We start from the raw sequence: 144179 nt of genomic DNA, 5'->3' as shown, positions 1-144179 counted from the left end.
AAGGTAATCTGAATAGTGGCAGCGTACCAGAGGTTCCACGAGAGCCTAAGTTCTATCTACCAAAGAAGGTGATAGCCAGTTACAGTGTGGGGGATGACATTGACAAGTTGTTGGAGGCGTATAAGGTATCCTTTGTAGCCCACATACAGTATTCCCCCCTTTCCTATGTATGAACACCACATTCGTGTCAGTAATTTTCGATGAACAACACCTGATCTCGACAAACAATGATATTCCATTCACAGTCTGTTATCAGATATTGGACTAGGGACACGCACTTGGCGTTTTTCCTATTTCCACGATCTGAGTTTTATTTGGTGGTTATGACGATATTCGCGTCCTTATTGGCTAGCCTTGTAACCAATAAGGCAAATATATACATGTTTTCGACCAATTACTGGCCTTCAGTTCAGCCGACCGGACTAGCCATGGATTCAATCCGGTGGTTTTTCAGACTACCCTGCGGTTTTTTAAAATACCCTGTCCATACCGTCAAATGTTTTTCGGACACTTAAATACAAATAAACTAAGTCCGTTGGTTCACATAAGCTAAGATCTCGTGAACTGAGTGCTTTAGATAGAAGCTACTCTAGTAAACACGGGACGTAGCCGGGGCTTTTTCATTGGCGGCCGAGACATATTGCGCGATGGGATTGGCCAGTGCTTGATCCTATCAGCTTTCAGTCTCTTTCTACTATGCTGCCTGACTTACACCGAAGCCCTCACATTTCCTACATTTCTCTTCCCGTTTTACATAAGACGTAATGTTAGAAGCCACACTACTATGTACATTTCAGCGGCTACAATTCAACAACAACACTTGTGAGGTCGACGATGCTGGCCTGTTTCGAAGGATGCGTTCTCCGCTACCATTGACTAAGTGCACTGACCAATCAGCACTGCCTAAACACGATTACATTTCCCACTCGTTTTACATAAGATGTAATGTTTGAAGTCACATTACGATGTACATTCCAGTGGCAACAAATCAACAACAATATTGTTGTCCGTGAGGTTGACGTTGCTGGCCTGTTTCGAAGGTTGCGTTCCTCGTTACCACTGGCTAGCGGCTCGACCAATCAGCAGTGCCTATACACGCTATCATCCTATCAGGCTACCTGACGTATATTGCAGTTTCTGCACACATCTAGTTACCCGTGAGGCGCGCATTAGCTCTTCCTTTTCGGAGACGACCTGAGCTAACTAGTGTTCACTATTGGGTCCGCCGCTCCGATATTTAGACAGACCTCCCTGTCCGCCGAGTTACCTTCCCCTCGACTCAGTAGGGACCCGAGGTACCGACGGACAGGTGAGTGTGTAATAGCTCTTTGCTGTTATCTTGCTGTTGTATTTAGAGGAACATATTTGATTCCATGAGTGACTTTATACCAATTGCAATGCTTGTCATTTCTCTTCTTCATGTTTGTAAGCTATACTCTTGCAATCCATTTGAGTAACAACATCATATATAGCTCCTTGAACCTGCTTATTGTTAGGCATGAGTGGATTTAATATTTCTTCTGCCCTTGCCTGCTCATTATGATATTGAATAGTGAGTCTATACACTGAACCATTTTACATCAATAGCTTATATGTAGGCTGTTACCAGATATTTAAAGATTTTCATCCTATAAACATCTCAACATTGAATAATTTGGCCAGCGAATACTAATGTTCTGCTACTTTTGCCTTTTCAAACACCGAGTGGTCTAAGAAATGTATTGGCTTCCAGCATAATCAGTTATTATGTTGGTGTTCCCCTTTTTCATTTCTTATTAGAGCGGGGCCTCATTGACCTGAGCGAGCGCCAGGCGAGGTGAGGCCATCCCCTAGCAAAATTGTGGGTGAGTGAATAATTAACTAATCAATTTACAGTAATAGAGCAATGTCTTTGTGTCTTATCTGTCATAAGATATTGTTAGTATTTACAACATGGGTACTTGTTTGTTTGTATATACTGTCTTTGTGTTTCAGGAGCGGATGGTTTCCATATACCATGACCTCATCTCCTACCAATATATACACACAGGGCTGGTAGGTTATTGTCACTGGCATGGTACATACATTTATATTTAGATATTTCTCTGCTATCACAGTTGCAGTAGTGTTGCATTAGGTCCTGAAGAAAGCCTCTTTAGGCTGAAACATGTCGACCGATTGATTCACCCACGAATGGTAATATTTGTTTTCATCCATTCACACTCTGCTTTTAATCTTGTCACCATGGTGACCGTCTGAATAAAGATTTATTAGGCACCATGCTAGTCAATTTTATCTCACCACTTTCTAAATAGCACATATGCTTTGTACACTGCAACTTTTCTCACTTCCCACAGCCCTTTACACACTGCTACCCAGATTTCCATCACTGGTGTACCATACACTAGCTGTTGTACTCACATTCCTCTCAAGGTGAGACACCTAGTGGATACCAGGCTGGTTTTTCAAAACCCCAGATGATGAAGTTCCGCCAATGGGTGGGCTGATGGGTTTACTTTTGCTCTGCTCTCTCACACTCACAGTCTATACTTCTATCCATTGAGTACACGTTAGACACTTTTGGCCACTAGAGACCTTAGCACCCCTTGTATGTGTTTTCATATACTACTAGCCAACATAAAAGGAGAAGCAGCATCTGTGGCAATCCGCCAAAAATTAAAAGAAACAGATATAGCAGACCAACCTTTTGAACTAGCCAGAATAATTGAAAAATCCTATGAAGAATTAGGTAGAGATAGTTTGGGTGGGAAACCACTAAAACCACAACTAACTTAAAATCCTGAAAAGATTTTCATTAAAAATAATTTAATTACTCCAAAAAAGAAGTGGGAGGGTAATAAGCAAACCACTCCCAGAGAAAAACAGTTTCAGACCAGAGGAAGGTCTCCCCAACGAAGAGATAGATCTCCAGAAAGGGGGGGCAAGTCTCCACAACGGGAGCCCTCTGAAAAAAGATATAACCTTAGAAATAGGGACAATTTGAGAAAACCTGACAGATATCAAGATATTGATACACGTCCCTCTCGATCTTTTCAGACTTCCTCACAGAAATAGGAAGGAAGAGGACGGTCAGAACATAAAGAAGAGCGCGTCGAGTCCAAAGACAAAGAACCTGCTCATCAAAGTAAAAAAATTACAATTTCCCAAAAAGAAGGTAGCCAGTATTAAAGTAAAACATGCCGAGGATCCTGAGGACACAACTCAAGAACGGAGAGTGGGCCCAAACAATGCTAGACAGCGCAGCAGAAGTGACCATAGCTCGCAAGATCCTGATGAATCTTCTGGAGACAGTGGACACGAATGAATACATTCAGGTGGAAACTGCAGACACCAGAGTTAGCTTGACTCATAAATTATATGAAATAACATTATGTATAGAGGGGGACAAAACTAGGAAAATAAAAGGTCTCTTTTGGGTGAATCTATCTAAAGGCTATGATATCCTTCTAGCAGAGAAAAACTGGCCACCAGAGTTTGTTAGGGAGTGCCCACATTGCGAAGAAATGATTATGCCTGCCTTCTCAAATCACATTCCAATTCATAAAAAATACACATATGCAAGAAAATGCGCAGTGGCCCAAACCCCTGCATTATATAAAAATCATGTAGGATGGGAGGAGGATTCTCCTCACCATAAAATCCAGTTAAAAAAATCAACCTACTGCACAAAGGCAGTATGCTGTTAAGCAAGAAGCTTAAAAACAAGTCAGGGAGATCTTAGATCAACTTGAGTACCAGGGGGTGATTGAAACATACACCTCACAAATGAACAATCCTTTGTTTCCTGTCTCCAAACCAGACAATTCATATCGTCTAGTATTGGATTACAGACACTTAAACTCCGGTTGCAAAACATTTGCAGTACAAAATTCACACAGTGCAGCACTAATGAATAATATTGTGCGCAAAAAATAGAAAACGACATTAGATATTTCAAATGGTTTTTTTCTGTCAAAACATTGCACCAGAAAGCAGGTATTTAACCGCTTTCTCCAGCATGGGAGCCCAAAAGCAATTTTGTTGTCTCCCACAGGGATTCAAGAATAGCCCAGGATTATTTTCAGCCAGGGTAACAGAGTTACTACAAATATATGATGATGAGGCATTATCTTATGTCGATGACATCTATCTTACAGACAATGACCTGGAGACACACTTGAAAAGAGTGAACACCATCATACTGGGGTTCGCATCTGAAGGGTACAAATTTAACTTTAAAAAGTCACGAAATGCCCACCAGACTGTCCTATTTTTAGGATATGAATTATCAAGTGAAGGTAAAAGCCAAGCAGACAACTTCTTAGAGAAGTGTGCAGTACTTCTAGCTCCAAAAACAATGAAAAACTTACAAACAATTCTAGGTTTCCTGAATTTCGGAAGAACTTACATTCTAAATTATGCAGAGAGGGTTAAACGCTCTACGAATTAATAAAACCTGATTTCAAACCAATTAATTGGACTCAAAAACACACAGAAATTCTAAGATCATTACAAACGGACATGTTAACCAAAACCAAACTGCAAACACGCGCAAACGAACGCAACCTATCAATCAGAGTCATCCCAGGAAGATGCGGATTTACATACCTAACCTCTAATGAGGGAGAAACGGTACCAATAGCTTACAAATCACACTTGTACACACAAGCTGAAATGAAATTCAGTTCTACTGAAAAAATTCTAACTGCGGTTCAAACGGCTGTAGCAAAAGAAAAAGCCCTAGCTCATGGGAAGAGGATATCTGTTTTAACAGCAGTATCAGCCCTGGAGGCAGTAACAAGACCGAGCACTCCAAATGCTAGGGCATTAGATCCAAAATGGATACAATGGGTTAATTCTCTTGCTGCAACTGACGTGATACACGCATTTGATCCCAACATGAAAAAGCTAGAACATCTAGAATACGAACAAGAATGTCCTCTGTCGCTCGAAATTCTACCTCTGGAACAGTACACCTGTGTAATCTACACAGATAGATTTGCACAACACTATGTTGTGGATAAAAAAGTTTACAATGCAGCCTGTGCGATTTATTGTTAAAGGTCGCTGGCACTTAGGTAAATTCAGACCAATGGTCACTAAAACATAATCAATCAGAAATTGTACAGCTCAGCGAGCTGAACTACGAACTTTGAAGATGGCGCTTGAAAATGCAGATCGCGAATTCCCCACACTAATAGTGTGCGATTTGCATTACTGCGTCGAATCTTACAATAATTCTGTGCAGACCGGGATTAGAAATGGTTACAAAGATGCAAAAGGTGGCACAATCAAACATAAAATGCATTAGGAACAAGTAGTTCTTTTGCAGAAAGAACTACAAAAGACTCACGTGATACATACGCAGAGTCTTCAATGTGATGGCGTTCATATTGCAGTGAATTCATTGGCTAATAAAGCCACAGCGGCAGCTGGTCAATCGGCTTCCATAGCTACAAAAAAGCGTTCTAAAAAACAAATAGATGGAGAAACGCTACTAGCAGTAAGAGCCTCAATAGAAGGCCATTATGCGGCTTTACCTCTAAACTATCCACTCGGAAATACATACATAATTGATGCGAACTCCGTTCCATTTGCTCAAATCCCTGGAGTGGGGGATAGAGTAATTCCAAACACGAACCGGCAGGCTTACCTGATTCAGGAAGCACAAATGGGAATGGGTCTGAGGCACCAAGAGATCATGAAATCTCTAATAGAATTGCAATCAAAATACTGGTGGCCGGGAATGAGCGTGCAAGTTTATTACTTTGCAATGGATTGTCAGGACTGCAACAGAGATCGCAGTTATGAACCGGACCAGATATCTGACTCAAGCACAATAATACCAGCCCAGACACCTCTATTAGACAGCATTAGACTATCTACACGCAGGCGTCCGACCGGACAAATGTGATCCCATAAATATTAAGACGAGATTCATTTGGATGTGGCCCCAGCGCTCGACTGACGCCAGAACTGTTATAAAAGATTTGCAAATCTTTACCGGCACATACGCAATTGGCATGCTACATTCTGACCAGGGTCCTGCGTTTAGCTCTCGAGCTTACAAGGAGGCCATGACCAGCTTGGGCATTGCATTGCGGTACTCTAGTCCATTCCATCCTGAGGGAAATGCGGTAGTGGAGAGAAAAAACTGTGACATAAAGCAATCTATAACAGTGAGGGTATTAGGTTCGGGTGATGGGAGGGTCAAACATCTAATAAGTGTCCAACGTAGTCTTAACAATCTGCCAAGAAATTTTCTGGGTGGAATCACTCCGTACGAACTTTTGTTTGGTACAAGAATGATAATCGAAGACCTCAACTGTCAGACTTCAGCGGTGGAACAAAAAGCTTTTGATATGAAAGATCGATTGGCTGTTTTACAGGACTTGAATGAAACAAGAAGAGGTCTAAGTAACACAAAGCTAAAGCCAACGGCCACTGAAGAAAAACCACCTGTCCCAGCAAGACCTGTCTGGATTCCAAAGATTGGGGATCTGGTCAGAGAAAAGATTGCGGTGAAGAAGGAATTTGGGCCTTCTTACAGAAAAGCAGTACCTGTCTTAGCTATCAGCGGAACAAAATCAGTAGTACTACCGTCCCTTGCTGGTAAAAAGGAGAACCGAGTTATATCAATCGACCTGGTAAAACCACAACCATATGGCCAATAATAAGTAGTAGGCCCAGTGGACTCCTAAGATGTAGCAGAAGACCAAACCTGCTACAATACAAGAGGTTCAAACTGAAAGACTAATCACATTTTATAAACCTGCAGTGAATAAAAAAAGGACTATGCAACAAAGCCATGGAACTTGTGCCTCTTGAAACCCAAATTGCAACAGTTTGTCAAGAAACACCTGTCTACAATGATGTAGCCTCAGACTATTCTAATAAGACAAAGGAAGAAGCAAATCAAAAGATTAATGAAAATCCGGAAGCAATTCCAACAATTGACAGAACTGCATCTGGCTACTTTATCAACTTCGATGACTTTTCTGATGATCCAAGTGAACATGGAGACAAGCCAGCAAACAAAACATTCAAAGACAAAATTACAGAACTCTTTCATCAAATTGGAGAAACATATCTGATTTCACCCTGGATTGAACTGTTGATTGTGTTAGGTGTACTTTTCCTCCTGCTCTGGCTCATCTTAGTTTTAAGCTTGGGAAGAATGATTGATGGAAAATACAGTACAATGGACACAGCAAGTCAGAACATCAACTTGGTTCTAAAACCTCACAGATCATCTCACATTGAAAAAAGAGAACTATCATCAGTGAACATCACAGCCATTCCTATACCTGGTAGTGTAGCATGGGACAATACTGATTAAGAAATCTATGGCCCGGCTGAACTCTTGAAATATCCACATCAGTTCAAGATTTCTTTAAGTGACTTTGTATCACCTAGTACTTTCTCTGATGATTGGGACTTTGGAAATATTAATAATATGATGTCTGATTTAGAAATGTCAGCAAAATTTACAGAACATGATTATTTACAAGGTTCATCGAATTATGAAGAAATGTATTGCTTTAATCATTTTGGGCATCATTATTTGCATAAGTCTGCTAAACCTAGAAATGTTCTCAGTTATAAATCAATGGGAACATTGTCCAACTCCGCCAAACGGCAGTTCGAAAACATTTTATGAGAAATTTCCATACTTCTCAGGGTTTAATATCACTGATCCAGAAACGTTTTATTTTAAAATTATGAATAAGACAGGAATGAAAAACATGTTGACAAACACTAAACTGATATATTCTAAAAAATTTTATGAAAAAATATCTACATTTGGTTTTGAATTTTGAAAAAACAACATTGAGACAAAAACTGTCTGGGGTACAAAAGAATGGCAGGTACAAGGTCTAGAATCATTATTCAGAGCCTGCATTATCCCAGAACAAATAATGTTCCTGAATGACACCATTCAACAAACAACCTGTCTTGGCCTAGCCAAGATAAAAGATTTAAACAACCCGTCTATACCAAAGCCTATGCCTGATAGAAATAACACTACAGATGAGGGGTTAGACGTGTCCTATATTTTGAAACAAAACAGAACTAATCCTGATTGGAGAAAATGGTTGATCTGGCCCCCAGACACTAATAACTGTCAAGATAGATTCCTGAACAAAAAATAGGGGTTCACACAGAACAGACCAGACCCAAGATATTCCCAGAGACAACATCCAGGGATAATAACAACATACAGTGTAGGAAAACTACGCCTCGAATGGCTACAGAAATCCACACTACCCGAAATTAAGCAACACTTGACTTTACTTAAAGAAGGCGCTGATTTGCGAGACTTCTTACTGGGACCTCGCAAACAGCGTCAAAAAAGTTTCATATACGCCGGTATATACGCAGCTTACAACAAAGCTTGGAAAGTAACACAAATTGAAATCCTGAAAAAATACGAGAAATTGATCTGTGTACTTGGAAAATGGCCTCCTCTACAGTGAGCCTAAGGCTCCGGTGCATGGATCATCAAGGGCCTTAGTGGTCCCCCAATGCTACCGGGCCTTCCTGCTAGAATTGGCACACAAAATACCACCTGGGTCAGGACAAAACTGTTGCACAGTTGGTCCCGCATTTCTATTGGCCCAGAATGCAAGTTGCCTCTGACACCTATTGCAAGACCTGTAAGACTTGCCAGGCGAGTGGCAAGACTGGGACTAAGTTGAAGGTCTCTTTGGAACCGCCCCCGGTTGTCGGGACCCCTTTTGAGCGGGTCGGTATTGACATTGTCGGGCAAATGGACCCTCTGACTTCTTCGGGACACCGGTTAATTTTGGTGTTGGTGGACCACGCCACCCGGTACCCAGAGGCCATTCATCTGAGGACCATCACTGCACCTGTGGTGATGCGGGCCTTGATGGGGATTTTTACCAGTGTGGGATTCTCCAAGGTCGTAGTGTCGGATAGGGGCACAAATTTCATGTCGGCCTACATGCAGGCCATGTGGAAGGAGTGCGGAGTGACCTACTTACTACCCCCAGACTAACGGGCTTGTAGAGCGCTTTAACAAGACCCTGAAGGGGATGATCTGGAGCCTGCCAGAGGACTTGAGGCGGAAGTGGGACGTCCTCCTCCCTTGCCTGCTGTTTTCCTACTGTGAGGTGCCGCAGAAGGGAGTCGGGTTCAGCCCCTTTGAGCTGCTCTATGGCCACCCCGTTAGGGGGCCCCTCAGCCTTGTGAAGGAGGGGTGGGAGAAGACTTCGAAGAAGCTTCCGCGTGACGTGGTCAGCTGTATACTGGTATTCAGCAGCCAGATGGCCAAGCTGTGGAAGGAAGCCTCAGACAACCTGGAGGTTAGTCAAGCTGTCATGAAGGAGTGGTACGACTGCAATGCTCGGACGGTAGAGTTGGATGCTGGACAGAAGGTGTGGGTCATGGAGCCCAGAGAGCTTAGCGCCCTCCAGGACCGGTGGACTGGGCCCTACAAGATTGTGGAGAGACGAGGACAGACAACCTATGTCGTCGATCTAAAGACCCCCCGACAACCCCATAGGGTGTTCCAAATCAACCGCCTGGAGCCACACCATGAGTGATCTGAACTTGCTCTACTCATGGTGACGGTTGGGAGCGAGGAGGAAGAGTGAGCCTCTTCCCAACCTTCTGGCGGCCCAAGAGAAGGATGGATCGGTGGAGGGAGTGGTCCTCTCCCCATCCTTGACCAAAGTGCAACAGAGGGACTGCCGCCATTGTTCTCCCTCACACCTGGAATCACGCATCTGTGTGCCCATGACGTGGACACAGGGGATAGCCCACCCTTGAAGGTCAAGTGGTATGGTACCGGCTGTCCGACAATATCAAGAGCAGCATCCAGGGTGAGGTGGCCAAAATGTTGGAGCTGGGGGTGATTGAGCCTTCCAGCAGCCCTTGGGCAGTCCGGTAGTGTTGGTGCCGAAAGCGGCCCTACCGGGCACCACACCAGAACTTCGGGTCTGTGTGGATTACAGTGGTCTGTACTCCGCGACCAAAACGGATGCTCACCCGATCCCTCGGCAGATGAGCTGATTAACCGGCTGGGAGCAGCCCGATATCTCAGTACCATTGATCTGATGTCAGGATACTGGCAGATTGCCATGGCAGATGGAGGGAAGGAGAAAACAGCGTTCTCCACCCCCCGAGGGCCACTTTCAATTTCGGGTGATGCCCTTCGGGCTCAAGAATGTCCGGCCACTTTCCAGCGGTTGGTTAACCAGGTGCTGTCTGGCCTAGAGTCCTTCACAGCTGCCTACCTTGATGACATAGCTGCCTTCAGCAGCAGATGAAAGGACCATCTGCAGCATCTCCAGGAGGTGCTACAGGCTCGGCAACGTGCTGGCCTAACCATCAAGGCTAGCAAGTGCCTGATTGGACAGGCATCTGTCGTCTACCTGGGACACCTGGTAGGCGGGGGTAAGGTGCAACCCCTCCAGGCCAAAATTGAGACCATCATGGCCTGGGAGCCCCCCAAAACCCAAACTGAGGTCCGAGCTTTCCTCTGCCTCACTGGATATTACCACCGATTTGTCAAGGGGTATGGTACCCCTGACTGAGTTAACATCCAAAAAGCAGCCACGGAAGGTCACCTGGATGGCTGCCTGTCAAGAGGCATTTGATACCTTGAAGCACGTGATGTGCACCGCTCGGGTGCTTGCAACACCAGATTTCTCAAAGGAATTCATCGTGCAGACAGACGCCTCGCTTCTCACACCATCCCAAATGGCTATCGCCTAGTCAGGCAAGACTGGATAGGCCAAAGAGAAGGGGGAAGTGCAATAATTCATAAAGAGGACATGAAGTGTGAGGTCCAACAGACTGGCCTAGATAACTCTGAGGCACTCTTCTTTACGCTGTCAATGGCAGAAGATAACACCTTAGCGGGATTCCTTATCTACCGCCCACCTGGCCAAATAACAAAGTTTGTGACAAGTCTGGAGGACAAGGTAGTATATCCAGCACTGAGATACAGCAAAATTTTGGTATTGGGGGACCTAAATATACACTTTGATGACACAGAAAACAAGAAATAAGTGCAATCTGTAAGGATCTTCTCTCACTAAATCTGACGCAAAAAGTGGATTCTCAAACTCCTCAGGGGGGGCCATATTTGGATCCTATCTATACAAATTGCGTTGAGTTTGAAATATGAGAACCGTGCCAGTTCAGTGGTCAGATCACTATTTGGTCCCATTCACTGTGCCATCTCAGAGGAGGAAGATGCAATATCACAGGGAGGCAATAACCACCAGAAAGTGGAATAAATTTAACACCACCTCATTTACACGAGCCCTTGAGGAGCAGAAGCCAACGACGGACAAAGATATTAACATAGCCAATGACAAGATAGAGATGTGGATTACTGATACATTAGATAAGGCAGCACCCTGGAGCACGAGAATCCCTAGAAGGCCAAGGGTAACAGCACCTTGGTACAATGATGCACTAAGGAAGGCTAGGAAAACATGTTGATGAGGGACAAACAGCCACGCTGATCCTGCTGGATCTCAGTGCGGTCGTTGACACTGTTTCGCATCCACTGCAAATTCAGAGACTTGAGGCCTGCGGCATCAGGAACAACGCTCTGAAGTGGTTGACTTTGTTTCTAGCTGAACGGAGCTTCCAAGTTGCCCAACGGACGCATCTGTCTGATAGCTACCCTTTGCCCCAAGGGGTCCCACAGGGATACATTTTGAGTCCCACCCTCTTCAATCTGTATGTGAGACCACTAGCAGAATGTGTAGAGAAACATGAGGTGTCAATAGTGTCCTACGCAGACGACACGCAGCTAATTGTAATGTTATCCCAAAACAAAGCTAAGGCAGCGACCCGCTTTGCCAAATGTCTAGAGGAGGTGGCTGACTGGATGTCAAACCACTGCCTCAAGCTAAATGGGAATAAGACGGAGGTACTGGTGGTGGGTAAGACACCTATATTCTGGTCATCTGCTTGGTGGCCAGAAGTACTGGGCCAATCCAGTACCCAAAATCAGAGGTAAAAAATCTCTGAATCTGGTTCGACTCCAAACTGTCATTTGACAATCGGATCAGGAAGGTAGCAGGGAAGTGCTATGGTGCTATGAAAACCCTGAGGAAAATCATAGATCTATTACCATTGAAAGCCAGGAAAACCATTGTACACGCAGTAATCACCTAATTAGATTATGGTAATGTACTGTATTTAGGTGCTTCCAAAAAAGGCCTAGCTAAACTGCAAGGGGTACAAAAATTCTGCGGCATGCCTGGTCCTCAGCCTTCCAAGGAGAACTAATACTAAGAAAGCCCTAACCACCTTACACTAACTACCAGTGACGAAGAGAGCCATTATCAAGGCATTGTGCTATTGCCATCGCATCCTCTCACACAAAGGCCCTAGATACCTGCAACCACTGCTGACTGAATATACCCCAGGACGAAATCTGAGATCCATGGACATGGCTTTAGTGAATGTCCCAAGTATATTCAAAGCCTGTAAGGGGGCTCGCTCTTTCAGGTACTTAGCAGCCAAAATCTGGAACACCCTGTCAATCACCATAAGAACAGAACCCAGCGAAAGTTCATTCCGCAGACAGCTGAAGACATGGCTTTTCTCAAAAACTGAGGAGGGGACAGCGTAAGAGCCAGGTAAGAATAGCAGTCACTTTCATCTGGATATGTCTCAGCGCGGGGACACACCGTTGGTGTAACCATGCACTCTACAAATGAATACATTTTTTTTTTTTAATGTCAGCAGTGTATAGACTAAAGAGTAGAGCGACAAGTATGAACCCTTTGCTTGACTCCTTCATTAGCAAATATTTATTTTAAAAGATGGAAATGTCCAGCTTTATCCTGATCCAGGTAACTGTGTGGAAAGATTTAATGGCCCTCTAAAGATTTACCAGTATTGTGCACTTATTTAATTTTGTCCAGAGTAGGCCTCTATGCACACGATCAAAAGCAGCTTTGTAGACCAGAGGGGGCGTGGCTAGCAGCAGAGGCAAATGGCGGCTCTCTAGTGAGGCTCCTTAACCCTCGCCACAAATTCTGCAGTTATCCTGATCTAAACTGTGTGCTGACCCTGGATTTACAGGGTATTTAGGTTCCTGCACTTATTGGACCTGGAAAAATGAGCAGAGTAGCCCACAGGTGCGTGAAAACGCAGAGCAATAGCAGCGACCGCGGCGGTCCGGAGATGCAGGATGGCGGCAACAGCTTAATTTGGTGGGTGAACTCCAGAGCCCCTGTGCCCATTGCAGGCTCTCGGTAACTCCTGCGGACCGACCGGAGCGCAATTGAAGAGGGGGTGGACTGGCCACTGACGTGTGGGCTCCTGGCAGAGGAGAGGCGGTGAGTTTGCGACAATTGAGCAGCACTTGGGAAATCGGGCTGTGGGAAGAATCGAGGCCCGGGCAGGAGGGTAGCTCAGGGCCTGAGAAGATCCCCACATCCATTGAAGACTCGGAACGCCTGACGGCAGCGCTGCTGTGGGCGGGATAATATGCAACATTGGGGGGACAGTTGCTGAGGGGCCCTGGGGAACGCCCACCCCTCCTATGGAAATACCGGGTCTACAAGCGTGAGACAGGAGAAGCACTGGTGAGCATCACAGGGCTACTACCCCGTCGGAAGAGTGAAGAGAAGTCGGGGGCTGGACCCAGTGCCCCTAGCGGGGGGACAGCCCCACTGACTACCTGCTGCCGGGGATACGGCCCAGCTGGGGTGGTGATAAAGAGGATCGGGAACCTCGGCCTTGCCGAACACATTGAGGCATGCTCCACGCCGAAGAGACTGCAGGGCCCTACCCGACATTGCCGTGACTCACGACCCTGCTAGCCTCCAAAGGTATCAGACGGCGGGGAGCAGCAGGCGCAATACGCCACCAACCACCACTGACAGTCTCTGGAGGCCGGTCCTTGGGAAACCCAACAGGCCACAGGTGGGACTGTCTTTTGCACTGGGCAGGCGCCAGAGACTACCGGGGCCCGCTTTGGATAGTGGAATACATTCCCGGTTCGACGACTCCAAAATGATGAGTGGCAAAGGACCCAAGGCGTCTGTCCAAAATAAACTGGCAAATTTGCATGGAATAGGGCAGGAGACGAGCAAGACAAAGTGCAGATAGAAGCTCAGGATAAAAGAGGCAGCCCTCATCCCCAATCGGATCTCACGCTCCACAACATCATGGAAGCTCTCTCGGGAGTGCGTACCTCCCTGGAAGCCCGCATTGATTCTGTTAACGTGGAAGTGTCTCTACCCCGTGCAGACTTTAGAAAAATGGACGCCAAAGTCAAAGACCTGGGGGACACAACGGCTGCACTACAGACGGACACATCCCAACTCCAAAAACAAGTCCCCAAACTGCAAGATCAGCAAGCAGTGATGGCAAAACAGCTGGATTACTATGAAGGACGGGCACAGAGAAACAACATATGCATCCTAGGTGTGCCGGAACGCGCAGAGGGGCCTGCGGCAGACCTCTACGTTGAAGATACGATTACGAAACACCTACAGCCCAGAAGGCTTAAGAGCTATTTTTCTATTGAAAGAGCCCATCGAGTCCCTAGAGGGTGCCCTAAGCCGCCCCCCACCCACATCCGCTCATCGCCACGTGTCTTTAACTACAGAGACCAAGACATAGTCTTGCAGATGGCAAGAGCCAATCCTCCACTCAAAATAGACAATAATGTGGTCACATTCTTCCCAGACTTTACGGCAAAGGACAAAGCCCAACGGCGCAGTTTATTGGCGGTGAAAAAAGAACTCTGAGAACGTGAAGTGAAATATGCCAGGCTGTTTCGGGCGAAGCTGCGGGTAGAATTGGAGGGGAAGACATGGTTCTTCTCCTCACTGGAGGACGCCTGGAACTGGAATCTAAGAGATAGGGCGGTTGGATCTGCAATTGTCAGCGGGTTTCCCCAGCTTTCGGATCATGACGATAGATGCTAGTTGCTGGTCCTCCGGTAGGAACCCCTTCTCATAGCTCATGTTTAATATGGCCGGCAAATGCGGTGCCACCTGGGTGACCACCACTTTTAGGAATTCTATTGGGATCCTGTTAGGCCCCATCGCCTTTCCCAACTGAATTTTACTCATAACCTGTTGGATTTCAAGGTCTGTCAGATCCTCGTCTAATGCTTCCCTATTGCTAGCACAATAGAGTCAACCTGGGCACCCATCGCTCACCGTGTTCCCTCTTCTCCAGCCACGCCAATAGTTCACCAGCTCTGTCCCACAATTTGTACCGTCAATGTGTAGTGTTGAGGAGTTTGGTCTTCATCCGTTTTCTAACCAAGATCATATATTCCTCTTGCTTAGGCATCAGGTGGCGCTTGGCGTCCTCCGAGGGGGCATGAATATTTTCGTCTTCTAATTGCTGGAGTTCGCCCTCCATGTGGACTAAGTGTTGCTGTCTTTTTTGGGTATACACTACCTGAAGGGCCTAGGCTTGACCTTTCACCACTACATTAAAGGCTTCCCATACTGTCTGCGCCGAATCTTCTTGTCCCACATTTTCTTTAAAGTAGTTACTGGTTTGTTCCAGTAGTTCCTCTTTGATATCAGGTAACGGTTGGAGCAGAGTTGGGGGTCCACGTAGGGGTCGGAATGGTGGACTCCGACCTCTCAACAGCAACAAACTACTGAAACTTCGACCCTCTTCACATTGCCCAATCCTAAATATGTTGACTGAAACAAAAATCTGCCCAAACTGTTTACTCCCCTTCAACTTCACCCAGAGCTGTGCTGCATGACAGCAACCCCCTCAGGACAGTCAAAAGAAAGACAAAGTTATAAAAGCCTCCTTGCTTAACGCTCGGTCCCTGGTAAATCACAACTCAGACACGGCCAACATAATCGAGTCTCACGCCTTAGATATACTATTCATCACGGAAACTTGGGCGGACAAAGCCTCTGGCATAGATCTGGCATTGGATCTCCCTGGGGGATATTCTATGGTTCGGGTGGACAGGATAGGTAAAAGAGGGGGCGGGTTAGCCTTCATTTATAAAGATGAGCTACAAGCTAGAGGATCGGCCACAGGTAGCAACCCGGACTGTGAGATTTTATCCTTTAATATTGCTATAAAAAAACTATGCCTTTAAAGGCCTCATGCTATACAGACCCCCAAAAGCAAAAAAAAACCTGACACAACTTCTTGATCCTTTCTTAGAATCTAGCCTAAAAGAGACGGACTATACAATACTGCTGGACTTCAATCTTCATTTAGAAAAAAACGCAGACAGAGATACCCTGCTCATCACACAGACCATGGCCAGCTGCTCACTGATACAAAAGGTCCAACAGGGTACCCATTCCGCCGGGCATACACTGGACGAAGTATTTTCCTCCAACGCCAACTTAACGATTGAGGAAATTATTCCAGTGCCTTGGTCGGACCACAAAGTCATCAAGTTTTCCCTGGCGATTAAGCAAGCCACAAGGTTAAGGCCTACGCAAACAAGACACTATGTATACCAGGACTGGGCCAACTTGAACGTACCTAATTTACAGGAACAACTGGAACGGCCAACCCCCGAATTAAACCCTGACTGTAACATAGCTAACGAGCAATTAAACAGCTGGATCAAATCCGCGGTCCTAAAAGCTGCCCCTATAAAAAGGCAATCTCTAGAAGAAATAAAGTATCAGAACCTTGGTTATCGGAGAAATTAAGACTACTAAAACAGACCTGCAGGAGGGCCAAACAGAAATGGAGGACCAACTACGAAGAAGGGGCTAAAGAAACTCACCGGAGGACTCTGGCCTCCTATGAAAAATTGATTCTGGAAGAGAAAAGAAATCAATGAGTACAAAAATTCCTGTAAAGAACTGTTCCCTTCAGTTAAGAAACTGACTAACCTTGAGTCTAACATCCAAATGGATGAGAGTGTCGTATTCTGCAACACATTGGGAGAATTCTTAATTAACAAAGTAAAGTCAGTATACGATTCGGTTAGCTCCACCAATCACGACATCGCTTCACAATCAGGGGCTCATCCCTACCTCTGTGGGTTTAGAGACACCGGAGATTCAGGGTTCAGATTTACGACCCCATCAGTAGAACAGATACATCAAATAATTCTGAAAACTATGTCTGGAGTTATCACTGACCCGTGTCCACCCAAGATCTTCCATCTGTTCCCAGAGCTACTAAGCAAACAACTCCAAATACTTTTTGATAAAGTAATACAGGCAAGCGTTTTCCCTGATGGTTGGAAAACGGCATCTGTTACACCACTATTGAAAAAGCCTAATCCGGATTCCCTAGACCCAGCCAACTATAGGCCAATATCAAAAATACCATTCCCGGAAAAAGTGCTGGAAAAGATTCTAAACTCACAGCTGACAGGGTTCCTTAGGTCCACCCACACTATAGACCATTCGCAGTACGGGTTTAGGGAAAAACACGGGACCGAGAAGGCACTAATCATGGCAGTAGAAGAGCTCAGGAGTTACTGGATGCAGGCGGGAAGGCTGCCTTGATTCTGTTTGATCTATCTGCAACCTTCGACACCATTACCCACGACACACTCCTGGCTCGCCTCGCTGATCAGGGGGTCCACGGTTCTACCCTTGCTCTGACTGCATCCTTCCTTAGCGATTGAACCTTCACTGTGAAAACAGGGAAATGTGCTTTCAAATCCTGTAAGTCTCCATGGGGGGTGCCACAGGGCTCCTCCTTAAGCCCCACCCTTTTTAACATATACGTAGCCCCTTTAGCCGCCATCATCAGAAACTATGGGTTCCTTCCAGTCTCCTACGCCGACAACACCAAAATAGTGGTGTCCATCTCTAACAACATTGATGAAACGGCGGAGAGGTTCAGGAAATACATGGAACAAGTCAATGATTGGATGCAACAAAACTGTTTGAAATTAAACGGCGATGAATCAGAGGTAATGCTATTTGATATAAATCCAAACATCTGGTCACAGAAATGGTTGCCGGACAGCCTGTGCGCTTGCCCATTACCAGTGGATAAAGTCAAGAATCTGGGTTTCGTGCTTGACGATATTCACATTCCTAGCCAAGACAAACAAACTGACTTCTTCGGTGTGGTTCACCTTGAAACTGATAAAATAAGCTATTACAGTTCATTCCCGTAGACACCCGCAAAACCTTGGTAACCATGCTAGCTCTTTCAAGGCTGGATTATGGGAACGCCTTGTTTGCAGGGATGCAGAAACAATTAATGCTAAAACTACAACGACTACAAAATGCAGCCGCCAGGCTGATTCTAGACATCCCCAAGTATGAACCAGTAGCCCACAGACTTAGGAGTCTGCACTGGCTTACAGTTGAGAAAAGGGTGCATTTCAAATCAGCTTGCCTGGCCTATAAGTCCCTCCAAGGGGTTGGTTCCCACTTTCTAAAACAGAACCTAAAACACTATGAACCAATTAGGAATCTCAGCTCTAGCAAGGTGAAACTAATCAAACCCCCCAGATTTATGCTACTGAGATGGGGGGGGGGGGGGAGAGAAGTTTCCTGCTGCACGCAGCCAAGGCCTGAAATCAGTTGCCTCTTTCAGTAAAGAATAGTCCTTCACTTCCAGCATTCAGGAAAGCCGTAAAAACCTGGCTCTTCTCGGTCTAGTCGTTTTTCCTGCTTGGCAGCCCTAGACTCTGTACATCTGAGCCAGCGCCAAGACGCCCCAGGGCATTTGCGCGCTCTATAAGTCTTTAAATCACATAAAATCTCAACTCCACTCAGGGGACGGAGCAGGAAAAAGGCCTATCCCGGGCTGAAAAGGGAGAGTCAACACTCAGTGGAACGGATTGATCCCCAGATTGGGACAGACATATACTGTTTGCAGATAAGTGACCATTTGGGGTTGAAGAAATAGGGGGGCTTCTAAACGCTTCTCCTGATTACTGGGCATCACAGGCCGGATGATAGACTTACCCGTCTGTCCTTGTATAGTAGTGCTCCGCTGGGTTGAGAAGGGACATGGGTGAGGCAGAAATGCAGGCCTCAGATACTACATTAAGTGACACGATCGATCCCGCCTAAGGCGAGGGAGGGGGAGCTGCCAGCCAACACCACGAGTACTCTGGGGGGAGGGGGAAGGAACTCTGCCTAGTTGGGGAGTGGGTAGTTCTAAATACACCGTCAGGGAGGGGGATGGGAGGGCAGTTTGGGGTGGTGGGTTTGGGGAGTTTTGATTGTTTGTGTTTACAAGCCACAGGCCAATTAATGTCGTAATCTGGGTTGCTATATGTGAGTACATCTGTTCTGGCATGGATGTGCCTGGGAGGAAATGCCTCCACGTTGCAGGTATCATGCCCAAGGGGCCTTGGAGTACTTAGGTACAAGTGTACCAACATCTGATGATGGGGGTTAATATGGAAAAGTCACTCTCAGTGATGACGTGGAATGTGAATGGAATGGGGAACAAAATCAAGAGGGGTGCAGCAATACTTAAAACGACAGGCCCCCGATCACGTGCTACTGCAGGAGACTATATGGTGGGTAATAAATGCAAACGCCCTTACACAAAAGGGATATAAACTACTGGTACACCTGACTATACTTCGGGATTCCGTGGGACGGGTATTCTGGTCAAAAAGAACACAGCACTCACATTGACGCGCACATGGGCAGACCCACGAGGCCGGTTTGCAGTAGCAGAGGAACAGTGGGAGGGCAGAGTGCTTAATGTGGTTTTGGTGTACCTCCCTCCGAAACTGGGTAAAGAAGCACTGGTGAAGATATTGGGAAGGTATTGACTGACCTTCCCATGGGCACACTGATAATGGGAGGGGACTTTAATATGACTATGGACGATCAGAGAGATCGGTATCCACCCTGGGCAGTGTCCTGAAGCCATACATATATGGAATAGTTCACCATGGCCATGGGTCTCGCTGATGTGTGGCGTTCACTACAGCCAGACGGAATTCAGTATACCTATTGCTCCAATGCCCACAAAAGTTCCTCCCGCATTGATTATTTCCTAACACATTCGGCATCCATAGGACATTTTCACAATCCCCGAGCCCTACCGAGAGGCATCTCAGATCACTCCCCAGTGAGAGTGGAACTCACACATTTTGAGTGCCAGCCGCGTGCTACATTAAGTCTTAGCCCCTGATTACTGACGATCCCTGATATCAAAGAGGAACTACTGGAACAAACCAGTAACTACTTTAAAGAAAATGTGGGACAAGAAGATTCGGCGCAGACAGTATGGGAATCCTTTAATGTAGTGGTGAAAGGTCAAGCCTAGGCCCTTAAGGTAGGGTATACCCAAAAATGGCAGCAACACTTAGTTCAAATGGAGGGCGAACTCCAGCAATTAGAAGACGAAAATATTCATGCCCCCTCGGAGGACGCCAAGCACCACCTGATGCCTAAGCAAGAGGAATATATGATCTTGGTTAGAAAACGGATGAAGGCCAAACTCCTCAACACTACACATTGACTGTACGAATTGTGGGACAGAGCTGGTAAACTATTGGCGTGGCTGGAGAAGAGGGAACGCTGTGAGCGATGGGTGCCCAGGTTGACTCTATTGTGCTAGCAATAGGGAAGCATTAGACGAGGATCTGACAGACCTTGAAATCCAACAGGTCATGAGTAAAATTCAGTTGGGAAAGGCGATGGGGCCTAACGGGATCCCAATAGAATTCCTAAAAGTGGTGGCCACGCAGGTGGCACCGCATTTGCGGGCCATATTAAACATGAGCTATGAGAAGGGGTTCCTACCGGAGGACCAGCAACTAGCATCTATCGTCATGATCCGAAAGCTGGGGAAACCCGCTGACAATTGCAGATCCAACCGCCCTATCTCTTAGATTAACGAGGAAGCAAAGATCCTAGCGATAGTACTAGCCTTACGCCGAGTCACGGTCATCACATTGTTAGTCCAACCAGATCAATCTGGTTTTATGCCGTGGAGAAACCCGACGCCCATTATCAGACGTCTCCACAGTGTGCTTGCGCGCCAAGAGTTTATTAAGGAAGACGCAGTGGTACTATCCCTGGATGTCTCAATGACATTCGATTCTATCGAATGGCCATATTTATTAGAAGTTTTGAGGCATATGGGCTTTGGTCCGAAATGTATGGGCTGGGTGAGTCTGTTGTATACAGATATCCGGGGGCAGGTTTGAGTAAATAATTATACATCCCAAATTTCCCCACTAAAAAGGGGCACTAGACAGGGCTGTCCTCTCTCCCCCCAAATTTTCTCTTTGATTCTGGAGCCACTGGCCCTCTTGGGTCAGATGAGATGTCATGGTGAGAGGGCTGAAGTGGGCAGAGGGACATGATGATCAAATATCGCTAGATGCCGATGACATTTTACTCTATCTCGCCTACCCTTACAGATCCCTACATGGGAGTGTAAAATATATTCACAAACTTTGGGGAATACTCCGGCTATGCCATAAATGTTTGTCCTCAATGGCCAGGTTCCCCGGCTCCCCCCGGGCTGCATGGTGGCGGTCACCATGGAGGGCTTTCGCTACTTGGGGAATTTTATAATCCCGGACCCCCAACTCTTCTATGATCGCAATCTTGCTGCCCCTCTGGCTCGACTGCATTCTGATGTTAAACACTGGCAATCTCTGCCCCTGGTGGGTCGAGCAGTCCTATTCAAGATGCTGGCCCTTCCTCGATTCCTTTCTATCCTCCAGAATTGTCCTCACAGGGTCCCAGATGCATACTTCTCAGGGGTGGAGTGTGAAATCCGGACGCTACTATGGGATGTTGGATCCCCTCGTATAGTCATGAACAAGTTAACCAAAAGCTGGTATGATGGCGGATTCGCTCTCCCGGACCTTCGACTTTATTATTGGGCATTGCAGCTTATGGTAGTGAATCATTGGATCCATCGATCCCAGATTGATCCAGCTTACATGTTGGACAAATACCAAATGGGAAGAGCGGGATACCTGGGGGCACTGTACTCTAAGGCTCGGAAAGGAAAATATTTCAGTCCCAAAGCCTACACAGTGGCAATGTGGCACCAGGCAACTCTCGTTTAGGCTGGGCAAAGATCCTCACAAAAGCTACACCATTGTGGTTTACCCAAAGACTGGGGCATTTGGGTCTACATCCCGGGTTCTATAAATGGGATATCATTGGAATCTCCACTATAGGAGACTTGGTGAAGAATGGAGCACTTCTTAAATTCAGAGACTTACGAAAGAAATGTGACAATGCCCAAGGGGAGGTGTTTAGATACCTCCCTCAGACACGCCCTCACCACTGCCCTCCCTGACATGACAGACATCCCAGATTCGTTCCCCCTGGAGGACAGGCTTTTTGACGGACCGTTTCTCACCAAAGCCATATCATTAACATACAAGAAACTATGCAACAATCTACCCGATACATTCCATAAACTTCGAGAGAAGTGGCAGGCAGACCTAGGGCACATGGACGACGAAGACTGGTAGGCGGCACTGATGTCCCCCATTACCCTTCGTTAGCGACTTATTCAACTCAAAATTTTACATAGATCTTATCTGACTGGACTTTCCCTAGCAAGGATAGGCTCCAGGACGAGTCCACTCTGCCTTCGGGGCTGCCAACAGGATGCAACTTTTTATCACATGATATGGGACTGCCCGGGGGTGAGACCTCTGTGGGAGGGGGCCATGGGCCACATTCTGGAAGCCCTGGGGAAGGAACTCACCCTTACACTTAGGCTAGGACTTCTCAATATGTGGGAACAGACTGACCTAACAGACATAGAACAATTTACTACACTGGGATACACTCTGGTTAAGCGGGAGATAGCGAGGAGGTGGGGGTGGCGGACAGACCTTCACTCAGAGTATGGGTCAGGTAATACGACAAATGCATGATAGCAGAAAGAGAGGTGTTCAAAGGGAGAGGGTGTCCCAAGAAATGGAACAGAAAGTGGAGTAAGTGGAACGCCTACAGGGGTGACCTATGCATTTCCCCATCAATTGCAAAGCACTGGGGAGAGACACTTGAATGTACCCCGATTATAACTGATGCCTTTGCCGGATGACTTCTATGTACTATGGAATATGAAGAAATGTCGATTAAAAATGTATGTGATTTTATTACTATGAAAAGCAATAAAAACATTTTATAATTTTTTTTTTTTTAAGCAGCTTTGTATTCTTTAAAGTAAGCTCAACCCTTAACTTTCTTAATAAACATAACCTATTGGATCATTAGTGCATGGCACAGAATATTGTCTTTTGTATCACATTTGGCACCCTAAGGAGAGTTATAGGCAAGTACACAGAATATTACAGCATTAAGAGGGTGTCACAGTCTAGAAAGTAGTCAATGCCCGAGACGCATCAATGCCAATGCAGCACAAATTTCAGAAATTCACTATGAGGCAGCACTCAACACCTAGGTTTCCTCAACGTTGGAATTATGATGGTGAGGGCAACAAAAATGCACCAAAGTCTCTAAGGGACCACAGCGAGGTGAAGAGGGGATGGCTAGCTATGACTGAAGTAGAGATTCCACTTTCTCCTTTGCCACATTAGCTGCCTTTCTGTTTTGTGAAGTCCCAGAAAAGATATTAGGAATAGCCCAGCGATGGCTTAGAAAAGAGTTCCCCTCAGATTTTCTCCATTATGAGAAACCATATTTCTGTTTGCAAGAAATAACCATTGCCACTAGAAGAAACCTGGTCTCAGACGGAACCTAATCCTGAGAGGTAGATTTTTTTTGTATTCTTTTTATTAAAATAACAGGATCCAAAAACAGTTGCATACTGTAAAGCATCGGATGGTATGCGGACTTACAGAAGGGCAAGGTCATTCATAATACAATTCCAAACATTTCGATCTGCATACAAAGACAAAGATACATACATATCGCTAGCAGGTTTCGGAGACAGACTGGGTTTCTAGTAAATTCCCCCCTGTACATTCTCCATGCCGCCCATATTTTCTCCCATTTCTTGGGATACCCTCTACTGTTATATATCACTTTATCAGCTCTTTGGCACCAATCTAGGTCCTTTTCCCAGTCTTTCACTGTTGGTAAAACATTACTACCCCATAGTCTTGCTATATTTCTTTTGGCATTCATGCTCGCTAATGTCAGCCAGATCTTTTCCCACTTAGGCCATGTAATGTATGTCTGCCAGTCTGGACCAGCATGTCCGGATCCTGGCGCAGTCCCACAAAATATGGAAGATTCCCACCTCTCCACAGCCCCTCAGACAGAACTCCGAGTCAACCTAACCTATACGATATTGTGTCGTGCGTGGGGCGTAGGAGCGTTGCAGGATATGCAGCTGGATAAGCCAAACCGGGCGCGGATTGCCACTTTCCGGGGACTCTGGAGGGCCTCCCTCCAATCGTCTTCCTCCAACAACCCAACCTCGGACTGCCATTTTTCACATAGAGGCCCCAGGGGATCAGCTATCTTATTGATTAGCTTTTTGTACGTGAGGGAAATGGTTTTATCTATCATGGGATCAAGCAATAATCTATCTTCCAGTGGGGCAAATTCTGGTAGTTGTTCCCCTGGGTGCAGATGTTGGTACAGGGCATGTCGGAGCTGCTGGTAGTGAAGGAACTCCCCCTTTCCAATATGGAATTCTGCCTGCAGGGTAGTAAACTCTAGCATGTCCCCTCTTTTCCAGACATCGCCCAACACATTGATGCAAATTAGGCTCCACTTGCGAAGGCCCTTCAATTTAGCAACCTCAGGCAGATAATTCCCAGCCCATAGTGGGGTTTGTGCTGTAAGCTTCGCTTCCCAACCCAGCAGTTTAGTCGCCTGTTTCCACGTCTCCACACCTGCGGCCGTTTGAGGTGGCAGAGGCGGACTGCGTCTACCCTTGCGGTAAAGGGCGGCCAGTTAGTTATCTCCCCCAAAGACCATGCTGGTCCACCCTATACGCAGGCTCATCCATTGGAGCGAACACCCACCCGATGATGTTGACTAACTGTGCTGCCCAATAGTAGAGCCTAATGTCTGGGACGGCAAGCCCCTCCTCGTACATCCCCCGCTGGAGCTTCTTCAGTGCAATTCTCGGGCACCCCCGTCCCCAAAGAAGTGTGCGCTGCTCTGATACGATCGCCCGGAAGATCTTCTCCGGAACTGGAAAGGGAGCACTTTGCAGAACAGAGCAAGCGAGGAAGGGCCATCATTTTAAAGAGGACGGCACATCCCATCAAGGAGACAGGAAAAGTTCTCCAATGCTCGACGTCTCCTCGTAGCCTCTCCAGTTGAGCGCATACATTCAAACGCATGAACTCCTCCTCCGATTTCGTGATCCAGATATCTAAGTAGCGAAAGGTCTCTTTCCAGACCAGCCCCCGACACTCCTCGGATAAGTTCGGCGGAGGTCCTACCATCAAATGACCTAGGGACTTGTCCCACTTAATGCGATAACCGGAGTACTCGCCAATCGTGCGCAGGATCTGTAGGAGTCTATGGATAGAGTCGGCCGGTCTTTGGACATAGAGTAGAACATCATCAGCGTATAAAGTTATACGCTCTTCCCAGCTGCCCCCTAGGTCAATACCCCACACCTTGGGATCCATCCGTATCCAGGCCGCCAACGGCTCCAAGGCCAAGGTGAACAGTGTCGGGGAGAGCGGACAGCCCTGCCTCATGCCCCACCATAATTGAAACTCCCTGGAGAGGGCACCGTAGACATAGACCCTCGCAAGCGGTGCAGTGTACAACAACCTCACCCATGCTCGAAAGTTATCACCAAAACCCACTTTAGGCAAGACTGCATATATATACTGCCATTCAATACTGTCAAAGGCCATATGGGCATCCAGTGACAGTAGGGCCGCTGTTACATTCGGGTGTTTATACACCGTTTGAAGCACCCCAAATAAGTGTCGCAAGTTAAGCCTAGTGTTTCTGGGCGGCATAAAGCCAGATTGAGCCGGGTGGATCAGGGATTAAATGACTACCCCCAGTTAGGTGGCTAAGATTTTGCCAAGGACCTTGGTTTCATAATTAAGGAGTGAGATGGGTCTATAGGATCTGCATAAATACTGTGGTTTGGCAGGCTTATGTATCACCCCTACTGTTGCAGATCTAAGATCCTTCGGGAGTAACCCTTCCTGTTTGGCCTCATTAAACATTTTTAACATATGGGGTGCTACCCTTCCCGACACACACCCGAACGCTTCTGCTGGAAACCCATTGGGGCTCGGTGCTTTCCCTGCCTGTAAATCTCCTATAGCAGCCTCTACCTCCTCCACCGTAATGTCAGAGTCTAGGATATCCCTATCGTCAGGATCTAGAGTAGGTAGGCGGATGTCATGCAAGAATTCATCACACTCCCATTCCCGTCTATCAGTGTACCTCTGATAGATAGCCTCATGGTATTGAGCAAACGCCTCTGCTATGCCTGTTCCCGTGTCTCGTGTAGTCCCGTCTAGTGTTTCAATCCCAGGCACCCAATTACGGTCCCTGTCTCGCTTCTCAAGCTAGGCTATCATCTTATTAGCTTTATCTCCCAAGTCATAAACACGCCTCTGTGTGGCAATAGCGCGCACGTTTTGCTTGGTCGGTCATCATGTCTTTCAGTTCTTTTTCTTTAAGTCGCAGCTGATGACGTAGTTCCTGTTCCTGTGTCTCACCCCTGGCGCACTGTAAAGCGTGGAACTCTTTTTCCAGTCTATCAATTTGCGCATGTTTTTCCTTTCGGCGACTACCCATCTCCGCCTGCACAAAGTCACTGGCAACGGTCTTATAAGCCTCCCAGAGGGTACTATGAGATCTAACGGAGCCCACATTATCCTCAAAATATTGATCCACTCGCTCCCTGAATTGGTCTTGAAACTCCTGGTGATTAAACAGTAATACGTCCAGTCTGGCGGGTGTAGACCTGTCCCTCTCGGGACCCCCTAACTGCACCTCCACCAGGGAATGAGCAGATATACCTCTGGCTTTATGACAGCTATTGTGAAAGAGGCCAATGTGACCCACCTGTGTAAATAGGTAATCTATCCTGGACCCGGAGCCATGCGCCGCGGAAATATGCGTGTATTGTCTAAGGTGGGGGTTATGTGCCCTCCATAGGTCCACCAAACCCATTGCATGTACAAAGTCCTTGAGATGGCGTACTCCCCCATGATCAGGCAGGGCCGCGGTCCTATCATTGTCCCTAGCCATCACAATGTTCATGTCCCTCCCCTCCCACGATCAGGATCCCTTCCGGCATTTCCAGTAACTGTTTCCCAATATCTGGGAGGGTTGTGCTATGTACTTTTGGTCGAATGTAGACAGAGCAAAGATTGATCGTATGACCCTCCCACCGTCCAGTAAATAGCCACATTGCGCCCCAAAGGGTCCAGCCACTTACGCCCAACCACTAATGGAAGAGAGTTTTTAATGAGGATACCTGTTCCCATGGATCCAGTAGTGAAGCCTGCGTGGGCCTGTAGCGTGTATCCGAATCTGTAAGGGCCTTATAATGATTACCTATCAGGTGCGTCTCCTGGAGGAAGACTATATCTGGGGCATGCCTATGGAGATATTGGAGGACCATAGTGCGCTTTATCTTATTCTGCAGACCACTGATGTTCCAGGATAATACGTTAACTCTTTGCGCTTTCGGTGTATGCATCATAAACGTCAAGTATAAAGAACCTCTGAGATGGTTGCCCATCCCCCACCTGCCACCCAAGCACCCACTATTAAAGCCGCAGGAGCCAAAAGAACAATACCTTGCATAAACCAGAATGTATAAAACAAATATTCAACTTCCCACCCACAACCCCCTGTGCCCTCGCCCTCCATGCTGCCCTGTTTCTCAGGCCAACATGACCTGACTTTCCCCAACGAGCAGAGCGCCTGTCGCCCATAAAACGAAAACTTGGGGGGGTGCGCTACAACCGGTTAGTCACCCTGAGGACCCCGCCCAGGCCTCAGCATTGTAAATCTAGCCGCTATAACTTCCTAGGGGAGATATGACAGTAAGTATAGGTAGTTCAGCCGAATACATGGTTCATCTTCTCCCCCCTAATTGTACCGTGTCCGCTGTACCATGTCTGAAAGGGACCCAGCACCCCTCCTGCCATTTGTTCAGGCTAGGCTCCCAGCAACTCTACACACAGGAGAAACTGTATACTTTACGTGCATCCCATCTCGATACCACCGCCCAGGCCAGGGCGTCCTCCGTGCCCTCATCCATCTCCAGGCGAGGCAGACAGACTCTGCGACCTGGACCTGGAGGGTGAACGAAGTCCGTCTTGTGGCAGTCAGTCTCTCTGTGGCGGACCCGTGGAAGAGGTTGGGGAACGCACTTCAGTGTTTCTCCAGCTGTCTCTCGGACGTGGACATTCGGGTTGCTTTGCGTTCTCCTCTAGCCAGGCTTGGGAGTCCTCCGGGGACGCGAAGAAAAAGGACTTCCATTAGTGAGAATCTTGAGACGTGCCGGAAAGAACATCATGTATTTAATGCCGCAATCTCTGAGCTCCTTCTTGATGCCATTAAACGTGTGGCGCTCCTGTTGGACTTTAAGGGTAAAATCCGGAAAAAATCGTACGGTGGCGTTGTCGATCCGGAGGTCTCCATGTTGTCGAGCGGCCTGTAGGATGGCGTCCCGGTCCCTATAATTAAGGATCCAGGCAATAATTGCTCTCGGGGGACCTCCAGGACGTGGTGGAGGAATTGGTGCCCTGTGTGCTCTTTCAAGGACAAAAAACTGAGATCTTTTGGGCTTAAGGTGATTCAAGATTATGTCCTCCAGGAACAGGTCAACACTCGGCCCCTCCATTTTCTCCAGCACACCCACCACTCAAATATTATTCCCGCGGGCCCTTCCATCCTGGTCTTCCAGTCTGACAGCTGTCTGCTTCTGTTGGTGGGTCAGCTGATGGACCCTCTCTTACAACATTTTGGTGGTTCGTTGAAGCTCAGCAATAGATGTGGCATTCTGAGTGGCCTTCTATGAGGTCTTATTCAGATCCGCCCGCAGAAGAGTCATTTCAAAACCCCCCGCAGAAGAGTCATTTAAATGGAAACCTTATCAATTTTAGTCTCTAGTGTCGCACCCAAAGTTTGTATGGCCTGCACGATGGAGGCAAGGGATGGTTGCGCAGCGTTGGCTGACCCCCAGCCAACTCTGCAAGACCACTGACTCATTGTCAGTGAAATTGCTCTCCCACCCTTGCAGCTCCACCATTAAGTGAGGTGCCCCTGCCCCTGCACTCTTGAGTGTTGGTGATCGAGGCCCTCCTCCACCCGCAGGATTCCCTGCGCCTCATCCCTGGTGGTCCAGTGGACCTCTGTCTCCTTTCTTTCTTTCTGCTCCTTCACTCGTTTTTCTCCCCTTTCTATCTTTCACTTTTCTGCACCTCTGCTCTCTTGCGCCTTATTTCTGCCCATTTTCCCTTTCTCTCCCTCTGCTCCTTCACTCGTTTTCACTCGTTTTTCTACCCTTTCTATCTTTCACCTTTCTGCTCTTTTCTGCATCACTGCTCTTTTGTGCCTTATTTCTGCTTATTTTCCCTTTTTTCTTTATCCCTTCTTTCCTCCCTTTACCTTTCCCCGCCACTGCTACCCCCGCGGCCCCTACCCCCCCCAGCGCGACCGGCCCAATCCAGCTCCCCTCCCCGCTCCCGCCTCCCAGCTGTCCAGCCCTCCCCGACCCCTACTTAATGGCAGCCACTGCGGGGACAGGCGAGCAAGACCACTGACTCATTGTCAGTGAAATTGCTCTCCCACCCTCGCAGCTCCAACATTAGGTGAGGTGCCCCTGCACTCTTTAGTGTTGGTGATCGAGGCCCTCCTCCACCCGCAGGTTTTCCTGCGCCTCATCCCTGGTGGTCCAGTGGACCTCTGCCTCCTTTCTTTCTTTCTGCTCCTTCACTCGTTTTTCTCCCCTTTCTATCTTTCACCTTTCTGCACCTCTGCTCTTTTGCGCCTTATTTCTGCCCATTTTCCCTTTCTCTCCCTCTGCTCCTTCAGTCGTTTTCACTCGTTTTTTAGGTCTCGCAGAGAGAGAGACCTATAGCTGTCCATCCACAAAGCTGACTTTTTTATGAGGAGGATTCTCAACAGTTCACGTGACCACAAGCTCCTTCATGCACGAGCTTGCATTTCCGCACAGGCTTCCCCCTGCCAGCAGCATTTGCCACATCAAAGGCTTCAGCTGCCCCGCCCCCGCCGTCACTTATTCACGGCCGCGCCTCATATTTCCCCACGGGCTTCCCCCTGCCAGCAGCATTTGCCACATCAAAGGCTTCAGCTGCCCGCCCCCGCCGTCACTTATTCACGGCCGCGCCTCATATTTCCCCACGGGCTTCCCCCTGCCAGCAGCATTTGCCACATCAAAGGCTTCAGCTGCCCCGCCCCCGCCGTCACTTATTCACGGCTGCAGGCCGTGCCTTGTCTTATGTAGAGACCACGTTAAAAAAGCTAAATACGTTTTGTTATATACCTCCTCAAATATCCCGCTTAAAATGCCTCCCAACTGGTAATTTTGAATGAACGTGCGTTAGTTTTCTATATTCTGTTCTTGTTAGTCTTTATTTTAAAACGTGGTTGGTCAGTTTAGTTCCAAACACATTAAAATAGTACTGGGTGTAGAATGATCAGGCACTTGTATTTAAGAGTTTTTGAAGTGTTTAAAATGTACGCTTTTTTATGCCAAAGTATTATTGGGCACGTGAAAAGTCGACTGCAGTTTCCTGTTCATACTTTTAACTCTCGGCTTTGGGGAGACACTTTGACAGCAATGCTGATTTTGAACGCTTGTCTCCAGTATCAATGAGCTTTACTCTGATGCAAGTCACTGATGTCCCCCAGGGGAAAAGCACGTTGCAGACTTGTCTTTCCCCAGGGGAATTCGTGCACAAAACTGGACATTGGTGGGGATAGGTTTGGGGTGAAGGGAAAAACATATTAAGATCTGGAGAAGCGTGATCTTTACTATTCCAGTTGCGCTGAGCCGCTGTGTAAAGTAAATTATTTAATGCGGTCCTAGAACGTGTATATTTTGTTTTCGCGGCGTAAGTCAGCACAATATATCACTGAAGTTCCGATATATTATTTGTTTTCTTTCTAGTGCAAATGGAAGGGGACAGGATGTGGTCTGTCTGCTAAACTGCCGACTTTGGTGTTGGAAACCCGGGTTCGAGCTTCGAGTTCGTGCTATATAAGTATGCCAAAAAAAATGCATTCCCACAAATATTACTTTTCATGCCTTTTTCCAACGTAGACTGTAGTCGCCAATTAGAGTGTTCAGAATCAAAAGAACGTAAAATACATTAATATTAATTGGAAACAGAACCCTGTTGTGGGTTTTAATGGGAATCCTTGGAAGAAAATGCCCTGGGTATACAAACCGTGGGTGAAATGGATGCAAACTGTGAGAGCTATTGTGCTTTCGTGTGCAAACATGTAGAGACGGCATCCGTACACACGACTCCTAAACATTATAGGACAGTTTGAAACAGCACTGCCCGACTCATCGAGAGGGTACAGGCGTTCAGAGTTGCCCCAACTTGTCGAGAAGGTTTGCGTGGGGTTAGAGCTGGGCGGTTTTCCATGAAGCTCTGTTTTGAAATGCGTCATACTTAGTTCGTTGGTGTTGTGGGCTGCAGTCGTGTGCTCTTAGCCGTTCTCCAGGCAGCGTTTGCCCCTCCGCCCTGCCCCGCAGGGAGGTGTGTGTGTGCGTTTTTACTAGCTCCTCTTCTTTTGTTATCTCTGTTCGTGTCTTCTTATTCCAGTTTTTAGTTCTCCGACTCGTATCATTTTCTTCATTTTGTTAAAAAAAAAAACGCTATGCCGCCCTTTGATGTGAGATCATTGTGCCTTCACATATTTCCTTCCTTTGGGATTTCCACTGGGCCTTTATGTATGTATTTATTTTACTTCTAAGGATGTGTCCTTTGCTCAATGTATGGTCGTGTTATCAGTGTTCAGAGTGGAGCAAAATTATTCAAATTGTTAGTTTTAAATATAAGCTTTTGGTTTAAACAGCCGTCAACTTCATTTTGACCTGTATGTGTCATATTTAAATGAAATAATTCATTCAAAAACCGTGTGTAGAGGTTCTGAGCTGGATGGTAATTTGGGTGTGCTTATTTTTGCATGTTTGTCTGTGCAAATTATGATCAACTGACGCCTTAAATGTTGTTTATTTTTACACGAAGTGCCACTTTATAGTTCAGTAGTCCAACTGTTGCAGTGTAACTGAAGTGCATTGTGATGCAGAATGTCATAACTGTGCAGTGTGTGATGCAGTGCCGTGGGTTCGGGTTAATGATCCCCGCCGTGTGGTGCAGGGTAACCGAAACAATGGTGTGATGTACTGTAGGGCTGTGTATCTGTGCGACATGATGCAGTGTAGTGCACAGGCGTTTCATGTCTATGCAGTGTGATGCAGTGCAACGAAGCAGCATTGTGCACTCTGATGCAGTGCCGCTGAAACGCCGTTGTACATCTGTACATTATGGTGCAGTGTAGTTCAGAAATGTCCTATAGCTATGCAGTGTGACGAAGCAGTATGGCATAGCTGCAGATGGATGCAGTGCCTCAAGCAGTCGTGTATAACTGCGTAACGTGATGTATGCACTGTATCAGCGGATCATATCCATGCAGCGTGGTGTACTGTACGTGAATCAGTATTTATTAGCTGCACTCCGTTGCAGTACCACCAAAGTAATACTGTATATATGTACAGTGTGATGAAATATACCCTTCTCTGAGGTATGAAATGTAACAGGAGTGGTGTTCTTGATAGTGAAATTGGTCGCAGTGTAATCAAAGATTTCTCGTCCATCTGCCTGGAGTGATGTAGTGTGAGGTAAGCAGTATTGTGTACCCTGTGGTGGAATGCAATATAACCACCACAGTATTGTACATCTGTGCAGTGACAGGTATTGTAACTGATGCGATGTTGCACAGTGTGTCCCTGCAGTGTGCTGTATGGTGGTACTTGTTTAGTAAAAACAATAGTAGTAATACAAAAAAATGTTTATTGATATCACTTGACTGCAGTGTAACGGGAACAGTATTGTACATCTGTGCAGTGAGCCGTACTGTGCTATTACACTGTATATCCCTGCAGTGTGATGGGTGTTACTAGTTTAATCAATGCACCCTAAATGCATTATAAATAAACCAAAAAACATGCATATTGATGCAGTGAGACCAAGGTAGTGCAGTATATCTGTGCACTCTGATACAGTGTATCTGGAATAGCATTGTACATCTGTGCATTGAGACTAAAGTAGTGCAGTATATCTGGGCACTACAGTGTATCTGGAATAGTATTGTTCATCTGCGCAGGAAGACTAAAGAAGTGCAGTATATCTGGGCCCTTTGATACAGTGTATCTCAAATAGCATTGTACATCTGTGCAGTGAGACTAAAGTAGTGCAGTATATCCGGGCACTCTGATACAGTGTTTCTTGAATAGCATTGTACATCTGTGCAGTGAGACTAAAGTAGTGCAGTATATCTGGGCACTTTGATACAGTGTAGCTGGAATAGTATTGTCCATCTGCCCAGGGAGACTAAAGTAGTGCAGTACATCTGTGCACTTTGATACAGTGTATCTGGAATAGTATTGTACATCTGTGCAGTGAGACTAAAGCAGTGCAGTATAGCTGTGCACTCTGATACAGTGTATCTGGAATAGTATTGTCCACACACCCACTACACAACTACACACACACAACCACACACACACACAACACACACACACACAACCTCACACACAGCCACACAAACACACAACCTCACACACAACCACACTGTCAGTGCACACTTTCACCAGACACAGACACCATCAGTCGTCCGTGCACACTTTCACCGGGCACAAATACCACCAGCCGTCAGTGCACGCTTTCACTGGGCACAAACACCACCAGCCGTCAGTGCACGCTTCCACCATGCACACGCTACCAGACGTCAGTGCATGCTTTCACCAGGCACCCACACACCATCAGTCGTCCGTGCACACTTTCACCGGGCACAAATACCACCAGCCGTCAGCGCACGCTTTCACCGGGCACAAACACCACCAGCCGTCAGTGCACGCTTCCACCAGGCACACGCTACCAGACGTCAGTGCATGCTTTCACCAGGCACCCACACACCACCAGCAGTCAGTGCACGCTTTCACCAGGCACACATGCTCCACCAGCCGTCAGTGCATGCTTTCACCAGGCATACACCACCAGCCGTCAGTGCACGCTTCCACCAGGCACACGCAACACCTGCCAGCAGTACACACTTCCACCAAGCAAACACACCACCAGCCATCAGTGCACAATTTCTACAGGCACACACACCACCAGCCATCAGTGCACACATCAATTGTTAAGGCATCTACAATTAACTATTGTAGCAATCGCAGTATGGCACACTTTACTTTTAAACATATTCATCTAAAGCGCAGCATGCCACCATTGCTACAAAAACAAATACACATTTTTTTGGCCTACAATTTATAGACTTTTGTTGCAATTGGTGTTGCAATATTTAGCAATGCCAATAGCTCAAACTTAATTAATGCGAGACCTATTGCATTGCAAATGCTTGTTTCCCCTTTCTATCTTTCACCTTTCTGCACCTCTGCTCTTTTGTGCCTTATTTCTGCCCATTTTCCCTTTCTCTCCCTCTGCTCCTTCACTCGTTTTCACTCGTTTTTCTACCCTTTCTATCTTTCACCTTTCTGCTCTTTTCTGCATCTCTGCTCTTTTGTGCCTTATTTCTGCTTATTTTCCCTTTTTTCTTTATCCCTTCTTTCCTCCCTTTACCTTTCCCCGCCGCTGCTGCCCCCGCGGCCCCTCCACCCCCAGCGCGACCGGCCCAATCCAGCTCCCCTCCCCGCTCCCGCCTCCCAGCTGTCCAGCCCTCCCCGACCCCTACTTAATGGCCGCCACTGCGGGGACAGGCGAGCAAGACCACTGACTCATTGTCGCTGGTGCACCGTCGCTGGTGCACCGAAGGCGCGTCAAAGGCAAGCACGTCTGCGCCAGTCTCCGACCTGTCCGCGACCAGCACCAGGAACCCTGGACCTCCGCCCCGCCAACGCTACGACCCAGCAGCACTCCACGCACTCAACCCAGGCTGCAACAACAACTGCAAGCTAGCATCACCAGCCGACACCCATGGACCCTTCAGCTGTCACCGCTGCTGGCACACCTGCAACACCGTCAAGAACACGGATCCAGCACAACCCGCCCACAAGAACACAACTGAACCAAAGACCCTGCAATGCATCCTCCTCAACGTCCGATCCCTCCACAAACACGCCACAGAAATCTGGGACCTCCTCGACAGCACCACCCCAGACGTAGCATTCGTTACCGAAACCTGGACCAACACCACCTCGGGACCGGACATCGCCATCGCCATCGCCATCGCCATCCCCCAAGGATACAAGATCTCCAGGAAGGACCACCCCACCCACCCCGGAGGAGGAATCGCCATCGTCCACAAATCCAGCCTCCGCCTGAGCACACTCCCCGACGAGTCCACAGAACTGATGGAACACCTTCACTTCAAGATACTGGCCAGCCCCACTGCCGCCCTCCGAGGAACCCTCATCTACCGACCCCCTGGACCCCGCGGACCCTTCGCCAACTCCATCACGGACATTATCTCCCGCAGGCCATCGCATCCACCAACTACACCCTGCTGGGAGACCTCAACTTCCACCTGGACAATCAACTGGACCCCAACACCACATGCCTCCTGGACAACCTTCACAACATTGGACTCCGCCAGATCGTGACCGAGCCCACGCACTCAGCAGGACACACCCTCGACCCCCTCTTCACTACAGGAAACTCCATCACCTTCAGCCACACCACCGAACTCCCATGGACCGACCATCGTTGCGTCCACTTCACCTTCAGAACACCCACCATCCACAGAGACCAGCACCTGCTTCCACAAAGAAACTGGACCAAAATCACCGATGACCAGCTCACCTCCTCACTCAACAACTCCACCCCAACCATCGCGGAAAACGATGACCCCAACACCGCAGCCCGAACCCTGCATAGATGGATCTCGGACAAAATGTATACATCCTGTCAGTGCGATCATAATATACAAATGTGTGAATTATGTACTGTGAATACTCTGCACTGCTCACCATGCTTTCATGTATCCTGTTAATAAAGACATTTTCAAAAAAAAAGATGAATCTCGGACAGCACCAACACCATAGCCCCCCTCAAGAAAATCAACAATACCCGTGCCAAGAAAGCCAGATGGTTTACCACCGAACTTCGAGAGTCCAGGCGCACATGCCGCCGCCTCCAAAAGGCCTGGAGAAACACCAAATCCACAGAAGCCCACAACAACTTCAGAGCCGCCACCAACGCCCACCATCAACTCATCAGAGAAACGAGGAATAAAGCGATTGAAGACAGAATCTCCACCCATGCACACAACAGCAAGGAACTCTTCAGCATCATCAAGGAGTTCGGCCAACCTACCAGCGAGTCTACCGACATCCCTCCCTCACAAGACCTCTGCGACAAACTCAGCATCTTTTTCCACCACAAAATCAAGAGCATCTACGACAACTTCGACAAAGACAACCAACACACTGAACCCTCACCAACCACCTCCGACACCCAGAAACCAGCGATTAATGACTGGACAGCCCTCACCACCGAAGACACACTGAAGACAATGAAGTCAATCCACTCAGGGGCCCCCACGGACCCCTGCCCCCACCACATCTTCAACAGAGCCGCCAACACCATCGCACCCATGCTCCGCCAAACCATCAACCGCTCCCTGGCGACCGCCTCGTTCCCGACGACTTGAAACACGCCGAGGTCAACCCCATCCTAAAGAAACCCTCAGCGGACCCCACCGACCTCAAAAACTACAGACCCATCTCCCTGCTCCCGTTCCCAGCGAAAGTCATCGAGAAAGCCATCAACAGCCAACTCGCCACATTCATTGAAGAACACAACATCCTCGACTCCTCCCAATCCGGCTTCAGAAAAAACCACAGTACGGAAACCGCCCTCCTCGCCGCAACAGACGACATCCGCACCTTACTAGACAAAGGAGAAACAGTAGCCCTCATCCTCCTCGACCTATCAGCGGCGTTCGACACAGTCTCCCACCGCACCCTAATACGCAGACTCTACGATGCAGGAATCAAGGACAAGGCCCTCGACTGGATCTGCTCCTTCCTCTCCGACAGGAAGCAGCGGGTCAGACTCCCCCCTTTCCTCTCGGACGCCACACCTACCACCTGCAGAGTCCCCCAGGGCTCCTCCCTCAGCCCGACGCTCTTCAACGTCTACATGGCTCCACTTGCCCCCATCGTCAAAACCTACGGACTCAACATCGTGTCATATGCAGACGACACCCAGCTTATCTCTCCCTATCCAACGAGCCCAACACCACCAGACACAACTTTCGAGAAGGCATGGAAGCCGTCGCCAAATGGATGAAAAACAGCTGCCTACAACTAAACACCAACAAAACAGAAGTACTCATCATGGGCCCAAACCCCGATGCCTGGAGCGACACCTGGTGGCCCAACGCCCTCGGAAACCCGCCAACCCCCACAGACCATGCACGCAACCTGGGAATCATCCTGGACTCCGAGCTCAAAATGGACCGCCAGATCAACTCTGTCTCATCTTCCTGCTTCCACACCCTCCGCCTCCTTTGTAAGACCTTCAAATGGATCCCCCTCGAACACCGAAAGACAGTCACTCACGCCCTGGTCACCAGCAGACTCGACTATGGCAACGCACTTTACGCCGGAATAAACAAAAACCTCATCCGCAAGCTACAGAACATCCAGAACGCCGCCGCAAGACTGGTCCTCAACCTGCCAAAACACTGCCACATCTCCCAGCACCTGAGCACACTCCACTGGCTCCCCGTCGAGGCGAGAATCACCTTTAAGATGCTCACCCACGCACACAAGGCCCTCCACGGCACCGGACCAGCATACCTGAACAGCCGAGTTAAATACCACGCACCCCAAAGGACCCTACGATCAGCCCAGCTTTCCTACGCCGTGGTCCCCCGCACCAGAAAGACCAGATCGGGAGGCCGCTCCTTCTCCTTCCTCGCGGCCAAAGCATGGAACGCCCTTCCGCTCCACCTCAGACAGACAACATCGCTTCCCATCTTCGCAAGAAACCTCAAAACCTGGCTCTTCGACAGACCCCCTCCTTGATGGAATGGAACCTGCACCCCCCACCCCTAGCGCCTTGAGACCCTTACGGGTGAGTAGTCGCGCTTTAACAAACTCCTGATTGATTGATTGACCCCCCGGGCGGCCTCCTCCGCTCCTCCCGCCGAGGCCGTAGATTTGTCAATTTTATTAGCTTGCATGGTGGTAGACTTCTTAGGTTTCATTGATACAGCTGACCGGAGCCATGTGATGATTGAAGGAACACTCCACTCACTGTCTCCAGGGTCCACCTGCTGCCGCAGCGCTGGGCTGCCCGCCTGCCACTCCGGAGCGGTCCGTCCCGGTCCGGGTGTGTGTCCGCGTTGAGAGTACAGCGATCTGCGATAGGATAGTCAGCCCCTCTGGTCCACGAGTGCTTGGTCACTAGCTGGCGTCCCACTGTCCCCGGCGCAGCTTCACAGAAAATAGGGCGCTGAGTTCCTGCCTCCCTGATCACGAAGGCCGGACACCCAGCGATCCCTGTCCTTTGCGCCGAATAGGCTGTGCGCCGACCAATGGTAGCGCCCGCCCCGGGGCTCGTCCTTCCTAGGAAGCTGGCCTCGCAAGGGGGCCCTCTCAATGTCCCCTGCGACCCACTCCGAGGATGTGGAGAACCGGAGTCCGCAGCACCGTACCGATATGAATGGGATGGACAGCGGTAGGCAAGATGCTCCTTTGGTGATCCTCACCAGCCACTCAGCAAACTAATCCGCAACTCCTCGCCGCTTCACTCTGTCCCCACGAGGGTCAGCGCCTCCCAGGGACTGCCACAATGCAGAGTCTGGAGGTTCCAGTGTAGTCAGCAGGCCAGGGCACAGAGGCGGGAATCCTTGCCGTCTCGATTCGCGAGCCCCGCAATGAATCTTCCGACCTCAGCACGGGATCTCAGCGCCCAGTAACAGTCCAGGCACCGGCATCTCACTGGGTCTCTCCCCGGGCCGGCCCCGCCTCGTTAGGCTCCGAGGCCTCCACCCTCCCCAGGACCCAGCGTCGACCCCCCGCGACAGCACCCGGCCTCCGCTTGAACTCTAGGCCGGTGCTCCGCACCTGGCTCTCGCCCATGTAGGCCACAGGGGGCCTCGCCTCCGCCGTTCCAGTGCTTCCCGCAGTCAGATAAAGACCAGAGCAACTCTCCCCGGCTCCGGAGCACCTCCGACAGCAGAATCAGCGGTTTGTATAAACCGTGCGGCCAGATTAATACAGGATGTTTGGGGCCTACGGCTCGCCATCAGTAGCGCCTCGGAACTATGCGGCCATCTTGGTTGCCGCCAGGCCACGCCCCTCAAAAGGTAGATTTTTAACAGAAAAACAGAAGGCACGCTCACAACTAGCTGAATGACACAAAACCAAAAAGTGGCCTTGCACAAACCTTAGGCTGAAAAGCATGAGCCAATGTTCAGAGACCTTCACTACTGGCTCATGCCTTTCCAGCTTTAAGTTTGTCATCCTCTTAGTGGAAAGAAATTGAGGGAGAAATGGCAATAGTGCTGAATCCTGCTATTATGGTGGCTCTTGCTCATCTTAAAGTGTCAGTACAGTTGCTGTTCTATATAGGATAATATGACTGTGGAAATAGCACACTTTTAATTTTTAAACTTAAAAAAGAATACATTTTTAAAACCACTTCTATTTTTTACTGTTTTAATTTTTAACAATTTGCTACTTCCTTTAAAGGTAAAAAAGCAGAAAGGTCACCTGCACACATGCATTGTGTTTTTAATGTTTAAGATATTTGCATCTCTCTTTAATAAGCGTTTGGAGATCTTGCAAGTTTGCAGAAATACCCTAATGTTTATGAATATTAATGAATAATCCCTTTTACATATCCAATTTCTAACATTGATGGTGGGAACCATTATGATTCTTACATTTCTCTACTTCGAACATCTGCTCACAAACAGATTATCAAAGGTTCCATAATACTAAAATTGGAATAACATTTTAGAAAGACTACATTCCTCGAACTCTTCGTAGAGGCGCAAGGATTCTTAATCCAGGCAAGCATTATAATACAATCTCCCTCAAACATCAGAAAAAAAAAATATTCAATGAGACATCAAAAAATCTTGTGCATCAGTTGCTAGAATAATTCAAGAACTTACCTGCCCTCCAGAAGGACAATACCTTCTTAAAGCAGCCTGCTGCGAAACACCCTCCATCACTAGAAGTAAAATCTTGCAGGATCTCCCTTGTAGGAAGGTGCTAAATAATAATAATAATAATAATAATAATAAAACCATTTATAGAGCGCATGGTTACACTGTAACAGTGTGTCCCCGCGCTGTGGGAGCAGTCCATCCAGTGACCAAGATCTTCTGCACTTAAAAAATGCAGGGCTTAAGCTCGAGGGAATAAATAAGTTTTCAGTTTAAGTCGGAATCTCGCTTCTGACGGTTCCATACGGAGTTCGATAGGGAGCTCATTCCATCTCTTGCAAGCTAAGTATCTGAACGAGCGCCCTCCCATTCGTGCTTTGAAAATGCGAGGAACCTGAAACAGCATGCTCCCTAATGATCTCAAATTGCGCCTAGGGCAATGGATCATTAGATGTTTTTGGAGATAGCTTGGCCCTTTTACCTGGGCTACACGATGTGTAATACATAATGATTTAACCCCTTCAGTGCTGATGACAAAGCCAGCTCGTCATGGGTGTTACCTGCCCTGCGCTTATGACGAGCTGGCTTTGTCATGAACAATGGGGAAGTAGCATCTGCAGCACCCAGCGGGAAAACCCCTAGCAGCCAAGGTGTTAAACAGGAGACGTTCCTGTATAGGCAGCCAGTGGAGGGTCTTAAGGGCCTGCTTCCCTGAAGCTCTTTTAGACAGATTCAGGACCAATCGAGCGGCTGAATTCTGTACGCGTTGCAACTGCTGTAACCCTTTCTTGCTCAGGCCAATAAACAAGGAATTTCCATAATCCAGGTGAGGGGTGACTAGTGCATGTATTAAAGATTTCCTGGTGCCAATGGGCAAATATTCGAGTACTTTACATATGGTTTTAAGGACTCCATAGCATTTACCCACCAGCCTACCAATATGCTGTCCATAGGATAGGCTGGGGTCCAAAAGGACACCTAGGTTCTTCACCGTCTCTGAGGGAGAAAGTGTGGGCCCCAGCTCCAATGGCCACCATGCTGATGACCAGATTGTAGGAGCTCTCCCAGTCACCAATAGCTCCGTTTTGTCACCCTTCAGGCGTAAACAGTTGTCATTCATCCACCCAGATACATCCTTGAAGTAGGAGGAAAAGTTTACTACTGCCTCATTCTAGCCTTGGGCTAGGGTAATCATTAGTTGCGTGTCATCGGCGTACGTTAAGATATCCACCCCATAAGGTGCCACAATTCTAGCCAGGGGTTCCATATATATGTTAAATAGCGTCAGGCTCAAACTGGAGCCCTGTGGAACACCATGCCTTATCCATCTAGGGGAGGATTTGAACGGAGGACAGTGAACTTGGAAACTTCTGTCTTTTAAAAAGGACTGTATCCATTCATGGGCTGGTCCTTCCACTCCCATTTCTGTGAGGCGAGGCAGCAGCGTGGTATGTGATACGGTGACAAACGCCGCACTCAAGTCCAATAGTACCAATGCTGCAGTCTGTCCCTCATCTACTATTTGTCTGAGCCTCTCTGTAGAGAAAAGAAGGGCTGTCTCAGTTGAATGTCTAGCCCTAAACCCAGACTGAGACGGGTGAAGGCACTGACCCTCTTCCAGAAACTCCATAAGCTGAATGTTGGCAACTTTTTCCACTATTTTCATACAGAACGGGAGCAGAGAGATGGGGCGAAGATTCGCAAGCTGCGACATATGGATACTGGCTTTCTTTTTCAGGGGTATCACCTGGGCCCTCTTCCATCCATCCAACACATGGCATTCCTTAAATGAGAGAGAGGCCATGTTGCTGATGTAATCGATTACCACCTCAAGCTGGTTCTTAAAACTCTTAGGTGGGGCTGCATCACTGGGGGAGCCTGATTGAATACTATTCACTAGTCTCAACATATCCTGTCTGGGGGGTACTGAAAAGCACTTTAAATACATGTCTTTAGCAGGGGATGTACTTTTATTCGGTCGATTGATAAACCGATCTGTCGCAGCTGGGAAGGAGGCATATATATTCTCCACTTTATTCACGAAGTAGTCCGCAATCGATTTGCAGATTTCTTCGGAAAAGGTGTCTTGGGCTATTATCCTAGTGGGAGCCGTAAGCTCTTTGTATATAGTAAACAGTTCCTTGGATGAATTATCCGCAGATTCTATCTTCTCCCTCAAGAATGCTCCTTTCGCTGCTTTTATGCGTCTATGGTATTTTTTTCAGACTGTCTTTATATTGCTGTTTACACTCTAAATCGTAGTTTTTGCGCCAGCTACGTTCCAGACATTTACACGTCGCTTTGGCTGCCACTAGCTCTTTATTAAACCACGGCGCGGTTTTAGTCCGCCTGGCCAATGCTTTGGTTGTCCAGGGCTGTTTTTTGTAGCTTTGTTGGTCAACTGCAAGCCCTTAGGTAATGGAAGTGTGAAGAGGCGTTGATTATGGCAAGGAGTACTTTCCTTCAGAAGGACTCAACCGTCTTAATCAATGGCCATGAAATCCTGCCACATCTGCCTTTCAGGAAGGTACATAAGATTGGTTTGTTGTAGTTTTGTTGGTAAATGCAAATGTCCAGGATTTGTAAAGCGCAAACAATTACCCGAAGGTGTCAAGGCGCTGGGGGCTGTCAGGAAGATTAAGCAAGCTATTGCCCAGAGTCACATTGTGCTGGGCTTATCTGCCAGGGACACCGTGGATAGAACCGTGAGCCCCCAGGTTCCTGAGTCAGTCGCCCTGGCTGCTGCGCCACATCTCTTGGTCAACTGCAAGCTCCTAGATAATTTAACAGCCTGCCTTTAAGAGGCTATCCATCATGCATGGTACTTCAATGATGGCAACTAATAATGTGTGCATGTAATACAAAACCACAACAGTGAAAAACTGGTATTCCAAACCATGTGGATTTGTTGGAAGCACAAAATGAATGTCACTGGCATTCAGCAACTGGGATTTACGATATGCGCAACACATGGAAAGGAAGAGTGTAAAGTGAAGGCCTCCAACATCCATTGAGTGGTAATTGACTGTTTTGGTGCTTAAGAAACTCCACAGACACTTCATCTCTATCTTTCCATATGTTTAACAGAGAAAGCTATCTAGAAGCAGTAGTTTCTGCTGTAACAACCATTCAATTAAACCACAACTTTCTTTAGAGTGATATCACCACGCTGTGTCTTTCCATCCATTTCTTAAGGTCTATACTTCACTTTTGATTAGCACACTGAGCTATTGCAGCCCACTTGAGGACATTGGCGAAAACAGATAGTGCAGTTCACTATATGTTACATAATGCATGCAATGACAACATGAACAATTATGGTTTCTTTATTTGGAACAACTGAAAAAGCAAAATGCACAGGAAACCAGGACCTCAGTGAATTGTGGTGGGCCAAAAACTCACCTTAGTACCCAGAACCCCTATCCGACTAGCATCTGTGTCTCATTAGCTCTCCGTCCTAGTGTGAAGCTACCAATGATTAGACGACCCAGAAAATACAACTTAGGGTACTTTCAGGCATGGTGGGAATCAAGAACACTCTTTCATTATTATTCTCATACCAGTTCACAACGTGAGTAACTAGATACACGGTAAAGTTAAAAAAAATTATTTTAACGACGTGCTCTAAGATGCAGTATTTTGGCTAACATAAGCAGGCTTATGATTAGAAATAATACGATTCCATAAAACACAAAGGAAGAAATCATATTACAAGGATAGTGGAAACAGGTCCTATAGTGCTTTGTGTACCACCCTCCCCTGCGGGGATCTAGGTTTTATAATAATAATATAAGGTCTCTTAGGCTTCAATGGGGAACCCCATACCGCCAAGACCTGCAGAGGTGAATCACATCTCACGATCAGCAAAGCGCTCTGTCTTTGGAAACAAAATTCTTCCAAGTGCCCCAATCATCATGCAGTGCAATATTAACGGCGCTAGAATTTCAGTCAGTTGCAGCTGTGCGTTTGTTATGTCTATTGCGTGGGCCGATCAACCTAAATACTAGCCTTCATTGTTATGGTAACCTTGAAGACTTCTGCATACAGTGTACAAACTGAGGTTGCAGTGTACATCTAGGGATGTGAATAACAAACCATTCTCATGTGAGGGAAAATCAAGCAGTTTAACTTACAACAATTATATGTAGTGTTGTGTGCAAAAGGCTGCCAAGCGACAAAATGGCATTTAAACTTCTAATAAGCTTATGCTAACATAACGATATGGGCAAGCAAGGCCCTGTCTTCACTACAGGATCTAGGATTTAGTTTTCAAATGGTGTAAGAAAATACATCAAGATGGCTATGGTAGCAAGTAAAATAAACTGACTGAACAATGTCTCAAAGATCTTGGAAGAAGAGGGTTCAATTTATTATTTTAAAAAGCTCAAAATGTTATTAAAAATATGGAATTGGAAAAAGAAAGAAAAAGATCATTTCCTATATGTCGAACAGAAAAATTACAAAAAACTAAAACCAGTATTTCGAAATTTTATTATACTGGCTTTAACTTGCTGGATAAACTCTTTAAAATATGGTTCAGAATTGTGGCAGCTACGAGACAAATAACAATTTAACAAAGTACCTAAATTACTCAAGTAACACCTAGGAAATATGACAGGATCTAATAGCTTTAGACAAAATATAGTTCCACCCAGTAATGTACACACTCTAGACTGGCTGTAGAGGCGACAAAAGGGTTAGGTTACTTATACTGTGCGCATCTACTTGTTGCATGCAGTGCTGTAGATTCATATACTCCTGCCACGAAGTGTTGGGCTCAGGCATTTGCAAATTGTTTATCTTCCATGAAGTTTTTCGCGTTACTCGGTCCTGCGACTACTCCTCTGCAAAGGCGTATGGTCCTGGGTTACAACTTCGGATTTTATTGCGCACATGTGAGTGGAGCTAGAAGCGGTTCATAATGATGACAATGTAAGGTAAAAGCAAAGAAATTGAATATATCTTTTGAGTATGTATTCTGTATTTGTGACACCCAATGACTTTGGGCTAGGTGAATGGTTACATCTGAGTCTACAGCACTACATCCATAAAATAGATGCTTACAGGGTAAGCAACATAATCAATTCTAGCATGCATGGCTGTAGAAACACGTGCTCTGAATAGATTGTTAAGCAGTTCTCCCCTTGTGGTGGCTAGTCAGTAGATGTTTGAAACATAGTCTAAGCACTGCTTGTCCAACGTGTGCTTGGTGGCGTGCAAGGACATCCACACTAGTGTTACGGTAAATGTGTGTGGAGTTGACCATGTAGCTGCTTTACAGATGTCAGCTATAAGAATGGTACCCAAAAAAGCCATAGATGCATCAGTTTTCCTAGTGGAATGCAGTTTTGATGGGACTGGTAATGTTCTTTTGGGTGCAACATGTTTAGATACATTTAATTATCCTCCTAGCAATACCTGCATTAGATATTACCTAACCATTTCTGGGGATGGTGAAAGATACAAACAATAGTGTTTATTGACCGAGTTAGGGCCTAATGTAGATTTCAACAGTTTGGTTACTCCAGGACAACATAGGATATAACGGGATTTATATTTCGGTGGGCAGGATATCAGTCACAGCTGTGACGGAATAACCAGTTTGTCGAGATCTAAATCAGGCCCACAGTTCTATGAATGTTGAATGACGCTCTTTAGCAAAGAGTGCTTTGCACACTAGATGTTGAGTTTGGATCAGGAAAGAAAACCGGTAGTTTAATAGTTTAATGTGATGTAAGGGAAGACACTATTTTAGGTATATATTTTGGATTAGTCCGAAGGACTACCCTAATGTATTTGGAAGAAAGGCTCTTGCAGGGTGAGAACTTGTATTTCTAAATGAGGTAATCGCTATTCTAAAAGCAACTTTCCATGAAAGATACCGATGCGGACATGAAAGTAACATCACTTTTTTTTTGGTCCTCATTATCTAACCTGGTCCGTTGTAAGAGTCAGTCGAGAGTGGCTCACTACCTCAGAGATCTGGTTTGGAGGGCATGATATATACCAGCCTACCAATTTAGTGAGGTCCAACTCCCTTCGGCCCTCACTCAGGCACCTTCGGGGTAACAGTTTGCTGCACCGGAGTACCATCAACCTAGGTAAAGTTTTAACGGTCGGGGTTCTGCTCGCAGAGAAAATCGGGAATAACCAAAAGCAGCGTAATCATTGGACCAAACGGGGAAAAAAACCCAAAAACAAACAAACCCGTAATTGGTCTTAAAACTATGTCCACTTTAAAAGATGCCAGAATGCTCTTTTCTTTGGGTTTCCTGATCTTAATAAATCCAATTTTGATACCTGCAGTATTGAGGCCTGCTAATCAAAGAAGGAGGGGGTAGCTGAATCCTTCCACTTCATGCAGATCTCCCTCCTGTCCAGAAGAATAGAATAAAAGAGCAAACGTTTTGAAGGACCCACTACCCCCTCGGTAACTCCAAAAATAATTAACGCAGGATTTAACGTGACCGGGTAACCCAGTAACCCAAACTGGCTGTAAGAGAAATACTGATAGAATGCCAAAAAGAAGTTAAATGTGGACATTCATAGAACATATGTAAATCAGATGCTGCTATTGCCCCACACTTTGCACAGGAGACTTGACGGTCTGTCGAAAATTTAGAAAGCCTTTGGGGCGAATAATAGGCCCTATGCAGAACAAAAAGAAGATTTCTTCGAAGCCAAGCTGGCTTGACAATGTTCCTTAACAATTTAAACGAAGTTGGCCAAAGGCTTCCCACCGCCAAATCTAGAAAAGATGTTGCCCAAATTTTTTCTTGCAGTTGAAAATCACCCTCCATCTCCTCCAGAATTAGATGATACCACAATGATATTTCCATTTTAGCTGGGGGTTTATCGACAAGTTGTGATTCTATCAAGGTGCCTCCCCCTAGTAGATGTTTAGACCTAGGGGTGACCTGGGAGCGTGACCAGCTAGCTATTTTAATGTATTTAAATCTGGAAAAATTAGGGCCAACTGTAGTACTTAAAGCTTCCCATGGTAATAATACTCCATCAACAAATAGATCACCCCAAATTGACAAGCCGGCCTCCCTCAAGGGCAACGCAAGACTGTCCATGAGCCAGCTAGGGCTCCCGGGTGAATCCCATAGGGGCGCCCTACTTGAGAAGTAACCCGTCCTTGTGATGGCGTTAACCTTGGCCCATGTTTTAGCGAGCCCTTGTAGAACCTTCAATTACATTTTTTTAAAGAATTTCGGGTTCCCGAACTTAAAAATATACCCATCCTGTGTAAGGCCATCCCCGCTGAGCATTGCTCTGAACATATCCCCAATCCCACCGCAAGTGGGTACTTTAAGCAACATTCGAGAATGACTTAGTTGAAATGCCCAAACATATATTTGAAAGTCTGGGGCTGCCAATCCTCCCTTCTCTCTACGGTGTCTCAACTTTTTCCAACTTTTCTCTATGCTTTTTGTGCCCAAATAAAAGAATTATTATCGCTCTGTAATTTGACAAACATTGAAGGTTCAAAATAAAGAGGGATGGTATTAAACAAAAAAGTAATCTTTGGCAAGACCGTCATTTTTATTAAATTAACCCTTCATATGACTGATAATGGCAACGAGGTCCAGGATCTCATAAGTTGCCTACACTCCCTAGCAATACAAGAAAAGTTAATGTCGCCAATTTTTTTAATGTCCTGGACAATTTCCAACCCCAGATATCGCATTTGTGAGCTGGGTTGAACCCCCACTGGTAGATGCTCATGGTTCCAGATCATAATCTCCGTTTTAATGGCATTAACCTCATATCCGGAGATTTTGCCAAAGTTCTGAGCTAACTTGATGACAACCGGCAAGGCAGAACTAAGGTCAGAAGAGAAAATCAAAATGTCGTCAGTGTATAAGGCCACCCTCTTATCCCAACCACTGTAACTGAAAGACTTGATGGTGGTATTGTCTCTTAATTGCTGTGCGAACGGCTCAATGTATAAATCGAACAAAAGTTGGGAAAGAGGGCAGCCCTGCTGCGTTCCATGAGAGATGTTAAAGGTGTCAGTCAATGCTCCGTTCACCAACAGAGCGGCCGTAGGGTTCCGATAGAGCAGTCTCACTGCCCGACGGAAGCCTTCACCAATGTTGAACTTAGCCAAGACCCCCGACAGGTATGACCAATTCACCCTGTCGAAGGCCTTGGTGGCATCGAGAGTGAGAACGGCCAATGGTAAAGAGGCATGAGAAGCGATATCAATGGCCCCTATAAGATCGTATGTCAATTCTGAAAGATGCCGCCCCTTAACAAAGCCTCTCTGGTCCTGATGTAAAATACCTGCTCCCCCCCCCCCCGCAACTAAACCCAACCTATTAGCCAAGATGGAAGAAAAAAGCTTATAATCAGCATTTAGAATCGAAATTGGTCGGTATGACCCGCAAGATGATGGTGATTTACCTGGTTTTAAAATTAAGGTAATGGAGGCATTATCCCAAGATTTTGGTGGTGCCAACCCTTGCTGAAAAATTTGGTTACATAAAATGGTTAGGAAAGGTACAACCACATGTTCAAGGGCCCTGTAAATCTCGGCCAGGAGGCCATCTGGTCCAGCCGCCTTCCCAGACCTGGTACTCTGAATAGCCTTTTTAACTTCTTCCTGGGTGATCTCTTGGTCTAATATGATAGATTGTTGTGGGGTCAGTGATGGCAAAGATCTCATTCAGCAAAACATTGACAGAGGCTTGGTTAATGGTTTTATCTTCAGTATAAATATCTTCGAAAAAGGATCGAAAGATTCTCCTGATGTCCTCGTCTGAAGAATATGAAGCGTTATCCATCTTAATTAAGCTAATGTTGTTTCGGACTCGATCGGTCTTTGCTTTGCATGATAAAAGCTTCCCTGCACCCTCGCCGTACTGAAAGTGGGCAATTTTACTAACTTGCCACCTTTGTAGGATACGGGAATTAAGTGTTAAATCTAACTCCCCCCTTGCACTAACCAATTTATTCTTTAGATCTTGCAAAAGTGAAGGGGAGGTGGCTGAGCGCAGATATATTTCACCTTGGAGTCTAGCTATCTCGTCCTCACTAGAGGATATTTCCATTTTATTTACCTTACTCCTATGAGAGGCCCTACTAGTTGTTTGACCCCGTAGAAAGGCCTTGAATGAGTCCCAAACTATTACAGTGTTAGCTGAACCGATGTTAATGTTAAAAAAAACTCACTTTCTTTTATCAAGAATGAAATCTCATCCGGAATTGCAAGCAAAGAACGATCAAAGGACCAACTTCTGGGAACAACTTTAAGCGAATCAGTCATAGCCAATGTCATCAAAACGGCCAAATGATCGGATAGATGTAAGGTGTGAAACGTGATACTCTTCACTACCCTTTCCAGTGACCGACTAATTTGAACATAGTCAATCCTGGATTGATGATGGTACTTATAATTTCGAAAAGAGACTCCCATTCGCCTCCCCGACCTAACTCTCCATATATCTAGATAACCATATAATTTCATATTGGCCAACAGGAGAGTTCTAGACTTCGAGTGAATCAAAGCTCGACTGCTTGATGATTTATCTAACAAAGGGTCAAGAATTAAATTAAAATCGCCAGCAAAAATGTTAGGCTCTGGGAAGGAAAGGAAATGAAGAAATATAGACTCCAGGACAGAGAGGTCATCGAGATTCGGGCCATAGTATCCAACAATAGTAAATTGCCCCCCTGAAATAATAACTGTAGCGATAACCCATCTGCCGGAGGGATCTACTAGCTTGAATATTAAACGAGCTTTCAACGATTTTTTAAACAGAATCGCAACTCCCCTATTATCGTTGTAGAGATGAAAAAAATCAACCCATGGATTTTTTGTAGCTAGCGGATGAAATTCTATCTCAGTCACATGTGTCTCCTGGAGAACAATAACCCTCGCCTCACAATCACATAGATACTGAAAAATCCTGTCCCTACGGGGACTGGTACGAAGGCAATTGATGTTCCAGGAGAGAAATTGCCAATTATTCATGGCTGGGTTGCATATCACCCACAATACTACCGGAGCCTGCCAAAAGAGAAAAAATACCGACCCAAAGCAAAAAGATCATGCCAAAGATTACTTCAAAACAAAAACAGATAATCAAGAATGACCAGGAGAAAAATGAGGAACTTTTTTGCTTTCCTACCCAACCACTCCCCCCCACTAACCCCGTGCCCAGTCCTACCCCACAACCCACCCTGGAAACCCCTGCCCTATCAATCCGGAACATGTCCAGAGATAGTGCCCCTCCCTCCACGTGCCCCGCCGAGTGTATTGATCTTATTTTATACGTTTTGTTTTTTTTAAACTTTCAATTCCCACTTTTCCTTTTTTTTTTCTTCCTACTTTCAACATTTTTATAATTTTCTTTAGTTATTCCCTGAAAGAGAAAAGAGAAAAGGCCTCTGGGACCCAGGTGTGAACACAGTAAAGGATTTTACTCTCTTAATGTAGTGTAGTGTATATTAGAAGAGGAAAAGAAATTACCTCCTTATTCTGTATCTACGAAGATCCTACAAGGGTTTTTTTTTTCTTCTCCACTTTCCCTTCCAATCCCTTCTCTTCCTTTTCGTCTTTTTTTATTTTTATTTTTTCCCCCTTCCCTTCTTCTCTTTTTCATTTTCCCTTCTTCCTTCCTCATTTTTTTTCTTTGTCTCTTATCTTAAAATACTTCAAAACAAGAGGGAATAAACAGGGAAACTATCACAAAAATGCCCAAATACAGAGATTGTGGAGTCGTATTGAAGTGTTGTGTCGAACTAGGTCTGAGCCCAGTTAACCAGACGACCCACCTTTACCACCCAAGGCCAACAACAGTTCATCTGCCGCTTGTATCGATCTTACGTTATACATTTTATTTTCGTGCAGGATCTTTAATGCAGCTGGAAACTTAAGTTGGGCAGAAGCACCTAACTGCCTGAAGGCCTCAAGTCTCCTCCCCAATTCCCATTGCTTGTCCAATGTAACCCTGGAAAGATCGGATCTAATCTGGAAAATAAAACCCTTATACTTTAAGGACTTTAGTTTCAGGGCTCGAGTAAGAAAGTTATCAAGAATCTTCCTTGGTTTAGTTCTTTGAGGACTTTCAATAAATGGTCTCCTTGGATCCTTTGGATATCCACACACAAGAGTTCTTCTGATTGCTCAAGCTCCAAGTGCTCAAGCTCCAAGGACTCCCTTAATAGCTTGATGACAAATTGCTTAATGTCTGAGCCCTCACTTCCCTCCGGTACATTCAGAATCCGCAAATTACTACGTCGAGCATTGTTTTCTATCGTCTCAATCCGATCAGAGAGATCAATCTCCTCTTTTCTAATTGTGGCAATATCAACCTTGGTCTGGTCCAAGTAGAGTGAAAGTCCGGCCACTGTTTCCTCGAGGGCTGTGGTTCTAGAGTTGAAGCCATCAATTTTATTGTCTAGCGACTCACAAAAGCTCTGTATTTCTGTAGGATTAGCCGGGGAGACCTCAAACCCTTTTTTTATATCTGAAGTCAAGGATAAGAACATTGATTTTAACATATTTTCAGAGGAATCCCCGATACTACCCTCCTGTATAGGATGTATAGAATCAGCACAATCCGCATCTGCGGTCTGGTTCCCCAGTGAAGACTAATGTGTTTAATTGCTCAGGGTTCGCTGCTACCGCTACTTGCGCTGGTATCTCTACTGGTATCTTTTCCTCTATTCGCAGCTTTAGTTGTTGTTGCTGTTTTGGCTGGGGGTCACTAACTTGCGCGGAGGGCTGCCCTAGCAAATCTAAGTCTGATTCTAATACCAATTCTCCCAGCTCAGCCTGCTCATCAGGGTTCTTATCGATCGGCGTTCCCTTTATTACCACCGGTTGTAACTCGCTACTTGCAGCCATGTTGCTCATGTCTAAAGGCCCTCCCTCCATGGAAATCTCCGAGTCTATGCCAGATGAACAGACAGAGGCAGAAAGAAGCGGAGAAAAAGGAATAGAAAAGGGAGAGGCCTTGGGAGCTTTTAATAACTTACCCCCCTTAGAACGTTTGGCTTTAACCTCCGCACACAGAAGACGCTTTATTAGTACTGCAGCTGACCTCAGGACTCAAACCCTGCAACCAGAAGGCGCTAGTAGTACTGGAGTCCTTAGATGTCTGTGGGAAAAGAGGAGCCTTCACACTGCATACAATATCAGCTGTATCGACTTGAGTTTCGCCCCTATTCTCAATACCTCCAAGGCCCTTAACACCTATAGATTCCCGTAGAAGCAGAGTTAAATTTGCCCTCTCGCTTAGCCCTTTGTTTCCCCCTAACCTCCGTATCTGCTGGCACGTGGTCTAAGAGGGCTAAGTTCCGCTGTTCCTGCCCCTGTACCAGCTCCCACAGCTCTGATGGCTGGTTAGAACCCCCACTCACCTTAGCCGTGAGCCCCCCAACCTCCTTCCGCCCCCTAGTTAATGCATCACTAACCTCACCCACAGAGTAACACCCTCGTGTTTCGCGGAGAAGATCTTGCATCCTCTTCTCAGCTCCAGAGTGGCTGAATACCAGTGCAAGAGGCCGTGTTGTAGTCCTGGAAGGACACGCTGAGGTCTAAGAAAAACCGCCAAGTCCGCCAAATCCACCTCCAATTCTTCTGGCCAGCACATGAATGCCCCAGACAGGCCGCCGATTGCTGAGAGAAAGAAGGAAGGAAAAGAAACCTCTTCTCAAGGTACACTGCAGCAGGCGCGGTCCGTCCATTGGGGCGTGGGGGCATAGCCCCCCCGCCTGTGCAGCTCCGTTGACGTTTTTGAACTTAAGTAAACTGACTCAGTTTACTTAAGTTCAAAGACCCGAGGGAGACCTGACAATCATGTCAGTCAGCATGACTTGTGGAGAAGTGTGGCTCAGGGGTTAGAGGCGGCAGACCCGGAAGCTGAGATCGGCCCTGGACCGGGGTTCAATTCCCCGCCTCGGTGGGTCTTGGGCTCAAAAATTCCACAGACTCGATAATTCTCGCTCCGGTGCCTTCTCAACTCATGGGTTCACACTCTGCGACTCTGGGCAATAGCTTGCTTAATCTCCACAACGGCCCCTCGCGGCGGGATGCCTGGCTTTCACCTTGTGGATACCCTGCTGGGGTTATCTCACAGGGGAATACCAGGACGGGTTCCCTAAGCAAGCGCCGGGAAACCCTTTGTGGGTAGCTGTGCGCTATATAAGCTCAAATACATTTACATTTACATTTACATGACGTCGGACCGCCCACCCCCTCCATAGTCTGAAGGGGGTGGGCGGTCTGGCGTCATGTTGACTGACATGATTGTCAGACAGTGGGGGGCAACAGGCAGCAACACAACACAAGTGCGCGTGAGTGAGGACGGAGAGCGAATTTTCGCACACGTGCTCATGTATGCGCACTTGTGTTTTGACCCATTTGCGCATGCCCTTTAGGAATCCTTCCGGGCGTTCTGCGGGCAAAAAATAGCCGTGCCCTTCCCCCACCACCCACACCCCCAGAGCCGCGACTGTATGAAGCATACAATGTCAATAAATCATGTAGACACTGTAACGATCGCATCAGCCTGCCAAACCCAGACCTACTACTTGGTTTAAAATGACGCCACAAAGCAAGAGCATAGAGCATTGCAAAATGTACACTGAAATGCATCTTCACATATTTGGGAATTAACATCACACAGTTTACGTGCATTAAATTAAGGAGGGTGTATTATTTCATCTAATATGCAAGTTATTTACCTTATGAATTCACAAACTCCTTAACTTTCTTTAGAAAATAATACATGCTTGGTAATTGCCTTAGCTGCAAGTCTCCCAGTTACAGAGACAGCTTTCGCTTCTATTGAAATCTGTAGAGGCTACATGAAGAAGTTAGTGCTGCACTCATTACTGAAGCATCCGAGAAGCCATGTAAATCACAGAAATGGGCAGTCACAAATAATGTATAGCCCCATTATCTGAAAATACTGCTTTGGCAGCAGGTGATCTGAATGTCATGAGGTAATCTATGCTTTCAGTAATTTGTCATTAGCTGTCCGAAACGCCAGCGGAGCAAAATAACTAGTGTTTTGCAAATCCTGAACATTAATGAAGACACTGAGATGGCAACAGACCGAATTACTTGCTCCGAGTCTCCCAATCACTGACCCAAGCTATTTGCCTCCCCACATCATTACAGGAGACACCTTCCGGCTCAAAGTGGAATGGGAGTTGGCGGTCTTTTTTCCTTTATTGCATGATTCTGGCCCCAGGCACTGACAGTCAGCACTGTTGGTACTCTGGCCCCCTGGGCCCTGGCCCACAGCTGGCACGTCACGTGGCAGACAGTCAGTGGCACCCAGTGTGTTACTGTTATTGTAAGCACTGCAGTAATAAGAAATAACTGGCAAGTGGTTAAGCAATGTGTAAAACACGAAGAATCATTCCTAAACTTTATATGCGGCAATATGCGCATTTTATCACATAATTCCTTAAAGAGAGACATGGTCCCCATACACTCAAGTTGTTATGACATCCCTTTATTAATGTAATAACTGCACTTTCACCTTTGCTTTATGAACCTTCTTGCTTCTCAAATTTGCTTGAAAATGCACCATTTACCCACTCAGTTTTCAAAATGTTCTTGGGGGGGGGGGGGGAGGGGAGGGAGAACCCTTTAATTGTGCTCTCCCACAGATAAAGGGGTGAATGCATGACATTGTTCTGCATTCTGTCCATCAATTGTTCTTTTTGCTCTCCCACAGATATTTTACGCCCCACCACTTTCAAATCTCACCAGCCACCACTGCACTGCAGCCTCGTCGCGACCCGCGACTCCTCACAGCCTGCTTAGCCTTAACAATCAACAACCCCCAGGGCTCCACTGCGCCGGCCGGGAGGGCTCGAAGCAAGCAGTCCAGTGCGCTCGCAGCGCCTCACACGCCTACAGCGCTACTGCCTCCGAATCAGTTTACCAGAGGTCCGCTGGCCGTGAGGCTCTTAGCAGGCGGCAAGACAGCACTCCGCAACGTTGCAACTCTAGGGTCAAGCCTCCTCCTCTGCTCCTCCGAAGCCCGGCAGAATACGTCGCGGGTCGGTCCGAACCACTCCGAGCTCCGCAAAACTTCACAGAGGAAAACCACAACAGAAAGATTCCTGCGAGTACGTAATCGCTAGCCCAGTACGTTTAGGGAAATAAAATACATTATTGCTGTGTTTCTACCATTCGGCAGACACTCGGAAGGCACCTGGACTATGGGAGCGCTATGGCAGCTCCCTCGCTGCCGCCATGTTTCCCTCAATGAATGTAACATCTCAAAAGGAGGACCAAAGGGTCTAGTATATTACCCTTTTAGGCCTTTTCAGAAAGCTTTTCCTACCTTTCCCTCTAGCTCCATTGCCTCCATATGAACCCTTTCCATAATCTTAACCTCCCTCTTCATAGTAGGCCTGTTGTCTCCGATAGGCTTGATCCTGATCGTAGATGAATGGCTACTGTCTACCCTGCCTTACTATTTAAGAGAGGACTGGTCTGGTGTACAAGTTTGTACTGCACCCATTTCTTTAGCTGTTCAAATGTCCTCCTTTTGATTTTTCCAACATTTTATTGACTTGTGCACAGCATAAATGTTGACCATCAAAACAAAAACTAGGCAAGTGCTGTGGCACCTCTGGTTCAACACCTGAAATGCGTACCCATGCATGCTTCTGCGAAATAACAGCTGGGGCGATTCCGCAGGCAGCGGTGTCCACTGCATCCAGCGCACACCTGATGGTTGCATTGAATATGAGATTTCCTTCATTAACTAGATCTTCTCCTCTCTTTTTACATTGTTTTGTAAGATGTTTGAGATTCTCCATTTCATCCCACTCTGTTCTATCTCGAAAGTAGACCCAGGGAGTGGGCAATCTGCCAGTGATTGGACTCACCTACCACAACCCTTTTCCTCGCAGCATCAATTCTTTTACTGTCTTCATTAGGTGGAGGAGCATCTCCTCTAGTAAGTGTTGCAGCTTTTTTCATTGCAGCAGATATCACAAAAGAGTTAGGGGAGGGTGAGCTCTAATGTACACTGGGTTTGATTTCGATGGTTTGCACTTCCTCTCTACCTAGAGTAAGTACTCTGGTTTTCACTGGGTCTTTAAAAATTTCTGTGGACGGCTGTAACAAACTTATCACTGGTAGATATTGTATTTCCCCCGTTCCCCCACTTATTTAGATGAAGTCACTACAAAAAAAATCCTCTTCTTCAGTAATTACATGCATATCCACTTTTTGGTATGTGCAGCTCTCTGAATGACACTATAGTAATAACAATTAGGGATAGATTAGTGGGAACTAGCTGTAAATCTGCATCATCCTGTGGGTCCACATCGTAATCTTCCCTGTGGTAATCAGGGCAAAGTGTATAGTCTGATAATCCCCCAAAAGCATCTACTGGTAAATAGGGACCTACACTCACTGAATTGGAATGTGTAGGAGTGTGCAATGGTAACAAGCGCACTGGAGGTGTGTGGTAATGTTAATAGTGGTGGACCGGTACCTTCATGAACAATTGCCTTTTTCTCCGGTGTCTGCATCAACGGTTCAAACTCCAGCCTTCTCTTTGACCTTTCTTGAGGACATGTTGTAGTTTCGAGGATAGGACTTTCCTCGCCATTATGTTTCAATGCTGACTTTGTTTTCGGCTACAGGGCGTCTTTGAGGGGTGCTTGCTGATTTTGCTTTCTACACCAGTTCTTAGGACGTGTGCGGGACAAGGTTTTTGGTGCCACTGCTGCTTGGCTGAAACAAGGAGAGTGTAAGTCTTCGATGGCTCAAAATCATAGTTGGTTTTATAGCTAAGAGCATGATCATGATCGTGGGGTGCTTCGTCCTTTCTCAGCTCCGAAGCCTTGTCTCGGAGTACACCAGATACACTTGGTTGTTGAACATCAACACCTGGGTGTCGAACTGGGTTGTTAGGCTGAAACGCTCGAGGGCATATCTCTGGCAAGTCATCCAGCAGTGGCTTGCGTTTAGGGGCAAGTGTACTCACGTCCCTTGGAGTGGTCTTGTCTTCAGACCAGATTTCTTCTCTGGTTCAATGTTGGATTCCTCTTGGAAGCAGCTATACGGTTGACCATCATCTCCTATACCCTCAGTGTAAACATCAGAGTCTGTGGTGCTGATTTAGTGCAGGCTACCTGCATTCTTGGTTCCATAATAATCTTCCTTTGCACCAATAATCTCCTTCCATTCCGATATCATGAGCTCTGCGTTAATCACCATATTGTGGAAAGTGTCACACTCACTGATCTCATAAAGTCTTGAACGTTAACTATTCACATCCTGCATAGTCCTATTCCCTATTTTATGGGGAGGGACAAAAATTGCATACTACATGGTGATCATTATGCGGGTATTTGGCGTTACACTGAGGGCCGCTTCAGAATCAGGTCTGCTTTATCACACCTCCCGGCCCATACTCCAATGCGGGTAGAAGGCGATGAGTGATGAGGAGTCTCTGGAGTCGTTTTAGGATATGATACTTGCTTCATTGAGCCTAAAGGCCTTGAATGGGTATGTCAAGGACAAACATTGATGGATGTGCCCGAGGGCAGAGATGAACAATCTAAAAAAAAAAAAAAAAATAATAATATAGAAGGAATAGATGACCATGCACATTACTTACCAGAGGTTGAGCCCAAAGACGTCGGGACTCGAACATTTTCTTCAAATAAAAACAATTTGGAAAAGTCGAAGCCCAACACTAGACGGCAAGAGTATGTGTATTGACAGCCACAAATGCTACGACTGTTACAGTCTTTCTCATTCAATAGGGGGATCAATCTGCCTAGACATGAAATCTACACAGACATGTTGACTTTGGTATAAAAGCAGTGCACCTACCTAGAGTCCACACCGTACATCTTGAAACTCTTTATCCTTTGATTTTAGTCAGGGCCCCTTATATGTTTCTACTTCCAAATTTCAAATATTTGTATATTAGCCGAACACACTAAGTTTCAAGTAAAGGGTTTAAAGAAATATAAGAGCATATTCCTTAAGGGTATAACAGTAGACATGTGGTAAAAGTTTGTTATCTTTGCACAATCTTTCCAACACAAATAATTTTCTCCGGGTGATTTAGGATGCAAACCCTACAGCTTTAAAAAAAAAAAAAAACACACACAACATACATATATCGGCGGGATTTTTCACCTATTTTTAAAACCTTAAACTGGCAACAATTTAAAAAAAATTATATTTATTGAAATTTTGCATCCCACTTATATATGAATCAATCAATCAATAAATCAATCATAACATTTGTAAAGTGCACTACCTACCCGTGAGGGTCTCAAGGCGGGGGGAAGGGAGGGATGCTGCTACTGCTCGAAGAGCCAGGTCTTGAGGAGTCTTCTGAAGGTCAGCAGGTCTTGGGTCTGCTGTAGGTGGGTGGGGAAGGTGTTCCAGGTCTTGGAGGTGATATGGGAGAACGATCTGCTGTCGGAGTTCGCTCTTTGGATGTGGGAGACTGTTGCGAGGGTGAGGCCGGCGAAGCGAAGCTGGCGGGTGGAGGTGTAGAAGCAGAGTCATCTGTTGAGGTATGCTGGTCCAATGTTGTTGAGTGCCTTGTGTGCCTGGGTGAAAAGCTTGAAGGTTACCCTCTTGTTGACAGGGGGGGGGGGGGGGGGGGGACGAAGGAGACGTTCTGTGTTCTGCCGGAGAGGAAGGTGGTGGTCCAGTCCAGGGCCTTCTCTTGGATCCCGGCGTCGTGGAAGCGTGTTCGGTGTTCGTAGTGTGCGAGGGCAGACTGTGTCGAAGGCGGCTGAAAATTCCAGAAGAATGAGGGCCGCTGTTTCTCCATTGTCTAGCAGAGTATCGATGTTATCGGTGGCGGTGACGAGGGCAGTGTCGGTGCTGCGGAACCTGTATTGGGAAGGGTCGAGGATACTGTTCTCCTCAAGGTAGTGGGTCAGTTGTTTGTTCACAGTCTTCTCGATGACCTTCGGCGGGAACGGGAGCACGGAGATAGATCTGGAAATTCTTGAGGTCCGCCTTGGGTTTTTTGAGTAAGGCGTTGATCTCGGCGTGTTTCCAGCTCTCCGGGAAGGTTGCGTCTCGAAAGAGATGTTGATGATTTTCCAGAGGTATGGTGCGATGGCTCTGCTGGCTTTGTTGAAGATGTGGTGTGGGCGTGGGTCTGACAGAGATCCAGAGTGGCTGGAGTTCAAGATCTTGGTGGTGATGTTGGTCCAGGCGAGCAGGTGGTTGGTGAGGGATGGTGGTCTTGGGGGTGGAGGTCTCTGTGGTTTTAGGGGCAGTCCAGGCATTGAAGCAGTCTTGAATGTCCGCAATCTGCGGTGGAAGAAGGCGGCCAGTGAATCACACAGGTCTTGGTGGGACGTCGTTAGTGTTGGAGCTGGTATTGGAGAGTTCCTTCACAATATTGAAGAGCTCTTTGCTGTTGTGTGTGTTGTTGTCCAGGCGTTGTTGTCTAGGTGTAGCTTGCCCCACATGTTATAAGTGGATCTAAAAATACTCATGCATTTTCACATGTTTGTGTGCCTTTCCTGCCATGCCATACCATACCAACCTCAGGGGCCCGGTCTCACAGGTTCTATTTTCTTTTAAAAGGGCATTTTGCAATTAACTCTTCTTCCCTTTGATTTTGTGTTTAATACCTGGAGCACAACCCTTCCCTTTTCCATAGTTACGGACTCTGTTCAGTAGAAAAACAAATATATTCTCCTACCAAAACCATGGAGGCAATAGTTTTACAGTCTAGGTTTTTCAACTTAAATGTTTGCGCATTACCTCCACCAGCCCATGCAGTCATCTCTGGCTCTCTCACAGGTGAATATCCAGGGAGATGTCCTCTGAAATCCCTTGGGTTATGATGTACACATGAGTAGCACAGAATGAATGCAACATAAGCACTTTTTAGAATCATAACATGCCCTCAGCAGCTTCTTCAACATTTAAGAAAATAAGGTGCATGATTCATGAGCCACATTTCTGAAATCTAAATTAAACATAACTGGTTCCAAACTCACAGATTAAATGCTACCTGATAATTCATTTAAATCAATGAATGAAGCAGTTTGGCACTTCAGGTGCTATTGAGTAACAATCACAAAAAAGTTAAAAATAAAATTTTTTATTTTAAAATACTTAAGACATTCCTAGGAGTTAAGTACATTTACTTTCACACATTGGTTGTACACTAGGTAGGCTCAGGTATTTTCTGAACCTTTTCTTTTTTGCGCCAAGCGTTGTTCAGGTATAACTTCTTTTCATTATCAACTCAATTGTAAACCACGCTTATCACCAACAGTTATTTTTATATCCTACTATTTCTTGTGTGGTTCATTCAGAAAAACTAATAAAATATTTGAAATCAACTAAGGAAAACATTCTATATTTGGACCCCAACAGGACAGTTCACCTCTCCTTGCTTGTGCCTGTAAGCAATGAAGTTCATCCACACCTGCTTTAATGCAACAAACATCTCCAGTGGTGAAAGTCAGCGAAAGGGTTTAACGAGGTCCATCTTAAAGTAAACTGCTCCTTTACATTACATAAGCCGTGTAATAAAAGTAGTCTCAAAATTCCCAAACTGCTCACCCGCTTTCTAAATCTGCAGATTTTTAGCAAGAAGACACTTTTGTACTTATACCGGCCATTTAGTGTGCACAGCTGATGGCCGACTCATGTAGGGAGCTTGTGGTACAAACCAGTCAAGGAGCATGGCACACGATGCAAATGCAGTCATGAAGCGATCCCCCTGCGCCCTGCTTTTGCCTTCTCCAGCCCTTCAAACCCAGTGCAACCTCTTGTACCTGTCAATGCTATTGGCAGCATTAGGAATACTGGACGTTCTGGAACAAGTAGTTCAGATGTGACCAAAAGCAGATCTGCGGGAGCAGGCAACATAGGTTTGTGATGTGCACTGCAGTCAACCCGGATGCTGAACATATACTCCAACAAGCAAGTAGCCAAAGGTGACCCAGCCCCCTGGCTGAAACCCTGCAGCAGGATGAGACTGTCACCATCAACACTAGCAGCTCAGTAACAGACCCATTCAAAGCATGCACATTTTTACAGGAACTTTGCAAATAGGGGCAGAACACTTTGGATCTTTTTTTAACTCTTCGAAATGTACATCAGTACCTCATTTGATTATAATGAAAAAATATTCTCTGGCGAAAAATGTTCTCTAGCTTAGTTTACAGAATGTACAACGGAGGTCTCAGGATGCATATTTAGACCACCACCTGCATGCCCTGGAACATGCACTTTTGTGCCTACAACAGTAACTTCTAAAGTACTTAATGGTGTGGTATACAATTGGTGAAAAACATTCATATTAACCATTTTACCCCTGTTGAGTGACATCAGAAGGTTTTTCAATTCACTATTCCGGATAAGGAAATTTGCATAGCGTTCAAATCATTCACAAAAACATTTAGAAGCATAAAAATACATTGGATTAAAACTAGTTGAATATTATTGGCAACTATAACCTCAGCAACATTTTACAGGCAAGGGGGGTCATAGCTTAATCTCAGTTCCTAAAGCACCAACACAAAAGAAAGGCAAAACCATCCCGTCAAAGTTGCAAGTGAAGGTGAACAGATGCTCCATGCTGTCGGCATTGTAAAAGGACAGCCGATCCTGTTCAAAATCCAGATACACCCCGATCCGTTGAGGGTTTTCACTAACAGCTAGTGCAGTATCCGGGGAGGTGAACGCCCAGTACTGATCAACATACAAACCTAGCAGCCCCACAGCCCAGATGCCCTCAAGGGGTGTAATTCTAAAAGGACCTTTTCGTCTGATAGACTGTCTGGCCACTCCCACCGTCCAGTAGATGCCGCCACCAACATTCACTTCCCAGTAATGTCTCCCCGTAGTGAACCCACGAGATCCCAAAACACAAGGCTTTGCATTAAATCGCTCTGGGTTGTTGGGGAGGCTTTGTGGGGTCTCTATATAGTTCACGCTTCTACGATCTCGGGCGATGACAAGCTGTGGACTTGCAGTTTTCTGGTCCAAGGTAAAGGACACTAGATATAATAGAAAACATAAGTTTAATAGTCAGTATGTGCAACACAAAACGGTCCCATTGTTTCAAACCACTATGCATGTTCAATACAATTTACCAATTGCAGATTTCATATAATGCAATTGTTTTCAAAGCACTTCTATTACGGACCATGAGGCTTCTAAGGCGACCAAGTTCAGGGGACAGAGATAAAAGGTCTCCATCTGCAAGGGACCCTTAGGTATAGGAGTGCTATAATCATTTCAGAAAAACTTTATTTCGGTCAATAAGACCGTAGAAGTATATGTACAGTACAATACATTTCATTAGAGTATAAAATTATAAAAAAAGGAATCCATCCGTTTTTAGGAAAGTGCATGTACATCACCTTAATATTCAATGACACATGTCCAACTCCAATGGCCTCATCAAAGTGCATGTGTGTTATATGTGCATTACAATGAAATTGTATCACAAGCCACCTTAGAGATAAAAAGTTACACATACAAAGAAAGAGTAAAAACTTAGGGGCTCACTATGATGGCAGAACAATCGGTGGCGATCGTTCCACCATCACATTGAGATTTACCCACCGCCATATTAAGATGGCGGTGGGTATTGCGGCGGATGCAAAGTCCGTCTGCCACTTTTCTGCCGGTGGCAACCGCGCTGAATGTCTGGCGGGCGGAGCAGGGCCACTAATATGGTGGGGGGTGGGGGGGCTAGCAGGCACTGTCCGCCATATTAGGATGTGTGTAGCCCGGCGCCTTTCCTTGGTGGCGATGCGGCCACGGAAAGGCTGGTGGGGACTGGGTTTGGGGGCCCTTGTGGTGGTGGGCAGGGGGTGGGGGGAGAAGGGGTGTCGCTGCACTGGGGGGGTACCCATGGTAGCCCCCTACTTTTCCATGCACAAAGTGGCAGGCACTATTCGCAATGTTAAAACGCTGGATGCGTCCGCCACGATGGCAGTCGCATCCTGATTTGGAGTGCGGAACTGCCGCCTTACAGGTGGGCGGTCCAGTTACCGCTAGGATGGTGGGCCGACTCAAATCCGCCCGTCATCCTAATGACCCCCTTAGTTTATCAATAAAGTTAGAATTTGAGACATTAAAAGGATTAAAAATTAGATTAAAATATTAGCAGATGGGGACAATGTGTGCGCTTGCGACTGTGAGAACAGATTTAAAAAGTCCAACACCTGCGCCACATTTGAAATTGAGAATAGAGATACATCGAAAACACAGGCTTGCGGGTGTCAAACTTCAGGACTCTAAATGCCGCCTCACAGTGTACGAACCCTACATTACTGCACAACTGGATAAGCCAGCGCTGCCTTGCTGGTTCGTAGCCAAGGCAAAAAAGGAAAGAAAACATGGAGGTCTGACTCTTCCTCACAGTTGCAGACAGGGCACCCTTGCAAGGCAGTTTTTTACCATTTACAGGAAAAGACACGGGCGGCAGGGTACCAAATCTGAACTGGACATATAATTTTCTTGCCAGAGGTGGTTGGATATCATCCAGGAAGGGCTCCATCATATACTCGTCTTTCGTTATCAGAAATTTGGCTGTCAAGTGTTCTACGGTCAAACTCCCTTGGATGGCTGCAAGTTTGTTCATTCAATAGGTTTTTACCAATTCAGATCGTGACATTGCAAGACACGCTTCCTCTGGAATACTCTAAAGACTTGGTTTTCCCAGCCTACAGAATTCTTCCTTTACGTATGCAAACAAAGGGATTTTTTGGACACCCGGAAACTAAATAGCTCTTTTAATTCTGATCAATGGACTGCCTGTTCCGCTGTCACCAAAATCTGCGCCAAAAAGTTAGGGTTCTATTGGGGATAAGATTGGTCTAATTCCTAGATCCAGCCGTAGCGGGATTAGGGGGGGTACTGGAGGGGAAACCCAAAATCTGCCTCATGAAGCTTTTCTATACTTATAGTGCCATCTAGACATGGGTTGGAGCAGGAGGTTTTGGCTTGGTTGAAGACCATAAACTAGGTCTTCAGAGTGTTAATCTCCAGCCCCCTGTTACAGAAGAAAACTAAGCCATCTAAAACCCTCTGGATGCCCATGGGTGATTTTGACATTAGATGGGAGTCATCCGCAAATATCATTGCTGGGACCTTTGTACTTGCTAGCTTAGGGGAGTAATTGTCCTTAACTTCAGTAATGTGGGCAACCGATGAGTTGACAAAGAGGCAAAACAGGGTAGGTGTGAGCACACACCCCTGCCTCTCTCCTCTCTCAACTGGAAATCGGGAAGGTAGTTCACCTTTCCCACACCTTACTTGAGCAAAATTACCTTCGTGCAATCACTTGAGCATGCTCAGAAGGTAACGGGGATCCCCATGTCTAAGTACCCCCGCCCCCCCCCCAAAAAAAAATTCTGGGCACCAAATCAAAGGCCGTTTTCAGATCCACAAAGATTAAATAGAGGCTGCCACAGTCCATTCTCACTGTTTTCCAAAACATGAGTTGAGTCTATATATTTGATTGACGTGGAAGAATTCTTTCTGAATCCGGCTTGATATGGGCTCTATACTTCGTGTTCTTCCATCCGCCTCTGGAGAGGATCAAGAAGTACCTGTGCACACAGTTTTAGCGTGACATCGATCAAACTGATCGGTCTGAAGTTTGCAGGTAGAACTGGTGAGCCCATTTGAAAACGAGGACAATTTCTACCCCTGCCCAGGTTTCAATATTACTACAAATACTACTGTCATCAATAAATAAATTGGGAAAAAATAAGAAATATGTCCCAAGAAACATACGCAGAACTCCACGAACAGCTATTCACAATTTAAAATCAGACACCACGGTAATAATCAAACAGGAAGACAAGGGCGGGGCGGTTGTCATCTGGCCTCGCAACATGTATTTGAATGAAGGCAATAACCAAGTAAATAATGCTACTTGGTACCGTAAGGTCAATGAAGACCCGGTAAGGTCAATCCAAGACAGATTTATGAGATCCTTCAAGTGGCAATTGAGGAAGGGTATTTGGGTCCAAAGGAGTGTGAATTTATGACGAAGGAATTTCCTCGAACACCGATATTATACTTCCTCCCAAAGATCCATAAAAATCTTGAGGAGCCACCTGGGAGACCCATCATCTCAGGTTGCGACTCTGTTCTAGAGCCTATTTCAAAGTATGTAGACTGGTTTTTGAAACCTTTTCTAAAAGATGTACATTCGGATCTAAAAGATACAACTGACTTCTTGAATAAAGTAGAAGGTATGCCTTTTGATGAAAATACCCAAATGATGGTTACACTAGATGTGACCTCATTATATACTCAGATCCCCCAAGAAGAGGCATTAGAGGTAATGGAACTCTACCTTGATAAGAGAGAACGTACCTCATTCATTCTAAAGTTGGCAGAAATAGCCTTAAAGAAGAATTACTTTAAATTCAATGACCAATTCTTCGTACAAGTAAAGGGCACCGCTATGGGATGCCCTTATGCGCCGGAGATGGCGGTGCTCTATATGGCGCAGTACGAAGAAAGATTTGTAGAAAGGAATAACCCTTTCTTATATAGATGATATCTGGCTCCTGTGGCAGGGGAGCCAGGTAGAAGTATTGGCATTCCATGACTGGCTAAATAACAGACATGTAGACATTCAATGGAGCAATACAAAAATGACTTTACTGGATGTTGAGGTTAAAAGTGTTGAAAATGAGCTGAAAATGACCCTTTACAAAAAAGAGACTGATAGGAATACCATCTTACACCATAGGAGTGCACATCCTAGAAGTCTAAAAGACAATATGCCTTACGGCAAACTTCTTAGAATAAGAAGAAATTGCTCAGACACAAAAGATTTCGAAAGGCACACTACGGAATTTTGTAGTGATATGAACAAAAGAGGTTACCCAAAAAAGTTGTTGAAGCATTCTTTCAAAAGGGCCAAATTTACACCAAGAGATTCCCTATTACAAGCGAAAGAAAAAAAGGCACTCGATACACTCGATTGCGTAACCACATTCGGCCCAAACACTAATAAATTCAAACAAATTGTATTGAAGAATTGGCATCTCCTTGAGTACCTTGAATGTCCTTTTCCCAAACCAATCTTTGCAATACGGAAAAACCAGAGCATAGGTCAGCAATTAATAAGAGCTGATGCGTTTTTAACTCCCCCAAAAAGTGATTTGATCACACAATGGAAGTTAAAGCCAGTTGAGGGACACAACAGATGTGGAAATTGTGTAGCTTGTTCCAATACGATCGAGGGCTCACAATTCACACATGAAGGCATAATGTGGAGACACTTAGGCTTTACAAATTGTAGGACCAAAAATGTTATATATGCCATTATCTGTCCATGCCCCAAAATATATGTAGGGAAGACTAGCCAACAGATAAACACAAGGATTACTCAGCATAGATCCAGGCTGAAAAACAAGGCCCCAAATGCTCCAATGGTTGATCACTTTTTGGACAAAAAACATGTGGAGACCGATTTCAAATGGACGGTTCTAGCAACAATACCTGTAACTAAACATGCATTAAATATTGAAAAACTGCTACTTCAAAAAGAAGCGGACCTTATTTTAAAATTCGATAGCGCCGCTGACAGGACTGAATAGTACGTCAGAAATTGCAAGAGTTTAAGCACATGCAGCTGCGGTTATCTTAAAAATTAAGCTAACTGTAAAATAAAGATAAACCATGCTCATGACGAGAACTAAATTGGGTTTGAACTCCATAACCCAGAATGCACTGAATGGGCTATGGTACAAGGTGCCGCCCCATGTTCCCCTCCCCCCTCCCCCAAAACTGCCAACTCCGCCTGGAAAATGTCTGCCGTGATAGCGACATGGTGTCGAGCTGCAAGACTGGGAGGTAAGATCATAAACTAAGAATTAAAAAGCGCTACTTTCTTAAGTAAGTACGTGTAAAGTACTCCGCCTAACGGGTTGTGTTTGTTGCAGAAAGTACGAAAGCACGTGATAACTGAGAGAAAGGGTCCGCGACCGAAGCCGAGACAACGACGGGATTAAGGTAGGCGTGTGAAGAAAAATCAAGCAGATAAATCACTGGGCTTTCTATGAGTCACGTTTAAACGTGCGAAACCGTGTTTCCAAACCGAGAATAACAATCGGTTTCTCTGTTCAGGTACAGAAAGTCCGACATGGCCCTGTGCCGAGCATAAAGCTTATTGGAAGTAGCTGGCCCCGCATTGCACTGAAATAACAAAATATACAGGTAAACTCCTTTTTGTTCCGAGAGCTTGAGCTACTGCACTGGCTAAAACGAGTCCTTCTTAGTGAAATTGAAATTAAATCCTTTTTTTCAAACTATGAACAGAATCACTGGGTCCACCAATATGAAAACTATGAGAAGTCCACACCAGTAAGATTAAGGTAGGAGAAACTCCTAATAAAAATGTATAGCGTCCTCTTAAAAATATCTGTGGGTCTTACGAGAAAAAATATTTTTTTTTCAGACAAGCCTCAGCTTAAATAAAGAAAATCCCAGATAAACGAATCCAAGAAACATAAGCAGATAGAAAACTTTCAGCTTAAAAGGTATTTAGAGAGCAGTAAATAAGAGCTAAATGCATAAAGAGCCTTATGATACGAACACTTTTAACTAAAAATCCGTTCGTCGATATTTTATAGAAAGTCAGAACAAGAAAAATAGAGAGCCCTGATGAGAATCTAGGAAAGGATACACCCTATGATTCGAAACGCGTCGGCATTTCAGCAAAGAGCATAAAAACAAATAGATTTTTTCTTGTAAATACCTTAACAAAAGGATTTATTGAGTACATGCTCTTTATGAATTCGATTTGTTCATTATATGAGTTATTCATACTAAATGATAAGATACTCAGTGTTTTTTTGTGACATAATTGTGTGTGTATTGTAATGTTTTATTTTTGTGAATAATAGCGATGTAAAATGTGTTATCTAGTCTAATGTGGTGGTAAATAATGTGTTGTAAATATATGTACATTTTGTATCATTTTTTCCTTTTCAAATAGATAAATTTTTGTTAATAAAAAGATAAGAATTTATAAAATCGTATAAATTAAAAAGAAAAGGTGAAACATAAAGAAATGTGTTTTACTGAGCATAAAATTGTTACAGCTCTCCAAAAAGTAAAAATAGAGATCTAGGCAATTTTTGTTTATTGCACGTAAAGGCCCAGCCTGTTCTCTTATCCCCCTTGGGCCACACTCCTGTGTTTATATAAACATGTTTCAGGGATCGGCATACCTTTCATGATGGCATTAAATAAAACCCATAAGTAAGGTACCCATATTTTTGGTTCTTCCCGGAAAAGGTCCCCCGGAAGCTTATCCAATCCCGGTGTTTTGCTGGAGGGAAGATTATTTATTGCATTTAAAACTTCGAGCAGGGTGATCTCGGCGGCTTCGTCGTATATGGCCCTTGGTGGAATTGTGGGCGTGTCATCATAAAGGCTGGGTGCTTCCTTCGTGGTATATAGAGCCTGGAAGTGTACTTACCATGCATCTGCTGCTAGGTTTGGTTCTATTGCTGGCTTGCCTTCACTAGTGCCCGTGCTAACAATAGACCGGAATTCCTTCCTTTGTTAGATAGGGCAGTTTTTAAGGAGTACCATCTATTCAATTCCCAGCTCTGTTTTGCTAGTCAATGGTCTCTTTATACAACACCCACATATGTTTGGTTAGTAACTTATCTTTAGCTTTAAGGGCCTCTAACAAAGATGGTTTCATCCTTTGGCAATTATTATTAAACCAAGATCGAGTGATCCGTTTTTTTCACCTAGGAGTGTATCTTTGGGTAAAATAAATCAGCCAGTTTAGATACCAGGCCTGCATGCAAATCTGCAACTTTGTTAATAGATACTAAATTACCCGCCACTGCGGCAGCTTCTCCTAATTCTGATAGGACTGCAACAATTGCTGTATATAGTGCGGTCAGCTTTTAAGGTGACTGCTGAATTACACTCCCCCCCCCCATTTTATTCTTCTCCCGCTTTTAGAGATTACTAGTCTATTATCAGGCAAGGGGGACGGTACTGCTGACCAATGCAATTCCAAGGTCCGGCATCTTCAGTCCCATGGACAAAGCATTGCGATAGCTATCATGCCGCGGAAGGACAGTGTAGTCAAGAACCCTGTTCCATAACCTAGTCTCCACTAGGATGTAATCCAGGAGAGAGGCTTTGCCTGTTCTATCAAATGTTGGATACCTCGGTGTGTCCGATACTGTGCGATTGTTGCACGCTCTCAGGGAATGGGTCATTGTGATCGCGTTGATTTGAAGTGCAAGCGGGGACTAGGCCTTAATTGGTGGAATTTGTGGATCGGGGATTAACCATTGCGAATCCTCTTCACTAGGGAGTCAGTAATATCGGCAAGAGGCTCGAATTGACAATCAAAATCTCCCCCAACAATCAACCACATATTTGGGGGGAAAGTAGGACTAAAAAGATTCAATTGGTCGCAAGTCAGGGATTCCTTGCTCAGACTTCCAGGTCAAGAATAGAGGTTAATGAAAGACAGTTTCAGCTTGGTGGGAAAACTAAGTGCTACACATTGGATGTCAATAGAGGAGTTCAGCTGATCAGCTTTACAGCCCAGGTGTGAGCCAACCCAGATACATTGACCCCTGGACGGTCTACCCCTACTCCTCGAGGTGGCTGGAATTGTAAATTATGCAAATCCCACCCTTACTGAGTCTTTCCATGCCCATGTTTCCTGGAACATGCAGATATCATATTGGTCCACAAAAAGCCCCCAATCAGAGAAAGACAATTTGCTTTTAAGACCAGCAACATTCCTTTTAAATATTTTTATTTCGAACTTTTTTTGGAGCGTACACACAGCACAACAAAGGAGAATTAACATCCAGCCTATTACAAATTAGTTCAGGAAATTGCACAACAAAACAACGGAGAAAAAAAATAACGAAAAGAGCTTAAACATAAAGGAAATAAGTAAATAAAAGGACAATGAATATATATCGCATTTCACATTACGGTTCAATAGATTGCATTAGCCAAAATAATAACACCATTATACTACATATTGTCCAACAACCTAAGAAAGGAAACCAATGAAAAGTAAAAGGGAGCAACAAGTATGCAGTGAAATTTTTCAGCTTTCCCGCATACCCCTTTTTCCAATGCCGGATCGGCTCCCAAATTTTTTTCCCCCAACCTCCTCGCTCTCCTACCCTTTCTCTCATATATACCCTTCTCTAAATTATAAACTGCCAGCATGGTGGCCAGCCATTGTTGCATAGCCGGAGGAATTTTATCCAACCATACCCTGGTTATTATCAATCTAAGAACTGCCATGGCAATAAACACAAATTCTTCATACCCAGTATCAGAGTCCCCGCTGACCCCCAACAAAATCAGATTCAGGATTATCTTAATCCCTAGGGCCCCTGCCATGAAACCTTCCAATCCCTTTAAGCAAAGGCTGAAGTTGAGGGCAAGTAGCAAAGATATGAATACTATCTGCCGCCAACTCATTGCATCGGGGGCAGTTAATCCCAGAGGTCCCTCCCCACTGAGCAATTCGTGACAGGGTAAAGTAAAGTGCATAGAGCGTTTTATAATGTTGAGATTGGAGAGGGGCGGAGCATAGCACTGCATAGCCTAGCTTCAAGGAGGCTTGAAAATAGCTTACATCGGTTTCCAGCTTCGTAGCCCATTTGGCAGCTTGCTTACCCAGATCATCTGGTTTAGTAGCTACCAAAGCGGCATAAAAGCTGCGAATAGAGCACTCCCCCCCCCCTCTCTATTGCTTCCAAGATGTAATTTTTGTCAAACCCAGCCGCCCCACCTATTTTGTTACTGAGAAAGCTCCTCACCTGAAGGTACTTGAAAAAACTCCTCCTAATAATATGGAACTTTGTCTCTAAAGATGAAAACTGCATAAGCCCCCCATCCGGTCCCAACAAATCTCCTAACTTGACTATCCCCTTCCCAGCCCAATCTGCCATAGTTGTGTTGGCAAAAATCAATGGCGGCAAGGAACGGTTCCTGTACAATCTAGTGCATCTGTTGAACCTCCCCAGACTAACTCTCTTTACAAACGCTGTCCAGACGTTATAGGCTGCTCTAATAGTTTTAAATCTCGTCCTCTTAAAATAGGAGGAATCAGTGCAACTCAGGAAGGCATTCTCTGTGCTAGTTCCCAAAGTAAATTCATAAACCCTAGTAGATAAAGCAGTTATTTTAGGATCAGCGCCACCGCCTCCAATTAGACCCTGCATAAACTGCAGCACAGCAGCCCAATAGTAAAGCCTGAAGTCTGGAGCCCCCCCCCCCCCCCCCCCCCCACCCTCCCCTATCCCTGGGTAATGACATGAACCTATAAGCCCGCCTGGTCTTCCCATGTGCCCAGATAAATTTGTTCAAAGTTGATTCTAGCTTGTTGAACCAATGAGCTTCAAAGAATAAGGGGATTGCCCTGAAAAAGTATAAAAACTTAGGGAGTATTAACATTTTAATAATGTTTGTACGACCGACCAGGGACAGCCGAAGATTATTCATCCTTGCCAGATGCAAACTCACTTTATTTAATAATGGTGTCAGATTGCGCTTCACTACCGTGTCTAAATCTGACGTAATCTCAACACCCAAATATACTGCTGCGCTAACCACCCGTGGGTCATCGCATACGGCATGTGGATTCTTCACAATTTGTGTCTTGTTTCTGTTAAGCTTATACCCCGAGATTCTCCCAAACCTGTGTGCCTCAACCTCTATTCCAATTATTGCAGAGGAAGGACTAGGGGTTATTATCGCAACATCGTCTGCGTATGCTAACACCTTAACCTTCGTACCTATTGTAGTTAGAGCTGGAATATTAGGGTTGCCGGACAGTTTGCGCAAGAAAGGATCCAAGTAAATTGCAAACAGAAGGGGAGATGAAGGGCACCCTTGCCGCGTACCTCTTCTTATCTGCACTTCCGTGGTGAGCCACCTATTAATCCTAATCTTAGCTGTAGGGGCTGTATATAGGGCTTGGACCGCTTTAATATATCCTTCCTCCAAGCCAAACCATCTCATCACCTCCCATAAATAATCCCAGGAGACCCTATCGAACCCCTTCTCAGCATCCAGGAATAGAGCCTCCCGGGATCTCCGTGGCATCGAACAAGGTGATGACCTGCCTAGTGTGCTCAGTGGTGCCCTTCCCTGGAATAAAACCATGCTGCTCCGGGCTAACCAGTCCCTCTATTACCGTAGCCAATCTTTTCGCGAGAATTTTAGAAAAAAGTTTAGCGTCTGAATTCATTAGAGTGATAGGCCTATATGACCCCGGGGCTATAGGTGACTTGCCCTTTTTTAGTAACACAATAACTTCTGCACCTCCCCAGGATGCTGGGATTGAAAGCCCTTGTTGTGCCTGAAGAAATGTATCTAATAAATCTACCAGCAGAGCTTCCTGAAATGTTTTATAAAGCTCCAGTGGGATCTGGTCTGGGCCTGCTGCTGTTGCTGAGGGGAGTTCCGCCAACGCCTCACACACTTCTTCGAGGTTAATAGGCAAATCTAGTCTTTCCCTCTCCTCCTCGGGGAGTCCATCTACAGTGACTTGGTTAAGATAATCCTTAATGTCTGTACTTTCTCCACCCTGCTCTATATCATATAAATCTGAGTAAAACTCCCTGAAAACCTCCCTAACGCCCACAGGATCAGCAATCAAACCCCCTTGCTTATCTTTAATGCACTTAATATCCCCTGCAGCTATTTTCTGCCTTGTCCTAACCGCCAAAACATGGCCCATCTCGAACACTTCCTCCTTTTTAGCCAAATATTTAGCTGCACTTTTACTAGCTATACCCTCTATTCCATCCGCCTTTAATACCATCATTTTCAGTAATTGCTGTTCCAAAGGGCTACCCGCTCGAATCAGTAAGGCCAGTTACTCCTCTGCTTCCATTAAGGTTTTAATCAATTCCTCCACCCTCATTTATTCATCCCTTTGTCTATGCATTGAATAACTAAGTGTTTTCCCGCGGACCCCCGCTTTAAACGCATCCCAAGCAATGCCCGATGATGTGCTCCCCCTATTGATCCTCAAAAAATCTTTGATCCAATTGCTCATGTAACTTACATATCCCTGATCTTTAAAAAGGGCCCTCTCAAATGTCCAGCAATATGGATTGACGGCTAACCCTCCTAATTCAATTGACAACACCAGACGGTTGTGGTCCGAAACTACACTGGGAAATTTCGTTATTTGTGATCTAGTGAGTAAGGAGTGGGATATCAAAAAGTAATCCAACCTTACCGTAATTCTGTGTGGGACTGAGAAATTAGTAGTACTGTCCATCTGTGGACATAAATTTGCCCACAGGTCTATTAAAGTATTATGCTGTGCCATATCCACTATGGCTCTGTGTGACCTTTTTTTCCTCCGGCTGTAGCCGTCTCTTCTGAATCTCAATGCCCGAGGGACTATTAAGATTAAAATCTCCACAAGAAATAATTGGCTCGGGCCAATTTGCCATTTCTAAATCAAGAAATTCAAATACATCTGGGTCATCCCCTGTGGATCCATAGACTGAAATCAAGGTAAACTTTTCCCCCTTAAATCCTACTTCAACGATCACCCATCTCCCCACATTGATCCTCGAGCTTTCTCCCGACTATACATTCCCTATCTCGGCCCAAAATAGCCACCCCTCTTGTCTTGACCCCTTGTTTGGTGTGGGCTAAAACGGAAAACCCTAGCTGCTCGAGTAAATAACCCTTCCCTCCCTCCACATGTGTTTCCTGCAAACACACCAGATCAGGCTTCATTATCTTCAAAAATGCTGCAACTCGGATCCTTTTTTGTGCATCATTCAACCCACAGACGTTAAGAGAAGCAATTCTGCAATGCATTAGAAAACTACGAAAGGTTGGCCCAGCTTCCAAACCAATCTCCCAACATACGCGATGCTAAATTGAAGGTGCTCCCGTGTGTGCTGTGTGTGCCCCTTTACTCCACTCCCCCGTTCCCTCCCTCCTTCTAACCCACCCTCTCTACCCCCCCCTCCCACCCCCCCACAGGCAAATAGGCCACCCATGGCCTATGTGTGGGCGCTTGGAAATGCAGCTGTCGCCCCCCCCCCCTCTCACATACTAATTCCAAGAACTAATAGAAAGAGTGTTTACCTAACCCAGGATACAAAGTAGTATAGTGAAGAAATTACCCCTGACTAATCCCCGAGCCTCATCCTCCCTTAAAACCCAATACATTCACCATGTACTCCTTGGCCTTAATTTCCGAAAAGAACATTTGCACCACCCCCTTAGTGATCACTTTCAGTTTTGCTGGGTACAGTAAATAAGCTTCCGACCCCAGAGCCTGTATGGGAGCAATATGATCTCCATCTGCGCTCAACAGTGACGTGGCAGAAGTCGGGCCTGGCAAAAAAGGTTATATCTCTAAAGGACAGCTTGGACTCTGGCTTGGCTTTTTCCAGAATTAACTGCCTCAGCAAAAAGTTGCCAACGTAAATCAAGATAGCTCTTGGTCTGCCCTCTTGAGTCCCTGCTTGGCCTTTCCCGATCTCAAATGGGAAACGGTGTGCCCTCTGGATTTCTCCCTCCCATTGCCATGACGCTAGCTCCGGAAGGGCCCCCTTTAGTAGGTTCACAACTAAGAGTCTAACGTCATCCCCTTCCAAACCCTACGCCACTCCCAGCAGTCTAATGTTATTCCGCCGCTGGCGATTTTCATAATCCTCTAGCTTCCATAGAACATCATCCGCCACTTTCTGCTGATCCTGTTTGAGAGTCCTGAGACTATTAAGGTCATCCTCCAGCTTCCCAGTCCTTTCCTCAACTTGGGTAACCCTCTCATCCACCTCGTGAAACCGCTTGTTCATCTTTCTCAGAGTGTTCTGAATTTTTTGGAGAGAGGCTTGAGCTCCAGGCAGGGGAGTGACGCCATCATGCTCCAGGTAAGTCTGATGTGGCTGAATAGTCCCAGTCTAATTTCTTTGAGGGGTCTGCGGGGCTATCTGCGGGGGTAGGTCTCCCTCTGGACAGTCGTTTTTTTTTTTTTTTGAGTACTTCTCTGAGCTGAGGTGCTACTCTCTGTATCCGTGAATTCCCCTGAACACTCCTCCTCACTGTCAACAGATTGAGAGTCTTCATTAACTGAAAAGAACCGGTCCGGTGATGCAGCACCGCCGGCCCCCACTCACTGAGGTTGCCCTGGTATGTGCTTAAATGTGGGGCACTGGTTGCTACTGCATTTGCCATAATCGGGCAGTTTCCCCACTCTCCCGGTGCTCCAGTCTCTTGTTCTCCCCTACAGCCCCCTCGATCGCGTTGTGCCCTACTATCTGCGGTGACTGTACTGCGGTCCCTCCTCCTGAGCCTTCTCCATCTTCTCCCCCACTGTTTGGGCCACGGATCCTTCCCACGGGGCCATAGGTACTCACGGAAATGCTGGTATCTCCGACTTCAGCCGAGACCTCTGCTCGAGCCTCTGAGCTACTCTCTGGTTCCTGCCTCTGCTCCGCTGCCGCCTTCACTGGTTGCTTAGCAACGGCAGAACCGGCATCCACGAGGACGTTCAGACCGACTGAGTCCTCTCCACGCTTCAGCTTCCCGACTGCAGCATCTCCAGCAGGTATGCTAGCGAAACTTTCCCCCATTGTGGGCTGGCGCAGGTTGTTTTCTTTGGTTCTTTGTTTAAGTGGCATGGGTTTACTGAGAGCGCTATCGCGTTGTGTACTCGAGGTGAGCAGTGCCTCGCTGCCTGCTTTTCTGCCCGAAGGTTTCCCGGCTCCAGCCAGAGCTTTCGAGTCATTTCTTTTTTTTTCCTTCCCATTCTCTTTCCCGGCTGTTTCAAGCCTGCTGTCTCCTTGCCCACTTCTTTCGCTTCGCTGCTTTTAACACTGCGCTGCGGCATACTGCAGATTACTTTGTTCGCTAGCGCGAGTCCAACCGTAAGCTTCCTTTGGGCTCGGAGTAATAATTTCTGGATAATGTCCCCAGTAGATCCCCGCCACAATATGCTTGTCCAGCGTCTGGCCTTGCTGCCTTGTATCTCTTGACCCAAAGACCAGGCATCCGCTTTCATCTCCTGGGTGGATCACACTCTGCTCATCTATGGATTGATGAGGGGAGAAGGAGTGGAATGCGACCATCTTGCCTCCAGACCAGCAACATTCCAAGATAGGACCCTCAGCTTACTCCCTGTGTTGTGCTAGTCAATAGAAACATCAAAAGCGTGGATGTCTGGGGTTTAGTTACCCTCTATTAGGGCGGAGGGGGGTTACCAAATGTTCTGATGGGTTGTTCCGCCCTTGTGACGCTGATGTTTAGGGATCGGGGATTATGGAGGCTAGTGGTCCAGGGAGCTCTTCCCGTGACCCTACTACTCCACCGGTCACCTGTTGTGTTAATATATCCAGGTCCATTGGATTTATCCCTCCCCAGGGTTGGTGGACTGGCTTGGTTGACTACAACCGAGCCCCTCTAGTTCTCCAGGAGACCTCTTCCCTGACCAGTTCCCATTATCAGTACTTGTCAATCCACTTCTTCCAGAACCCCAAATCTGTTTGTTACGGCTATGTTATAGAGCAAGGGTCTAAATGAGAGATACCTATGGCCAGTATTCGGATGTTCCAGTAGCCACCCACCAGGATCTAAGATAGTATTGACCCCATCTGGTATATAGCAGTGGGAGTAAAAATAGTTCAGTGGGAGGGCCCTGGGGGGCTGCGTTTCTGGCTTTTTAGACTGCATACTGCCTGAGGATTTTTAAAATTAATGACCACACAGTCCCCTTGTGTTTTGTGGCTGTTTCCCACCCAACCATCAATACACTCACACAGTGCATGGCCATCTCAGCCATTAGGAAGTCTCTAGGAAGGTTTCACAGTGACCAACTAGAGAACACAGGATCTCAGAGGCTCCCAAGTCCACTCTTTCCAATTATACATACTAACAGCTATCCCAAACTTCCCAAAAAAGTACCTGACTGGAATGTGGAAGTAAGCATCCAGTAGGTCCACAGCTCGCAGACTACCCATTCCGTAGAGGAAAGATAAGAAGTTATGCTAGCATGGAGAAGCTCTCTTCTGATCTACTTGCTGGCTAATCGCAGATCTAAGATGGGTCTAGATGGCTTTTTCGGGCTGCGGTTTTGAACTACAAAGTATATTTAGTATATGCCTTACCTCCAAGGGGAGAAATGGCTGATTCTATAACTCGCGGTCACAATGACGACGTGGTCTCCTTAAACAGATTGGATGGAATTTCAAATCTGGCTTTGGAGTCTTAGATGTAAGAGATTCCTTGAAGCACAGTGAGTAACCATCTCAACAATCAACACCCACTTGTCTGAATGTTTTGCAACTTTTATAAATGCGGAAGTTTAGCACCCACTTCCTTACCACTTCTAATACAGGGCATAAAGGAGAAGGTGAGGAACTGGGGTAAGAGGAGTCTTTGAAGACTGTTTGAGGAAGGTTGTCCTGAAGAATCAGAAGAATGGTTCTGCACGGATGTGTTCCAGGTTTTCTGCACGGATGTGTTCCAGGTTTTCTAGTCTCTGTTGACAAGAATATCTATGGCCCTTTGAACGGTGCGCCTACTGCCGCTGAGACAAATGAGGGGAGTGAACCCTTTGTTGATATCCCATGGTCTGTACTGTCATTTCAAGAATTTCTTCTCTTCCTCCTGTCCTATCGCCATCATGGTTGCTTAATTCTTTATTCTGAACATCTCTCAGTATGCTGACAAAATTTGGAAGAACTTAAGAAAAGCAGATTGCATATTTTGAATTACGGATCTGGTTTGAGAGTAGTAGCGAGTAAGAACTCTGTGGACTACTTTCATAACTGTAGCTCAGGTGGTTGTGCTGGTAATCTGGCTAGAAACCAGGCAGCCTTTTTAAACCACCTCCTCAAAATGTTGTGTCTAGGCAGGTGTTCAGAAAAACCCCTCTGCTTATCTTATATTTCTCAGTCATAGTATAGGCGGGCAAATACACTGTCCATTTTTACGCCCATAGCAACAATACAGCCCATTTTCTTGCCCACTATATCCATTTCTTTACTCTTCCTGTCAGCTGGTGCCCATGATTCCGTGGCCGAAGCAGGTCTTACTGCTGAGAGAATGGCTTTTGTTCTGACTTTAGGATCTCAGGGTGCTACTCATGGTAGCTTGTATTTGTTTAGTAAGTGAGGTGTTGCAGACCTGACCACAGCCATTATCAGGAACTTCGCTGCCCAATCAAGCAAGCCAGGTACTAGCAGTCACATTGGTTTGGGAATCTCTCTGGGTTGAAGCACTGCCATGATTTAGAAACTTGCATCTGATGAGTTTCCAGAGGGATGTTTAATTTTATTGATCCTCTGGCAAAAATAAAAGGTGATCTTAATATCCACTAGGAGAAACGTCAATGAGAGCTAGTTAAGGATGCTGGAGAATAGGCGGAATTAATGTTCCCATCATCTGAGTGGGAAGATCGCATTGGAGAATGAGGAAATCTATAATTCATATGCTTTCTTGGCATATGACGATAAACTAGATACATTGATAAAGAGGAGGCACAAGTAGAATTAAAGTAGGAGAATTACCAGGTGCACTTTTTAGCATTGTGCATGTCCTTTTTCTCTGCTAGCTGGTATTTTGATTTAATGTACTGAGAAACAACAGATTTCCTGAAAGCACGATGCATTTATGGTGTTTGACTTATCTGTACTGTTTCTTAGCTGCAGGGGACAACCAAACATGCAGCTGCAGAAGGGCAGATTCTCTTTGCAGGACCTTAAAAGGATCTGCAATCCTAGCAGGGGAGAAGGGGGCTAATACCCATTTTCTTTGGACGTCCGTGAGTAGATAAGAAAGTGTGAATGAAAAAGGCTAGGCCACACCAGAAGTGAACCATCAACAAACTAGCAAGACTGATATGCCAGAAGAAAATCAATGTAAATGGTCTCAACAAGGGCAGCTCAGTTTTTGAGTATTACTGGTGTAACCTTTTGAAAGCTTTCTGATTAACTCACTACTCAGGTAACTTTTGAGTGTAAGTCACAAACAATTGCACGATGTATTGCGGGGAAATAAAGATAAGGCTGTTCCCCTAACTCTGCTCCATACTATATATGATGGTGTTTCAGGGAGGAGCCTCAGATTTCACACAGATCTACTTCTACTGCCTGTCACATGTGAGATTGGAAGACAGGCCCCTTAAAGGGTGTGTGTGTGTGTGGCCTTTTAAATCACTTGAGCTCAGACATACAAAGGCCTTACGGCGCCAAAGGACTCAGCACAGCTGCACCTCTGACCAGAGACTAAAGACAACCAGACCCACAAACTTGCATGGTGCATATAACATTGGTGTCAACACCAAGGACAGGGCTGGAAGTGGAGAAGGCTTAGTAGTAGATGAAGAAAAAAAAAAAAACTGTACTCTGTTCCCACACAAGTACTCTGATGTACGGAAGCTGGTAATCGTACCTGCATGCACAAGCTCACTGACTCAAACTCCTCTGCCTGACTGAAGGTTAGAAGCATCTTGCAGGGCTCCAGAAATCCACTTGCATTTGTGAGTCAGATTCAATAATGACAAGCTCTTTTTAGGTCCTACTCGCCCTTTCTGGCGAGTAGGAAGACCAACTGACACTTGACCTCTGCCTCTGAAAGCAGAGCAAATGTAACAAGAAAGCAAGATGTAAAGGCATCTTTATTGCTCACAAACTGAATGAGCAATAAAAATGCTTTTAAATCTCGTTAACTTGTCACATTTGCTCAGCTTTCAGAGTCAACTGCTCAAGTGCATTTCAGTTAGGTCGAGGAGATGTACGGTTAGTTCCATTTTTATGATTTTTCGAGCCCTGAAGCATCCTGGTGCTGGGGATCCAGCTTGGTCACTGGAGGAGGATGAAGCAGTCTGTGGTTCCATGAGAGTACTGCGCAGAAACTTTCAACTGACTATCCATGCAAAAAATTAAAAATAAATAATCGCCCATCCTACCAACCAAGACCCGGTAGATTGCTAGGATGGACACCTGTATAGGGGCCAAAAGTTATTTAATTAGGGGTTGCGCCGAGAAGTTGGATAGGATTTTGGGCAGGCAGGGATGTATTTGGACTGGGACCTACAAATTCAAAAGCTCTCATTCACAACAAAGTGGACAGACTCATAGTGCAGTTACGACCAGACTACATGTGGAGGAGTCAAGGGCAGGCTGGAGGAGTAAGGGGCACAGGTTGAAATCCTGACACTGCAGAAGAAGCTGCCAATTTCTGAGAGTGACATCCTGGGCTCAATCACCATGCATGTATGCTTTGTTACTCCAGGGTGATATGGTCTGCATCTTGTTTTGTGCTCACTTTGTACATTTATATGCCAGTGTGTCCAAAACACCCAGTTGTTAAAAAACATTGCAAACTTCCCCTTCCTGAGCAAAACGTTCAGGGACCTTAAGTCTAGGATTGGGAACAGACCATTATCTTTCTTCGGAACAAGGAATTATTGTGTCCAACAACCCTGCTCAATTTTCAGTTCTGGCATGTGCTCCACTGTTCTTTTCAAGAGCGGAGCTGCGACATTCTGTTGTAAGATGGTGAGATGGTCTACGAGCAAGCAACAAGGTCAGGATGGGAATGGGAAAGAAGGCCGAAGGAATGGTAGTACATAACTTCACCATGAATTGAAGGACCTACTGTTCTTATTTAATGGCCTTCCAGGCCCACAAAAAGGTGGATACCCAAACTCCCATAGGTTCCCAATACTCTGATATGAGCATAAAAGAGCTATTTTTCTGTTTGTGCTGGGGAAGAGGAGGAGATACCAGAGTGCTGGGACCCAAGTATTCTAGCTTTACCTCGTCCCCTATATTGCAAGATTGGGGAGGTTTGGGGCTGCTTTTGCTGGCATTGCACCACTCTCGCTGGTGAAAATGAAAGCCCGCTCAGAGAGCATTGAAAGTGGCAAAAGTGCCAGTAGTCACAAGACAAATGTTGCAGTCCTAGGGATAGAACAGTCACTGCTGACCTTGAACCTGTACCAGGCTGAGTCAGCTTTATCTTCAAAGAGGCAGGTGCGATCAAGAAGGAGGTCCCATAAAGGTGGCCAGCTTGGCCAAAGAAAAGCTGGACATGTGAAGCCAAGTATGATGTCACATTGCAACTGTTGACTTCTTGACCAAACCACCCAGTCAGCAGTGTCCAGCCCCAATTTGATAATGTGTCGGAGGTCTTCTTGACTGTTCCCCAACAACTCTGAAAAATTACCCTTGAGGTCATCTGGAACATGGGGCGCAACTAACTAAGACAGGTCATACAAGACATGCGCATATCTGACAGAGGCAAGTGGCAATTAGACATATGCTGCCAGCTTTGGACCCAGCCTGGTGTTTGAGTATAATTCACAGTCCCCTGCAGAGTGAGAAGACTGGACGCAGATTGCATGCACACACGTCTGTGGCATAATTTGTTCACCCACAGGAGTAGCACTTCAAGAAAAGAGGAGGCATAATGGCTGCAAAAATTGGAGACAACAGCAAGAAAGCACATCGGACAACTTATGTCGACGAATGAGTGGAATGAAAAATGAAGCGGACACACTGCGAATGCTTAAATTAATCCAGCTTTCTAATGGGGGTGGGGAGAACAATATTATGAAACCTAGTTTCTGACAAATGCCATTGTCATACAGCTGGTCTCAGGATGATGTCCAGTGTCATGCGGAGAGTTCATGGGGATGCTCATTTAAAAGCAACTCATTCATGTTGGAAGCCCATTTAGGATTCTGGTTCACTGGAATGTACTGTGCCATGCAGCGGATTTAAGAGTCATGTACAATGTCATGCCACTCGTCAAAATGTTACCACTGAAAAAACAGCTAAATAAAATGAAGTAATGACTTTCCCAACTAATAATGACCATGTAATTGTGTTTCTAGAAAGGCCTCTCATCCAGACAAACAACCGTATTTGCCATTTCACACTTTTTAATGAATATTTAATTTTTCATTTTGTGTAAACAAAGCTTAAAGGTAATTCTGGTATTTTTGCAGTTCTGAAAATAATTAAAATCTGCAAGTGTATGAACCCAATCAATGAATTTTTAACCCAACATATGAAGTAAAAATTTGTTTTATTTCAATTTCGGTACACAATTTACAAAATGTTCTTTTACCTCTAAAATTGGTCATCTGGTTGTTTGGAGATTCTTTTTTTTTCTTTCCAACTTGCTGATTATTTTTCTGTTTAGCTTGAACGGGGTCTGGCTGTTGAAAAAGAGGATCTTTGTCCCTAGTATGAAGAAACATGGCCTGTTACTACAAATAACACATGTAAAAGAGAAATCATTGAACATAACAGCTTAGGAGTCCAGGGGAATTGTAAAATATGGCTCAAGGTCTTCCTCCTACAGTTCTAGGACCCGTGAACACTGCCAAATCTACAAATATTGAAAGCAGTTATTCAGAAGAATACAATAGAAGGAACCATGAGCTGGTCTCAATTGGAGTCTGTACCCATAGTGAACTTGAAAGATCAGCACTAGTCCTACCCATAAATATTACAGAAGTTACCACAATACAGAGAAAGTAGTAGAATAGAATGTCTACATGATTTGCAAATGAACTTAAAAATTAGCAATTTAAATATGCACCTAATATGACACCAACTTAGCAATACATAATACATTGAAGCGCCCAATAGCCATCTAAAAAACACAAGCAATTTTCTCACTATAGTCCACTTATGACCTCACCGGATTTCACTAAGCCAAACATTTGCAAAGTCAATAGGTTTGGCATGCATTTTCATATATAATCCGCCAGATCAATTTTGTCCTTGCTATGTGTGCATATGTTAAGTGGTTCTGTGTGTATGCTCGATACAAGGGTTAACTTTATTGCCCTTGTGAATATATATACACATAAATAAAAGGGGCAAAACCAGGTAGAGCAGGAGTAAAACCATAGGGAGGTTAGCCAAGAGCAATGTGAAGGGGTAGACAAGGAGTGATGGGTAGAGGCATAAGGACAGATTAGGACATGGGCAAGGGAGACAGACACAGGGTGGGCCGGAAAGGTAGAAGGTAACGAGAACATGCAAGATGTTAGAGTGGTGCCAGGGGAGGAGAGATGGTGAGAAAGAAAATGCCTGGAGAAGTGCGGAGGGAAAGTAACATGGGAAAACATGGAGAAAAGATGGAAGGGAGAAAGTCTTTGTACATGGAAGCAGGGAGAGGAACAAATATGTACAATAAGCAGGGGTATGGGTGACTGAAAGAGACACAAGCAAAGTAGAAGGCAAAAAGGTGAGAAGGTGACAGTGCCACTGGAAACTTAGGCACTGTTCATTTGGATTATCATATACGACTACCATATATGGAACACATGGATAGACCTAGATTTGTGGTTAAAGCTACTTATTAAGCCTCTTTTATTGGATACATTCCTTTATATATAAAGAAATTCCTTTTTGATTTGACATTGTTCGTACTGTTCATGTATCTTTGTACAGCTTGGACCACCAGGATAGTCAACGTCTTGCAGCTAATTCAAATAATATTTCTTTACAAAGGCAAGCTGCACTTTTGCCTAAGCAATATTGTTTTGGGGGTGGAGAGAGGGGTGATGAATGAGAATCAGGATGTCTGGGCCCTATGAAAGAGCGGATATAAAATCTCTTCTTAGCCGTTTAATATATCGTGTTTGCACATTCTAAGCAACCATCCCAGGTATTTGAAAGTCATCTGTACATCCTAAGCCTACACAGGTTTTTTCACATGAAAGTTAAAAGCCACCAATAAATAACAGCACAAGTGTCCGAGTCCATCCTGCAATTTACAGAAAAAAGACAAAGAGAATGGCTGTGGCTTTGTGGTGTTAAATCTCACTAACACAGCCAGAAGAAATGGGAATATACAAATGAGAAAAATAAAAATAAACTTTCAGGAGAAACTATATGTGAGGGGAAAGTTGTTGGACCATTGTATATTAACTGAGGGGCGTGGTTTCAGCGCCGACCGGGATGGCTGCGTGAGCGAGTTGCTCCGCGCCAAGTCCCGTACTTTCTCCTGTAAACCCGAGCCCCGGGTTACCTGGCGGCGGAATCCGAGGTCCTGGAGGGTCGCTGACCTAGTGGGCTGCATCTGAACCCCGTCGGGCCCCTAGACACCGAGTGTGGGCTGACCAGGCGACTAGACCGGTTTGGCTGGTGCGAGGCGCAAGATGGCAGCGCCGACGGAGTGAGAGCGCCGAGGGCTGAGTGCTGAGGAGGCGCGGGACCAATGGAAGGCGCCTAGAGGGCTGTTCCGAGGCGGTGAGCTGAGGAGCGGACTGGAGGTGTGGGACCGGAGCGGCAGCGGAGATCGGCGCGGTAAGCGGGGGTAGGCGGCGCCCCTCCCCCACCTGCTTTCCCGGCCGGCTGGAGAGCTGGGCCCCGGCTAGCGCTGAGCGGGCGAGGGTGCGGCTGGAGCGAGAGGCCGCCCGACCACTGCGGGCGCCGCAGCAGAGGCTGCTGAAGTGCGGTGACCGACGGAGAGCTGCCGGAGTGTTGAAGTGAGAGCCGCCCGCAGCACTAGGGCGCCCCGCAGGGCGGACTGACCGAGCGGCGGCTGGCGGACCGGTCGCCGGGGTGGGACCTGCCCTGTGGCCGGCGGGGGCGCGCTGGGCCAGCGCCATTGCCTCTCGGCCCCAACGTGCGCTGAAGCGAGGTTAGCCTGTGTCCCACGGCTCTATCTGGGACATTGTGCATTGTCCGAGAGGGACTACGTTTTGCATCAGAGGGTGGAAACGCTCCCCCGACAAGGAGTTGCAGGACCTGCAGTGGGGCCGGGCGTGAAGGGCCACTATCAGCCCAGTGTTTGCCTGCTGATTGACTTGCTCTCTTGACCCAACCGTGTAGGCGCACTGTGATTGTTGGTGGGACTGCACGAAGTGCACATCTGAACCGGAGGCTGACGGCGGGGAGCGGAGGAGGGGCGGCTGGCCCCGCGAGGACGTGTTTGGCCTGGACATCGGGGAGGCACGCTCATTCAGTTATTTCATTGGGCGTTACAGGGTGAGCCTAGGACCGGAACGTCAGGAGGGACCGCCACCGTTGGCAGTTTTCAGTGGGAGCTGCTCGCGCGGTGGGTTTCCCGCGCTCAAGATGGCCGAGCAGGGAAATGGCATCGTCGGGCCGCCTGAGTGTGGAGGCAGGGGGTCAGGGGACACGGAGGGCGGTCCCCCGACGGAACCATCGCCACAGGAACAGAGGCTGAATCTCCGCCTTGATGCTATATTGGCCGCGATCACTGCCACTAAGGATGAACTGCATCAGGACATAGCGCAGGTGGCGACGGGGCTTGGCCTTCTGAGAGCGGACCACGCCAAGCTCTCTGATAGAGTGAAATCCAACGAACAACTGCTCCAGGAGCTGAAACCAGCAGTGGTCACTGCGGAACATAAAATTGAGGACGTTATTCATTGACTGGCGATCCTGGAGCGTCGGGCTGAGGACGCGGAAGGACGCAACCGGCGGAACAACGTGCGGGTGGTGGGGCTTCCGGAGAAAATTGAGAAGGGTGATGCAGTGGCCTACATGGAGGACGGGTTTCGGACAGTGGTGGCGCCAGAGGGCCTGTCCCCCTTCTTCTCGCTGGAGAGGGCACACAGGGTGCCCGCTAAACCACCCCTGGAGGGCAGGCCACCCAGACCGATGGTGGTCAAACTGCTGCATTACAAAGATCGAGATCTGCTGATCCAACGGGCGAGATCCCTGGGGCCCTTCCAGGTGGATAACAGCAAGGTGACGATTTTTCCGGATTACACGCAGGAGGTGCAGCGGGGCAGAGCTTCCTTTTTGGCGGTGAAGAAAGAGCTACGAGAAGAAGGAATCCAATACTCCTTGCTTTTTCCGGCCAAGCTGCGGGTCATAGTTGATGACCGGACTCATTTTTTCCAAACACCCGATGAAGCATGGTCCTGGCTGGAACTGTATCGTGCAGGGACTGATCGTGCACACAGGCCTGCCAGGGATCGGCAGCAACCGGCCAGGGTCAGGAAGTCCCAGCGTATCCGCTCCAGGAATAGGCGCCAGCGGGCCGAAAGGGAGGCACAAATGCTGGCTGATAGACAGAGTGCGTTGGAGGCCACGGCTAGCATTACGGGGTCGCAGCAAGAGGACGCTTCCAGAGGCTCGGCATCGGAGGAAGAAGGAGTGAAATCCGGTGATGATGACTCAGAAGTGGGTGGAGGGCTGGGACCGGAGGTCACCCCACAGACGTCTGATGGTATCCTCAATGGATGATGCTCGGGGCTGCAGAACATTCTTGGGTGGCCTGAAAGGATGGACAATCCTGACCTCTATTGGACTGCCAGGTATGGGGCTGCACTAGCAGTGTGGGGCTACGGGCGCGGGGTGGTTGCTCTGTCGTCCTGGTTAGGGGCTCCACAGCCCTCATCAGACCCTTAAGGTCTTCTGTGGTGACGACCACAGGTTAGAGTGATGTGTTGGGTGTTTAAGGTTTGGAACGGGGCTGAAGCTGGGTTATTAGGCCCTGTCCTGGGGGGGGGGGGGTTTGAGGGGGTGTTGGGAACATGTTTTGAAGGGGCTGTACCGTTGCTGCAATGCGGGTCACACTTATTGGCGTGCGCCACTGTTGGGATTAATGCTCTATGGGGACGTTACCTAATCTGAAATGTGTCACATGGAATGTCCGGGGTATTCGAACTATGGTGAAGCGCCACAAGGTGCACGCCTACCTGGTGAGGCGGGGCGTTCAAATAGCGATGCTTCAGGAAACTCACCTGACGCAGCAGGAATGTGGAGCGTTGCAGAAGAGGTGGCGAGGCCAGGTGTTTGGCACGACTTACTCGGCATTCGCCAGAGGGGTATTGATATGGATTAGGGCGGGCACGCCTTTTCAAGTCACGAGTCAGAGGATAGATCCAGAGGGCCGGTATGTGGCAGTGGAGGGACGGCTACATGGAAGGGAGGTGGTGTTGTGTAACATCTATGCCCCCAACGCTGATCAGGCACGCTTCTTTGAGGGTTTATCGCGGTCACTGGCACATTATTTGGCGGGCCCTGTATTGTTGGCAGGGGATTTTAATTCCATAACTGATGTGCTGATGGACAGGTCACACCCGCCCCTAGTGGACTCCCCAGTACGCCGACTTGCGACCCATAGGCGGGACTGGCAGGATAAATGGGGTCTGGTGGATGTGTGGAGGGCGCAACACCCCGAAACTCGAGATTACTCCTATTTCTCTGCGCTGCATGATCTACATGTTCGACTGGACTCAGTACTGTGTAGCGAGTCATTGGCGATGGTGGTAACTAGCTCTGAGTATTTGTCCAGGACCATCTCGGACCATAACCCCCTGTTGCTCTCTATGCAATGGCAGCTGGCGAGATCGGCAGTCCCTACATGGCGACTGCGTCCGGAGACGCTGGGGGACCCGGTGTTCTGTGACACGGTCCGCCAGGGCATAGACGGCTATTTTGTGGACAATGCTGGGTCGACAGCGACTAGAGCGATTGAATGGGATGCAATGAAAGTGGTGGTGAGAGGGGTATGTATGGGGCGGTTTCTGACAGTGAGGGGGGCAGTGCTGAATGACCTTGCGAAAGCGGAGGAAGTGCTGAGAGGGGTGGAACAGCAGAGACCCGAGAGGCCGGAGATTCAGAACCGATTGTTGCAAGCCAAGGAGACTGTGGCGACTGAGACGGAGAGATTGCGGTGCTATGATTACAAACTGTATGCTGTGAAAGTGCATGAGGAACGAGATAAGGTGGGCACGCTCCTTGCGAAGCTGGCTGATCCGAACCCTAGGGGGTGCCTGGTCATGAGTGTGCGAAAGGGGGACGGGGAGGTGGTCTATTCGCAGTCAGCGGTCCTGGGGCGCTTCCAGTCCTACTATACAGAACTGTATGCCAGCCACCTCGAGGCGACGACTTCGGAAATAGGTGATTACCTAGATCAAATCCCTTTACCATTACTGGATGAGGAGGAAGCCCGGGATCTGGGGGGGCCTATCACCTTGGCGGAAATCAGAGGGGCTATTGTTCATATGGCACGGAACAAAACCCCTGGGGTGGATGGACTGCCGGTCGAGTTCTACGCTAAATTTATGGAAGTGTTGACACCCAGGCTGCAGATTGTGTATGAGGAAGCGAGACAATTGGGGCGGTTGCCCGACTCAATGAGGGAGGCGCTGGTAGTGCCGCTGCTGAAGCCGGGCAGGGATGCATTGGATGTCTCTTCTTATCGTCCATTGTCTATGCTGACTGTAGATTACAAGATTTTGAGTCGTATCCTAGCTACCAGGCTCCTGCCGCTGATGACCTCCTTAGTGCATAGGGACCAAGCGGGCTTCATCCCGTCTAGGAGCACTTCGATGAATATCCGTCGGCTGGTCGGGGTTATTGATAGTGCAGCTGCGGCGGAACGGGGCCCGGTAGTGTTGACGGTTGATATCGAGAAGGCATTTGACAGCTTGGAATGGGATTTTCTGGATGGCGTGCTGCTGAAGTTCGGAGTTGGGGAGGGGTTCCGGGGTTGGACGAGAGTACTTTACTCCTCGGCTAAGGCGCGGGTGCGGCTGGGGACCTTGGTTTCTCAGGTTTATCCGGTCGGCAGGGGCACGAGGCAGGGCTGTTCGCTATCCCCTCTGCTCTTTGCCCTAGCTATGGAACCGCTGGCAGCGCAGGCTACATCAGGTGTTCTATACGAGGGATTAGCTCAGGGTCCTGATTTGCATTATATCTCGTTATATGCTGACGACCTGTTATTGTACTTAGCGGACTCTGGAAGGGCATTGGAAGGCGCAGTGGACATGTTGGGCAGGTTCGGGAGGCTCTCAGGCCTCAGGGTGAACTGGACTAAGACCTGTGTGTTTCCGTTGCGGAAGACCACGCCCTGCCCGCTGCTCACGCGACCGGTAGTGTGGGAGCCTTCTTGTTTTCTTTACCTAGGAGTGCGCATCTACCATGACGCAGCGGACCTCCTTGAGGGGAATGTGGGGCGCTGCATCCGAGCGTTGAGGGGCAGTATGGACTTCTGGGCGTCTCTCCCGCTGTCGGTGCTGGGTCGTGTTGCGCTGTTGAAAATGGTGGCACTCCCGCGGCTGCTCTATTATTTTAGAACGTTACCGGTATGGATCCCGCAGGGGGTCTTTAGGGAGCTGAGGACGTTTGTGACTGGCTTTCTCTGGGGCCGGGGTCGCCGAAGGGTGGCACTGACTACCTTGGTGAGACCCAAATCTGAGGGGGGGATGGCAGTCCCCGAATTTGAGTTATATTATTTAGCGGCGCAGCTCCAGGTCCTGACTCAAAATGTGGCTAGGGAATTTAGGGGGCCTGATAGCGGCCGGGGGATTGGTGTTCACAGACATGTCTTGTCGTATATCGTGATGCAACAGAGACTGGCTGATAGGGATCTTACGATGGAGGAGAGGACGCTTAGATTGTGTTGGAGTAGGCACCTGAAGAGGGCTGGGAAGCGCCGGCCGTATGCACCGGAGATTCCGTTGGGAATGTTGACTGCCTTGCCGCATGGAGGTGATTGGTCCCAATTGTTAGCGTGGGAAGACCTGGGTTTGCAGATGGTGGGAGACCTCTATGTGGACGGGACGCTGGCCCCGTTCCAGACCTTACATGAGCAATTCGGCCTGCCGAGTGGTACCTTCCTGTTGCATGCGGCGGTTGCCGCGGCGATGCAGCGGCATTGGGGGACTGGACTGGTGGAACCGGAGGTGACGGGGGTGTGCCAATACGTGGTGATGGCCGCGGGCACCGTCAAGGCGGTGACCTGCCTCCACAACAGATTGTTAAACGAGGGACTGGTGCCTTTGGTTGAGTTGAAGTCGCGCTGGGAGGCCAGCATAGGTAAATTAATCCCGGACTCCGTATGGGCTCAGGTGCTGCACAGGACCTGGAAAGGAACGAGGAACGCGAGGTTTCAACAGGTGCATTTTTTCGTTGTCCATCGGGCGTACTTGACCCCAGAGAGGTTGCGTCGACACTTCCAGGTGCTTGACGCCATGTGCCCTAGATGTCTGGTGCCTGCGGTAGATCTGGATCACATGCTGTGGGGATGCCCAAGACTAGGGGACTACTGGTCTGAGGTAGGGGAACTCCTGAACGCTGTTACGGATCGGGAGGTAGACTTTGACATGGCTGCGTGTCTGCTTCTTTGGTTCACGCACACTAAAAAGACCAAGGTGACGAGTAAATTCATTGGGTTGGGTTTAATACTGGCACAGCGGGAAATCACTTGGCACTGGAAGTCTAAAGAGGGGCCGTCGGTGCGGAGATGGAGGAATGAATTGCTGAAATGGTCGGGCTGTGAGAGTGTGCTGAGGATGCGTCAAGCGACTAGGACTGGTAACGAGAAAAGTTTAGAACTGGCGCGGTCCTGGGAGCTGGTGGTGCAGGCTTTAAGGGACTACTTAACTGAAGGCGAAGAGTCCGATTAGGTATAAGAAGGGGTTCCATGGGACTGTTCGAATGTCAGAGCTTCCTGGTAGTTGACACCCTAGAGCAGGAGAGGAATATTGGAGCCCGCATTAGCAGCAGTTGGTGGGGAGGGGGGGACATTGGGAGGGAGTCACGGAGGTGGAGAGTTGCCGGCCAGCGGCAGCCTCCCGGAATTGGGTGGCCCTGGGAGGTAGTTATGACGCTTAGGAGGAATGACAGTGGAATGACCTAGGGCCGGATGGAGTGGGACGAGAGGGTTGTTATGGGGTAAAAGCAGACACAATATATTACATTCGACCTATGGCCCGAATAGGGCACACACTGGGGTGCCTCCATCGAACTGATTCATTGATGTGCCGCCCAGCCTCAGGGATGTGGGCTAATCGGCTGTGTATTATGTTACTATCTGTCTACTTGTTGAGGGCCATCAGTGTATAGGTTGACCTGCTGATCTTGGTTACTCATGATTCTGCAATAAAAATATATTTCAAAAAAAAAAAAAAAACATTGTATATTAACTGTCCTGCCTTTGCAAATAGGAAAAGTTCAGAACCACCACACCACTCACAGTGCTTGAGATAGAACACTGCAATAATAAAGAAATGGCGTTTTAATATAAACCACTGTATTCATTTAGACTGTTTGAACTGAAGGAAAAAAAGGTTACCCAGGAGTTTTTATGCACATATTTACGAAAACATCAAAGTGCATATGATTAAACACTCTCCAAACAAAGAAACTCTTTGTCAGATATGGTCCTCTATGGACAGGAGAGGATACTTCCAAAACAATATTGATGTAAATGGATTGTCTCATGCATAATCATTTACTATCAAATAGCAAACAAAACCATATCCGGTAAATCTAGTGACCGCTTCAGTTCTTGAGAGCAATACAGCGTCATCGGCACAGAGACACCTTTGATCTTGGGGGCATCTGCATTTACGTTTTTTAAAATAACATCAATGCGATTAATAAATAAGATAAAAAGGAGGGGGGCCAATACACAGCTCTGTCTTAATGCTCAATTTCGGGGTGCATTCCCCATTAGGGCCGAAACGTACGTACGTTTGTAATTTCCCATAAAGCCTAGCTAAGAAGAAGATTATACCCCCTGGCGCACCTAGCTGTAACAGTGTTGTCCATAAAAGAGAGTGGCGGGTCTTGGGCTAAAAATTCCACGGACTCGATAATTCTCGCTCCGTTGCCTTCTCGACTCACGGGTTCACACTCTGCGACTCTGGGCAATAGCTTGCTTAATCCCCACAACGGCCCCTCGCGGCGGGATGCCTGACTTTCACCTTGTGGATACCCACAGGGGAATATCAGGATGGGTTCCCTAAGCAAGCGCCGGGACACCCACTGCGGGTAGCTGTGCGCTATATAAGCTCAACTACATTTACATTTACATTTACCAAGTCAAAGGCACTACTTAGGTCTGCAAAGCAGAGATAAAGAGAGCCTTGTTTAGCTTCAGTATATTTCCCGATCAGTAGGTCAAGATTAATACACTGATCTAGGGTACCCCTGCCCTTTCTAAATCCATATTGGCTATCGGCCAGAATACCCTCTTGCTCGGCCCATTCCTCTAACCTGACCAACATAACTCTGCTCATAATCTTGACTGAAGAGTCAAGTAGGGAAATGGGGCGGTAATTTTTCACATCCGACCTACTGCCCTTTTTATATATCGGGATAATGATAGATTCCCCCAGGTATCGGGGGCCTTGGAGCAAACTGCAGCATTAAAAACGATGGCCAGAAGGGGGCTCCACATCTCTCGGGCCGCTTTATAAACATCGATAGGCACCCCGTCAGGGCCTTGGACTTTCCCCCCCTTGCCAAGCTCGACCTCATCCACAGAGATGTCCAATGGCAGAGCGGTCCAACTATTAAGGTTGGTAAGTGCGCCACTATTAGTATCAAAAATGTTAGAAAAGTGTATTACCCACTCATCACTAGGGACATTAGATGTTAACTCCCAAGTATTTTCATCCTTAAGGAAAGGGGAGTTAACCGTGGCCCAGAACAGGGTACTATTAGATAGCTCAGCAGCTTGGTTGAGGGAATCCCAGGCTTGTTGCTGTAGCTCAGATTTCCTCCTTTTCAGGGTATTCTTATATTCTAATCTTATTTTGTAATAAGACCAGTGTCTCTAGGCTTTTGGGCAAGAGCACTTTTTAATTTGGTTAATGAAGTGGTGCACATGTGATCGAACCAACTCGGTCCATTTCTACGTTTGGCATTGCTCGGTCGCGTGAACCTGGCATCGATTAATTGATTAATCCCTTTAAAAGCGGACAAAACCTGTTCATCATCGGTAACATTATCAAGGATCAAATTAATATCTACCAGACAGTCCCTGACAATAAAGACGATTAATTCATGGGCCTTGTCCCCTACCCATTTGAGTCTGACACCGTTTGTCTGTGGGGTTCCACATTAGTGATAGTACTCCCTATTTTAACTAAACTTCCTCCCCAGAAGGTGGTTTCCAGGATAATACAATTGTGATCGCTAATTGGAGTTACCTCAATCCTAGGGGGAGCACAACAAGAAACAATATGGGAGGAAACAATCACGTGGTCTATAACTGAACTAGTAGTGGAACTAGTATGCCGGCACTTCTAGTCATAATCATTCTAGCTCCACTCTTGAAGGAGCAGAGACATGTTCAGTTGCTGAAGATGATCAAATAAGACTGGGTTTTGTGAATTACTCAATTTCATATGAAAAAGGAGCCCACAGGAAATTCAATTAGAACTTTCCACCACTACAGAAATTATTCAATTACATACTTTTTTGCATTGAAAAAACGGACTGAAATGTTAAACATTCAATAGGCAAAAGCAATAATTTTCACTTTGCAAGCACCAAATAGAAAGCAAAATATGTTACCTGGTGACAGTGTCCACAACATTCTGCAATAATGAAACAAAGAACAATTAACACTGCAGTTGAAACTACTTTCTTAAACTATGCATGATATTCTGGAAATAAAGCAATGTTTATAGTAAAACGCCTTCCTTGTTGTACCCAGTGCCAGTAATTCTGACATACATCACGATAATTAGTAATGCAAAAATAGAGTCCTTATGATTGCTTGAGATTAGATGTGGTTTAGCGAGTAGCGACAACATGCGCCATAGCTTTAAGAATACTGGTGTTACTCCAAACCTTAACACTGCTAGATTTCTTGTATTTCTCCTGCATGAAAACATTCACCTCAAGGAGCATCCTGACTTCAGAGTAGAAGCTTTGGAAATTTCCCAAATTGATTAAGACTCAGCCCTCCTTACTTCACCAGAGTTCCTTAAAATAGACTGGCTCTACTTACAGCTGCCCTACATGCTGATGTGAGAGCTCCTCCTTTCCTTATATGGCTACTCATTGATGCTAGAACTGACTGCCTGACCTATAAAGCTTTGCACTTCAAAACTCATGGCTACCTCACTCCAATGTTATCCATTTCTGAATAATCAAAAAACTAGCTGCACAAAGACAAAAGATCGACCTGCAGCCCACATTTTAAGATGTAGGGCACCATCACCAGATCATTTTCAGTTTCCGGACAATGCTTATGTCCTGGCCAAGAGGAAGATAGCCAGACATTGGAAAGCGCTGGGAGGGCCATGGATTATCTCATGGAAAAAAAAAAGAGCTGGGCAGGAGCGGAAGGCAGATTGTTACTCAGAGAGGCCAGCCGGGAATAGGCAAGATGGAGTGGGCTAGAGCATGGGAAAGCCTAGTGTGCGAGTAGGTGACGAATGAGCAGGACAGCAATAGTGGAGCGAGCACTCTGAGAGTGGCAGAGCCAGAAAGAGAGGATGGGCAGGAGGGACGTTCAGCCTAACGACATCAGAGGGTATAGCACTATAGCACTATAGCACTATAGCGCATGTTATCTGAGAGACTGATGCACGAGAAACCAGTAGGACGTAGAAACACTCACATGTTTACATAAGCACAACTCGAGGGGGGGTTTAGTTTTGTTTCAAAGGGAATGTTGAAGGAAATGTACCAGAGAATGTAAATGGCATTTCACGTATGCTGGTTGCTGGATACGAGCCTCAGAAGGAGCATGTATGTTGCTATTGTTTAAAAGCCAATAATATATGGTTAAAAAAATAAATCACCAGATCATTTTCAGAAACTTGTTCAACAATCTCGAATGCTTTCCCAATACTTGTCTGGAACGCCCTTTCTTTTTATGCTTTAAATATACTCTTCCTATATTGTATTGTAATTGCATTTTTATTGCGCTTACTACCTCTGACGAGGCGGCGAATCGCTTTTTCGGCTAGTAGCACGCTACTCCGGGAGATTAGTGTTGAGTTAGTATAGTGAAACATGCAAGTACATTTTAAGTGGTGGATAGGTTAGTCAGTTATTTGGATTTGGAATGATAGCAGAAGCATAGAGAAGGACAAAGGTTTGTATTTATATAGCGCTTGTTGATGCACGCTATTCAAGCCTACAGGAAGCCTACAAAGGATTAGTGGTGAATTAATATGGTGAAATATGAAGTAACTTCAGTGGTGGATATTGGTCAGTTATTTGGAGTGAGAAGGATAGCGGAGGGGTAAAAGGGAAAGAAAGATTTGCATTCATATAGCACTTGTTACCCCTGATGGGTGTTGAAGCGCTTTTCTGGCGAGTAGCATGCCACTCCAAACCCATAAAGGATTACTGTTGAAAATGAGTATAGTAAAAAAACAAACATATGAAGTCATTGGAGTAGTGGAAATGTTATTCAGTTATTTGGGTAGTAGATTAGTATAGTTTAACATGGAATTTGAGAAGTAACATGTTAGTCTGTTAATTTCGATTGAAAAGGATAGTGGAGGGATAAAAGAGTGAAAGACTTTTTTTTTTAGGTCTTAGCAATAGGAGGAGGCTTTTGGACGAGTAAGAAGGAGTTTGGGGTATTTCTAAACGGGAATAGGGCAGCATTTCTGGCCCTAGTCCCGACCAGTCTCTAACAGGCAACTGCCCTTGTCCTCTCTGCCCTTAACAGGCTCTAACAGGCAACTGCCCTTGTCCTCTCCGCCCTTAACAGGCTCCAACAGGCAACTATCCTTGTCCTCTCCGCCCTTAGCCTCGACGCCCGGGCTGAGACGCCCTAAGCCTAGCCTTTTTCATAGCCCTTGCAATCAGGTGACCCCTTCAGCCAATGGGAACCCTAGCCCCAACGCTATCCAATCACAACACTAGCCCTAAAATCTAGAACCAATAGGAGACCAGGACCTTACAGCCAATCTTAGCACTAGTCCAAGCACCCAATCAGGAAAGAGTTCATTTTTTTCTATGTGCATGCCTTACTTAAGCGCACGGTTGGTGATGGCCAGCTTTCATGATAAAGTCAATCACATATCTATCTTTACCTAATTTACCTTTTATCAGACACTCTTGTTTAACACTTGTGTGTATTTGACAATGCATAGCTGACATCTTGCTGGATGTGACTGCTAACAGCACCCAGAAACAGTTCAATGTAATGCTTATTGTACTTGTTTGTCAACGCTCTGAAACTGATTCACAATAGGTTTCTTCCACTCGTCTTTTTACATCTTTGCATTGGCGGACTCATTGGTTACGCTCTATGCCCTAATGTCATCCCTCCAACTGTTTCCAACTTCAATTACCACTCTCTCGCACTGCTCAGTAAGAGCACCACATTATGTGTTATTTAAACGTATTTCAAAGCCTATTACACGCTCCTTTGACTGGGTGGGATTTGCACTATAGAACACAATATAGTAAACAAGCAATGACAAACCCAATAGGTCTCGGATACAAGAGAGCTATTGCTTCGTCATGCAATATGGCTAAAAGTTCGAACAAAAATGCATTTATATGACCTGCACTGCCCACATCAAAGAGCTTTTTTTCTGGCTGAGGGGACAGGGCAAATCAACAACATGGAAGGGGCAAGATATTAATGTGGGAGAAGGCAGAGGGGTTGGAAAAATTGTGACAACGCAGAAATGGGAACAGGGCCGCAGTACAGTAACAACACAGTTTTAGGTAAAGCAACAACATGTGACCTTTGTGACCTTACACTTAAAGCCTTCGCATACAAGAACTTGCAAGGGCTATAGGACTCATCTTAAAATAGCCAAGCTAACTAATGCGCCAAAACTTCCTGGGACCAGTATGAAAATAACACCTATTTCAAGATGGTCTCTATGTGTAACGACCATGTGGTGCTGAAGCATGTGTGCATGTTTGCTATGACACATTAATCCAAGTGTTGTGATGGGTCTGTGATGTACATGTGTACGTGTGTCATGACACTGCCACCATTTTTTTAAACTTAATTTACTGTTCCAAAGTGGTGGACACAATCTTGAGCCGCAAAACAAAAAAAAGAACATATTCTGAAAAGAGCACCATAGCAGCAAATCTGGCCCAAGAACGATCAGATACCTACAGACCTAGATGAATAGTATAATATAGCTTGCAACTCACTAATCGGAGGGCAGTGAATGCCACAAGGAAGGCTACCTTCCAACATAGCAACTGCAGGCAATCACTGGCAGTGTGCCTTGGTGTGGAGGAGAAGAGTGCCTTGGAGTAAGTAGGTAGTGGACCTGTGCCCCTATTTGTAACCATTTCAGAGAGAAGCATGGATGTTTTGAAAGCTAGCTCTTCCTCGTATGCTAACTTGGGCTTCTGTGGGGTGCAGAAAGATGTGTGTGGAGGCTTGGCTGTGGATGGCTCGGTGAAGATCCTCCTGATGGAAGGGTGGAGGAGTAAAATATTTTGCACAGAGTCGAGGACCGCTGGCATCTGCTGTGCGATAAAGACTTAAATGGTGTTCGATTGTCCGGTCAGATTTGAAGCCAGTTTTGATGTAACCTTTGGCATCAAAAATGGATGGCCAGTAAGTCGTGCCTCGAAACCATTTAATGGCACAGGGCTCAATGCTAGATTCCTTCTGAAGCAGGGCTCTGCCTCTGCCTGGGTACGCTTTTGGGATACAGATGTTGGTGCCTGGTCCACGAATGTAAGAGTCTGAACCGTTGCCAAATATGTGTGTATTTGGCTTTGATGCTTTTGGGGCCCGTAGCTTGATCTCCACCTATTCCTCTTTGGAGGTCCCTTAGGAGACCGACTCTCAGAGCTGGCCCGGTCTTGTGTACCTTAGGCATGCCTGCTCTCCCTTAACATCAAAAAGGTCTTCTTAACCTAAAATAATGTGCTATAGTGGGACTCCCGGTGCCTCATACTTTTACACCTGAATAACATACTTGAAAATACTGTACAACATTTGAAATAAGCTCTTCGGTCGGTGCCCCCAAAGGAAACCAGAAGGAACAACCATTGGTAAATGCACTAGTTCTCGCCTATCTGATTTTGCTTGGTGAGCAGTTGTGCAGCGTTATAATGGAGTATGCAGCACTAGAGGCGGGAGTTCAGTGCGAGAGTAAATAGTACAGCACTAGAGGCAGGGGTCCACTGTGTGAGGAAGTTCGGAGAAACAAGTAAATGAGATTGATGTGCACAGTGAGAAGGGACTCATTGGCAGGGCTTTTTATTATTAAATCGAGGGGTTATTGCAGGAATTCTGCGGAGTCACAGTCCTATGCTTGGGATCATGGAACCTTAGTAGGTAGGGACAGAGTCATCCTACCATCCGTGTACCCATGAGCCAGAGGGTCATGGGTACACAGACTAGCTACAGTGTCTCACTTGCCCTCCTGCTCACTCACAGAGGAACAAGTGATTAGAGACCCCAGAACACAAAGCTGACCCTCTCAGGAATTGCGGTTGCAGAACACACCCTTTCGCTCTCACTCTCTTACTAGTCCACTATAAGGTCTGTCAGAGACACGAGAAAAGTTTAAAATGTTTATTTTAACTATTGTGCTCTAGTCTGCGGTATATGTTCCACAACAAGTAGAAAAATGACTAACACAAATATGGTTAGCATAGCAAGAAGTCCGTACAACATAAAAGGTGCTGTCATTATAAGACAGTGTAGCCTAACCTCCATCCCCTTCCACAGAAGCAAAATGATTATATATCAGAAGACCTCTGGGTGTTAGCAGCAGACTCGGTACCTCAGTCTATAGATGGAAGATCTACATCACAGGTGCTGTCACCCTCCCTTCTCTAGAAAGATCCCTTTCCAAGTGTATGTGTTACCCACCCGTGTATACCTATACGACCAAAGTACATGCTCCCAAACAACAGCTGCATCTACAATTTTTGTCTAGATGCTAAAGGCTGATCAGAACAAAATAACATGGGGCATTGTTGTTTGTCCTGGTCTGTAATGTTCAGACTAAATCCCAGGAAAGATCAGAATGCAAAAAAAACAGCATTTTCTATGTGAAAGTTACAGTGTGGCACAAAGCAAAATAAGTTTGTATAGTAACATGTGCAAAGCAGAAGACAGTCAGGAACGGGCTATGCTAACATAGGGAAAACGACAATGGCCACATGAACCACGTGACAGGGTGGGAAAGCAACCAGATAAACACACGGGGATGGGTGCGCTAAGTGGGAAGCAGCATACGCTAGAGCAAGGGAAAGAAAACACTTACACTCAGTGCAAAAAGCGAAAGAAAGTAGCTTTCACATTCAAAGGGGCTTAAAGAATGAAGCAGACCAGAGGAACATCAGCAAATCTTTCTTTTTTCAGTTTTGTACAGTGCTAACTCGACCTGAAGGTACTGGAGCGCTATACATGAGCACCAGTTACACTGCACACCGTCACACTCATTTTCTTTTTAAGGCACGGGAAGATTACATGATGTGTCCAGAATGACAGGATGTTAAGCCGACAACGAGCACCGAAAGTGTTTTAAAGAGAGCAAGCATTGAAAAGCTGACCTTTGCTCATAAGCTAAGCCTCATTGCCATGTATTTGTGTTTTGTATTTGTATTTATAGTTATAGAGCGCCTATCACCCAAGGTCTCTAAGCACTAAGATGTTAACATAGTTCAAAATACATATGCACTACAGTATCTAGCAGAAAAAAAGAAACTCAAGAACCGAGAGAGGCAAACAGACCACAGATGGAAGCTAACCATAGGCTTCTCTGAATAGTACTGTTTTCAAGCACTTCCTAAAAGGTAAGAGCCTGGTTTCTTTGTGGAGAGTCTCTGGTAATTTATTCCAGAGTTTGGGAGCCACTACGGAAAAGGTTCGGCCACCTAGTCTAGCTCCATTAAACCGTGGACTGACTAAAAGACTTGAGTCTGATGAGCGGAGCGGCGGCTGGGTGCATAAGCCTTCAGACGGTCCCTGATATATTCTGGGACTGTGCCATACTGTGATTTATGTGCAAAACAAAGCTTTGAATTCAATACATTGTTTCACTGGGAGCCACTGCAGATGCTTCAATACTGGGGTTGCATGAGCGCTTCTAGGTAACATATAGATTAACCTCGCAGCATCATTCATAACAACCTGCAGTTTTTTAAGGAGTGCTTCAGGTAGCTCAAGATAGATTGCATTCCCATAATCTAAACGGGAAAGAAAAAGCGCAGTCACCACAGTCTGTCTAGTTGAAATCGATAGCAGATGTACCAACTTCCAGAGTTGCCGCATTAAACCAACACAGCTCCCAACAAGAGCACAGAGCACATGTTGCTCCAAGATCTTAGCCATGAAAGGGAGCTGAGAAATCGGTCGATAATTATTTGGATTTTTAGCATCTGCTCCCACCTTCTTAAGAAGGGGGATAACTAAAGCTTCCTTAAGCTTGAGTGGGACCCTCCCACTGGCTAATGATGTGTTCAGTATAGATAGTATATCCCCTTCAAGGGCAGGCATAATGCATTGAAACACTTTCGGGGACAAGGGTCGTCGGGCGAACCAGACAATTTTCAGTGCAATACGAAATAAGTTGTGGGACTCAAGAGGGGGAAAGTCCAACAAAAAAATTGGTTTGTGGCATTAGTAGTTCCTCTTCCGACGGTGGGACAGAGGTGAGGCAGGCGCTGTTTATTTTGGAAATAAGGTCTTTGACTTTAGTCAGGAAAAACTCCTGCATCTTCCCACACTCAGCCTGGTCAAAGTCTGGACTAGGTACTTTAGGACAGCTTAGCTCCGAGAACTTTAAAGGATTCCTTTTGGATGTCAACTGCATCCTTTATCTTGGTTTCATAATAACTAGACTTAGCTACAGCACAGATGATTTATAGAGTACTAATTTAGCATTGTATACATATTTGGAAGCAGAGTCTAAAAGATGCCTCCAAAGACGCTCAGATTTACGGAGAGCTTGTTTTTCCATTCTCAAGGCAGGAGTATACCAAGGGGGCTCCCTTACTATTTTCTGACAGCCTAATCCTTGCTAGCGGCACAACATGGTCAATCGCGACCAGCACATCAGATGCCATTTCTTTATACATTAAATCCACGTTGGTAGGCTGGGCCGGTAAATGTGTAGAATCTACCAGGACTCTGCTAAGTTTGGCTTCAACAAAGGCTTCCTTGAATTTAGTTTCATCAAGTTTTAGCCATTTACGATTCCTGTGGGGTCCTATCAGTAGAAATCAAACGTGAAACACAACAGCCCTTCATGTAATTGTGGCTTTGTGCATCGTACAGTGTGTGTGTGGGTGATAAGTATGCAATCTTCTGAGTGCCCCGCTTCTGCTCCTTTGTGTTGACGACCCTAACACAGAGCAGAGATGGCAGTGAGGAGAAAAAAGGCCCCACGAGCAGATCCTACCATTAACAAGAACAAGCAAAACCTTTTTTTGGTACAAAAATGTACCAATAAAAAGTAAGAATTTAAGACAAGCACAATAAATAATGAATGGCAATAGATGGGGAGTAATTAAAGACCCTATTGAGGATACATGCGCTGCCTAGGCTCAAGCTAAAAAGGCAACGTTCCAAGAGGCGGCCATATAAAGTCAGGCTGTCACCGCGGCAAAGCTAATGAGAGTAAACTGACAAGGCACATGCAGATTGTATGAGACCGGGGAGAATTGAAGGTTGAAATGCGTGCAGCCAGGTGCTGTAATGGATGCTCCAAATGCGTGCTGTGCAATTAAAAACTTTTTTTCAAAAATAGTTCCAAAAAAGCGGATAGAAACAGTACTTTGGTGCTGGGAAACTTAAAAGAAACACACGAGAGGAACAACACGAGGACACAGGAAACAGTGTGCTACAGCCAATAGAAATGGAGGAATTATAAGTAAGGCTCCCTGTTTTCCGTTTTTATGGATTTTTACAGATAAATACCGACAGAAACAATCAGTTTTCTGTCTGCATTTATTTTTAAAAATGAAGTGACTCTTTGTGCTGTCTCTCCTGAATTTAGCCCAACAGCTGAGCAGATGGACAGTGTGGGAAATTGAAAAACAGGATGACATTTCTTTAAATAACTGAATTTGTCAACTAACATTTATGGTTTAATGCTAAAATGTGCCGGTGAATGGACTGTTCTGTAATATTTGGCAACTTAATAAGCTAATACACGACTGACATCAAAGTATGACTGTGCGTCTATCATTTAAATAAATATGGAAATGTACAGTTTTACAACTAAATGTATATGCAAAACACAAAATAAATATGGATAAATACAGAAAACATGGCCCAAAAGTAAATATGGATTTATACAGACGGAAATGTTAAAAAAATAAATACCATAAAACCGGGAGCCCAAATTATAAGTGACAAGCACAGAAAGCAAGAGGGCGGAATGTAAGCCACTTTTAAGTTGTATTTAATACAAAAGATTTCACAAGCACAGCGCAAGCGATGTGCAGGCATAACCTAAAAAAACAGCACCAAAAGTGAGCTCATAATTCCATACCTGAAGTAATCCAACTGCTTGCCGAAGACCATTTTGCTCAATCTCCATTATAAGTTTATTCAGTGATGATAGTTTATTATCCAGTTTTGCTATTGTTGCTTTAAATGCCATCTCAATGGTCTTATCCACCTCGTCTAGTCTACTTAAAACAGCGCGCTCCTGGAAATTCACAGCCTGCCGCAGGCTCGCAAATTCAGATGTTAATTTCTGTCTTTCAGTTCGAACTTTATTCTGTAAGAGACAAGCAAAACGAAGTTAGAGGAGGTAGAGTAGCACAGTACCACAAACACACACTCTAAAATCTTTATTAATCTAACTTCTTTCAGAATGCTTTTGTGCCCACAGACCCTAAATTATTTCTTCATGGAATGCTTTAGGGTTGTTGCTTACTTTACTTGCATGGTGGTTTTATGTTCTTTTCCGGCAAGATTACTCTGGGTTGAGGTTAAGGACTTTAAATATCTATAGGACTGTCTGTCCAAGGCTCAAATGGACACTATTCAAAAGAAAGTCTGCCAGCCATGGCTCTAGATGGCCAATGCATTGAACAGAAAACCTGTCACGGCTATAGAATGCCACTGCTTTTAACAGAAAGCATTCATTGGTAAAAGATGACCACTGCATTCAATAAAAACAGTAGTTCCACGGGCCAGTGTAATGCATGAGAAGCATGAAATATAGTAAGGTAGGGCCTAATAGTTGGGAAACGGTCGATGAAAAAGTTGACTGAACTGTCCTGTATAACCATGTGTCCTTACATAATTTTTTTTTAAATCGCTGACCTAATTTAAAGGACAATTAGGAGGACGTTGGGCGCCCATACTGTTCTGAGATGCAGCTGGATAAGAGAAAATAAATAGAGGGCAGGTGGGTATGAGAATGCAGATGTCAGGGGGGCAAAGGGCAGTAAAACCAGTTTATGGCTCAAGAAAGGCTTGATCCCAAGCGACAGCATGTGGCGGCAAAGCATTTGAGAAATGGCGTGTGGCTTAAAAACATCGTTAATCTGCTAGAGCAGACTCAGTATTTCCTGGATCATCAAGAACACAGTGTTGAATTGCTCTAAAAATCTGTAGGTTGAGAGCTCTGGAAGAACTCTGGTGAGAAAGCAATTAAGCGGTCCTCACTACCTTTCACCTCTATGAACAACTGACCAGTCTATCCTAGTTAAATATATTAATCTATTTCACTGCCTGGACAAAAAGGCAGCTATGATCAACAACATGGTCTGGGGTTTTGGAAAAAACTAAACAAGTAAGGAGGACCTGTGGCCTAGCGGTTAGAGCTGGTGACTTTAAAACCAAGGGACCCTGGTTGGAATCCTGCCTCGCAACTTGGTTAAACATGGTTATTCCCGGCACAATCACTAGATCTCACTGTGCCTAAAAACATGGGAAACTAAATGTAGTTGTGCAAATTTGTGTCAGGACCGGAGGCTTCGGATTATGCATTAACTTTCTTCATTTTATCACTCAGCAGTCCAAAGTTAACACATTTAATAAAGTATACTTAACAATAGAAGCACCACAAGTTCTACAAATCTTTGCTGTACAAAAAACAATGTCTACCAATCAGCAGAGTCCCTTTACCATACAAGACAATATATGACAGGTATGCCCCCTTTCGTCGCTGCTCAGCAGCCAGATAAGTGTTTTTATTATTGAGTCTCGTGGAAATTGTATGGCGTTATTTTTGGTCAGCTGAAACATAGCATGTCAGCAGACAAAATGTGACTGAGTGCTCTATGTTGAGCAGTGTTTTAGTGTTAAACTGAAACAGGCAGGCAGGATTCTGTTCTTGATAGAGCAAGCCTTTCACGTCATCCTCGGAGCCAGAGAGTCTACTAGCTGCTGTGGACGCACCGAATGCGGTAAGCCTAGGGAGTAGATCGTGCAGTAAAATAGAGGCAAGGCCCCGGGGAGGAAAGGTGGCAATAGACCACTCTGTGTGCCAGAGGTTCTGCTTACATAAGGCCTCTCAGCCACGCCTCCTGCGCAATTCACCATTCGCATCACCAGAAGGAGCAGAGAACACATGGACTGTTGGGCATCTCTATAGTATAGTTTAAGAGGTTGAGGACAGCAAGTAGGACAGATCCTCCTTCCTCTTGCTAAGGACTTCATAGGTGCAATAGTCATGGGAGAGAATGTGGCATAACCGCCTGAGCTGCAGACTTTGGAGCCGGTGGGAATCTAGTTTGATTCTCTGCATCAACATCCTGTGATTCTGGGCAAATCACTTCATCTCCCTCTGCCTACAATTCAGCATCTTGAGACCCTCATGGGTGATTTGCTGCATTTTACAAATCCTGGATTTATTTATTATAGACATTTCTTAAGAGAAGACAGTTTCCACTGCCCTACAGCCTCTTGGAAGGCAAAGCTGGCAAATACAGGTAAATATGCTGATGGCAAAGAACAGTGTGAACCCCCTGAAGGAGGAAGGAAAGCCGCTCAGGATCGCGGTAGCCCAGGGGACAAGTAAATTGGTCACTAAGCTAAGAAAGTACAGAACACAACTACCACTCCCCGCAGATGCCATCAAGCATTCAACAAAATGCAATTAAACCACTTAAGAGACATGAAGGAAGAAAAGGAGAATACCCCTGAGGAGGATTCAGAGGACACAGAAGCCCCTAAGGAGCCAGAAGACATGCTTGGCCCGGAAGATGTATAATCCTAAATCTGCTTAATGGGTAGCTACTGTGACCCAATATTGGGGATGCATGAAATAGAAAGCTCTTAGATAAGGAGGTATGAGCCAGGTAAATGCAGAATGCCCCAGGCAGTCTTTTGAGGGGAAGGTAGCTCTTACCCCGGAAATAGATAGCAAAATTGCCAAGTCTATAACCAAATTTATTAAGAACCCTAAGAAAGGGATAGATCGCTCCCGGATTTCAATTTCAACAGTTTAGGGTTTATAAATTATATAATTTTATAATTAAAGATGTAAGTTAATGCAACTTTTTTGACCATTTCGATGGAAAATGTCCTATCTGAAAAATGAAATCGCACCACCTCATACTTTAGTAATATATTTATTGAAGGTGAGTTTTTGAAGATGAATTGAGAAATATCCCTTCTGCTTGTACGGCAATGTTATTAGTGAACTAAGAGGCAAGTCAGGGGTCAAGTATACCCCATAATTGGGCTAGATTCTTATTATGCATGGAGCAAACGTTTAGTCTAGTAAATCAAACCGAATTTGTTTGTACAGCAGGACTGCTGAACTCACATATAGGAGGGTGCTCACATATGTGATATGTGATAATCAAGAAGGCGGCGAATCCAAAATAAAATATTTGCCTAGAATAACATAATGAGATCAGTTTATGGGCGAGGTAAATTATTGAAGTTATTAGACCTGCAGGTCTAGTAACATTTTCATGATTTTTTTAGGCCTGGGTAAGCGAAGAGACTCTACCTGGAGATCCTCTTGTCCAGAAAATCCATTTGCTGGGCACTAAATGCTCACTCCTCAGGCGATCTGGTTTTACTAGAGACTCTAGGGTGGTGGCAATACTCCTACACAAGTTCTTCCCCTGGTCATTACTTCTTCCCACCTCGACCACCAAGGCAACAATGTATGGTTGGAGGGAAGGAAAGAGGGAGCCCCCTGGGTTCTGTGTAGCGTATACTTACCACCTATACAGATTGCAGTCAGAGGAGTTGCTCCAGTTCGAATCATGGAGGAGACTTTATTCCTGTATTTGTTAAGTCCCTAAACACAACCTCAGCGGTCCTTCATGTATTCCTCAGCTCCCCATAAATGTAGCTCCAGACTGGAGTAATTCTTTGTGCCCTCATGCTCCTTAGATGATGGTACAGGGTCCCCTATTGTTAGAACCGGCTGTCTCTAGTTGGCAGAGGTATGCACTTCTGACAAATAGGGACACACCTTTTCTAGTCAGGGCAAGGGGACCACACACTTAGATAACCCCTGCTCACCCCCTTGGTAGCTTGGCAGAGCAGACAGGCTTATCCCAGAGGCTGTTGGTTAAGCATTTATGACCACATACAGTAATAAAGTGAATACACTACAAATGGACAGGACACAGTAGTATTATAAAAATAAGGATTTTTATATAAGGCTTAGCACAAGACCAAATAACGATAAAAATATACCACAGTCTTAATAAATGTTATGTTATGTTAATTTTGTGCTTCTATAGCGCACGGCCACTCCACGGAGCATCCCGGCGCTTTAGCGAAGGTACCCACCAAAAGGGAGCAACATAACAACTGAAGGGAACATAAAAACAGAAAAAGCCAGTTAAGGGAAGAGCCAGGTTTTGAGGGCCTTTCGGAAGGAGAGAAGGCTGGAAGCCTGTCTTAAGGAAATCGGGAGGTCATTCCAGGCACGGGGAGCTAAATAGCGAAAGGACTGGCCTCCTGCTCTGGCGCGCTTGATGATAGGAACGGTCATTTTGGATAAGGAGGAAGATCTAAGGGGCCTAGAGGGCTGGTACCAACAAAGTCGTTTTGCAATGTATTTAGGGCCTATGCCATGTAAGGCCTTAAAGGTTGTGGTCAAGGTTTTAAAAAGGATCCTTTTGGCGATGGGTAGCCAATGTAGAGTTGAAAGAAGATCAGCAGCTCCGGCCCTTCTTGAAAGACCAAAAATGGCTCGGGCCGCTGAATTCTGGACGATTTGTAAGCGTCTAACCAGATATTTAGGAAGTCCCAGAAATAAAACATTTGCATAGTCCTGCCTAGATCCCACTAGCGCCTGGACGATGATTTTCCTGTGCTGGATGGACACTAGGGGAAGGAATTTACGAAGCATCCGAAGGATGCCAAAGCATTTCCCGGTTAGACAAGAGATGTGTGGTCCGAAAGATAGGTCACTGTCGATAATGACTCCAAGATTGTTGGCCTTCAAGGACACACTGGCAGGCGTGGACATGTCCTTCGGCCACCAGGGTTTCCAGTCTGGCTCGGAGGTGCAGCCAAAGAAGAGCAACTCCGACTTGTAGGAGTTGCACTTCAATCCATGACATCCAAACCACTCAAAGACCGCACTCAGTCAGCCCCTAACCTGGGCGCCATCAAACAACCCACCCCTGTCGCTCGCGAACAGGAGTTGGGTGTCATCGGCGTAGGAAACAATTCGAGCGCCAAATGACTCCGCCACCACCGCCAGAGGAGCCATAAAGATGTTGAAAAGGAGGGGGCTCAAGATGGAACCTTGGGGAACCCCCACTTCTAGCGGTGACATCTCGGCGGAGTAAGGAGGCGCCCAGATTGTTTGTCGGCGGTCGGCTAGAAAGGATTTGAGCCAACTCCACACCGTTCCCCGCAGACCAAAGTCCCAGAGTCTAGAAAGGAGAAGCGTGTGGGGAACGGTGTTGAATGCCGCCGACAGGTCAAGCATTACCAACATAGCTTTTCTTCCCGCATCTAACTCCTCCCTGATGGCGTCCGTGACTTCAAGGAGGGCAGTCTCCGTGCTAAAATTAGCACGGAAACCCGATTGAGTACTGTGCAACAGGCCATTTTCCTCGATGAAATTGACCTGTGCACAAACCTCTCGGTCACTTTCGCCAGAGCGAAATACTCTTGGAAGGAAAAATAATAGTTTCTTCTTAGCAAAAAGTCTTCAGTATCAAAAAGCAACTCTTCTTCTTTAAAACACAGTTCTTGGCAACAATGTAACCCACACGGGAGTCACACGACGTCGAGGCAAAGTTAATCCAAAGGGTTCGGCGTCGACCGCGAGGAGCGCTACGTCGAGCCCGGAGTCACACGGTCCCCCACAACACAGTACCTTGGAAAAGCGAAGCACACGATGATCAGCAGCGTCGAGATGTCCGGCGTCGCGTCTTCGGCGTCGATCCGACCTCGGAGTCTGGGTGACCTGCAGCGGCGTCGATCGATGTCGGGCAGGAGCAGCGCTCACGAGGCGAAGCAGGATACGGCGTCGTCGATGTTGCAAGAGTGAGCAGCGCTCACGGCGTCGAGAGGGCACGAAGTCTATGCGATCAGCAGCGGTGCAGACACGGGGTCACTTGGAGCTGGAGCCGATCTCGCAACTCACTGGCGTTGCTGCTGGCGTCGATCGGGCCCGGCGGCCGGCGTCGAGGAAGCGGGACACTGGAGCCGTTACTCACGATGTCGGGCTGGATTCGGCGACGTCCGTCGGCGTCGAGATTGCTGGTTTCTTTCAGAGGTGCTGGATTCACAAGTTCCAGCAACAAGCACTTTTAGCAAATGATGAAGTCCTTTAGCCCTGTGACTTCAACAGGAGACTGGCACTCATCCAGTCCTTGGAGATTTTCTTAGCAAAGTTTGAGAGTACACACACAGTTCCTCTCTCCTGGTTCCTTGGCAAAAATAAAGAAGCACATGCAGGATTCCCCCCAGCAAACAGCACACTGGCAGAAGGGGTAGGCAAGTCCTTGGATCAGCAGGCTTCTTGTCCTTGGTTTCAGGGTTCCTGGTCAGAAGTGATCTAAAGTCTTGGTTCAGGGGTCCTTCTCTTATACCCCTTTTTGGCTTTGATCCCTTTGTCCATGCAGGGGAATTTCCCAACATCCTGGGTTTGTTGTGGGTGTAGCCAGGCAGAGGCACCTGGCCTATTCACTGTGCAGGGCAGAGTCCTCAGCCGCCCAGTAGGAGGTGGAGCCAGTATTGTCACTGGCAGGAGCAGAGCTATCAGCCTCCCGGCAGGAGGTGGGGCCAGGATCGTCCCTGGCAGGAACAGAGCCATCAGTCGCCTGGCAGGAGGTGGAGCCAGCATTGTATCAGGCAGGGCAAGCTATCAGAAGCTACTCTCCCCCTACTCTCAATGCAAATGTCCCACTCATCCCACACTGACTCAGCAGATCTCTGGAGCCACCCAGCTCCTGTCACACACAAACCAAACCAGCAGAAACCAGAAATAGTTAGACAAGAAAATAGCCACTTTTTTAAAGTGCTATTTTCAAACCCAGAGTCCAAAAACCATCCACAACAATGGATGCGTAATTAACCCCCGAGTTCAGGGATACCAAACTCGACATTGCACCATGCTCCCCGAGCCAGCTAGGATTATAGCATTAATAACCCCGGCAGCCCATTCTAACTAATGGAGAGCAGGTTACCTCACAATAGTGAAAACGAATATGGCTGTAATTCACTATTAGGACATGTCAACCTTGTCAGGCTTGTCCTACCTTATGCTTACAATGCACCCTGCCCTCAGTCCTACCATAGGGGTGACTAACATGAAGTTAAGGGAAGGCTTGGGGACTGGCAAGTAGGTGTACTTGCGCAGTCAGCGTGACAGTACCAGACTGCACGTAGGTCTAGCACTGGCAGACCTGTAGACATACTTTTACTAGGCCGCTCTTGTGGGTGGCACAACATGTGCTGCAGGCCCACGAGCAGCATTTATATTTACAAGCCCTGGCACTCCTGGTGCACTAGACTAGGGACTGATAGTAAACCAAATAAGCCAAAGATGGAATTCAATCAATACAGTAATTTAACATAGGGAGCACTTGCACTGTGGCACTGATCAGCAGTGGCACAGTGCCCAAAGCAGTATACCAGCAAAAACATTGTAAACAGTGGAGGCAAACAGAAAAAAATGGAGGAGAGACTCAAGCCAATGATGTCAGGTCTAACACGTATCCTCTAGAGTAGCCTCTCAAACTGCGTGCGGGTGAAGATTCTCCCTCAGTGCTTGGTCCAAATGGTTGTAGGTGTGAGGCATATAGACTGGTGGCTCAAAAAGAAGCCCCTTGTGGATCTCCACCAAGGCGTGATAAGAGATTACTTTGCGTTCAATCTGCAGTCCATGACCTAACCTGTGGGAGATTAGGAACCTCCCACAGGTGAGGATCAGGGTAGGGCAGCGGTCTTCAATCTGTGAGGCCCGACCCCCAGGGGGGTCGTGGAGTCCTGGGAAGGGGGTCGCAGATTCTGCAGAGTGCAGTTCCTGGCATTGGGCTGATCGAGGGTGCTCATGGCGGAGGCCTAATTCACACCGAGGTGTGAAAAACATCATCGCCTCATTAAGAAGTAAAAGGTCTTTTAAATACCTTTCAAGTACTCGGGTGTGACTGTGTGTGTGTCCCTGAAGCTGTTTCAGCCTGGCTCACATACACGATCTGGGGGGAGAGGGGGGGGGGCTGGGGGAGTGGCTGTAGTGTAGCCCTTTGAGTTCAATGGATGTTGTGCACCTGGAGCTGTGGGTCCCGAGACACGTCCCCCGCCCCCAGCAGGGAGGCACAGAGATGCCCTCCCATGAGTGGGAAAGAAGGAAGACGACGACACAGAGAGATACGGCCCCCCCCCATGAGAGAGGCACAGAAACGGTGGGTGGATGAATGATGGGTGGATGGATGGATGTAAGGCTGAAGGATGGATGGATGTGGATGAATGAAAGGCTGAAGGATGGATGGATGTGGATGGATGAAAGGCTGATGGATGGATGGATGTGTGAAAAGGTGGGTGGATGAATGCTGGGTGGATGGATGTAAGGCTGAAGGATGGATGGATGTGTGAAAAGGTGGGTGGATGAATGATGGATGTATGGATGGAAGGATGAAAGGATGGATGAAGGATAGATTGGTGAAGGATAGATGTATGGATGGAAGAATGAAAGGGTGGACGGATGAAGGATGGAAGGATGAAAGGGTGGATGGATGAATGATGGATGGATGGATGTGTAAAAATATGGGTGGATGAATGATAGGTGAATGGATGGATGAAAGGGTGGATGGATGAATGATGGATGGATGGATGGATGAATGAAAGGGTGGATGGATGAATGATGGATGTATGGATTGAAGGATGAAAGGGTGGATGGATGAATGATGGATGGATGGATGTGTAAAAAGATGGGTGGGTGAATGAAGGGTGAATGGATGGATGAAAGGGTGAATGGATGGATGAAAGGGTGAATGGATGGATGAAAGGGTGAATGGATGGATGAAAGGGTGGATGGATGGATGAAAGGGTGGATGGATGAATGAATGATGGATGTATGGATGGAAGGATGAAAGGGTGGATGGATGAAGGATAGATTGGTGAAGGATAGATGTATGGATGGAAGAATGAAAGGGTGGACGGATGAAGGATGGATGGATGAAAGGGTGGATGGATGAATGATGGATGGATGGATGTGTAAAAAGATGGGTGGATGAATGATAGGTGAATTGATGGATGAAAGGGTGGATGGATGAATGATGGATGGATGGATGAATGATGGATGGATGGATGAATGAAAGGGTGGATGGATGAATGATGGATGTATGGATGGAAGGATGAAAGGGTGGATGGATGAAGGATGGATGGATGAAAGGGTGGATGGATGAATGATGGATGGATGTGTAAAAAGATGGGTGGATGAATGAAGGGTGAATGGATGGATGAAAGGGTGGATGGATGGAAGGATGAAAGGGTGGATGGATGAAGGATAGATTGGTGAAGGATAGATGTATGGATGGAAGAATGAAAGGGTGGACGGATGAAGGATGGATGGATGGATGAAAGGGTAGATGGATGAATGATGGATGGATGTGTAAAAAGATGGGTGGATGAATGATGGGTGAATGGATGGATGAAAGGGTGGATGGATGAATGATGGATATATGGATCGGAGGATGGAAGGGTGGATGGATGTATGAATGGATAAAAGGTTGCATGGATGAATGATGGATGGATGTGTGAAAAGGTGGGTGGATGAATGATGAGTGAAAAGGTGGGTGGATGAATGATGATGGATGGAAGGATGAAAGGGTGGATGGATGAAGGATAGATTGGTGAAGGATAGATGTATGGATGGAAGAATGAAAGGGTGGACGGATGAAAGATGGATGGATGAAAGGGTGGATGGATGAATGTGTAAAAAGATGGGTGGATGAATGATAGGTGAATGGATGGATGAAAGGGTGGATGGATGAATGATGGATGTATGGATGGAAGGATGAAAGGGTGGATGAAGGATAGATTGGTGAAGGATAGATGTATGGATGGAAGGATGAAAGGGTGGACGGATGAAGGATGTATGGATGGATGTGTGAAAAGGTGGGGGGGATGAATGATGGGTAGATGGATGGGTGAAAGGGCGGGTGGATGGATGTATGGATGAAAGGGTGGATGGATGATGGGAGGATGAAAGAGTGGATGGATGAAGGATGGATGTATGGATGGGAAGATGAAAGGGTGGATGGATGTATGAATGGATAAAAGGTTGCATGGATGAATGATGGATGGATGGATGTGTGAAAAGGTGGCTGAATGAATGATGGGTGGATGGAAGGAAGGGTGGATGAGTAAAGGATGGATGTATGGATGGAAGGGTGGATGGATGAAGGATGGATGTATGGAAGGATGAAAGGGTGGATGGATGGATGTGTGAAAGTGTGGGTGGATGAATGATGGAGGGATGTGATGAGGTCTAACAGGCGCATTTATGGTTGTCAAAAGTTGATGATGAGGAGTACCAGTTTCTAGAAACTTTTGTCGGAAGGGGGTCCTTACGCCTAAAAAGGTTTTACAAGGGGGTCTCGGCATCAAAAAGTTTGAAGACCTCTGGGGTAGGGCGTTCGCCATGATGCTTGGCAGAGAAAGAAGGAGAGAGGAAGAGATTGCCGCACTGAATCAGCAGATTCTCCACCTGGAGTACTCTGCAGTGGGGGCTCAGACAGAGGCAATAATACAACAACTGGAAGACAGTCAAGATCCTGAGAAAAATGCCTCAATACAGCCAGTGCCGCCCGCCCTCTCAGAGTATAGATTATATTAACAGGGCAATAAGGCAGGTAAGATGGTCTTCTGGCTCTCCAGAGGGAGGTGGGTTCACGATTGATTCCCAACATAAGGGCGCTGGCTGGCCAACTGGTCTTTAAATCTGTAGATATAGTAGCAGTATTTGCATACTACTACTGGAACCTCTATTATTGCCGTTCCCTCCTCTGCGGAGTGCCATTCCAGCTGCATTGTGTAGGACAATTACGAGCGTCTTGTGCTCACAGACTGACCAGGAGGAATTGGACAAGCCCCTAACCCTAGAGGAGTTCCAAGCTGTGATAACGTTCTCCCCTTCCGGTAAGACTCCAGGCAATAACGACTTCCCCCATAAAATACTATAAAAGATTCTCATCCCTCCTCGTGCGACACATCTTATGCCTTTTCAAAGATTTTCCTTGGTGCCAGTTAATCCTGAAACCTAACATGCCTCTAGGGAATTGTGTGTTTCAAAACAACAAGGGGGCCCAGAGAAGTCGACCAGGGACCTTGGGAATCAATATTTTAAACAACAGTGGTCCCTAGAACAAGGATTAATTTCTTAAATGAATATAGCCTTACCTCAGCCGCCGGTCCCGCTCCAGGCGCTTTTCCTCCTGTAATTCACCGTTTGCTACCTCCTGCTCCCCGCGCATGAAGCAGCACCAGTCACTCCAGGACTCACCCCCGTCCGCACTCTAAGGGATTGTCCGGTCAACGCTCCAGGCGCCCCGCCCGCACAGGCCGCCACTTCGCCCAGCAGCAAGCAGGGCCGCGGCAGTCCTCCCAGCAGGTCGCGATCTTCCGTCAATGGGCACGATCCGCAGAGCTGCACAGCCTCGGACACCCCGGGCATTACGATTCGCCGCCATTTCAGGAAGTGTTGCCAGGGAGCGCAAATGATGTCAGCACGCACGTGGGCACGATCCGCAGAGCTGCACAGCCTCGGACACCTCGGGCAGCACGATTCGCCGCCATTTCAGGAAGTGTTGCCAGGGAGCGCAAATGAGGTCATCACGCAGACGTCGCGGCCGGCGGTACTTGCAAGGGACTATGTCCTTCTGCTTGCCCTGAGGTTTTCAAATATGTCTTGGATGTTTGGATTGGAGGTATACTTTGCGAGTTTACCTGGCTCAAAGGACACAGTTCTCTCTTTATAATAGTAGTATAGATAACTGGCCCTACCTACCCTCTAATCCTTTTGGCCAAACCCCTCCTTTTTTGACAATTCTCTCCATTCCGGACAAAGAGAGTAAGCTTCTGGCAAAAATCCTGGAGGACATGTAGTCCCAGCACCTTTATTATTAATAGATTACAAAAAGGCCTTCAACACCATCCACTGGGCCTTCCTGTTCATATTATGCAGAATGAATATCGGAACGAGATTCCTTGCTTTGTTGAAGGCCCTGTTTGATTCCCCAAGATCGAGAGTGCGGGTTCATAGGGTGATCTCTTCTCCCTTCCCTATCGAATGGGGCACTCAGCAGGGCTGTCCCATGTCCAGCCCTCCTTTTCACTTTAGAAATAGAACACCTGGCTGAGAGGATATGGAGAGATGCGCAGATATGAGAGTTTGAGCGGACATTATGCTGCGCTTGGGAGGAGGATGTGGTGGGAAGCCCGGATGGATGCTTGCATGTTCACTATTCCATCCAACCCTAGAATGATACAATTCAATTTCTTGATAATATAATACAGCACTGAGAGCCTTTTGAAAATGGGATGGCCCAAATGCTGAGGGTACCTGTTGTAGTGACATGAGGAGGACATTCTATGACCCTACCCGGTTATCTGTGCCTAGTGGCAGAAAATACACACCACCATTACACATCTACTACATTTAAAAACCACTTTAGACACTACGGTGGTACTGCTGTGAGTCATGGATGGGTGGTTGAATTCTCGTCCTCCAGAGGATATTGACTGCCATTGGCTACCTAGTGGCAAGGAGGAAAATCGCCAGATTCTGGGGGAAGCCAGATCTTACTCCTCTTCAGTTATCTACGGACTCGTGTTTAGGACTACTGCTGCAGAGCGAAAAATGAAGTGTACAAATAAATAAAGGGGATGTCCCAGCAAACATCAGAAATTATGGAACTCAAAGTATTTCAGTTCGCTGACCACTGGTATTTGATTTACTTGCACTGTATACTTGTAAACCATGTCACCAACATGATGATTATGTTGAAATGTATTGCTGCGATGCTGCCTCTACTGCAATCAATGCCCTTTCAGTGTTGTTCTGACTTGTATTAAGCATTATAAAACAATAACATGTGTTCAATAAAGAAAAAGAATGTAGACACTGGCAAAAATCAGAAACTACAGACGCCAGAGTATGGACAAGGTTGAAATGCAATGGACAGTCTTTCTGTTGCTCAGATAACAGAAGAAAGGCGCACAAAGCAGCAAGAGCTGTAGAAACTTGGGTTGGCGGGGTCAGAGATTATCAGCCTTGTTAAGCACAAAAGGATTTTAATCTATCCACAATATAGTGAGATTGTTGGACCTGACCCTTTTTTGCAGGTTTATCTCCAAACTTTTTGCCTTAAATTTTTCTGACCCTGTCTTTGTTGGCTTTAGGACTCTGGGCACTTTATCATTGTTAATCAGTGATATAGTGCATATGCTCGCTGTGTAAATTGTGATTAGGATTGGGTATCCAATGGAGCAAGATGGCGGCCGTGCTCTCGGCCGAGTGAGTTGGCGTTCTCCTGAGCTACAGTGGACCCCCTGAAATGACCGTTCTGCCCGTTTCAAACAACATTGCCTAAAAACTCTTTTCGTTTACTCAGCAGTGAAAAGCGCCGACTGTTTATGGCACTAACCTTCCGTTTGAATTCCATTCAACCCTTAATCACTTGGAAGCTGTCGTGGTACTGGCGGGCTTCACGCCGCTCTAGCTGCTGTACACCTAGTTCGGCGACCCGTGTGGTATCCTTTCCCTCGACGTCTGGCGGTTGCTTTCCCGGCTATCGCCCCACGCCATTGGCTCTTAAAAAAAGGATGCCGCCGAAAGTACTTTCTAAAGCGGCGGCTGCCGCTCTCAAATCCAGCAGCTCTACCCACGGTCAGCAGGAGGCGGACCCGAAGGACTCTGCGCCCGGGGCTCAGAACACTCGCCCTGCAAGTATGGACAAGCCCTCACCTGCGATTCTCACCGCAACTGCCGCCAAGGGACAGACACTGCCGGCGATGTTTGACAGGCTGGGAGGTAAGGGAAAAGCTTTGGCTACAAAGGACGGCTCTCCTGATATAGTGCAAGGAAAAGACTTAAGATCGTTTGGAGACCCTGTTGGAAAGGGGGGGGGGGGCGGGGGGAGAGTACCCCTAAAATTGTAACTATTACTGTGATTTCTGACTCTGCAAGCCCCCTCCCCTCTTATCGACCCTCCTGAATTTCCTGCACTAATCAATCACAACAGTATATCAAAAGAGGCAATTCTGATACCAGGTTCAGTTTCAGACCTTTCTGCTCATCAGTCCTCTTCAGCTCAATGCATGCTGGATAATGTGGTCCAGTCTACCAACAGCCATGTATCTACTTCTCTGGAGTTACCTACAGAGTTCTCTCACGATACTAGGGGGTCCGTGCTTAGTGAGTTTACGGAGAATTTTTACTCTGTCTCTGATCACTCTCTGTCTGGGGAGGATGATGCTGATCGCCCAGAGCTTCAGTGGTCGGACTATGATAGTGACTCTGCTGATTGGCGTCTTAGCCAGGCATCAAAAGATCTGAACATTGATACCGTTCGTAAAGCTCCAAGTACTAAGGGATCATACCAGTCTAATCAGCAAAACCTGTAGAAGGAATTATCTATGGAACAATTCCAATTAAATTCGAGGGATGCATGTGGAGGCACTAGTGAGACTATGTCAGGTATCCCCGTAGAGGTCTCATTGGTAACGATCTATCAAACCATAATGATGCATAGTGAAGCAACTAGACAAGAAAATATGCGTACACAGGGGGCCTGCCGCAAAATGCAGAACTCTCTCCGACGGTTATTAAAACCTGTGCTGAGACCACTACCAGGATTGCTGAAGAAAGGATTTCGGCTTTTGAAGATGCCGCAACTACTCAGAAAGACTTAGTTACAGAGGTCAAAGAACAAAGTAAGGACATCTTATGGAAGCTTTCAGATCTTGAAAACCGGGCGAGAAGGAATAATCTTCGCGTTCTGGGGATAGAGGAAAATAAAGAGGGTGACGACATTCGGCAGTTTATAGTGGAGCTTTTTTCTGAGGCTTTCCCAGAGGTCACCCAGTGGGATTGGAATCTCGAGATACAAAGAGTGCATCGTTTCCCACTAAATAAGAAAAAGCTATCCTCTGCTGCTGTGAATAATTCCTAACCCTGTGCGATCTTGGTATGCTTCAATAATTTCCTTGCCCGTGAACGTATATTTGACCTCGCTAGACCCAATAAGAAGCGATCTGCCAAGGATTGTCAATTCTTTGTCCGTCCGGACTTCTGTTCAGAGACGGTCACTCGCCGCTGGCATTTGCGACAACAGATTCCTCTGTTCCAGGCTAAGGGGGCCCAGGCATTCTTACTTTTTCCGGCAAAACTAAAAATCCATTTTTAAGGGTCAGACAAAGTTTTTTCTGTCGGAGATACCTGCTACAGAATTTTTGGATTCAATATAGCCTGAGTTAGGCAATGTATTATCTTGATCTTTAAACATACGGCAGAGCTTATTTCTTTTCATGTTCTCTTTCTTTTCTTTTTTTGATGGTCTGAGGGTTATATATAAAATTCTGTATTTTTTTTTTCTAGCAGATGTTTCAGGGTTATCTGATATCTCTTTGGAAAGGGGGAAAACTGTAGGTTCAGAGGAGTGTGAGGATACGCTTACTCAACCATCATAAGGACCACGGTCCTGTTGATCAATGCGGGGTGTGAGGGTTCACTGGGTGGTGTGGTGGTGGTGGATGGAGATGACCAGATTTTTTATTGACAGTCGGTTGTATCTCTTAAATGTATTTTATGTGACACAATCCTTCTCATTTTTCTTTAAAAAACAGTTTGATTGTAATCATGTGTGTTATAAAATGTTTAATAGCTTTCTAGGGCTGTTTTTCTTTGATCAAACTTTATGGCTGCTTCTAGATTCAATCAATCAATCAATCATTGTATTTATATAGCTCACTACTTACCCAGAGGGTCTCAAGGTGCTGGGGGGGGGGGGGGGGGAGGCGCTACTGCTCGAACAGCCAGGTCTTGAGTTGCTTCCTGAAGGCGAGGTGGTCCTGGGTCAGGCGGAGGTGGGTGGGGAGGGAGTTCCATGTCTTGGCGGCGAGGTGGGAGAGGGACCGTCCCCCTGTGGTGGCTCTGCGGATGCGGGGGACGGCGGCGAGGGCGTGGCTGGTCGAACTAAGCTGGCGTTTGGGAGCGTAGAAGTTGAGGCGGCTGTTGAGGTATCCTGGGCCTTGGCTGTGTAGGGCTTTGTGTGCGTGGGTGAGGAGACGGAAGGTGATTCTCTTGTTGACCGGGAGCCAATGCAGATCTCTCAGGTGTCCGGAGATGTGGCTGCGACGGGGGATGTCCAGGATGAGTCGTGCTGAGGCGTTCTGGATCCGCTGGAGTCTCTTCTGGAGTTTGGCGGTGGTTCCGGCGTAGAGGGTGTTGCCGTAGTCCAGACGGCTGGTGACGAGGGCATGGGTGACCGTCTTCCTGGTCTCGGTGGGGATCCACCGGAAGATCTTACGTAGCATGCGCAGGATATTGAAGCACGACGAGGAGACGGCGTTGACTTGTCTGGTCATGGAGAGGGAGGAGTCCAGGATGAAGCCCAGGTTGCGTGCGTTGTCTGTTGGTTTGGGTGCGCTGCCTAGGGCGGGGGGCCACCAGGAGTCGTCCCAGGCGGAGGGTGAGGATCCCAGGATGAGGACTTCCGTCTTGTCCGAGTTCAGTTTCAGGCGGCTGTTCTTCATTCATTTGGCTACCTCTTTCATCCCTTCGTGAAGGTTGGCTCTGGCGGTGGCGGGGTCGTTGGTGAGGGAGAGGATCAGCTGGGTGTCGTCGGCGTAGGAGATGATATTGAGGTTGTGCTGGCGTGCGATGTCTGCGAGGGGGCTCATGTAGATGTTGAAGAGGGTTGGACTGAGCGAGGAGCCTTGAGGGACGCCGCAGATGACTTCGGTGGCTTCAGATCTGAACGGGGGGAGGCGGACTCTGTGTCCTTCCGGCGAGGAAGGAGATGATCCACTCCAGTGCCTTCTCCTGGACTCCGACGTTGCTGAGGCGTTGTACTAGGGTACGATGGCAGACAGTGTCGAAGGCCGCGGAGAGGTCGAGGATGATGAGGGCCGCTGTTTCTCCGTTGTCGAGCAGTGCTCGGATGTCATCGGTGACTGCGATCAGGGCGGTCTCGGTGCTGTGGTTGGCCCGGAAGCCAGACTGCGAGGGGTCGAGGGAGCCGTTAGTCTCGAGGAAGGCGGCCAGCTGCTTGTTGACGGTCTTCTCGATGACTTTTGCAGGAAACGGGAGCAGCGAGATGGGGCGGTAGTTCTTGAGGTCGGTGGGGTCAGCCGATGGCTTCTTGAGTAGAGCGCTGAGTTCGGCGTGCTTCCAGCTCTCCGGGAAGGTAGCGGTATCGAAGGAGGTGTTGATGATGTCCCGCAGGTGGGGTGCGATGATAGCGTCGGCCTTGTTGAAGACGTGATGAGGGCAGGGGTCGGTTGGAGATCCGGAGTGGATGGAGTTCATGGTGCGGACTGTGTCTTCGGTGCTGATCGGAGTCCAGGCGCGGAGGGTGGTGGTGGTGGGCGGTGGTTCGGTCGTGGTGCTCGTCGGTTGAGTGCTGAAGCTGTTGTGTATGTCCGCGATCTTGTTGTGGAAGTAGGAGGCGAGGGAGTTGCAGAGGTCTTGCGAAGGGGTGATGTTGTTGTTTCCGGCGTTGGGGTTGGAGAGCTCTTTGACGATGTTGAAGAGTTCTTTGCTGTTGTGTGCGTTGTTGTCCAGTCGTTCCTTGAATGCAGTTTTCTTGGTGGCGCGGATGAGTTGGTGGTGTTTCCGGGTGGCGAGCTTGAGGGCAGTCATGTTGTCCGGTGTTGGGTCTCTGCGCCAGGTTCTCTCGAGGGCTCGGCAGTTCTTCTTGGAGCTCTTGAGTTAGTCGGTGAACCATGGGGCTTTCTTGCTGCCGGGTCTGCTGGGCGGGGTCCTCAGGGGGGCGAGCTCGTCTGCGCAGTCGTTGATCCACTTCGTGAGGTTGGTGGCCGCCTGGCTAGGGTTCGTTGTGCTGGTGGGAGGGTTCGTGCTCAGGGAGGACGCGAGCTGGTCTGCTGTGATCTTGTTCCAGTTCCTGCGTGCAGCCTGTTGCTGGTGGATCGTGGTCCTTGCGAAGCTGAAGTGGACGCAGCAGTGGTCCGTCCAGTGGAGTCCGGTGGCGTCGCTGAAGGCGATGTCCTTGTTGGATGAGAAGACGGGGTCGAGTGTGTGTCCGGCGTAGTGGGTGGGGGTGGTCACCAGTTGCTTGAGTCCCAGGTTGGCGAGGTTGTCCAGCAGGGTGGTGGTGTTGCGGTCGTTGTTGTTCTCCAGGTGGAAGTTGAGGTCCCCGAGGAGGATGTAGTCAGCGGAGCAGAGGGCGTGCGGGCTGATGAAGTCGGCGAAGTCTTCGCTGAATTGTGTGCGTTGTCCAGGGGGTCTGTAGATGAGGGTGCCTCTGAGGGTGGTCTTGGGGTTGATGTGGACTTGGAAGTGCAGGTGCTTGGCGGTAGGGAGGGTGTCATCGGTGTTGGTCGTGATGCGGATGGTGTTCCTGTGGACGATGGCGATGCCTCCTCCGGTGTGGTTGGTGCGGTCCCTTCGGATGATCTTGTAGCCGTCTGGGATGGCCATGGCGATGTCAGGCGTGGAGGAGGCGTTCATCCAGGTTTCCGTGAAGAGGGCGACGTCTGGGGCTGTGGTGTCGAGCAGGTTCCAGATCTCGATGGCGTGCCTGTGGACGGAGCGGGTGTTGAGCAGGATGCATCTCAGGTGGCTGCTGCTGTTGCTCGTCGAGGTCTTGGGCACTGCTGGAGTGGTGCAGGTCCGGATGCAGGTGAACTTGCAGGCGTTGCAGCAGAAGGGTCCGTGGGTGCGTCTCGGGGTGGCTCGGTAGCAGTCCGGGGCTCGGCCGACGTTGAGTCCGTTGAGGGTGGCGGCGTCGTACGTCCGGCGGGTGGGCAGGGGACTGCGGGGGCCAGGGGTCCTGGCGCTGGGCGCGGTCCAGGCGCAGACGGGCTTACCTTTGGCGCACAATCGGCATCCCGCTGCGCGTTCGCACGGTCGTCATATATGGCGAAGTGCGAGGGAGGGCGGAGCAGCTGGGAGGCGGGAGCGGGGGAGGGCACAGAAAGAAAGGGGGCGTGGCTAAACCACGGAGGCGGGAAGCGGGGAGCGGGGCGGGAGGAAACCGGGGGAGCGACTACAGGGGGACAGGCGAAGACAAAAACAATGCAACAAAAGACAGTATCAGTCACAGCAAAGGGGCACACAGCAGGATATATACGGGGCACAGGGGCCTAGCAGGCAACAAACAGCGAACACAGCACTAGATGGCCCGACCGCAGGAGACCACGCCGCTCGGTGGCAGGGGGCGTGGTCAGTCGGCGGCGGCAGGGTCAGCGAGGCAGACGGGTGGCGGGAGGCACACGCAGCAGCTGGTGGCCATGCGGCGCGGGGTTGTCCTAAGCTAGATTGACATGTGCAAACTGGAATATTTGCGGATTGAATTACCCTAAAAAACGTAGGATTTTCTATAAGATGTTGCAGGTGGATATAATCTGCCTGTAGGAAACTCATATTCCTTTGGGCAATCGGGCTTATCTTAGATTCTTGGGTTATGAATTAGTGGCATGTACCCGACGAACCTCTACAATTAGGGGTGTTGCTATCATTCTAAAAACTGGGATAAGGCGTGTTAAAAGAGTAAAGCAAGACAATTTTGGCAGATGGTTAATAGCAGAGTTACTGGTCAATGGTCGTTTGTTTTCCATTTGCTCAATATAAGCTTCTAATCTTGACGACCCACAGGTCTTGAGGAATGTAAATTTAGAGTTAGCTACGTGGCCCCATCCAATGTTTTTCTGCGGGGATTTTAATATAAATATCCCTAGTCAAACCAATCAATCAAAAAGTCTTTTATTCGATTAATCATTTTGATAATCATAAAAAGTACACAAATTGTTTAAAACACATCATCATGAATAAGGCGCATTATTGTTATTACAATACATTATTACAGTACAAATTAAAATAAATGAATAAATGAGAAAGAAATACATTGGGGTTCGCGGAACGTGATAAATACAGATATACAGATGTTCAAATAGGGATCAGTTCTATAGCTTTGCGAGTTGATAGGCTTAGTTTCAAAAACATAGCTAAGCTTTTTGCCACATATTGAGTGTCAAGCTGTTGTAGCGCTAGAAACGCCGGGCGACAGGTCCTCAACCCCATCTGGCGCAGCACTGGTAAAACCCAGCGCCTACGTATTTCAGTGTAATAGTGGCAAAACAATACTATATGCATGGTTGATTGCGAGGATACTTTATCACAAGGACATTTCCCCAGATCATGAGTCCAAGTTGACATTTTTGGGAAAGAAACCAAACGAAAAAACAAATTAAATCGAAACCTGGTTAATAAATACCTTTCGTGGTTAGTTATGTAATATGTAAGGTAAGGCTGTATGCCTGGTGACACTTGAACCATCAGAATATGTGCATTAGATTGCTTGGAAACTTCACCAGACAAGCGCATTTCCCTTAAATGACTGAGACATAGGTTTTTCAAGGATTTTCTGCTTATCCCACTGATAGAAGATGGCTCGATAATATACTCAGTGAGATCCAGATCTTTAAGGAAGTTAACCACATACGCCAGCCACGGGATGTTTTTCCAGGCTGACATCTCTAAACATTCAGAGATCAGGGCACGTGTAAGATGACATTGTGGTTTGGACCAAACACGATGCCACAAGAGTACAGGTTGGCATTTGATGTAATCTACCAAATAGTCAATCCCGAGCTCGATGTGACATCCATAGGTGGGGGCACTCTGTGGGAGGGCCAGCAGGTATTTGGTAAAGACATTTTGGACTTTTTGCAGTTCCATAACATTAGCATAACCCCATACCCCAGCTCCATATGTGGCGATACTCTGACATTTGGCTTGGAAGATCTTGAGGAGCGCTGATGGAGTTGGTTTACCCAATTTTCTAGAAAATGAAACAAGGGCAGAGGTAGCTCGTTGAAAGAGTAATTTTCTGGTTACCAATGCCCTTTTCCATGTCAGGTGGTCGTCTATTAAGATACCCAAATAGGGGTATTCCCTCACACGTTCCAGTTTGGTGAGCTCGATACAGAGATGTTTGGAACTTTTTACCTTGGGCCCGGAGTGCATTACAAAGGTCTTGGTCTTGTTCACCTTTAGCCCAAGCGAAAGCATGTAGGTACAATATTTGTCCAGCTGTTTCTGGAGCTGTACTAGGGTCCTGGCAAAAAGTACAGAATCGTCAGCGTAAAGTAACGCTGGAATAGGGCGATGATTAATGGTAGGTAGATCCTGACTCCCTTCTAGCATGGCTTCTTCCAAACCGTTAGTGTATAAGTTAAACAGGAAGGGAGCCAGGACACAACCCTGCCGTACTCCACGGGTTACAGGAAAGGAGGATGTTAACTCTCCACCCCTACCATATCTTACGCAAGCCGAGGCATCTGTATAAAGCTCGCGCAAAAATTTGATGAGGGGAGGATCAACACCCAGCTCCTCCAGAATGGACCACAGCTTGACGTGAATTACGCAGTCAAACGCCGCACTAAGGTCGACGTAGACCATGAATAGGTTGCCCCGTTTTACTCCCACATATTTCCCAATAAGAAGGGTGAGATTCAGAGCCTGTTCGACAGTACCCAGTCCCTCCCGGAATCCATATTGGAGGTCGGTAATGATGTTCTTTTCTGCCGCCCAATCCTGTAAGCGTTCCAGAATTAGGCGACCGGCGACCTTACCCAATGAATCCAGGAGGGAAATGGGTCTGTAGCAGGCGGGGTTGTTTCTTTCACCCTTCTTAAAAATTGGAAGGAGTATCGAGGAAGACCAAGAATCCAGAAGGCCGATGTTTAAGACTGCGGCCATCAGCTGCGTGATGACTGGGGACCATAGTTCCAAGTTACATATAAATATGTCGAGCGGAGCACCATCCGGGCCCGGCGCTTTACCTGTTTTAGAGGAAGAAAGTGCACTTATAACCTCTCCTAGGGTAAAATGGAGATCAATTGGATAAACCCTTTTTGTTGGGGAGTCGGTTATCGAGGTGGATTGTGCAGAGTGTTCCGGGGGTTGATCACTAAAGATCTTGGAAAAGTGAGACACCCACTCGTCGGCAGTCACGGCCACATCCAGGTGTTGGTGTGAGCTAGCCTCCAGCAGGAATGGGGATTTAACAATCTGCCAGAACTGAATGCTGTCCTTACTCTGGCAGCTTTCATGTAATTGGGCCCACAGTTTATTTTTGTGATCTTTTTTACAACTCGTTTGGGCCTGCTTGTATTCTGTTCTTAATTTAGCTACAGTATCTTTATCTCTATTTGGATTGTGTAGCTCTTTTTTTAAAGCGGTTAGGGCTTTCCGACAAGCCGTGTTGAACCATCGAGGCTCAGAGTGATTGCCTGGATTGGGCTTTCGGGTTAATACCTTCTGGATGGTATTGAGGATTTCTCCGAAGCTAGTAATAATTTGCTCATGGGAGGAGTCCTCATCGAGACAGGTGGAAATCCAGGGGAGAGCCTTAGCTATGACCTTGCTTGAGGTAGCTGATGGGTCAACACTTGACCATTTCACAGAGTAACCGTTTGTTTTATCCATAGTCAGTGCTTTTTGGGTCAGCAAACTCTTCTTCAGTGTGTTGGGAGCAGTCGTAGGTAACTTGATCTTAATACTGTTAGGAAAATGATCACCGGCTATTTCTGAGCCTGTAGTAAATTGGTGAAGCGTACCCATTACAGGATAAGAACATAGTATAAAATCTATAGTGCTACGACAACCCCTGCCATGAAAGGTAGGTCTAAATTCCACAGGTGGGTTTACGAGTTCATTTGCGAACATCACTTCTAGGGACATTAGGCTATCATTAAAAGAGTCTCCTACAGGGGTATGGGTAAAGTGGGTCAACGGGGAATCATGTTCATCTAAGAGGCCACAGACAGTTTTCTTATAGTTAGGGCACAGTTGTACATTAAAATCCCCTCCCCATATTACATTGCTCATAGCTGAAGGATACTTAACACGTTGTTCAGTTATATACAAAGAAATATCAGACACAGTCTTTGCACAATCTGCTGGTGTTAAATTGTTGTAAAAGTTTATAAGAGTGTAAGATGTACCATTTTTAAAAGTGAGCAAAATAATTTGATAATTTGGTGTGGTACGTAGGGTTATGGTTTTCTTTGCTGCTAAAGTGTTAGAAATATAAACCACAAGGCCCCCCATGGGTCTACCATGTGTTGTTGGACTGGCTGGGGAGTGAAGTGTTATGTATCCTTGTATATGCAGTGGGTTAATTGTCCAGGTCTCTTGCAGGCAAATTATCTGATGCGTGATGACAAAGTCTAACCAAGGTGCCAGTACAATCTTGGATCGGAGACCTGCAACGTTCCAGAATATTATTGAAACTAGGTGGAACGACGGGGTTTCAGTACCATAAGCTGGGCATCCTATATGCGAAGGAGTCTTAGTTATTGCGCATGGATCGAAATTTAGAGAGAGGGATTGGATGTCACCTTGCGTGTTACATATGATAGCGGGACTGGGCTGAATATCAGCGCTTTGACAGAGGTTTTTATTATCTGTGGCAGTTGTAGCTAATGTAATTAATGGTGACTTTATTTGAGTCGATGGACTTGGGAGTTGGAAGGAACTTACAGGCGACAAGGATAGAGGGCTGGAGGGGGATATATTCCTGTCTACCAAGACGGTGGTGAGTGGTGGTCAGTCCACCATTTCTAGGCAGTCAAACCTATTATAAGTAGGGACGCCCCCCCAATCTAGGTATGGCATGTTATCTCTACCTCCTTGTCCTGCCCAGTTTGACCAATCCGAGTTACTGTTCCAGTTGCCTACCTGGGTCCAGTTCCACTCGGGGCTTGGTTGCATGGGTTTAGCTGGAGGATAGAAAAAGGCTAGTCTTTTAGTGCCGATTCCCTCAGGGGATGTTTGGGGACCCCAAGAGGAGATCAACTCGACAGTTTGGGGATCCTCAAAGTTTATGATTATACAATCTCCTGGGATCGTTTTACGCTCCCTCCCGATCCACGGGACTCTGCGTACCGAAACAATTCTATTATTAGAATATGGAGGAAGTGGGCGATTCAGTGACAACCAGTGGATTATTTTGTTTTTTAGGGACCATCCCGGTTCTTCAGAATTGGTACGCAGAACTGGGACCCCGGTCATAATGATAATGTACGGGGTCGCTTCTGGGGGAAGATGAGCAGGCCGGGCGCCGTTACGTCTTGTGTTATAAGAGACGTTTTTTGAGGCTGGAGTTTTTGTCGAGGATTTTGCCGGGGTTGTTGTAGTTATTGTGACGGGTTGGGCCTTTGCTACAGAAGGAGCAGGACGTGAAGAGATGGAAGTGATTTTAGCTGCGTTATTAGTTGGAATTTGCTGCGCTGGTTTGCTAGGTGATTTGGTGGAATTCTGGTGAACCACCGCTGTGGTGGTCGCCACTTTCTGTGGTTTGGATGTTTGCAGAGAGTTGGTTTTACCTGCATTTTTAGGTTTTGGATTTTGAGGTTGAGGCACTGGGAGTGAGGGTGTTGGGATTATGGTCAGACTTTTCTGATCATTTAAGTCATTTGTTAATGAGGCTAGAGATTTTAAAATTTTCGAAAGTGTTAGCTCAATGGGTTTCAGGTGTAACTTAAGTAAAGCCTCTATAGACACCAAAGAGAAGGTCTCATGTGTACTGGGAGCCAGTTCGCTATGTAGATTGCCACTTGGGTTTTGGTTAAGTGTGTCTGACGAAAGATTGATTATTTCAGGCGCTGTGGTAAGCGTTGACTGTTGAAACAGTGCTGGGTAAGATGGGGATAAAGCTGAAGGAAGGGGGTGATCTGAGGGAGGTATCAGGGGATCCTGTTGTATGATGACGTTATTGTGGGAGGTTTTTTTAGCACCCTTTTTCACTTTCCTCTTTTTCGGAATGGCCCCCTCCCTCTGACCCCTTGCATTTAAGGAGGGAGAAGAAGGAGAATCCTCCTCAGGAGGGATAGTAAAGAGGAGTGGGGTTCTCTCGAGTGACGGGGGAGTATGTGGTGCAGAAGAGGGTGAAATGTGAGTAGTGGAGAGATCGATGGATACTGATAAATCCACTATTCCAGGGACAGTATGAGTCTCCAGCTGTAAACCAGCGTCTACAGAGCGTTGCGGAGTTTTGGCTGCCGCCAGTAGTCCCAAGGAGGAGCGTCTGGCTGCGGCCAAATCCTGGGAGACTCTCCTTTCCAGTAAAAGAACACCTTGATTTATGGCATTGTTTGCTTTAGCAATAAATTGATCTATAGGCCCTTTGACCTGTGCAGCATGGGTAGGCTTGGTGTTTCTAGTAAGCCTAGGTGACATGTTACGTAATTAATAAATATAGCGCTAAGTTAATTAACCGAACAGTCGGGGTTTATAATACAAGTACTACAATAACAGCACAGAGGATACGCTATCAAGGGGGTGGCCCAGTCCAGTCTTACCCGGTCTTGAACGGGCTTAAACGGGCCCGCCCTTGGCCCGGGCTTCTCCTCGCGCGCGTCCCGCGTTGCGTGGAATGCAGCTAACTTTATGGGGAGGTATAAGGGGCGTTACCGCCGGGGGAAGAGGCGCCAGGTGGTAGAAGCAAGGGCTTCTGGGCCTCGCAGTCCCCCGGTGCAGGCAGCCAATGAGAGTTTGGTCAAGCGCTCGCTGGGAGCTGTTGGACACTCCGGGGATCACGGAGGAGCTCCCACCAGCAGCGCGACCTCCAGTAGGGCTTGCAAACAATTGGGCGTGGGTCCGCTGAAACTCGTCCTTTGCTCAGCGCTTGGAAGGTTCTGTGAGTGGCACCCGCGAAGCGGGTGTCACGAAAGGTAAATAGGCGGCGGCTGAAGGTGGGCGTTACCGCCGGGGGAAGAGGCGCCAGGTGGTAGAAGCAAGGGCTTCTGGGCCTCGCAGTCCCCCGGTGCAGGCAGCCAATGAGAGTTTGGTCAAGCGCTCGCTGGGAGCTGTTGGACACTCCGGGGATCACGGAGGAGCTCCCACCAGCAGCGCGACCTCCAGTAGGGCTTGCAAACAATTGGGCGTGGGTCCGCTGAAACTCGTCCTTTGCTCAGCGCTTGGAAGGTTCTGTGAGTAAATGTAAATGTATTTGAGCTTATATAGCGCACAGCTACCCACAAAGGGTTTCCCGGCGCTTGCTTAGGGAACCCGTCCTGGTATTCCCCTGTGAGATAACCCCGGCAGGGTATCCACAAGGTGAAAGCCAGGCATCCCGCCGCGAGGGGCCGTTGTGGAGATTAAGCAAGCTATTGCCCAGAGTCGCAGAGTGTGAACCCGTGAGTTGAGAAGGCACCAGAGCGAGAATTATCGAGTCCGTGGAATTTTTGAGCCCAAGACCCGCCGAGGCGGGGAATTGAACCCTGGTCCAGGGCCGATCTCAGCTTCCGGGTCTGCCGCCTCTAACCCCTGAGCCACACTTCTCTGGCACCCGCGAAGCGGGTGTCACGAAAGGTAAATAGGCGGCGGCTGAAGGTGGGCGTTACCGCCGGGGGAAGAGGCGCCAGGTGGTAGAAGCAAGGGCTTCTGGGCCTCGCAGTCCCCCGGTGCAGGCAGCCAATGAGAGTTTGGTCAAGCGCTCGCTGGGAGCTGTTGGACACTCCGGGGATCACGGAGGAGCTCCCACCAGCAGCGCGACCTCCAGTAGGGCTTGCAAACAATTGGGCGTGGGTCCGCTGAAACTCGTCCTTTGCTCAGCGCTTGGAAGGTTCTGTGAGTGGCACCCGCGAAGCGGGTGTCACGAATGGTAAATAGGCGGCGGCTGAAGGTGGGCGTTACCGCCGGGGGAAGAGGCGCCAGGTGGTAGAAGCAAGGGCTTCTGGGCCTCGCAGTCCCCCGGTGCAGGCAGCCAATGAGAGTTTGGTCAAGCGCTCGCTGGGAGCTGTTGGACACTCCGGGGATCACGGAGGAGCTCCCACCAGCAGCGCGACCTCCAGTAGGGCTTGCAAACAATTGGGCGTGGGTCCGCTGAAACTCGTCCTTTGCTCAGCGCTTGGAAGGTTCTGTGAGTGGCACCCGCGAAGCGGGTGTCACGAAAGGTAAATAGGCGGCGGCTGAAGGTGGGCGTTACCGCCGGGGGAAGAGGCGCCAGGTGGTAGAAGCAAGGGCTTCTGGGCCTCGCAGTCCCCCGGTGCAGGCAGCCAATGAGAGTTTGGTCAAGCGCTCGATGGGAGCTGTTGGACACTCCGGGGATCACGGAGGAGCTCCCACCAGCAGCGCGACCTCCAGTAGGGCTTGCAAACAATTGGGCGTGGGTCCGCTGAAACTCGTCCTTTGCTCAGCGCTTGGAAGGTTCTGTGAGTGGCACCCGCGAAGCGGGTGTCACGAAAGGTAAATAGGCGGCGGCTGAAGGTGGGCGTTACCGCCGGGGGAAGAGGCGCCAGGTGGTAGAAGCAAGGGCTTCTGGGCCTCGCAGTCCCCCGGTGCAGGCAGCCAATGAGAGTTTGGTCAAGCGCTCGCTGGGAGCTGTTGGACACTCCGGGGATCACGGAGGAGCTCCCACCAGCAGCGCGACCTCCAGTAGGGCTTGCAAACAATTGGGCGTGGGTCCGCTGAAACTCGTCCTTTGCTCAGCGCTTGGAAGGTTCTGTGAGTGGCACCCGCGAAGCGGGTGTCACGAAAGGTAAATAGGCGGCGGCTGAAGGTGGGCGTTACCGCCGGGGGAAGAGGCGCCAGGTGGTAGAAGCAAGGGCTTCTGGGCCTCGCAGTCCCCCGGTGCAGGCAGCCAATGAGAGTTTGGTCAAGCGCTCGCTGGGAGCTGTTGGACACTCCGGGGATCACGGAGGAGCTCCCACCAGCAGCGCGACCTCCAGTAGGGCTTGCAAACAATTGGGCGTGGGTCCGCTGAAACTCGTCCTTTGCTCAGCGCTTGGAAGGTTCTGTGAGTGGCACCCGCGAAGCGGGTGTCACCAAAGGTAAATAGGCGGCGGCTGAAGGTGGGCGTTACCGCCGGGGGAAGAGGCGCCAGGTGGTAGAAGCAAGGGCTTCTGGGCCTCGCAGTCCCCCGGTGCAGGCAGCCAATGAGAGTTTGGTCAAGCGCTCGCTGGGAGCTGTTGGACACTCCGGGGATCACGGAGGAGCTCCCACCAGCAGCGCGACCTCCAGTAGGGCTTGCAAACAATTGGGCGTGGGTCCGCTGAAACTCGTCCTTTGCTCAGCGCTTGGAAGGTTCTGTGAGTCATTTAGATATAATAAAACATAGCACATATGTAGGATGAAAGCCCCAAGTTTATAAGGTGCTCCGGATTCTTCTAATTGAACACGGTCTGACTGATCTATGGCATTATCACTATCCAAATCAAGAGGGCTATACCTTTTATTCAATACCACATAATGAAATGGTACGCATTGACTATGTTTTTACCTCTCTTAAAAACTGTTGGGTCTGTTAAGATTGAAATTAACCCAAGGACTATATCCGACCATAATCCTATTATCTTTAGCTGTCCTTGGGATCGTCCTGCTAATCAAATTAGACCTTGGACTTTTGATAGGAAACTCCTATTAGATAAACTATATCAGGAACAACTCACTCTTTGGATCTCAGAGTTCTTTGCAATTAATACCGGCACTGCCTCGGTTGGTATTGTCTGGGACACATTCAAAGCCGCATTGCGCGGTGAAACTAAAAGATTTGCCTCCTATCGCTGGAAGACAGATCAGCAAATTGTTAAAACTAGACTAGCAGCCCTTCAACAAGCTGAATTGGATTTAAGTCTTAATATTCGTATGGGGGAAGACCTAGCAGCTAGTTTGAAATCAGTTGCTATAGCAAAATCCAATTTATTAGAGCCTTTTTATAAAGACATAGCAACCAAATATTTTCAATTTCGAACCTCAATGTACGAGTTGGGTGAAAATTCTGGTAAGGTTTTAGCAAAACGTTTACAACAAAGGGCTGTAGCTAGTCAGATCATTAGGGTCAAAGATCAGTTTGGTATAATTCAGGACACAACCAGTGGTGTTGTAAATTTTTGTTCAACCTTGTATACAGAAGACATGAATATAACTCTACAACAACAAACTAGCTTATATCAATTTTTCCAGTCTATGGATACTCAAAAGGTCACAGATGAACAGAATCAAATTTTGGCCAAACCCATTAGTTGGGAGGAAGTTGTTATCGCTATGAAATCTCTTTCTAATGGTAAAGCCGCAGGGCCGGATCACATTCATTTGGAATTTTCCAAAACTTTTTCCTACTTATTCAAGCAGCAAACGTTAGAAGTTTTTCGTCTTGCCCAGACTGGGTCAGTTCCTGATTCTTGGCGACAATCTACCATTGTTCTTTTCAGAAAGAAAGGCAAAGATGAATTAAACCCAGCATCATATCGACCAATAGCGCTAATCAATACAGATAGCAAAATTTACTCAAGGATATTGGCTTTTCGTCTAACTCAAACAATTGTCCCCTTGGTCTCTATCCGTCAGAATGGGTTTATTCCCGACCGGATACGACGGACCATATTAGGCGTGTGGTAGCCCTGCTAGACTGGGCAAAAGTCACAAACTCCGCCCTCGGGGTGATCCTGTTTGACGCCGAGAAGGCGTTCGACGGGGTCTCCTGGGGGTACCTATGGGGTGTTTTACGCTGGAAGGGCTATGCACCAGAGTTCATTCAGGCTTTACAAGCATTGTATATATCCCCAACTGCTAAAATCTGCATCTCTGTTAGTGAATCACATTATTTTCCCATCAGCAGGGGCACCAGACAAGGATGCCCCTGTTCTCCCCTTCTTTTTGCTTTATTTATTGATCTTTTTTATGGTTAATAGAAAAATCTCAGACTATCACTCCCGTTACTGTTCATGGGATTGAATATACGGCATTGGCATATGCTGATGATATTATAGTCTTAACTGATAATGTTGCCCAATCTTTTCCTGCATTGGAGACTCTGGCAGCTCAATTCGGTTCAATTTCGGGATATAAACTAAATATTGCAAAGACGCAAATTTTACAATATACGGCTATGCCAATCTCTCATGTTTCTACAACTAGAGGCAACATACCGTGGTATTCAAATTTCCCGATGTAGATCAGATTTTGGATCTGAATTATTCCCCCATTATCGATTCACTTCATAATAAATTAGAGTGGCTGGATCACTTACATCTTTCATTATTTGGCCGATCTAATATTCTTAAAATGTTTGTCCTCCCTCAATTTTTATATCTTTTCAGATCTATTCCACTTTTAATCCCTACTTTAATTTTAACAAAAGCAGAAAGGATATGTCAACGATTTCTATGGTCATATCGTAAACCAAGGAGGGCAGCTAAGTGGACCTGTCTTCCGCAGGATCGTGGGGGGTGGACAGTCCCGATTTTAATGTATTATTATTGGGCAGCTATGGTCCAACACTTTGCCGTTCCTCTATTAGGAGATGTTGTTGAGCTTCCGGTACATCTCTCACCATCAATATACTCAATATCATTGGGAGACTCCACAAAAGGCGTATTAACTCGTATCCTTGAACCGAGTTATTTAAAAAAAAAACTAAATTCAAGGTTTTGTGGGCATTATTCTCGGTCTGGCAAAAAGTTTGCCGTCATTTTCATATTCCTAAGCTTATTTATTATACCCCACTAAATGCCTTTCGATTACTTCCAATGATATTTCAAGAGGGGGTGGCAATTACTTGGACAGCCCTTGGTTTGAAGGAGATCGGCGATTTAGCCGATCTCGGGCAAATGGCATATTTTGTTTTTTTGAAGGAGAAATTCCATCTGCAGTCCAATCATTTTTTTAAATACCTACAATTGAGAGGTTTTCTTGATAAAAAGCTTCCTCTATATCCAATAATGTTTCGAAAAATTATTATAGTTGAATCTAAAAGAAAGTAAAAATTGGCAGTTTATATCAGTCTTTTCTATCTCAACTTCCTGATGATTTAGACAACTAGAACAATAAGTGGGCGACCAAATTTGGAGTACATTCTATTGATTTAAAAATTTATTTTGGTGTTAGCCAGGTCTGTTTTGGTTTCAGGTACTCTCTGCTCGCAAAGTTATATGGCTATGTTTAATCTTTATTATACACCCTCAAAACTAGTTAGATGGGGGGTTGTTAGCGGGGGCAAATGGTTGTTTTGTGCAAGATGTAAATTTCCGTCTGCAGATTCTGTTCATATGTTTTATAAATGTCCGGAGTTATCTTTCTTTTTCAACCAAAAAGAAAATTTTCTTACCCAGATTACTCAAACCTCAGTTAAAATGGTAATCACTGGCTATGAACATTCTACGGCCCATGAATAAAACAAGACATTTACAAGCTTTTCTTTTTATTGCTATGGCTATGGTCAGACTTTGTGTTACATTACTCTGGATAAATCCTGAACCCCCTACTTTTTGTCATTGGAAGGCCAGGATGCTGGCCTGGTTCAAATTAGAGACTGCTGTTCAGGCTTTCAGAGGAAAGAAAAGACGTTTAACTGCCTCTAAGAACTGGGCACCATTCGAAAAATGGTTGGCAAATTAATAATGTTTTTCAATCCTCATTGTATAATTTCTTATGTATGAATTATGTATGATCTATGATTGTTTGGTTTAACCTGTCTCCCACCACCACGGGATAAAAGGGAAAAAATTCAATAAATAAAATTTAAAAAAAAAAAAAAAAAAAGGATTGGGTATCCAGGATTGGCATATTTGAATTACTAGCAAGTCCCTCGTAAAGTGCACTGTGTGTGCCCAGGGTCTGTAAATCAAATGCTATTAGTGGAACTGCAGCACAGGTTGTGCCATTTAACGAGAGTAGCCCTATAAACTTGTCTCAGCCCTCCCATTGCAATGTCTGCTAGTGCAGTTTTAAACAACTCCAAAATCCGAGACCACAGCCCTGACTCCGATGCAGGCCCTGGTGTGCAACAAGAAGAACCGTCGCATCACCTGTCTGCCACTGTGGAAATCGATGCAGCAGCTGGTTCGCTGCATCGAACCGCAGCGTCTGGATTTTCTGTGAAGCAAATCTATGTCAATGAAGACCCGCAGGTAAGGAACCGAGGTTGCGAAGCCGAATTTTGATGCATTACCCTCCCCCCGAATCATAGTAAGAAACTGACGCATCACCTCCCTGCATAGCAGTAGGAACAGACGCATCAACTCCCCTATATCTCTTTTGAACTTGGTTTTTGACGCATCTAGGGTTCTTTGCACCAAAAGTGATGCATCATAGTTTTCTATGAACTGAACTTATTTGAACCTTTAAAAAGGGATATCTTTATGCATTTTGTCGTTTTCGTCTTGTTTTGCTTATATAAAGATTGTTTTTTTTCTAAACTGGTGTGGTGTCCATTTCTAGTGTTTTCACTGTGTTACTCTGTGTGTTTTGTACAAATGCTTTACACATTGCCTCAGAGATAAACCAGACTGCTTGTGCCAAGCTACCAAGGGGGTGAGCACGGGCTATCTGGAAGTGTAACTGCCTTACCCGGACTAGATGGAAGGGTCCCTACTTGGACAGGGTGCATACCACTGCCAATCAGAGACTCCCATTTCTAAAAGAGATGTTATATTAGTGATTATATATTAGTGATATATATATATATATATATATATATATATATATATCTCACACGTTCACCAAAAGTTTTTTGGGTGTATGAAATCCAGTGGCAAACGGGCAGTACTCAAGCAGAGTATGGCAATATCCACTGGCCCCGATAACACTTGTAAGCAGTTTTACACTTCTATGAGCACTCCATCATCAGGGCTTCTGAATTACAAAATACAGGGTTTGCAAAATACCAGCAGATATTCTATCGGTTCAGTGGTGCAAACACATAGTCACTCTTCTGTTTAGATAGCAGATGCAAAAGATAGGACCCTGTTCATTGGAGAGGAGGGTTGTTTTGGTCTTATGGGTTTGGGCCACTTTTGAGTCTGCTTGAGGTGAATTTAAGACAACTTCATATGTGGATTCAGCAACTGTCTCCAAATGAAGTTCTGCTCCATAAATCAAATGTCTACCAAATGAAGGGAGATTAGTATCTCAACCTGGCTGGAAAAAGAGTGTCATGCAATTGAAGAAAACTATTTGTAATAGCTCAATATTATCTGCACTATGCATAAGCCTATGTTACACTAGCCAAGAGCAAGTTGGCATGTGCACTAGACAACAAGTCAGATTCAGGGGCATGTGGTAAAGTAAAACGTACTGTCAACAAATGTACTGTATCCCAGAAATTAACAGAATACCAAGAGTCTCATTCATGAACTAATACTTATTCACCACTGCCACTTACCTGCAGTTCTTCAGTTTTCTTCTCCTTGTCTACTTTACATTGCTGAATTTCTTCCACTTCTTTTCGTAAAGGTGCCAATCGACTTACAAGGCGGACCTAAAATGGAAAAAGAACAAATCACTACAATATGTATGGGCAACTGCAAACAACATGACTAGTTTATCTACTGCTCCGTTATCTAGTAAATTAGCCTCCGCCAATGAAAAGCTATCTTTTTGGTAACTCCAGTGCTCTGGCTATAAAAAGACCATCTCTGACCACCAAATCTGTGACATGCCAGAAAAACAGTGGTTGGTAGCGGAGAGGACGGATGTAGTCTGTGACATGCATTACACAAGTGTCATTCTGAGCAGCTAACCCCACTCCCCCCACTACATAAGCTGTGCCCCTGCCTCTTACCACATTTGAGAAGGTAGCTATCTGAAAGGGTAGAAAATGCCAAATGAAGAATATACTGTGATGTTTTCAAGAGTTATTTGAGAGACTAAGTATACCTAAGCTGACACCTGTACATGCACCTTCCTCTTTTATTCGTAAAATGAAGACCAAAAGTACTCTATTTAGAACACGGTCAAAAGAATTCAGTGGTGCTGGTATCCTTAGATGCAGAAATGAGTTGATCACATAGAACAGCACGTGTTTAGTTCTTACCTAGATAGCTTTTAAGCTCTGTTTCTGAAATAACTATTTTTTCCAGTACATATACTTATAGTGAGCTTTGAGTCAGCCAGTTACTGATCTCCGAAAATATCAACCTCCTTGTGCTTGCCCTCCCTCCTATGTACTTCTCCCCCTGCATCCTACCATCATGCTCCATCTTTCCATCTACTCCGTGTGCTTCTCTCCCACCCATCCCCCCGACCCCTTTGATTCACTGACCCTGCATGTCCCCCTTTTCTTTACCCAACCTTCTCCCCCACAACAATAAATATTTTCACTAAGGCAGGAGTGCAGTTGCTTTCATTAAGGCAATCTTGCCTGGACTTTTTCCTTGTTGAAGCAGGGACAGGATTGATTTGCATATAGCTGGGTTCAAACTGCAACTGCACTCATGTCTTAGTGAAAATACATTTGGAAGCAGGTAACATCTGTTGTCACAATAAAAGCAGGTAACTGTTGTGACAAATATATATTTCGAAGGAGAAAAGGGATTCTTTGATGTGCGTGTGGCAAAGTAACAACACCGCTACAAATGACAAAAGGTTTGACAAGGGCGTCAGGGAATAAGAAAGAAAAAAAAATAGAAGTAGTTTCTCAAACCACAGCATGATTAGCGAGGAGGCCAGCAATCAAGATGAAATAATCAGTAATTGGTACATGCTCCAGTCGAAAGAAGAGGAAGCAATGCCAGCATGCGCTAGAAGGCAGCAAAGAAGAGTGACAATGAAGCCAATGAATGCTCCAGTGGGCAGGTGCTAAGCTATTTGGTACATATCATATATCTGGCAAGTGAAAGTCCATGTCCCTCCACAGCTGAGACCTAAAAAATGATGGATGGGATGCTTGAATTAATCCCAGCCACTGGTAATTACTCAGGCCACAGGTCAATCCATTGTTTCTTGGCACACCATGCCACCTCAGTTTGCACCCAACTATGCAAATCAGTCTTGGCACTGCTCCAATGGGAACAGCCCAGTTCAAACTCCCAAGCCAAGTCCTTCTTGAACTGGAACACAAGATAACGACGATCGGTTTCACCCTAGTTAGGTTGAAACTAGTGACATAGTGTGCATGGGACCCACATCTGGTCATACACAGCCAATTACGGCGATACACTAAAGTACACAAAAAAGTAATTGATGGAATGCAAATGTTCAAACACCAAAATAGGAGGGCTGGGGTTGTCTGCAGAAAAAAATAAACAAAAATAACCGACAGCAAGCAGTGTGGGAACGGGAATCGCGTCCATGGCATATACTTATTATCCAGCCAATCTGGTATTTTAGTCGTTTTTTTCCGGAACACATCACTTAAAAAATAATTATACTACTTCAAATATTTTGTGTTATTCTGGGATTCTTCAAGTTGTTCTGGAATTATATCTAGGCGACGGTCGGAAGGGCAATGTGGTGTAACTTGTAGGGTACTTCTTTTGAGTGTTAGACCTAGCAAGCACTACTTCCGCCACGAGAGATTTGCAAAGATCACACAATTGAACTAACTTGGCCAGAAACATTCGAGTTAAGGGATCAAGTCTGGATCACACAGAAGACCGTCCTTGGATGAAAAAAATACGAAACAAATAAGTGAGGATGCGGTCTTACGGCCAGAGCCTACCAACTCTGGAACTGGGGAACCAGCATAGGGCCTTAGCACCGACACGTCATTCTGTGATTACTTTCAAATCACAAAATCACCCTGCGCTTAGCAATTATGAACGCGACCATATTATATCATTGTGGTATTCTATGGTTGGGTTATTTAGAATAGAATCTGTGAGGTCACTGTTGAGGTCTGTAGAATGTGGGCAGAGGAAGGTTGGCTACTGTGGGAAGAAGATCGTTATTGCTGCTCTCTATGCTGTGGATGTTAAGTTGTTCTCCTTTTGAATAAAGTACATCTTGGAACTAACTCCTCTCGTGAACCTTCTTACTACAATTATGTAATTGGTACTCTAGCAACGCACTCCAGTTTCTTCGGGTCTAGTTCGCGCTGCATAAAAAGTAAACTAACTACAACGCCACTTACCTTGTACTCCTCAGTACTTTCCTCCACGGGCACCACGGTGTGCGCCCGGTGTTCCCAGGACTCTCGGCACACCAGGCAGAGAGCCCGCTGGTCCTGTTGGCAGTAGAGCCGCAGCGGTTCGTGGTGCTTGGAGCAGCGGCCAGCCTGCAGCCTCGCTAGCTGCTCCACTAGCTCGGACATGTTAGCGAGGTGTCGGTTCGGCCGCAGTTTCTTCCAGCGGGACACCCTGCGGCACTGAGGGCACGGGAAGTTGCACTGCAGGCCCCGCCAGGTCTGGTTGATGCAAGACCGGCAGAAGCTGTGGCCGCACTCCACCGACACCGGGTCCCGGAAGGGGTCCAGGCAGACTGGGCAGGAAGCCTCCTCCTGGAGGCTGTGCAAGGGGTCCGGGATAGCGGCGGAAGCCATGGCAAACAGATCTCCTCCACTGTCGGCTCAAGAGAAACTGCGAGCCAGGCACGGTTGGCTCAGCTGTACTGCCGCCGTCCGAGTGTAAACAAGAGCACGAGCGAGAACCTCAGATGCAGCACGCAGACCGCCCACTAATCCACGACCAACGTGGTGGCCATCTTGGAATTCCTAAAGTTAATGTTTATAGGAAAGGAATCCAGACAATACGTCCGCTATGTATGAGATTGCTACCTTTGTAGTCCTTAAAAGAAAGAGAATAACCGACAGCGTGTAAATTATAAGCGATTCAGATAAATTATGCATCGTAAATATTGTTACATACACGTCTGAAGTAATTACTATTTTCAATGAGAAAACACTAGTAGAATTGAGAAAACATTTAATTATTTTTCGATCAGTAAAACAAAAATCACCACAAAATGAGATCGCCGTATTATGGTTGCTTAAAAGACGCAAAATATAATGGTGACTTTGATTGTTTACCGAAGGTTCAGGTTTAGCAGTCCCTAACTGGATTTCCTTAATATGCCTCAACCACAAAGTGGTCTGTTGTGGAACCATAGCTGTCAAGGTTTCAGATTGCTATGTGTAACATTTTCATAATTTCAGTGTAATTATGAGTGACATTTCAACAACTATGAGTGACACTTTCTTGCAAACAAAATCAAGCAATGAAGACAAGGGAAACATATAAATATCAGAAATTACACCCTTTTGAGCAACGTGAAACACTAATAAGATCTTAAAACTGCTGCAAAGCACCAGAAATGGAAGGGCACTAACTGGAGACTGACTGCGTGAATGCAGTTCTCAGTAACTGAAGGCAAGCACTGTAGCTGCTCAGAAGATGATGCATTGATCTGATCATTCATGACTGCACCCTAGTCTTAAAAGCAAAGTTTATAGCATAGCAAGTGCAACTAGGACAGTATACGGCACAAATTAAATGAAAGAATTAGATATGGTATTTTTAGGTCGAGCTGGCGTTGGAGCGCGAAGCGCTCCCGCCAGCGAGTTCTATAGTCACCGTGTTGACTGGCAAGGGAGATAGAGCTGTGCACGAGCAGCTACTGGCCTGTGCACGAGCCGATTCAGCTCTGTGAACGCGCACGTCTCCGGAAGACGTGCTGCGCCCGAGCCGCTTCCCGCTTGTTCATCCCACTCAGAGCCCTACCTATGTGGTAATCCGGAACCAAAGAACCTTTAAAATGGCCCGGCCTTCGTACGCACACAAGTGAGAATGTAAAAAAATAATTAAAAATGCCAAACTGCAATCTTTATCTTTTCCGCTAGATGGTGCAGTTTCCCTGATAATATGTATTGCACATGTTATGATGAACTAAGGAATTTACAAGTATCGCGGCCCTGGCAAAATAAAAACGGTGACGCTGCGGCGTGACATTGTTTAAGTCTCACGCTTCACCTTTGCACTCATTATAGGTAGGTATGTGTCTTTACAGCGGAACACGGGGCAGATAATTCACTGTGCGCCATCGGCTGTCAGATTTGCTTTAGTTTGGCAGAAGGCTCTGTAGGGATATTTGTACCAATCACAAAACAAGCATTTGCGATACAATAGGTCTCGCATTATTAATGTTTCAGCTATTGGTGTTGCATTATTTAGCAATGCCAATAGCTCAAACTTAAATAATGCGAGACCTATTGCATTGCAAATGCTTGTTTAATGTGTGTGAAAGTTGAACAATCAGTGAAATGGTATGAGTACACTACAAATGTACTGGCTGCTTCATCACCACTGTCAAGACATATGAGGAAGACCTTGCAGGTGTTAATGGCATATGTGGCACTATAGGCACGCAAACAAAACATGTCTGATAATGAGTTCCCACGTAACAGTCATCCCTCACCAGTTTGACTACGTTAGGGTCTGCTTAAGTCCCTGTCACACTTCAGCATTACTGAAACCAAAGACAGACAGCAGACCGCTTGGGCCGGCGCTGCAAGCGAGAAAGTAAAGTTTGGTGACCAGCAGTGGCACCTACCCTAAAACGAGTTAGTGCCATGCGACTATGGACTCTGTGAGGAACGTGCTGAAAACGGTATGGCAGGCATATAAGGTGGCAGCATGAATGAGCGTGATAACGCACTAAACATTTTTTTTACTAAGCACAGTGACGGAGTCAGTACAAACATCACTCCAGGCACTTATTTCTTGTAGGAGCCTCCACAAACTATGTGCTGGTAGCTGCTGCCCGCAAGTTCGGACTTTACCTGCAGCCGGGCCCACCCACAGTCGCAGGGCATGATTGATTTTGAGGGGCTGCTGGTGTTGTGTGCTAACACTACAGCTGCCGGAATGGTTTAGGAAAGGCAGTGGGGGTGGGTGGTGCAATCGGCAGCCCCTCTCACTTACACTCCCTCTGCTGTGTCTCGACCTCTCCTCGGGCCCGACTCTGTCCATGAGGCCTGCTCGGCAGAGTACAATCTTGTCAGGGTGCTGGGCTGAACTCTCCACGCGCCTCCCCACAGGCGCGCAACACGTCTCCACAAATTCCCGCTGCCTGAATCTGGTTGGACCTCACTTCCAGGACCAGCCAGTATGTAAGGTCACATGACATCCCCGGCCCCCGTGACGCCACAGCCACTAGTACACTGCCACGCAACCACTGATGAGGGCAGCAGGTCCTGCCTGGGTGTCTCGGTATTGGGCACACAGGGCTAGTGCCTCAGCGGGGGAGGGGTGTGACAGCAGGCATGGGCTGTAACTAGTGACAACCGTGCCGCAGGTGTGAATTTCATGCAGCCAGCTTGGCATAGCAAGTTTCAGTGCTGGAGCATGGTACAGTAGAGTGAGAGTAGTACAATGGCATTTCAATGTGTGACAATGCATTTCAGTGCGGTGATGCAGAACACCGCACTGAAATGCGTTAGAGTCACACCTGATGCGTGATACTTGGCAGGCCTGAAAGATCTCTTGTGAACAATACGAACAAGAATTGGAAAAGCCGTTCATTTTCACCATTGAGAACTATAGGCATTACTAGTGCCTTTCGGTGTTGTTCTATCAAACATGACAATAGACCCTATTCAGACAGGACACTCCTAACTTTAAAGTAAAAAAATTGCTTTATTTTGCTGTCACTGGATTAAACTTGCCTCTGCTTCAATACATACTTAAATCTTTCATTATGACTATTGAGCCTTATGAGGCTCTGTAAAGGACATTCACTACCTCCGCATTACTTTTATTTCCATGTTCACATGGAAAGATCTTCTAGTAGGATTCACTTTCAGCAAACCCATGGAGTGATTTTCAGGCTTGCTTTAAGATTAGGCCACAGGAAAAGACCATTGGCTGAAATGATGACTGTCTATAAAGCCTCTACGTGACCTGTGGGCAGAAATAAAGACATTAGCCAATGTTTCGTCTATACAGGTTGAATAAAAGACCTTTTTAATGTGTCTGGTACAGATGTCACATTTTCATTCTGCATGACGAGGTAGGCTGGAAGTATCTGGAGCATCATATAAAACTGCCCCACCTCCTCCTGTAAATAGCAGCATTAATCAATCTAGCTGCACATTTAAATAGTGAGATTTTATCAAACTGCCTTTCACTAGAACATTGAAGCAAACGCTGATGGCTAACATATATTAACAACGTTATCTTAGACAGGTGCAGGTAAACTGAAACAAGGAAAGAAGGGAACTGATAAATGGGTAGGTTTTAGGTGTACTCTGCAAGTCATTGAACACAGGAGTGGAAGGGCTACATGTCCTCTAATGCACACCTCTTTAGAACAGAGGCAGACACCAAAAGGCAAACAATAAGGATGGACAGAATGGAGTTCATGGGTTTGGTGGGATGGAGTTCTGACAGACATAGGAGTTACATTCACCTAGGAGTAGGGGGGGGGGCAAGAAAATGGAGGACAAGCTTGAGGCCATATTTTACATTATTCAGGGGCCTAGCCCATTCTAGAGAAGAAACCGTGTTTTGAGGTCACTTAATAAAAAGATGATGTGGTGAGAGTAAAAAAGTACTGTAGATGGGGGGGGGGGGGGGGGGGTTATGAGGTAGCCTCAGCTCTTTCCGGTGTTGCTAAAGCTAGGACACAGATGCCCAGGGCTAACAGACACATTTAGGAGAAAATTAATCTGCTAAAGAGACCGGGCCGGAAGCAATAAGTCAGATCAAGTAAGACTTGCTGGGGACTGATGAGAGATGACCAAAAGGTGGAGATGGGCGATTATAGTTGCTTCTAGTTTTAAGAAAAAGGGGGTGGGGTAACCAGTCAAGTGAGCATTCTACCTCTTAATTTGTCTAGAGGGTCCGGGTCAGACATAATATAACCTGGAATCACTGAGATATGGCAGTGCTGGCCCAATACCGGTAAATTTGAGAAAGTACTAAAAGATCAGTGTGAAGAAGGTGTCTGGTAGGCCTAAGAGGAGACCAATATGCCAATGCAAAGTGGATATGGCCTAGAACCCAAATAACTAGGTAAAGTGGTGAGAGAGATAGCCGAGAGTCAAATACAGGCTAGGTTATTGCATAGTAGATGGTAATGGTATGATGCATTCGTTTTTTATTGACATTTCTATTAGTTTAAAAACTAAAGGGGTGGGGAATTATTTTTAGGTTTTCCTTGACTTGTCTCAATAATAACATGAACTTTATTCAACTTTAAAGTTGGTCTGTGCTGATTTCATTGCTCTTTTTCATCCATTAATGATAGCCAATTAGTTTGATCCTAAAGAGATACTTCTCCAGTTACCAGCCCAAGAGAAGTCGCTTCAAATATGCACACCCCATGTGACACCATTGCATACACACACATGCATAGACCCAACACCCATTCCTGCCTAAACAGCTGCATTTCACACCAACCATGCCCCTATGGAGCTTGAGGTTAAACTTAACTTAACAAAATAGTGACACCTCACACAGGTCCCAACAGAAGCATAGCGCTTTGCAGACACTTCTTCAAAAGAACTGCATCACTCAAATACACCAAGGAAAGGTTCTTCCTTTCTGAGACACTGCCTATTGGTGCTACATAATTAAGGCAACAAGATGCCTGCAAGTTACGGGAGAATTACTTTGCCAGACTCGGGTTTTGATTTGACCTTATTAGCTGTTGGGTGTTCGATCAATTGGTTGAAATAAAATTAACCTAGACTACAGCTCCCAGAATGCACTGGTATAGCAATCAAAACTGGAAATGTTGTGCCCTGGTGAGAGTCATCTGATCACGCTATACATATGACTGATACTGCCCGAAAAATGTATATTCGCAGACAGTACCCAGCCACCACAATGTCACCAAAGCTCTGCAGTTCACCCAAACAAAGACCCACAGAAAGGGTGAGTCTTATACCAATACTTATTTCTTCCAAACAACATTAATATCGACCCCGTCAAAAAGGTAAAATAACAATGCTGTGGCATGAGGTACTTAATACCAGCACAGTACTCCCAGAGACATAGCCACACAAGTGGCTTTAGCTGCAAACTCCCCGAAGAGGTGCTCCTCAGTAATAACCCCCAAA

At 46.6% G+C, this 144179-nt stretch overlaps 1 protein-coding gene and 1 long non-coding RNA gene across 2 annotated transcripts; one reads left to right on the top strand and one right to left on the bottom strand.

Moving 5' to 3' along the window:
• Nucleotides 1-60228: 60228 nt before the first annotated feature.
• LOC147717674 (E3 ubiquitin-protein ligase TRIM39-like) lies at nucleotides 60229-138752 on the bottom strand. The gene is made up of 6 exons (XM_086924467.1): nucleotides 138255-138752; nucleotides 135567-135662; nucleotides 102320-102550; nucleotides 93432-93454; nucleotides 82252-82367; nucleotides 60229-62153 (listed from the first exon to the last, which is right to left on the bottom strand). The coding sequence occupies exons 1-6, from the start codon at nucleotides 138660-138662 to the stop codon at nucleotides 61639-61641; spliced, it is 1389 nt and encodes a 462-aa protein (XP_086780593.1). The 5' UTR covers nucleotides 138663-138752; the 3' UTR covers nucleotides 60229-61638.
• Nucleotides 66927-67306, top strand: LOC147717675 (uncharacterized). Its single transcript, XR_015296085.1, has 3 exons — nucleotides 66927-66984; nucleotides 67074-67143; nucleotides 67258-67306. It is a non-coding gene; the product is annotated as an uncharacterized LOC147717675 (long non-coding RNA).
• Nucleotides 138753-144179: the final 5427 nt, after the last annotated feature.

Source organism: Lissotriton vulgaris, chromosome 5, assembly GCF_964263255.1.
Source record: "Lissotriton vulgaris chromosome 5, aLisVul1.2, whole genome shotgun sequence".
NCBI lineage: Eukaryota > Metazoa > Chordata > Amphibia > Caudata > Salamandridae > Lissotriton > Lissotriton vulgaris.
This window is presented reverse-complemented; position numbering and strand designations above follow the sequence as displayed.

Excerpts from the sequence above, each read along its gene's own strand:
- LOC147717674 (XM_086924467.1), bottom strand. The coding sequence starts at position 138,662 with ATGGCTTCCGCCGCTATCCCGGACCCCTTGCACAGCCTCCAGGAGGAG. Across the intron at positions 135,663-138,254 it reads AAAGTACTGAGGAGTACAAG|GTCCGCCTTGTAAGTCGATT; the intron begins GTAAGTGGCGTT and ends TTTCCATTTTAG. Across the intron at positions 82,368-93,431 it reads GTTGTGGACACTGTCACCAG|GGACAAAGATCCTCTTTTTC; the intron begins GTAACATATTTT and ends TCTTCATACTAG.